The sequence below is a fragment of the Oenanthe melanoleuca genome, chromosome 1 (assembly GCF_029582105.1).
Source record: "Oenanthe melanoleuca isolate GR-GAL-2019-014 chromosome 1, OMel1.0, whole genome shotgun sequence".
NCBI lineage: Eukaryota > Metazoa > Chordata > Aves > Passeriformes > Muscicapidae > Oenanthe > Oenanthe melanoleuca.
The window spans coordinates 24,449,886-24,559,939 of NC_079333.1; the positions used below are offsets into that span (position 1 = coordinate 24,449,886).

Genomic DNA, 110,054 nt, shown 5'->3' on the forward strand with positions numbered 1-110,054 from the left:
CAAGGAAGCCGCAGAACGCCGGAGTGCTCTTCGCAGCTTAGCGCTTGTCAGTGACTATGGGCATGAAGCAGGATCAGCGTCAGCTTGCTTTGCTACTACATGCCTGTTCATGAAGCAGCATTCTGTGGTATAGATCCGTGATGCAGAGAACTCATTTATAAGTGTAGTGCAAAGTGAGAACTACAATGTACTGTGCATGCTTTCTCCTTAGCGTTAAGTACACTGCAGTGCTCTTCGCTATGCAGAGTTGAAACCGCGCCTTGTAAGCTTACAAGATGCACGGTAATATCGTATGTTTCCGGGATTTTAACAGCAAAGTGCACATGACAGGAATGTTTTTGCAGCAGCAATACCCATCAGCAGAGTGTTCTGTGCTAGCAGGAGACAAGACTTCAGCTCGCTTAGAGAGAAATCGCCGAAGGCTACATAGCGCTAACTAGGAAGCTGCAGAGCCCCGGAGTACTCTTTGCAGGGTAGCACTTGTCAGTGACTAGGGGCATGAAGCAGGATCATCGAAAACTTGCTTTGCTACTACATGCCTGTTCATGAAGCAGCATTCTCTGGCACAGATCATTGATGCAGAGAACTCATTTCTAAGTGTAGTGCAAAGTGAGAACTACTTTGTGCTGTGCATGCTTTCTCCTTAGCATTAAGTAAACTGCAGTGCTCTTCGCTATGCAGAGTCAAAACAGTGCATTGTAAGCTTACACAGAGCACAGTATTCTCGTATGGTTCCGGGCTTTTAACAGCAAAGTGCACACACCAGGCGTGTTTTGGCAAAAGTAAAACCTACTAGCAGAGTGTTCTGTTCTATCAGGAGACGACACTTCAGCTCGCTTAGAGAGAAATCGCCGAAGGCTACATAGCACGAAAAAGGAAGCCGCAGAGCCCTGGAGTGCTGTTTGCAGCGTAGCGCTTGTCAGTGAATAGGGGCATGAAGCAGGATCAGCGTCAGCTTGCTTTGCTACTATGTGCCTGTTCATGAAGCAGCATTCTGTGGTACAGATCCGTGATGCAGAGAACCCATTTCTAAGTGTAGTGCAAAGTGAGAACTACTGTGTGCTGCGCATGCTTTCTCCTTAGCGTTAAGTACACTGCAGTGCTCTTCGTTATGCAGAGTTAAAACAGTGCATTGTAGACTTAAAAGGAGCACGGTAATCTCGTATGGTACAGAGGGTTTAACAGCAAAGTGCACAAGACAGGCGGGTTTGGCAGCAGCAAAACCCATCAGCAGAGTGTTCCGTGCTAGCAGGAGACGACACTTCAGCTCGCTTAGAGAGAAATCGCCGAAGGCTACATAGCGCGAACAAGGAAGCCGCAGAGCCTCGGAGAGCTCTTCGCAGCGTAGCGCTTGTCAGTGTCTATGGGCATGATATAGGATCAGCCTCAGCTTGCTTTGCTACTACATGCCTGTTCATGAAGCAGCATTCTGTGGTATAGATCCGTGATGCAGAGAACTCATTTCTAAGTGTAGTGCAAAGTGAGAACTACTGTGTGCTGTGCATGCTTTCTCCTTAGCGTTAAGTACACTGCAGTGCTCTTCGCTATGCAGAGTTGAAACAGTGCATTGTACGCTTAGAAGAAGCACGGTAATCTCGTATGGTACAGAGGATTTAACAACAAATTGAACAAGCCAGGCGTGTTTTGGCAGCAGCAAAACCCATCAGCAGAGTTTTGTGTGCTATCAGGAGACGACACTTCAGCTCGCTTAGAGATAAATCGTCGAAGGCTTCATAGCGCGAAAAAGGAAGCCGCAGTGCCTCGGACTCCTCTTCGCAGCGTCGCGCTTATCAGTGTCTAGGGGCATGAAGCAGGATCAGCGTCAGCTTGCTTTGCTACTACATGCCTGTTCATGAAGCAGCATTCTGTGGTATAGATCCGTGATGCAGAGAACTCATTTCTAGGTGTAGTGCAAAGTGAGAACTACTGTGTGCTGTGCATGCTTTCTCCTTAGCGTTAACTACTTTGCAGTGCTCTTCGCTATTCAGTGTTGAAACAGTGCATTGTAAGCTTACAAGAAATTGGGCAATCTCGTATGGTACAGGGGTTTTAACAGCAAAGTGTACATGATAGGCGTGTTTTGGCAGCAGCAAAACCATCAGCAGAGTGTTCTGTGCTAGGAGGAGACGACACTTCAGTTCGCTTAGAGAGAGATCGCCGAAGGCTACATAGCGCGAACTAGGAAGCCGCAGAGCCTCGGAGTGCTCTTCGCTGAGTAGCGCTTGTCAGTGACAAGGGCCATGAAGCAGGATCAGCGTCAGCTTGCATTGCTACTCCATGCCTGTTCATGAAGCAGCATTCTGTGGTATAGATCCGTGATGCAGAGAACTCATTTCTAAGTGTCGTGCAAAGTGAGAACTACTGTGTGCTGTGCATGCTTTCTCCTTAGCGTTAAGTACACTGCAGTGCACTTCGTTATACAGAGTTGAATCATTGCATTGTTAGCTTACAAGAAGTACGGTAATATAGTATGGTTAAGGGCTTTTAACAGCAAAGTGCACACGACAGGCGTGTTTTGGCAGCAGAAGTAAAACCTACTCGCAGAGTGTTCTGTTCTATCCGGAGACGACACTTCAGCTCGCTTTGCGAGAAATTGTCGAAGGCTACATAGCACGAACAGGGAAGCCTGAGAGCCCCGGAGTGCTCTTTGCAGCGTAGCGCTTGTGAGTGAATAGGGGCATGAAGCAGGATCAGCGTCAGCTTGCTTTGCTACTACATGCCTGTTCATGAAGCAGCATTGTGTGGTATAGATCCGTGATGCAGAGAACTCATTTCTAAGTGTAGTGGAAAGTGAGAACTACTGTGTGCTGTGTATGATTTCTCCTTTGCGTTAAGTACACTGCAGTGCTCTTCGGTATGCAGAGTTGAAACAGTGCATTGTAAGCTTAAACAGAGCAGGGTGTTCTCCTATGGTACAGGGCTTTTAAAAGCAAAGTGCACATGACAGGTGTGTTTTGGCAGCAGCAAAACCCATCAGCAGAGTGTTCTGTGCTACCAGGAGACAACACTTCCGCTCGCTTAGAGAGAAATCGCCGAAGGCTACATAGCGCGAACAAGGAAGCCTCATAGCCCCGGAGTGCTCTTCGCAGCGTAGCGCTTGTCAGTGAGTATGGGCATGAAGCAGGATCAGCGTCAGCTTGCTTTGCTACTACATGCCTGTTCATGAAGCAGCATTCTGTGGTATAGATCCGTGATGCAGAGAACTCATTTCTAAGTGTAGTGCAAAGTGAGAACTACTGTGTGCTGTGCATGCTTTCTCCTTAGCGTTAAGTACACTGCAGTGCTCTTCGTTATGCAGAGTTGAAACAGTGCATTGTAAGCTTACAAGAAGCATGGTATTCTCATATGGTTCAGGGCATTTAACAGCGAAGTGCTCAAGACAGGCGTGTTTTGGCAAAAGTAAAACCTACTAGCAGAGTTTTGTGTGCTAGCAGGAGACGACAATTCAGCTCGCTTAGAGAGAAATCGTCGAAGGCTACATAGCGTGAACAAGAAAGCCGCAGAGCACCGGAGTGCTCTTTGCAGCGTAGCACTTGTCAGTGACTAGGGGCATGAAGCAGGATCAGCGTCAGCTTGCTTTGCTACTACATGCCCATTCGCCAAGCAGTCTTCTGTGGTACAGATCCGTGATGTAGAGAACTCATTTCTAAGTGTAGTGCAAAGTGAGAACTACTGTGTGCTGTGCATGCTTTCTCCTTTGTGTTAAGTACACTGCAGTGCTCTTCGCTATGACGAGTTGAAACAGTGCATTGTACGCTTACAAGAAGCAGGGTAATATCGTATGGTACAGGGGTTTAAAAAGCAAAGTGAATAAACCAGGCGTGTTTTGGCAGCTTCAAAACCCATCAGCAGAGTGTTCTGTGCTAGCAGGAGACAACACTTCAGCTCGCTTAGAGAGAAATCGCCGAAGGCTACATAGTGCGAACAAGAAATTCGCAGAGCCCCGGAGTGCTCTTCGCAGCGTAGCGCTTGTCAGTGACTAGGGGCATGAAGCAGGATCAGCGTCAGCTTGCTTTGCTACTACGTGCCTGTTCATGAAGCAGCATTCTCTGGTACAGATCCGTGATGCAGAGAACTCATTTCTAAGTGTAGTGCAAAGTGAGAACTACTGTGTGCTGTGCATGCTTTCTCCTTAGCGTTAAGTACACTGCAGTGCTCTTCGCTATGCAGAGTTGAAACAGTGCATTATAATCTTATATGAAGCATGGTAATCTCGTATGGTACAGAGGTTTTAACAGCAAAGTGAATAAACCAGGCGTATTTTGGCAGCAGCAAAACCCATCAGCAGAGTGTTTCGTGCTAGCAGGAGACGAAACATCAGCTCGCTTAGAGAGAAATCATCGAAGGCTACATAGCGCGAACAAGAAATTTGCAGAGCACCGGAGTGCTCTTCGCAGCGTAGCGCTTGTCAGTGACTAGGGGCATGAAGCAGGATCAGCGTCAGCTTGCTTTGCTACTACATGCCTGTTCATGAAGCAGCATTCTCTGGTACAGATCCGTGATGCAGAGAACTCATATCTAAGTGTAGTGCAAAGTGAGAACTACTGTGTGCTGTGCATGCTTTCTCCTTAGCGTTAAGTACACTGCAGTGCTCTTCGCTATGCAGAGTTGAAACAGTGCATTGTAAGCTTACAAGGAGCACGGTAATATCGTATGGTTCAGGACTTTTAACAGCAAAGTGCACATGACAGGCGTGTTTTGGCAAGAGCAAAAACCAACAGCAGAGTGTTCTGTGCTATCAGGAGACGACACTTCAGCTCTCTTAGAGAGAGATCGACGAAGGCTACATAGTGCGATCTAGGAAGCCGCAGAGCCCCGGAGTGCTCTTCGCAGCATAGCGCTTGTCAGTGACTAGGGACATGAAGCAGGATCAGCGAAAGCTTGCTTTGCTACTACATGCCTGTTCATGAAGCAGCATTCTGTGGTATAGATCTGTGATGCAGAAAACTCATATCTAAGTGTATTGCAAAGTGAGAACTACTGTGTGCTGTGCATGCTTTCTCCTTAGCGTTAAGTACACTGCAGTGCTCTTCACTATGCAGAGTTGAAACAGTGCATTGCACGCTTACACAGAGCACAGTATTCTCGTATGGTTCCGGGCTTTTAACAGCAAAGTGCACAAGACAGGCGTGTTTAGGCAAAAGTAAAACCTACTAGCAGAGTGTTCTCTTCCAGCAGGAGACGACACTACAGTTCGCTTAGAGAGAAATCGCCGAAGGCTACATAGCGCGAACAAGAAATTCGCAGAGCCCCGGAGTGCTCTTCGCAGCGTAGCGCTTGTCAGTGGCTATGGGCATGAAGCAGGAGCAACGTCAGCTTGCTTTGCTACTACATGCCTGTTCATGAAGCAGCATTCTGTGGTATAGATCCGTGATGCAGAGAACTCATATCTAAGTGTAGTGCAAAGTGAGAACTACTGTGTGCTGTGCATGCTTTCTCCTTTGCGTTAAGTACACTGCAGTGCACTTCGTTATGCAGAGTTGAAACATTGCATTGTAAGCTTACAAGAAGCACGGTAATATGGTATGGTTCCAGGCTTTTAACAGCAAAGTGCACATGACAGGCGTAGTTTGGCAGCAGAAGTAAAACCAACTCGCAGAGTGTTCTGTTCTATCAGGAGACGACACTTCAGCTCGCTTAGAGAGAAATCGTCGAAGGCTACATAGCACGAATAAGGAAGCCGCAGAGCCCCGGTGTGCTCTTTGCAGCGTAGCGCTTGTCAGTGACTAGGGGCATTGTCCTGGGTTGGTGTTTTGACTGACTCCTCACCCTGCTCCCCTTGGCCATGGAAGCTGTCTGCTCCCGGGGGAGGGGCCGCCTGGGCTCGGCTCTGTGGACTGGCCTTGGTTTTTTTCTCTTCTGCTTGCGGTGGCTCGCTTGGCTCTGGCTGCTGCTGCTGCTGCTGGTGGTGGCTTTTCGCTGCTGTGGTAGTAGTTCGTTGCCTGGCTTGTTAGTTTGCTGTTTTTTTTTCTTGATTTTTTTTGGCTATATATTGCTTGAATTATTTGTTTTAGCTCGCTGTTGTTTAAGGCTTGCTGGCTGTTTTTTTCTTTCCTTTTTCTCTCTCTCTCCCTCTCCCTTCCCCCCCCCTCACCTCCCGAGGATCAGCACCAGCTCGCTCCGGAGGAACCCTGCGGCCTGCCTCTGGACACCGGCCAGAGAAGCGTCTCGTCCTTCTGGTGAAGATCGAATTGTCCACGTCTCTTTTTTTCCTCCCTCGGTGAAATTTTTTTTTTTCATCTGGATCTGTGCTGGGAAGTGTTTCCCTTGTATGTGTTAATAAATAGGTTTTTTCCACTTTTCCCCCTGAGTGAAGTATTTTTTTTCTTAAGTCTAGTGGGATAAAGAATTGGGGGTTTATTCCCTGGGGAGCTCTTCTGGGGGTTTTTTCCCCTAAGTTTGTCCAAACTAGGACAGGCATGAAGCAGGATCAGCGTCAGCTTGCTTTGCTACTACATGCCTGTTCATGAAGCAGCATTCTGTGGTACAGATCCGTGATGCAGAGAACTCATTTCTAAGTGTAGTGCAAAGTGAGAACTACTGTGTGCTGTGCATGATTTCTCTTTAGCGTTAAGTACAGTGCAGTGCACTTCGTTATGCAGAGTTGAAACAGTGCGTTGTAAGCTTACAAGAAGCACGGTAATATCGTATGGTTCCAGGCTTTTTACAGCAAAGTGCATACGAGAGGCGTGTTTTGGCAGCAGCAAAACCCATCAGCAAAATGTTCTTTGCTAGCAGGAGACGACACTTCAGCTCTCGTAGGGAGAAATCGCCGAAGGCTACATAGCGCGAACAAGGAAGCCGCAGAGCTCCGGAGTGCTCTTCGCAGCTTAGCGCTTGTCAGTGACTAGGGGCATGAAGCAGGATCAGCGTCAGCTTGCTTTGCTACTCCATGCCTGTTCATGAAGCAGCATTCTGTGGTATAGATCCGTGATGCAGAGAACTCATTTCTAAGTGTAGTGCAAAGTGAGAACTACTGTGTGCTGTGCATGCTTTCTCCATAGCGTTCAGTACACTGCAGTGGTCTTCGCTATGCAGAGTTGAAACGGTGCATTGTAAGCTTACAAGAAGCACGGTAATATCGTATGGTACAGGGGTTTTAACAGCAAAGTGCACACGTCAGGCGTGTTTTGGCAGCAGAAGTAAAACCTACTAGCAGAGTGTTCTGTTCTATCAGGAGACGACACTTCAGTTCCCTTAGAGAGAAATCGCCGAAGGCTACATAGCGCGAAAAAGGAAGCCGCAGAGCCCCGGAGTGCTCTTCGCAGCGTAGCGCTTGTCAGTGACTAGGGGCATGAAGCAGGAGCAACGTCAGCTTGCTTTGCTACTACATGCCTGTTCATGAAGCAGCATTCTGTGGTATAGATCCGTGATGCAGAGAACTCATATCTAAGTGTAGTGCAAAGTGAGAACTACTGTGTGCTGTGCATGCTTTCTCCTTTGCGTTAAGTACACTGCAGTGCACTTCGTTATGCAGAGTTGAAACATTGCATTGTAAGCTTACAAGAAGCACGGTAATATGGTATGGTTCCAGGCTTTTAACAGCAAAGTGCACATGACAGGCGTAGTTTGGCAGCAGAAGTAAAACCAACTCGCAGAGTGTTCTGTTCTATCAGGAGACGACACTTCAGCTCGCTTAGAGAGAAATCGTCGAAGGCTACATAGCACAAATAAGGAAGCCGCAGAGCCCCGGTGTGCTCTTTGCAGCGTAGCGCTTGTCAGTGACTAGGGGCATGAAGCAGGATCAGCGTCAGCTTGCTTTGCTACTACATGCCTGTTCATGAAGCAGCATTCTGTGGTACAGATCCGTGATGCAGAGAACTCATTTCTAAGTGTAGTGCAAAGTGAGAACTACTGTGTGCTGTGCATGCTTTCTCCTTAGCGTTAAGTACACTGCAGTGCTCTTTGCTATGCATAGTTGAAACAGTGCATTGTAATCTTATATGAAGCATGGTAATCTCTTATGGTACAGGGCTTTTAACAGCAAAGTGCACGTGACAGGCGTAGTTTGGCAGCAGCAAAACCCATCAGCAGAGTGTTCTGTGCTAGCAGGAGACGACATTTCAGCTCGCTTATAGAGAAATCGCCGAAGGCTACATAGCGCGAACAAGGAAGCCGCAGAGCCCCGGAGTGCTCTTCGCAGCGTAGCGCTTGTCAGTGACTAGGGGCATGAAGCAGGAGCAACGTCAGCTTGCTTTGCTACTACATGCCTGTTCATGAAGCAGCATTCTGTGGTATAGATCCGTGATGCAGAGAACTCATATCTAAGTGTAGTGCAAAGTGAGAACTACTGTGTGCTGTGCATGCTTTCTCCTTAGCATTAAGTACACTGCAGTGCTCTTCGCTATGCAGAGTTGAAACAGTGCATTGTAAGCTTACACAGAGCACAGTATTCTAGTATGGTTCCGGGCTTTTAACAGCAAAGTGCACACGCCAGGCGTGTTTTGGGAAAAGTAAAACCTACTAGCAGAGTGTTCTGTTCTATCAGGAGACGACACTTCAGCTCGCTTAGAGAGAAATCGCCGAAGGCTACATAGCGCGAAAAAGAAAGCCGCAGAGCCCTGGAGTGCTGTTTGCAGCGTAGAGCTTGTCAGTGAATAGGGGCATGAAGCAGGATCAGCGTCAGCTTGCTTAACTACTTCATCCCTGTTAATGATGCAGCATTCTCTGGTACAGATCCGTGATGCAGAGAACTCATTTCTAAGTGTAGTGCAAAGTGAGAACTACTGTGTGCTGTGCATGCTTTCTCCTTAGCGTTAAGTACACTGCAGTGCTCTTCGCTATGCAGAGTTGAAACAGTGCATTATAATCTTATATGAAGCATGGTAATCTCGTATGGTACAGAGGTTTTAAGAGCAAAGTGAATAAACCAGGCGTATTTTGGCAGCAGCAAAACCCATCAGCAGAGTGTTCCGTGCTAGCAGGAGACGAAACATCAGCTCGCTTAGAGAGAAATCGCCGAAGGCTACATAGCGCGAACAAGAAATTTTCAGAGCACCGGAGTGCTCTTCGCAGCGTAGCGCTTGTCAGTGACTAGGGGCATGAAGCAGGATCAGTGTCAGCTTGCTTTGCTACTACATGCCTGTTCATGAAGCAGCATTCTGTGGTATAGATCCGTGATGCAGAGAACTCATATCTAAGTGTAGTGCAAAGTGAGAACTACTGTGTGCTGTGCATGCTTTCTCCTTAGCGTTAAGTACACTGCAGTGCTCTTCGCTATGCAGAGTTGAAACAGTGCATTGTAAGCTTACAAGGAGCACGGTAATATCGTATGGTTCAGGGCTTTTAACAGCAAAGTGCACATGACAGGCGTGTTTTGGCAAGAACAAAAACCAACAGCAGAGTGTTCTGTGCTATCAGGAGACGACACTTCAGCTCTCTTAGAGAGAGATCGACGAAGGCTACATAGTGCGATCTAGGAAGCCGCAGAGCCCCGGAGTGCTCTTCGCAGCATAGCGCTTGTCAGTGACTAGGGGCATGAAGCAGGATCAGCGAAAGCTTGCTCTGCTACTACATGTCTGTTCATGAAGCAGCATTCTGTGGTATAGATCTGTGATGCAGAAAACTCATATCTAAGTGTAGTGCAAAGTGAGAACTACTGTGTGCTGTGCATGCTTTCTCCTTAGCGTTAAGTACACTGCAGTGCTCTTCACTATGCAGAGTTGAAACAGTGCATTGCACGCTTACACAGAGCACAGTATTCTCGTATGGTTCCGGGCTTTTAACAGCAAAGTGCACAAGACAGGCGTGTTTAGGCAAAAGTAAAACCTACTAGCAGAGTGTTCTCTTCCAGCAGGAGACGACACTACAGTTCGCTTAGAGAGAAATCGCCGAAGGCTACATAGCGCGAACAAGAAATTCGCAGAGCCCCGGAGTGCTCTTCGCAGCGTAGCGCTTGTCAGTGACTAGGGGCATGAAGCAGGATCAGCGTCAGCTTGCTCTGCTACTACATGCCTGTTCATGAAGCAGCATTCTGTGGTATAGATCCGTGATGCAGAGAACTCATTTCTAAGTGTAGTGCAAAGTGAGAACTACTGTGTGCTGTGCATGCTTTCTCCTTTGCGTTAACTACACTGCAGTGCACTTCGTTATGCAGAGTTGAAACATTGCATTGTAAGCTTACAAGAAGCACGGTAATATCGTATGGTTCCAGGCTTTTTACAGCAAAGTGCATACGAGAGGCGTGTTTTGGCAGCAGCAAAACCCATCAGCAAAATGTTCTTTGCTAGCAGGAGAGGACACTTCAGCTCTCGTAGGGAGAAATCGCCGAAGGCTACATAGCGCGAACAAGGAAGCCGCAGAGCTCCGGAGTGCTCTTCGCAGCTTAGCGCTTGTCAGTGACTAGGGGCATGAAGCAGGAGCAACGTCAGCTTGCTTTGCTACTACATGCCTGTTCATGATGCAGCATTCTGTGGTATAGATCCGTGATGCAGAGAACTCATTTCTAAGTGTAGTGCAAAGTGAGAACTACTGTGTGCTGTGCATGCTTTCTCCTTAGCGTTAAGTACACTGCAGTGCTCTTCGCTATGCATAGTTGAAACAGTGCATTGTAATCTTATATGAAGCATGGTAATCTCTTATGGTACAGGGCTTTTAACAGCAAAGTGCACGTGACAGGCGTAGTTTGGCAGCAGAAAAACCCATCAGCAGAGTGTTCTGTTCTATCAGGAGACGACACTTCAGCTCGCTTAGAGAGAAATCGCCGAAGGCTACATAGCGCGAAAAAGGAAGCCGCAGAGCCCCGGAGTGCTCTTCGCAGCGTAGCGCTTGTCAGTGACTAGGGGTATGAAGCAGGAGCAACGTCAGCTTGCTTTGCTACTACATGCCTGTTCATGAAGCAGCATTCTGTGGTATAGATCCGTGATGCAGAGAACTCATTTCTAAGTGTAGCGCAAAGTGAGAACTACTGTGTGCTGTGCATGCTTTCTCCTTAGCATTAAGTACACTGCAGTGCTCTTCGCTATGCAGAGTTGAAACAGTGCATTGCAAGCTTACACAGAGCACAGTATTCTAGTATGGTTCCGGGCTTTTAACAGCAAAGTGCACACGCCAGGCGTGTTTTGGGAAAAGTAAAACCTACTAGCAGAGTGTTCTGTTCTATCAGGAGACGACACTTCAGCTCGCTTAGAGAGAAATCGCCGAAGGCTACATAGCGCGAAAAAGAAAGCCGCAAAGCCCTGGAGTGCTCTTTGCAGCGTAGCACTTGTCAGTGAATAGGGGCATGAAGCAGGATCAGCGTCAGCTTGCTTTGCTACTACGTGCCTGTTCATGAAGCAGCATTCTCTGGTACAGATCCGTGATGCAGAGAACTCATTTCTAAGTGTAGTGCAAAGTGAGAACTACTGTGTGCTGTGCATGATTTCTCCTTAGCGTTAAGTACACTGCAGTGCTCTTCGCTATGCAGAGTTGAAACAGTGCATTATAATCTTATATGAAGCATGGTAATCTCGTATGGTACAGAGGTTTTAAGAGCAAAGTGAATAAACCAGGCGTATTTTGGCAGCAGCAAAACCCATCAGCAGAGTGTTTCGTGCTAGCAGGAGACGAAACATCAGCTCGCTTAGAGAGAAATCGCCGAAGGCTACATAGCGCGAACAAGAAATTAGCAGAGCACCGGAGTGCTCTTCGCAGCGTAGCGCTTGTCAGTGACTAGGGGCATGAAGCAGGATCAGCGTCAGCTTGCTTTGCTACTACATGCCTGTTCATGAAGCAGCATTCTGTGGTATAGATCTGTGATGCAGAAAACTCATATCTAAGTGTAGTGCAAAGTGAGAACTACTGTGTGCTGTGCATGCTTTCTCCTTAGCGTTAAGTACACTGCAGTGCTCTTCACTATGCAGAGTTGAAACAGTGCATTGCACGCTTACACAGAGCACAGTATTCTCGTATGGTTCCGGGCTTTTAACAGCAAAGTGCACAAGACAGGCGTGTTTAGGCAAAAGTAAAACCTACTAGCAGAGTGTTCTCTTCCAGCAGGAGACGACACTACAGTTCGCTTAGAGAGAAATCGCCGAAGGCTACATAGCGCGAACAAGAAATTCGCAGAGCCCCGGAGTGCTCTTCGCAGCGTAGCGCTTGTCAGTGACTAGGGGCATGAAGCAGGATCAGCGTCAGCTTGCTCTGCTACTACATGCCTGTTCATGAAGCAGCATTCTGTGGTATAGATCCGTGATGCCGAGAACTCATATCTAAGTGTAGTGCAAAGTAAGAACTACTGTGTGCTGTGCATGCTTTCTCCTTTGCGTTAAGTACACTGCAGTGCACTTCGTTACGCAGAGTTGAAACATTGCATTGTAAGCTTACAAGAAGCACGGTAATATCGTATGGTTCCAGGCTTTTAACAGCAAAGTGCACATGACAGGCGTAGTTTGGCAGCAGAAGTAAAACCAACTCGCAGAGTGTTCTGTTCTATCAGGAGACGACACTTCAGCTCTCGTAGGGAGAAATCGCCAAAGGCTTCATAGCGCGAACAAGGAAGTCGCAGAGACCCGGAGTGCTCTTCGCAGCGTAGCGCTTGTCAGTGACTAGGGGCATGAAGCAGGATCAGCGTCAGCTTGCTTTGCTACTACATGCCTGTTCATGAAGCAGCATTCTGTGGTACAGATCCGTGATGCAGAGAACTCATTTCTAAGTGTAGTGCAAAGTGAGAACTACTGTGTGCTGTGCATGCTTTCTCCTTAGTGTTAAGTACAGTGCAGTGCACTTCGTTATGCAGAGTTGAAACAGTGCGTTGTAAGCTTACTAGAAGCACGGTAATATCGTATGGTTCTGGGCTTTTAACAGCAAAGTGCACACGTCAGGCGTGTTTTGGCAGCAGAAGTAAAACCAAATCGCAGAGTGTTCTGTTCTATCAGGAGACGACACTTCAGCTCGCTTAGAGAAAAATCGTCGAAGGCTACATAGCACGAATAAGGAAGCCGCAGAGCCCCGGAGTGCTCTTCACAGCGTAGCGCTTGTCAGTGACTAGGGGCATGAAGCAGGATCAGCGTCAGCTTGCTTTGCTACTACATACCTATTGGTCAAGCAGTCTTCTGTGGTACATAGCCGTGATGTAGAGAACTCATTTCTAAGTGTAGTGCAAAGTGAGAACTACTGTGTGCTGTGCATGCTTTCTCCTTAGCGTTAAGTACACTGCAGTGCTCTTCGCTATGCAGAGTTGAAACAGTGCATTGTATGCTTACAAGGAGCAGGTCAATCTCGTATGGTACCTAGGGTTTAAGAGAAAAGTGCACATTCCAGGAGTGTTTTGGCAGTAGCAAAACCTACCAGCAATGTTCTGTGTGGCCAGGAGACGACACTTCACCTCGGTAAGCGAGAAATCGCCGCAGGATACATAGCGCGAAGTAGCATGTCGCAGACCACCAGAGTGCTCTGCTCAGCGTACAAGTTGTTAGTGGGGCCTGATAAGAAGGATGATCAACCTTCATGGTACTCCTAGAAGAAACTGTGCAGACAGGGAGGTGCACTTTTCTTCTAAGCCACCTCTACCTCACCAGCCTGCCTGGCTTCCTGTAAATTTGCCATGCACTCTTTCAAGTCTGCATAGCAAATAGTACTGAAGTGTACGTAAAGGTATTGATGAAAGTGTGCTCACCACGCAGGATTTCTTCTTTTCCACTGCACGTATCGATATTAAAATCACCAGAAATAGTCCTAAAATGGACACTGAAACACCCCAAATTGGACAAGATTCCAGGTATTACTGGGAAAAACATGGGAGAAAATCCAGGATAAAATCAGTCTTAAAATGCCAGGAAAATGCCAAAAAATTCACACCAAGAAACACAGAAATCCCCCAGAAAGTGCACAAAAGTACGCCAGAAAAACTCCCATCATCTGCACTAAAAAACCTAAGAAATGGCCCCAAATACCAGTGAGATTCCAGAAATTTCTGAGGAAAAACCTGGGGAAGAGAGTGGGCAAAATCTCTGGAGAAAATGCGACTTAAAATTGCCCAAAAAGCCTGAAAATCACACGAATAATGGCCCAAAAGCTCCTGAAATCCATAGTAAAACACCTAAACTTTGTCAAAACTCCAAGAACTGCTTGGAAAAGCATCAGGAAAAATCCAGGGAAAATTCAGACTAAAAAATTCTCACAAAGAGATGCAAAAATCCCCTAAAAATCCATATGAAAATGGCCAAAAATAGTCCTAAAATCGACACTGAAACACTCCAAACCGGTCAAAATTCTAGACATAATTGGGAAAAACACGGTGGAAAATCCAGGACAAATTCCGCATTAGCAACCCAGGAAAAGGCCAAAAAAATTCGCACTAAATAACGCAAAAATCCCCCAGAAATTAAACAAATAATGGCCAGAGAAACTCCAAACATGTACACTAAAAAACCAAACATGGCCCTAAAATCCAGGGAGACTCCAGGAATTTCTGAGGAAAAAACTGGAAAAATGGGTGGGCAAAATATCTGGAGGAAATGCGACTTAAAATGACTCAAACCCGCCTAAAATGGCCCAAAAAATGGACCAACAACTCCTAGAATCTGTACTAAAACACCTAAACTCAGCCAAAATCTCAGGGATTGTTGGGAAAAAGTAGCAGCAAAAATCCAGGGAAAAATCAACCTAACCAATTCACACCAAAGAACACAAACATGCTCCAGAAATTGCACAAAAAATAGACAGAAAATCTCCTAACATCTGCACTAAAAAATCAAACATGGCCCCAAAATCCAGTGAGATTCCTGGAATTTATGAGGAAAAAACTGGGGTAGTGAGTGGGCAAAATATCTGGAGGAAATGCAACTTAAAAGTGCCCAAAAAGCCTGAAAATCACACACAAACAATGGCCCAAAAACTCCTGAAATCCATCCTAAAACACCTCAACTCTGCCAAAAGTCCAAGGACTGCTGGGAAAAGCATCAGGAAAAATCCAGGAAAAATTGAGCCAAACAAACCTGAAAAGTCCCTTAAGATTTGCGCTACGGAAGGAAAAATTCCCTAAGAATGAAACTGGAAATGACCCGAAAATTCTCAAAAGTTGCATTGGATCACCCCTAAGCTGTCAAAATTCCAGGCGTTATTGGGAAAAACATCTGGAAAAACCCAGGAAAAACTCTGCCTTAAAGAGAGGAAAGATTTGTGATAATTGATAAAAGATAAGTGTTAATCATAATAGTATGAGGGTTTGTATAAACCAGAATACTAAGTTTGAAATGAAGCATGACTCTAAAAAAAGGAAAATATATGATTAAATAATTTTATTTTAAATTTTATTTTATCTAAATAAGTAGTATCTACTGACAGCTTGCAAAACAAGGCTTTCACACAGCGCAACACATTTTGCAGAATCTGATTTCCTGCCTTTGTGTGGTCAATCACACACTATCTGCTAAAGAACAGGCTTCCTACTTCTTCTGTTTTTTTGATTACCATGGCCAGATGGTAACATGACCAATTGTCTGAAGAGCTGTTCCACGAAGTTTAGAAGTTTCTTTGACCACCAGTGTAGAAGTGAGCTGTTTCTCTGTGAAATGAAATTCACATCTACACTTTTGTAATGTCTAATTAGAGGAGGTGTTAGGCCCTCAATGAACAGCCACTATTCTAAGTGGTGACGTCATCAGTCTGGTAGAAATCCAGATCCATAGGGAAATGAAGCAAGCAGAACCAGAGTCTCAGGCACAGGGTCCTGGACACAAATAATGGCATGTTTCTCTGTGAAATGAAGTTCTCTTCACTACTTTTGTAATGTCTATTTAGAGGAGGTGTTTGGCTCTCAATGAACAGCCAGGGTTCAAATTGGTGACATCTTTAGTCAGGGAGAAATGCTGTTCAATATGGAAATTTAGCAGGCAGAATCCCAGTCTCAGGCACTGGGCCCTAGATACAAAGAGGGCGTTATTCCCGTTTGAAAAGAAACACATCCTCCCAGGTTCCTAATACCTTTTAGAGGAAGTGTTTCTGACTCCAAATGTACACAGGGTTAAAAGTGGTTGCACATTTAGTCCTCGAGAAATCCTGCTCCATTCGGGAAATTTAGCAGGCAGAAGCCCAGTCTCAAGCATAGGGCACTGGCCACAAATATTTGCATGTTTCTCTGTGAAAAGAAGCTCACTTCACTACTTTTGTAATAATGAACAGTTCGGGTTGTAAGTGGTGGCAGCTTTAGTCTGGCAGAAATCCTGATCCATAGGGAAACTTAGCAGGATGAAGCTCAGTCTCAGGCCCAGGGCCCTGGGCACAAACAGGGGCCTATTTCTCTGTGAAATAAAACTCACTTCACCACTTTTCTAATGTCTATTTTAGAGGAGGTTTTGGCACCCAATGAACAACCAGGGATCATAGTGGTGGCATTTTTAGTCTGGGATAAATCCTGATCCATTCAGCAAATTTACCAGGCAGAAGCCCAGTCTCAGGCCCAGGGCCCTGGACACAAACAGGGACCCTTTTCCCTTTTTAAAGAAACACACCCTCCCAGTTTCCTAATACCTTTTGGAGGAAGTGTTTGTGACTCCAGTTGTATCCAGGGTTCTAAGCCAGGGTTCAAAGTGGTGACATTACAAATGTATTGAAGTGAGCTTCTTTTCACAGAGAAAAAGCCATTCTTGGTGGCCAGGGCCCTGTGCCTGAGACTTTGGTTCTGCTTGCTTCATTTCCCTATGGATCTGGATTTCTACCAGACTAATGATGCCACCACTTAGAATAGTGGCTGTTCATTGAGGGCCAAACACCTCCTCTAAATAGACATTACAAAAATGTAGAAGTGAGCTATATTTCACAGAGAAATAGGATCCTGTTTGAGTCCAGGTCCCTGGGCCTGAGACTGGGCTTTGACCTGCTAAATTTCCCGAACAGATCAGGATTTCTCCCAGATCTGAGCTGCCACCACTTGCAATCCTAGTTGTTCATTTAGTGTCAAACACCTCATCTAAATAGAAATTCCAAAAGTGGTGAAGTGAGCTTTTTTTTCACAGATAAATTGCCCCTGGTTTGTGTCCAGGGCCCTGGGCCTGACACTGGGCTTCTACCTGCTTAATTTCAGAACAGATCAGCATTTCTCCCAGACTAAAGATGCAAACACTTTGAACCCTGGCTACATTTGGCGTCAGAAAAAGTTACTTCAAATGATTTTAGGAAACAGCGAGGGTGTGTGTCAGGATCCACACTACCTTAGGGTCCTGATAGGTTCTTTAGGGATCTCAAAGCGCAAAAGACACAGCAGGGGACAAAACCAGTTTACTTTTGCAAAAGATGCTCTTTTATTTAGTGCTAACAAAATGCGATAGAGGGACGGAGAGAGAGAGAGAGACAGAGAGAGATAAAAGGGGTTGGGATTATAGCTACCAAGACGGGCAGACGATCCTCGTGGAACCAGCCAATAGATGTCCATTGCCGTCCAGGAAGATCTTGGGATTCTTTAGTTTGAGGGTATCTTTTATACACTTTTCCAAGGCGTTGGGCGACTGGCCAAACAGGTGAGAACTTTCAGGGACGCTTTGGGTTCCGTGGGGGGAACAAACCCACAACAAGCGCAAGCCAGTCCTTGTCGATGAAACAAACGCAGGGCACTCCATCTCTGACCAGTTCATTGTTCTCGCACCTGTGGGAACCTTGCCGACTAAACACAGTTCAGTGCACCATGACTATCCGTAAACCAGTCTCCTGAGAAACCAGTCCTGGTCCAATGGGCACTACCTGCAAACAGTCACTTGGCGTTCCTCCCATCCCTGGCCAGCGCCTTTAAACTGCAGTTTGAGGGGTCTTCTTAGGCCTCAGGCGAGGGTCGTTGGGCAGAACAAGCGAGAGGCTTTCAGACGGACTCTCACACCACCCCATGACCAACGAGCGTTGCCGAGAAAACTCCATCGGCATGATGTTGTGACGTTGTGGCATCTTAAGGACCCATCATTGGTAGCATATCCCGGAAAGTAGGGACAGAAAAATTAGGGATAAGAAGGAAAAGGGAAAAGGAAAAGGAAAAGGAAAAGGAAAAGGAAAAGGAAAAGGAAAAGGAAAAGGAAAAGGAAAAGGAAAAGGAATAGACACAAAAATAATAAAGCAAAATAATTACAACGAATTGATTGAAAAACAATTTTCACAACAAATTGAAAAATTTTTCAAACAAATCACAACCATATTAGCTAAAATAACTTTTGAACAATCAAAATTAAATCAAATCAATAAAATAACTTTCAAACAATTAAAAATTAAAGCAAATCAATAAAATAAAGTTAATCAATATTGATTATAATACATTTAACAAAATTGATTAAAACAATTGTTTTTCTAAAACCATTTTCAAACAAAAAACTTAACATTATTTAAAATGAATAATACCAATCCTACAAACACAAAAATTTGAATGATTTTTTTAAATCCACTGCTACATTTTGTACAAACACTAAATCACAAGCAGTTCTTAAGCATGCACACCCATTGCTCATACCCCAATAGCATTTCAAGAATCTCCTTTGGATAACTTTCAAAGTTACAGACATTCTGATCTTTGTCTAAGGAAATATCTTGAGCTCTGATTGCATTACCTTTACAGATAAACCCTTGTTGTTTCCAGACAATGTAAGTTTCCAAATTAATAGTTTGTTACTTTTCACCAATTTGACAGACCCATTCTTTATGCTCAAAAGGATAGAGAATAGCTCTGTCATGATTCAACCCTAATGCAATGAGAGGGAATATTGAATGTACTGAAGCATTACATATGGTCAGTGCAAAGGCTGTGGCTGTGCTTATGCTGGGATAGTAGTTTCACCAGGATTGGAATTCCTTTTCAAAATCATGAACATTATTCCAAATTATTCTCTGAATTTCAGTAGGAAAACTGGTTTCCTCCACTTCTCGTATAATTGAGGCAGCAACTGACTGCATCCACAATTGAACCTGGATACAGCAGAGAGCTAAAGAAATGTTAGCCAATTCATTCATTAATACTTCTAAATCAATACTATTCAAAATTCCCAATCTTGTTCCCACAACACTGGTTATGTCTCTTGTTTGTTTCTTGAGAGGGTCCTCCTGGTCTTGCATTGGCAATTTGACTTGTTTAAAAGACCATGCCGATTTAAACAATATTTGTTGTTGGCCAGTTTTCCAAATCACCTAAGGTCCAATTTCAAAAAATTTTCAGGTTGGGTAGTAGGTGTTATAACATTAACATCAAGTTCCCCTCCATATTTTGTATTGTTTTTATCACACATAATTTCATAGGAAAATTGTACAACAGTTCAATTTTGATTTTGAATCTTCACAAAATAAAACACAGCTGTAAGGTCCTGTGCTGTAACTGTATACAGGTTTGATGAGGGATTCAGCAATTAATCTTCATGTTCCATGATATTATTCTGTGAAAAGTAAACACAACAGAATCTGCCACAAAGAGGCAGGAGGTTAAAATGATGGAACTATTCAGCATGTAATGCAGACTGGAATTCTGTTAACTTCCCAATAATTTGCTGCCAAAAAGGGAGCCACTCTGTACCTCCTTTTAACACAGGATAAGAGTCAGTGTAGTTGCAGACAAAGGAGGCACTCCGCGCTTCAAGCTGGAAAACATTCCAAATAACCATCAGCAACCCAACCCAAGAGCCACCCCATCCCCCAGCAATAATTTGTTCAGCAGAAACAACATTAGTGAACAAAAAATTAGTGAACAAAGATTGTTTAGGGGAGAGAGCAGAGGCTATTTTAATTACCAAGACAGGTTTGTCATAGCTGCTACCCAAGCTTTCAGTTTCTGTTATTGCCAGAATTTTTTCAGTTCCTTTTGTTACTGAGAATTTCTGGGCCACCCCGTCAGGGGGAGCAGTCCCAGTAGTGGTTGTCTTCAAAGACTTTACTTCTTGAGAAAGTTTTTGAATTTTCTGTGAGGCAATTTGCAAGTTAGGGCTTTCCAAATGGGAGATTATTTTTTGTTGGGTATCCCCCACTACTTCTATTTCATTTCTTCCCACCAATATATTGATAAACAGCCACATTGTGAGGTTTGGGTTTTTGGATTGACCATACAGGGAAGTTTTGCAAGTCCTGTATAACCGGTTTGAGCCCTTCTTTGGCACCAGAAGGAGGAGGGTATTGTTTTATATTTACAGGTAATTGCATAGGTGATTTATAGCCAGCAGCGAGCTTTATTTCATGTATAATTTGCAAGCAAGCAGCTTTTTGAATGCTTTCTAGGAGTTGGTCGGGAGTACCAACTAAAGCTACAAGGTCTCCCCTTTCCAAAGGGTTAAGCCCTGCTGCCCAATAAACTGCACACTGAGTTGGGGACCATAAGTTACGTTTGACTTCTGTTGTTAAGAAAGTCCCATGTCCCCAGTAGCCACTAGCTGCTTCTTCTGATAATTTAGTAGCAGTGTACAGGATTTTTGTAGTGGTTATTTGTGGGTCAAAATTCTCATCATTGATAAAACTGTATTCTGTTTTAACCAAAGGTCTCAAGCTAGGGCAGCAATATTCCCCACTATTTTTCATCAGAGTTAGTTCTTTTTGAGGATAAATTTGATTAGATTCTTTCTCTACTGTTTCTTTTGGCAAATCAGTGTATTTTAAAGTGTTGGTGTGTTCTTATCTTAGGGCAGCTCTTAAAGAATGATTCTCATCTCTTAAAGAATGATTGTCATTCCTTTCTTCATCTAATTGTTTTTGCAAAATTTCTACGTGATTTGCTTCCTGCTTTAATTGTTCTTGCAAGGCCTCTACCAAGTCTTGCAAAGAGTATATAACTGCCCTCTCTTTACTCGCTCGTTTGAAACGAGCTTGCACAGCTGCTGAGAGACAAGCAACTAGAACTGTGCATAGTATGGTTTTATTATTCTTGCTCAGTTTGAATTTTGTTTCATGCTGCAAAGAATGTATCCTATCAATCACATTTTCTAAATTAAACCAGCTGCTGTATGCCAAATCTCCCCCTTGGGAGGGTCTGGCTTTATACTTAGCTAGCAAAGCATAAAAAGTATTTTTATCTTCTTCAGACATTTTTACGAAGGGACTATAGCCACTCTCAGAGAGGCACACTTAAAATTACACAAAAAGCACAGCTAAAACTGTGTTTCCCTTCTTGTCCCTGGAGTGGGTGAAGAGACCACACTACTTGGGAGGTACTACTTTACTTACAAAACAGCTTGTCTCTTCGCAATCCCAAGTAGTCAACAACAAAACAACAAACACCCAGCCTTTCGCTGAGGACAGCCCCTTTCTTCCCTGCCTGGGTTAGGGGACTAAAACAACAAATACCCAGCCTTTCGCTGAGGACAACCCCTTTCTTCCCTGCCTGGGTTAGGGGTCCAAAACAAGAAAACACCCAGCCTTTCACTGAGGACAATCCCCTTTCTTCCCTGCCTGAGTTAGGAGATCACAAACTGCCTGGGAGGTTCTCTCCTCAACTACAACAAGCAGCTCAACAGCACATACACATCAAAAACACAAGTCCCATCTTTTGCACAGTTGAGATCCTTTACAAAAAATTCTCTGATAACTGAAATGGAGTTGATTCTCCACCTGGGGCTGTGTGCAGATTGCAGGAAGAACCCAATACCACCTCCCTTGCTTTCCAACACTGTTCAGTCCTTACAGTACTGACAGGTTGGGTGCGGCTGAAATGGCACAGGTCTTCCCCTGGTACAAAGTGCACAGAAAACCCCCAACTCCTCCAGTATCAGGGAATCCTGCCGACTACGCCAATTAAATGTCAGGGTCCACACCACATGCAGAGTCCTGATAAGTTCTTTAGGGATCTCAAAGCACAAAAGACACAACAGGGGACAAAACCAGTTTACTTTTGCAAAAGATGCTCTTTTATTTAGTGCCAACAAAATGCGATAGAGGGACGGAGAGAGAGAGAGAGACAGAGAGAGATAAAAGGGGTTGGGATTATAGCTACCAAGACGGGCAGACGATCCTCGTGGAACCAGCCAATAGATGTCCGTTGCCGTCCGGGGAGATCTCGGGATTCTTTAGTTTGAGGGTATCTTTTATACACTTTTCCAAGGCGTTGGGCGACTGGCCAAACAGGTGAGAACTTTCAGGGACGCTTTGGGTTCCGTGGGGGGAACAAACCCACAACAAGCGCAAGCCAGTCCTTGTCGATGAAACAAACGCAGGGCACTCCATCTCTGACCAGTTCATTGTTCTCGCACCTGTGGGAGCCTTGTCAACTAAACACAGTTCAGTGCACCATAACTATCCATAAACCAGTCTCCTGAGAAACCAGTCCTGGTCCAATGGGCACTACCTGCGAACAATCACTTAGCGTTCCTCCCATCCCGGGCCAGCGCCTTTAAACTGCAGTTTGAGGGGGTCTTCTTAGGCCTCAGGCGAGGGTCGTTGGGCAGAACAAACGAGAGGCTTTCAGACGGACTCACACAGTGTGTTTCTTTCCTAAGGGAAAAAGGCCCTGTTTGTGCCTAGGGCCCTGTGCCTGAGCCTGGGCTTCTGCCTGCTAAATTCCTTTATTGAACAGCATTTCTCCCAGAGTAAATATGTCACCACTTTGAACCCTGGCTGTTCATTGAGAGCCAAACACCTCCTCTAATTAGACATTACAAAAGTAGTGAAGTGAACTTCTCAGGCGAAGGGCCCTGGACATAACAGGGACCCTTTTCCCTTTTTAAAGAAACACACCCTCCCAGTTTCCTAATACCTTTTGGAGGAAGTGTTTGTGACTCCAGTTGTATCCAGGGTTCTAAGCCAGGGTTCAAAGTGGTGACATTACAAAGGTATAGAAGTGAGCTTCTTTTCACAGAGAAAAAGCCATTTTTTGTGGCCAGGGCCCTGTGCCTGAGACTCTGGTTCTGCTTGCTTCATTTCCCTATGGATCTGGATTTCTACCAGACTGATGACGTCACCACTTAGAATAGTGGCTGTTCATTGAGGGCCTAACACCTCCTCTAATTAGACATTACAAAAGTGTAGATGTGAATTTCATTTCACAGAGAAACAGCTCACTTCTACACTGGTGGTCAAAGAAACTTCTAAACTTCGTGGAACAGCTCTTCAGACAATTGGTCATGTTACCATCTGGCCATGGTAATCAAAAAAACAGAAGAAGTAGGAAGCCTGTTCTTTAGCAGATAGTGTGTGATTGACCACACAAAGGCAGGAAATCAGATTCTGCAAAATGTGTTGCGCTGTGTGAAAGCCTTGTTTTGCAAGCTGTCAGTAGATACTACTTATTTAGATAAAATAAAATTTAAAATAAAATTATTTAATCATATATTTTCCTTTTTTTAGAGTCATGCTTCATTTCAAACTTAGTATTCTGGTTTATACAAACCCTCATACTATTATGATTAACACTTATCTTTTATCAATTATCACAAATCTTTCCTCTCTTTAAGGCAGAGTTTTTCCTGGGTTTTTCCAGATGTTTTTCCCAATAACGCCTGGAATTTTGACAGCTTAGGGGTGATCCAATGCAACTTTTGAGAATTTTCGGGTCATTTCCAGTTTCATTCTTAGGGAATTTTTCCTTCCGTAGCGCAAATCTTAAGGGACTTTTCAGGTTTGTTTGGCTCAATTTTTCCTGGATTTTTCCTGATGCTTTTCCCAGCAGTCCTTGGACTTTTGGCAGAGTTGAGGTGTTTTAGGATGGATTTCAGGAGTTTTTGGGCCATTGTTTGTGTGTGATTTTCAGGCTTTTTGGACACTTTTAAGTTGCATTTCCTCCAGATATTTTGCCCACCCATTTTTCCAGTTTTTTCCTCAGAAATTCCTGGAGTCTCCCTGGATTTTAGGGCCATGTTTGGTTTTTTAGTGTACATGTTTGGAGTTTTTCTGGTCATTTTAAAACTGAATTTATCCTGGATTTTCCCCCATGTTTTTCCCAGTAATACCTGGAATCTTGTCCGATTTGGGGTGTTTCAGTGTCCATTTTAGGACTATTTCTGGTGATTTTAATATCGATATGCGTTACGTGGAAAGGAAGAAATTCTGCATGGTGTGCACACTTTCGTCATTAGCTTTAAGTACAGTTCCGTACTATTTGCCATGCAGACTTGAAAGAGTGCATGGCACATTTACAGGAAGCCAGGCAGGCTGTGCGGTATAGGTGGCTTAGAAGAAAAGTGCATCTCCATGTCTGCCCTGCTTCTTCTAGGAGTACCATGAAGGTTGATCTTCCTTCTTACCAGGACTCGCTAACAACTTATACGCCGCGCAGAGCACTCTGGTGCTCTGCAACTTCCTGGTTCGCGCTATCTATCCTGCAGCGATTTCTCTCTAACCGAGGTGAAGGGTCGTCTCCTGCTCACACAGAGCACTCTGCTGGTAGGTTTTGCTACTGCCAAAACACGCCTGGCACATGCACTTTTCTGTTAAACCCTCTGTACCATATGAGAAATGAAACTCATTTCACTACTTTTGTAATGTCTATTTAGAGGAGGTTTTGGGCCCTCAATGAACAGCCAGGGTTAAAACTCGTGACATCTTTAGTTCGGGAGAAATGCTGTTCAATAAGGAAATTTAGCAGGCAGAAGCCCAGTCTCAGGCACAGGGCCCTAGACACAAACAGGGGGTTTTTCCCTTTGAAAAGAAACACACCATCCATGTTTCCTAATACATTTTAGAGGAAGTCTTTCTGACTCCAAATATAGGTAGGATTCAAAGTGGTTGCATCTTTAGTCTGGGAGAAATACTGATCCGTTCAGGAAATTTAGCAGGCAGAAGCCCAGTCTCAGGCCCAGGGCCCTGGACACAAACCGGGGGCAATTTATCTGTGAAATAAAGCTCACTTCACCACTTTTGGAATTTCTATTTAAATGAGGTGTTTGGCACTCAATGAACAACTAGGGTTGTAAGCAGTGGCATCACAAGTCTGGGACAAATCCTGATTGGTTTGGGAAATTTAGCAGGTCGAAAAACAGAATTAGGCCCAGAGCACTCACAGGGTTTTAGAACAGATATTCTGGGCCATTTTTTTGCTTCATTTCAGGGGGGTTCGGGCCATTTTACGTCGCATTTCCTCCGGTAATTTGCCCAACCATTTTTCCAGTTTTTCCTTGGAAATCCCTGGACACTCATTTTGGGTTTTGGGGCAGATATTACAAGTTTTCTAGATATTTTTTGTGCAATTTCTTGTGGATTTTTGTGTTTCTCAGTGCAAATTATAAAGGATTTTTCCTGTTTTGAAGGCAGAGTTTTTCCTGGGTTTTTCCAGATGTTTTTCCCAACAATGCCTGGAATTTTGAGAGCTTTTGGCTGTTCCAGTGCAACTTTTGGCAATGTTGGGCACATTTTTCCTTTGATTCTTAGGGGATTTTTCATTCCTTAGTGCAAATTTTCAGGGCCTTTTCTGGTTTGTTTGGCTGAATTTTCCCTGGATTTTTCCTGACGCTTTTCCCTGCAGTCCTTAGGATTTTCATAGATTTTAGGTGGTTTTGTACAGATTCCAAAAGTTTCTGGGTCATTTTTTGCACCATTTATGGAGGTTTGTGACCTTTTAAGCCGCATTTCCTCTGGAAATTTGCCCAGCCATTTTTCCAGCTTTTTCCTTGGAAATCCATGGACACTCACTGGGTTTTGGGTCAGATATTAGGAGTCTTTCAGGCCATTTTTTTTGCAATTTGTTGTAGATTTTTATGTTTCTCAGTGTAAATTGTAAAGGATTTTTCCTGTTTTGAAGGCAGAGTTTTTCCTGGGTTTTTCCAGATATTTTTCTCAATAATGCCTAGAATTTTGTCAGCTTTGGGGTGCAATTTTTGCAATTTTTGGCAATGTTGGGCACATTTCCCTTTGATTCTCAGGGGACTTTTCGTTCCTTAATGCGAATTTTCATTGACTTTTCTGGGTTTTATGTGTCAATTTTTCTTGGATTTTTCCTGATGCTTTTCGTTGCAGTCCTTGGAATATATTGAGGTTAGATATTTGGATTCTTTGATATACATTTGGCTGTCTAAATTTGGATCTCTAAGCAAGGGCAATCTCTCTCTCTGCTTTGAAGCTTTGCTGGATGCAAAAGTAAGTGAGAATGTGGGGGTGGTGTGTTCTCAGGTCAGCACTACTGTGTTTCCTTAGCTCTCTTCTCCCAGGCCAGCTTCATCCTTGTGAGACTGACAGCTTGTGAGGATGACTGGAAATCTCACAAGTCTCACTGCCTACGAAAAGCAGAGTTCTGGCTCGGGGCCTTTAACTTCCAATAACATGAGGTATGCTTCTGGGGATATTAGTGCAACATCACCACAACCTACAATATCACTCTATTGCCATGTGGGTTTGACTCCCTACTTACTTTTATTCCATAATCTGCTGGCTTTCGGCTCTTTGCTGTGTTTCTAGACAATACAAACTTGACTCAAGTTCCCATCAAGCAGTAAGAAGAAAGAGTGCAGTGACTCTCAGAAGCTCCAAAGAGTGCTTAATTCTTTTTTTATTCCATTTCCAATTGTTTAAAGCAGGGCCTTGTTATTTGTTGGTACGTGCTGGCTACTTGGGCCATTGCACCTTAGTCTCAGCTCTTATAGTTACTGTCATGGTACAAATGGTCATTTTGAACTCCTCAGCCTGCTGTCTTTGAAATTAAAATTTCTCTATTTCTTCTGCAGATGGACCAGGGCAGAAGAGCCCCGGGCCCGGCCTGTACAGGGCCCGGCCCAACCCATGTGGCACCTGCGCGGTAGCCCGGGAAGCCCGGGAAGCCCAGGGAGAGGGGGGGCAGAGGGGAATCGCCAAGCACAGCGCGCTGTCACCGAACATGGAGCTGCTGAAGGAGACAAGCTGCCGCCACAGAGGCTTGGGCAGCATTGGGGGCCCCCCGGGCTGCGCCATCTTCCCCAGGCCATGCATGCGCACTGTGGCCCACGGGGAAGAGGAGCCCAGATGGGCTAGGGCAATCCCGGGAGTGTGCAGAGTACAGTGTACTCAGTTGCAATAGTCCAGCAAGAGCTTGTTCACAAGGGGTGTCAGCTGAAGTAGCTCTTGCTTCATAAAAAAGTAATGCCCAGCTATTGACCATGTCAGAACATGGTGCACCTTTACTGTTCCAAAGCTTTTCAGAACACAAGGCCTTCTTCCTGCACATGTTCTCCAAATAGTTTCCAAACAGCACTTAAGCAAGAACCTCTCTGTATTGTCCTTCACAGAGAGGTATGTTGCCTACATTTTGCACTCTTGCAGCTCAGTTGCCAACTTTCGGCAGCTACTCTAATAGCAAAAGGCTCCAGAAGCAAAAGCCAGTGAAGGGCTGCACTTTCTGTTTTCCCTTCAAAAGTCAAGCATCAATCTTTCCTTATTTCTCTATCCTCCCCTTCTCCAATGCATCTACCATTATGCTCTTTGTACCTCAAAGCCTAAAGGCAAGCAGAATTGTTTCTGTAGAGCACTGGAATTCAAAGAGGTAACAGCACAAGTATCTCTCCCAGAAGTGCTTCCTTACAACTTTCCACTGTGCTGGAATGCCAGTGGCAGCCACGCTTTTCTTACACCCAGTACACTGAACACAACCAGCCCGCCGCTTTGCGGCTTCCTTTGCCTTCTCTATCCTGGTGTGCTTTCATTCTTCCAGGGGCAAATCATAGTCTATCCCTCGCTTAAAGTACTCTGGCAGCAGAGGAGAGCTCCTAGCTTTTGCTTATGCGGAAACACATCTGAGTTGTGCACTTTCCTCCAAATCACTAAGAGATCAAAAGTCTGCCACTCTCGGCATCCAAATCTTATTAGAACGCTTCTCGTGCATATGTCACGCAGAGAACTTTGCCAGTAGGGCTGCATACACGAGCCCGGTCCTTTGCTGCTTCATTCTTCACCTGATGTGATCTGGACAGAATGAAGCCCAGCAATGGCATTCAGCTTTGGTGCTTTTCAGCACATCTATTCTACTGAAACTTTTTATTTGGTGCACGGTTTTCCCTCAGCTTTAGGTACACTTTGCTTTGTGTTTTGCTGAATCCAAACTCTTCAAGTAGCTTTAGCTCAGTGAAATGCAGCAGGGGAGCAGCACTTTCTGGATTACTCCTCTTATGCTCAAGGCATTTCACAATACACCACTATCTGGGCGACGAGTGGACAGGCAGTCCATATTGTTTCCCGGCACATTTTTCAGTGCAAGATGCCTCTCCGGAGCTGTAGTCCTCGCAAGGCTGACCCGTTTGGTGTCTCTCAAAGGCTACAAAGCTACTTTGAAGGCTGGAGCTCCTCTACTCTAGGACAGGCTGGGAGAGCTGAGGGTGTCCACTGTGGAGAACAGAAGGCTCCAGGTTGACCTTAGAGCCCCTTGCAGTGCCTACTAGGGCTCCAAGAGAGCTGGAGAGGGACTTTTGCAAAGGGCCTGGACTGGCAGGGCAAGGGGAAATGGCTTCAAAGTGCCACGGGGCTGGGATAGATGGGATATTGGAAAGGATTTCTTTATGTGTGGGGGATGAGGCCCTCGCACAGGTTGCTCAAAGAGGCTGTGTTGGTGCCCCATCCCTGTAATGTTACATTTTGCCAATTAAAGTGAATTATACTATTATGTTAGTCTCTTTTCTGGCGCATTTTTAGTACAAATCAAAGCTTTAGTCTCTGTCTCTTTCAGACAACCTACAACTTTTCTAGAGACATGGGGATATGTAGTTGCAAGTTCAGCTGAGAAAGTCAGAGGCTTGCCTGATGTAGTTGGTAAAACTGGTATCCCTTAATGCCATCTATTTTAATTTGACAAGAGACATGGTACATGCAATGGGTTTAGATGAACAAGGTATAAAATTGTCCTAGTTTGAAAGTAAATCAGCGGGACAAATTAACCCCACATAAATACCTTGTGAGAGATTTCAAATCAGAGTTACAATTTAATAGAAAGATTAGAGCAAATGAATGATATGGAAAAACTGGTTTAAAACCACAAAGTCAGAGTACAAACTTGCACTCTGTTGGTCAGGGCGGTTGCAGTCCTGCCAGAAGCAGTGCTCTTGTGGAAGTTCGGGCCCTCCTCTCAATGTCCAGTGTTGGTGTTGTCCCAAGACCCCAGACTGCCTAAATGATATACAGTGGGGTTCTGGTGGTACATCCTCCAGGGAAGGGAGGTTCACAAAGGAACGATATAATCCCTTGAGTTATAGAATATTTTTGGTGTCCTTAATAGTCATTCCAGCTGCCCATTCTACTAGTGCATATTCAGTTCATCATGGCCCATTAACAGAGATAACACTTTCAGGATGGATGATGCTGCTACTTCCCCAGCTGAGTTATCCCTTTAACACCCAGCTGGTATCCTGGGGAGTCAGATGTGTGCTGAAAATGACCCATCATTAACAGTTTATCACAAAATGAGGTAGAGCCGAGTAGATTACACAGTTTGATTATATCCACATTTGGCACTCCTTCTCCTGCAAGGCAACAAAAACCAAGCTCAGAAATGGCCTGACATATTTTTGATGATTTGTAGGTAATTTCAAAGACGAAGAGTCTTCTAACAGAAAAAGAGACATTTGTGAAATTGTCAGTCAATCATAGGTTGTGCTTAGATGATAAATTCGATTTTCTATGTAATCAGATCTTATTCCTGAAATGTTGCAATTTTTTAACATCATACCTGATGATTATGTAGCTGACAGTCCCACGTCATTATTCTTCTGAAAATCAGAAGTTAATAAAAGAAATTTTAAAGTGCACTCTAGTATTCTGTATTTTTAACCTCCATTTGCTAAGATTGCATTTCCCATGGAAAGATGTTGCACACTGTGAGAGCTACACAAACTACATAGTGTAGATTAGGGATTTAATGTTCATACATCCTATGTTCTGCATCAACAGTCCCAGGCTTCTTTCTCATCACTTCCTAAGGAAGCAGACAGCAGTATATGGAAGTACTTGGCAGAAAGGCAGCAAAAGCATCATGATCAAGCAGTGACCAAAATGTAACAGGAGCTGGACTGCATTGGCAGGGTAAGGCAGGACTTTTTAATCCAGAGTCTGGGAGTGCTTTTCTAAGGTCAGGGCCGAATATTTAAATGATCACACTGACCTACCATTTTAGGACATGGAAGCCTCTGTTTTGAAGCTTCAGGAATTCCTTAAGTTAAATGTGATGAAATCAGATGAAAAGAGTAAACTGCTGTTTGAAAAGATTGTGTCGAACATGGCTTTGGAAGGTTTCTCATTTGAAGTAAGGCAGTTCAGAGTATTGGCTCAACTTCAGTTACTTGTACAGTGCAACATCTTCTTATAGCTTCCTGGGGTCCTAAATTGTTGCTTGTTTCCCTTTACTTTTTTTTTTTTAAATATATATATTCACTTTTCAATGAGATTGAGACTAGATTTTTTTGCAGTGTTTGGAAGAACTGTGGAATATAATCCATGAGGAATCTCAAACAGAAAGAAACAGATTAGGGCAGTGGACAAATCCTTAAATGAGATGCAAAGTAGTTGAGTCGTTAAAGTGAGCTGCAGTCTTATTAACTGTTATTTACGCACAGGATATTTGCTGACATAGTGCTGGATGCAGAGCAAAGAGTAGCTTGTTTCCACAAGAGTCAGAGGTCAGCTGGTAGTTCTGTACTGTGGTGATTGTTTTCTTTTCACCAATAAACTATTTGCTCATTTTATATCCACATAATCAGGAGAAGCTATGCTTTCCCTTGTTTTAAGGTATCTCTTTCTTTCCCAATTACCTATACTAAAGGTTCAAGGAATATGTGAGCTGCTTTGATTTCCCTGGAGGGTTGTGTAGGTCATACTTTCATCTGGTCTGTTATTTTTTGGAGGACATACCTCTTCTGCATCTGAGGAGGAACATAGACATGACCTAGTTGAGTTTGGGTTGGCTGGGTGTGAGTAGCAAACGTGTTGCAGTTTTGTAGTCTTCAGCCTGACCTGTTGAAAGTCATTGGACATCATAGGAAATGTTTGGATAAAAAAAATGGATAGACTATGGAAGAGATTGCTTGTAGGCAAAGAAAAGCAGTTTGTTCTACCAGTGCCACTTTCTTCTCTCTGCAATTCAGGTATGACGAATAGGTCCAAGAATATCACCAGTAACCTTTCTGTTGGATTAGTTACAACAACTGTCAGAGATGAACACATTTGCTTTAATTTTGTGTTCACTTAAAAAAGGCACTGGTGGATTCTCTTCAGATATTTGAAAGGAAGTTGGTTTGATTTTTAAATTCTTATTGCAGCCTGTCTGCTCAGCACTTATCACAGATATTAAAGAGAAATCAGCTGAGTGGGAACAAAGTCGAATGTTTTAGTTACTGTTTTTAGGATTTACCACAAAAATCAGTCTTTAATGTAACTAAGATTAGTATTTTAAAATTTACTTCTCAATCAGTGTATCATCCAATTAATTTAAATTCATTATAATTATAAATATAAATATAATTATAAATATATAATAAATAATTAATTTAATGGAATTCACTTTAATGGAAAAAAAATGTTTTGTTCATGTAGATTTTAACTTGGAAAACCGATATTCGAGTTATACTTTTCGTTGTTGTTGTGTTTCTTTATTCTTTTATTAGACAGATAGAGGATGTACTGACCAAGTAAACTGTGAAACTGGAGGAAATTTCCTTCTTCTTGGCAGCTGATGTTCACAAGCTCATTAACGATAAGGCCATGATAAAGTGTTTTACCTGGGGCAAGATAGCAGTCTGAATATTCCTAGAATGTCTTTTTTTCCCCAACTGAAATTCATTTTTTCTGCCTATCAATCACTGAAATATAGAAGAGATTTCTACTTTGCAGGATATTTGTTACCATTTGTGTGATTTTTTCCCCTCGTTTTCTGTAGAAGAGAGAAATTTTTTGTTTTTTGCATGTTGTATGCTGCTTCCACTCCTGGTTTTATTTTTTAATACACAGAATATAAACAGAGCACTGCTGGATAATGAAAGCAACTTCCAAGCTACTCTTTAATCTAATGAAATCAGAGCTTGAGAAAGAAAAATTGCATCAACTGAAAAGGCAAGGGAGAGTCAAGGACTGGAAGCTGATCCAAAAGAACTATGTAGTTTCGAGTTTCAGGTCAGAAAATTTGCAGCCTTATTTCGGACAATGAGCAACACAAAGTGGCTGGCGTTCACTTTTGGTTTCTAGAAAAGTCATACTTTATAATTTTTCTTTATGCATATCATATATGATATCACATCTAAAATGCTCCATTATATATATTTATTTTCCATCCTGCAGAGAATTTATGGCAAGTGAAGAAACAGAGAATCCCCAACTGTGAAAATGGAAATGGAAAATATGATAAAGGAGCAGGTTGTACTTAGTGAATAGAGATTGAGGGTTTTGCCATGTATTGGGTATGGCAAAAGAGGGTTTAACGTAAAGGAAAACAATTCTTTCTGGAATTAATGAAGGACTTGGCTACAAAATGCACTTTGCTTCCTGTCAATACGTGATTGTTAAATTCAGGAGTAAGGCAGGGTTTAAACCTATTTTTGTACAACTCTTTAATGGAAAAATAATGCAAACAATGTAAAGTCTTTGGGATCCAGTGGGTTTCATACCACGGCAATGAGAAAGTTGGCCAGTGTTATTGTGAGACCCCTCTCCTTTATTTATCAATGGTCTTGCAAATCCGAAGATCTCCCAGTTGACTGGAAGCTAGCCAGTGTTATTCCAGTTCTCAAGTAGGACAAGAAAGAAGACTGTGGTAACTAGAGGCCAATGCTTCTCACTTCAGGACCTGGTAAAATTATGGACAAGATATTCTGGGAATTATTGAAAATTACTTGAAAAGCCTTGCAGTCATTGATCAAACAAAAATGGGTTCAAGAAAGGAAAACAATGCTTCACTAACTTAATAACCTTTCATGACAAGGTTACCCACCTAGTGCACAAAGGGAAAGTAGTGGATGTGATTTTTTATTCTTAATTTTGATAAAGTCTCTCACAGTATTCTTCTGGATGAAAAGTCCTGCACACAGCCCAATGTGCACAATGGGATGAGTGAACAACTCAATGATTGATGGATCAGGCTCAAAAAATTAGAGTGAATGAAGTAATATTTCCTCATGGCCAGTCAGTACTGATGTTAACCACCATTCAATTACAGGCCTATTCTCTTCAATGTTCTTACCAAACCTGGGCATGGGAATCAATTTGCTGACTAAATTAAGAGAAACAATGTTTCCCTCAAGGGTAGAGAGGCCTTACAGAGAGATTGTCGGAAATTAGACTACTGGGCAACTATGAAATTCAACAATTACAAATGGTACATTTAGCACCTGGAGTGATATAATCCTGCATGTATATCTAGACCAGCAGGCTTGGGACACTGATCACCTTTCTAGGAAGTCTGTTACTGTATTTGACCATTCTTGCTGTAAAGAAATGCCTTGTAAAATCAAACTGGGACTGGGCAATCTGAAGATCATCCACTAAAATATGTGAATGTTTTAAGATAAGGTGCAAAGAAAGGGGAGACAGGTTCTTTTCAGTGATACGTGGTGAAAGGACAAGAGGTAACAGGCACGAACAAACACAGTTTATTCTGTCAGACATCAGGAACACAGAGACCTGTTTTTACTGTGAAGGTGAATAAGCACCACCATAATTGCCTCAGAGGCGTTGCAGGGCCTTCATCCTCAGAAATATTCTAAAGCCACCTGGACATTGTGCTTTGCAACTCTAGTTGTCTTGATCCATTTTGATTCTGTATCATTCCCGAATGGGCTAATTTCACCAAATTTCTCTTTCTTTGATACATGCTGGTATTTCCAAACTTCTGCCTAAATAAACTCTGTAAGTTAAAACTATCAATTCCGTGAAATTTCCCAGGGATTTCCTAGTTCCTGTAGTGCATCTGTCACGCTCTTAAACTGAACTGCTATGTCTTGTCTTCAGTTCATCTAAAGATTCGACATTTTTAATTATTGCAATGAAATTTAAGAAAGTTTTGTTATAGCAATTCTTGCACTACCTCCTAAACTCATGAATTTTACTTCTTGGGGTGTGGAAAATAAAGACAGAAAAGTTTTATGAGAAAACTCCTAGCTTGGAGTGTAAATAATTGAATGAGTAGCATAGAAATTGAAGTAGTTTCCATTATGTATGAAAGATTGGTTCGTCAACACCCATTCTAATTGAATGCATGTATGTCTTAAATATGACTATATTTTGAGAATTTAAATTCAAACATTATGCCAAGAGGGTCACTCAGCTGGTATTTCTTAAAGGACAATAGGTGAAGTAAGGAAAAAGCAACATGTTAGATGATACACTGCCTTAGAAATTTCCAGAAATTATCTGCATTTTGAGTGTTCTGTCTCCCAGCTGTTCTTCAAATATGAAGCACCAGGCAAAATTACACTGAATAAATAATCCAATGCTTCTAAAGGGTTTTTAATTCTTTCCAGTTTCTTACAGGTTTCTGTGTTAACACATCAGGCTATTATGCAAATTAAGAAGTATAGCATGGAAGAGAGGAAGTTCCACACCATTTTCCTTTTGTCAGTTTTTTCTCTTTCTGAAGTGTCCTCACTTGTAAATATTTATCTATAGAGGTGTTGTGCAGGATGTGCCACTTCTCCCAGATGTCATCTGGATCCAAATATCCTGTAACTCTCAAAATTTATACTTCCAGTATGAACCACAGCTTTTTTTGGACGTTATTTAAACACTCAGGAAAATAATCTTGTTTTCAAAATTTATCACTGTGAAATCATGTAAGCTAATAATTATTTGCCTACTCTCTACAAAATGAGAGTTTATTCCAGAAACGCTTAATACAGGAAAGTCAAAGTTCAGAAAACGCTTGCTACTTAGAGTAAGGTGTATATTACTTCTTTAAGAGATTTTGTGCACTGTTTTTTCCTAAAGTGCAGTCAAATAGAGTACATTTCTCCATGAGAATTTATTTTCTAGGGTGGAATTTCCTGTTGGAAGTAGAAAGACTGGCATGGCCCTTTGTCAGCAATAGTGCTAAAAACAACAGTCACCTGAGCCATGACAGTCTGGATATCTGACTCCTAAGAGACTAAGCAAAGACTAAGACTAAGACTAAGCAAAAATTTTGTATGCTGGTGGCAAAAAACATTTTATGGTTGGATTCAATGGCATTTTCCAACTTTAAATGTTTCTGAATTATGCTAAGACTTAATGAAGGTGTAGCCAGTGGCTCAGTATGTATGGATGAGTACATACATTCATTTTCCAATTTCTTTGGGGTTTTTTAAAAGATTTTGTTCCTTTTATAATCTTTGAGAATTCTTGGATTTGTTTGGATGCAAAATAAGATTAAGAACAGGCTTGGATTTTTTTTAATATAGATCCAGTCAAGAACAGAATAGAGATTAAAGTTGTTCAGCTCTGTGGATTTAAAATAGTATAGTACAAACAAGAGTGAGTGATGGCAGACAGGAACTCAGAGAAACGTGAAAGACACTTTAGCATATAGAATATGCATTATTTGTACTGAGAGGGCATTCAGAAAATGTCAGAAAACCTGGGCACTGTTGGTACGAAATTAGAGGCATAATTTTCCATTCAGTCAAAGTGATACTACCAGGTGTTAATTCAGAGCACTTAAAAAAGGCATGTAGGGGAGACTTCAACCCCCAGACCAGCCAGCTGTATCAAAAATGATTTTCATCAACATAGAAATAGTCCACGAAAAGCATTCTAAGTAATAGTACAGTATCTGAGAAGAGCAACAGCAACAGAGACATTTAGATTACTGACTTGACATTATAATTTTTCCCACTTGCATATAAATCCCCACATGCATGGGAGGAAGAAAGAACATACCAGTTTTCATTCTGTATTAATAATACCTTATCAAATTCAACCACCATCATAATTTTTTCCCTCCTAGTTTATTTGTTAAGTGAAGAAGTATATTATCAGAAAATCAGCAGAATCAGCTTCCAGGAAAGTGAAGTACTAAGCAGGAATTCTTAGAGTATAACATCAAAGCCTAATTAACTTGGAAACACTTAGGTTACTGAGGCAGAAAATGAGACCCCTTTGATTGCTTTTTATACCTTAACCATAATAAAACAGAATCGAAAACCATACAATCAGCTTCCACTGTTAAGAATAAGAAAATCAGGGAAAATCATGAAAAAAATCCTACACTTGTGGGGAAAAAATTTGTAAAAGTGAAAAAATAATGTGATTAGGTAAAGGACGTTGAAAATTATGTGGAAATGGCAGACATTGCCAAATTGCCATGATTCTGAAAAACATGAACTATTGGTCCAAATACTGGTGGGGAAGGATTAATATCCTCTTTCCCTCATGCCTAGTATTCAGAGATGAATACAGATGTGAACTAACTAACTGAATAATGAAAAGAGAAGGGCAAAACATCAGTCTGTGCAAAACTGTTTTCATATTGATTCTAGCATCAATATGAACATGTAGGCATAACTCATACAAAATACTCTAACACAGGACGCCAAGGTCACAAAGTAACAGCTCTGATAGTAAGTCAGTCTTCACATCTGAAGTTTTTTTTCCTGGGAAAAAAATAACTTACAGATATTTAGTTTTAATTCTCTCAGTGTCAGCAACTATATAGCCTCTCTGGGGGCTGCTGCAATACTTATTTCCTACTGTGCTCAGGAGAGTGTTGCTAGGGAAGAGGGATACAGATAACAATACAATAGCCTAAGACTAAGCTTCAGAAAGATCATGTTTCCGGGGAATAATGTTTCTGCCAAAAAGGAATTTAATGGATGACAGATCCAAAGGACAATCTCCAGCCGTCCTGGCCAAGAATACAGAAAAAATTCTCCAGGTGACCAAAGAATCATTTCAATCAGGAACTAAAACAAGATATAGAATCATAACATCAACAAAACTTTTTGGAAGGGCATGAAATTTTATACAATTTGCATTGCCACTGCCATTTCAAAATGCATGATTTCCCTGCATTTTAATACAGATAACCAGCCATTCGCAGAAATGATGGACACTGCACCATCTCCAAGATAGCTGCATATATAAATAGTGAAGTCTGTAGTACAAGATTACAATTTTTAAAATTTGAAACTGGACTGTGATTGACACTGCTTATGATCACCCAGAAAATTATGAATTTGAATAAAATACCATCACACAACATAGGAATTAGGTCACAGATAAAATTAGACTGAAAATCCAACTGTAACTATAAAAATACCATTACTTTTCACTATTATTGTAATGGAACCTAAACTAAATTACTGTGGGGAATCTTCCCAGAACACTTTCTATAACTTCTTACTCAAAGTTGACTAAGAGCCTTTCTCTTTCACTTAAAAGTGACTTATGGAAACCAAGTCAAATAATTTGAATCTTCCAGGAAAATCTTACAAGCATTTGGCAAGAAATGACAACAATGAGAAGGGCTTATAAACAGCTTTTTTTCCTGTGAACTTAGTCCATACAAGAAAGGGCTTTCCTTTGGCAGTTTTTCTTTTTTCTGTTAACTCACTGTGTCTCTAAGATGCAGCAATGTCTGCATTCACTGATTGCAAAAGATTGATTTCTATGTCCACTTTAAGATCTGCGGGTCCTCATTTCAACTTCATGATCTTTCTTCAAAAGCAAAAAGCTTGTAGCACCTTGTCTCACTTTAATTTGCAAAAATTTGCAAAAAATTTAACTCAACCCATGATCATAGTAAGTACTGCTCCTATGAATCCTCCCCATCTCCCTGTTATCCATTGAGTTTCCATGTCAATCGCTAGCATTCAGAATGGTTTTGCAAAAGCCCACAGTCAAAGACACTATTTTATGACAACTTTATCATAAGGACTATTAAATCTACAACATTCAGGGAAAATTTAGGGGAAGTCTATGGGCAAGCTTCGGCTGATGCAGTATTTAAGTGCGCTTCACAGCTGACAGAGTGTTCTGCGCTAGAAGTAGGAGATTTTTTTTGCCACTGGGATAATGAGAGGAGTGACAGGTTGCAGAAGGCACAAAAAGAAGCCACAGAGCAGCAATGGGGCTGGTGGGAGCAGCATGCTGGCTGCCACGGGAGCGTGGCTTCTGAATTCACACTGGCAGTCATAAGGAGGCTACTTGTGCTGCTACCTACTCTTCTTCCAACCTCCTGTGGAAACAGTTGCACTTGCTTTACTTTACTGCCGCAACACCCAGGCAGAACAATGATAAATTCAGTGGAAAAGGGTAGGAATAGGGTGCATTGGTGACTTTGATGCAGTTTACGTGCGTCAAGCAGATGGTACAGATATGCACTTGCTTTTAATTTTAGAGCTTTTTTTCTATGAAAGGAGCTGCTGAAAGTCGGCAACAGAGATGCCAGGGAAAGTGAAAAATATGATGGCATGTCTAGCAGAGCAGGAAGATACAGACACATTCTAGTCTGTACGCAGTTTCATGGCTGCTTGAAGAAGGAGTACTTCAAGAACACATTCTCTTTTGGCTTGTCTTTCTGGGTGATCATACGCTCTGCAATACACAAAGTTGGACAAAGAGCTAACCTCCAAGTTGTGTGTGATGAAGCCTAAAGGCAGTGCTTTAATTTTTCAAGCAGCAAGAGCAATCGTAGCTGACACTGTGAACGAGCTGTTGCTGCACTTTCACAATTCGGTCCACTTGCGCTCAGCGTAGCCCGGTGTGCTTTGCGGCTTCATTCTTCTCCTTTTGTGTCCTGTCGCACTTACATGCTCACAGAGGTGAACCACCTCCTACTTCTCACACAGAACACTCTGCTCCTAGGTCTGGCTTCTGCCAAAACACGCCAGAGTTGTGCACTTTTCTTTTAAACCCTCTGTACCACAACATTCTGCCTTTTTTGTCTTCGGAATATAAACAGAAAGCTTCTTGGCTACATCTTGCATGAAAGAACTGTGCCTACACATCAAGCTCGCCCCGAGCTTCCGTCTGACACTTGCGTTTGCACCCCATTTGTGTTGGGTTGGTGTGGCCAGAAATGTGTATTCTATCACCATCTGTTGAAGCCAGATGGGGCAGTGATTCCTTATCTCCGTGGCACATACCATCTGCTAATGGGCCATCTTTAAGACAAAGTGAGGCAATCATTTTTCTTCTACACAACCCATCCTCCCTTCAGGAAAATATCATCTGCTGCTGGGCCATTAAGTCCCACTGTATGACTGATAAAATTACATCATTCCATTGGGAGATGCTCCAGCCAGGGGGAGAAGCCAAGTCTTTCCTACTTAGATAAAAAAAACGAGATTTTGAACTGCAAGTTATCCATTTTTCCACTGGACTCCAGAGGAACACCGGACCTTTCCACATCATCTCTGGACCTTCAGAGGAAAACTGCACCTTTCTACAGGACCCTGGCTTCAGCTGAACCACATCTGCCATTGCAGGAGGACTGTAGCCACCATTTAATTGGACTGCTACCAACACCCTGACTGACAGGGTGTCAGGTTGCATTCTGACTCTGTCAGAGTTGGGATTGTTCTTTGCAATACTGTATTTCTATTTTAATTTTCCTAGTAAAGAATTGTTATTCCTAATTCCCCTATCTTTGCCTGAAAGTCCCTTAATTTCAAAATTATAATAATAATTTGGAGGAAGGGGTTTACATTCTCCATTTCAAAGAGAAGCTTCTGCCTTTATTGGCAGACACCTGTCCTTCAAACCAAGACAGCATTCAAGGGGCTGTCCTCTTTCTTTCACCAACTGCAAAGCGCCACCAAATCACATGCTCTTTGCATGCTTCTTTCCAGCTTGAAGTACCATGGTGCAAATTACAACCTCGCAAGGAATGGAGCTCCAGAGAGATGTCTTGCACAGAAAAATGTTCCAGGATAAAATTGTGTCCTTCGTGTTTCCTTCTCCTTTCCCAGATTGTGTTGCTCTGTTGAATGCCTTGGGCAAAGAATGACTAATCCAGCAAGTACTTCTCTCCTGTCACATTTTGCTGAGAGAGAGCTATATGGGCCCTTTGGACTCTGCCAAGCAAAAAGGACAGAAGTGTACCTAAAGGCGAGGAGAAAGTGTGCACAACACACTGTATTTCTGTATAGTATATGTGCTGAGACATGGCAAATCTGAATGCCATGGCTGGGCTTCAGTTCTCGCTGGATCACATAAAGCCAAGAATGAAATGGCAGAGCACCAGGCTTGTTTGAGCAGCGTATTGAACTGCAAAAGTGCAGCAAAAGTTCTCTCAAAACAGGAGTCAGCTGAGAATGCTCTAGTTGCTTGGAAAAGTAAGGCGCAGCTTGAGAACACCTCTGCACGTAGCTATAATCTTCTTACACCTTTACTGTTGCAAAGTTTTGAGGAACAGAGAAGGCATTCTTAAGAATGTGTTCTCCAAACAGCTCTGAAACAGTGCATAGCCCACTCCCTCTCTGTACCATCCTTCTCACAAAGGCATGCCGTCTACATTTTCCACTCTTGTAGCTCAGTTGCCAACTTTTGGCAGCTGCTGTCCTAGCAAAAATCTCTGGAAGTAAAAGCCAGTGTGGGGCAGCACCTTCTGTTTTGCCTGCATAAGACACATCAAACTTACCTAGTCACTGTGTCCTTTCTTTCCCCACTGCATCTATGAATATGTTCTCCGCATCTCGGGGCCCAATGGCAAATGTAATGTTTTCAACAGAAGGCTGGAAAAGGAATAGGTAGCAGTAAAGGTAGCTCTCATTGAACTGCCCCCTTACCCCCCTTACTTGCGCCCTACAGCCAGTACTATGCACACACCAGCCTGCTGCTTTGCGGCATTGTTCTTCGCCATTGGGTCCTTTGATTCTCCCAGAGGCGAATTGTCTTCTACTTCTCATACAGAAAACATTAGGCTGGTAGGGAAGTGCTCCTAGGTTTTGCTTCTGCCACAACACATGTAGATCATGCATCTTCTCTGTAAGAGCTACACAGCCCCATATTCTGCCTCTCTTTTCTCGGCAACATTACGAGCGGAGAAAGAACTGTGCCAGTATAGCTTCACAAAAATACCTGGTGCTCTGGCTTCATTCTTCGCCCTATCAGAACAGAAGCACAGAAATGCAGTTTGGCTCTGCCCCCTTTGGCAGCCTATCTCCCTTTTATTCTTCTGTATTCAAACTGTCTTCTTACAGAGAATGCTCTCTTGGAAGCAAAGAGCTCCTAAGTTGTGCATCAGATGAAGCTCACCCGTAGGATTCTGCAAATCTCTTGGAAACTTCTATATGCGCCACATTCAGCGGGCAGTCCTTGTTGCTTTACAACCTGTAAAATCAGGTCGGAGGCCATGGCTACCAGATCGCCATGCTCTGTGCAGAGTGCTTCTCTGCTCAAAGTACAACAATGCACAATTCAGCCTCACAAGGATCAAAGATCCAGAGAGACATCTCACACAGAAAAGTGTGAGGAAAAAAACTTGCCCTCAATGTCCCCTTCTCATCGCCCAGATTGTGGTGCTGGCTCTCCTGCCACATTTCGCTGAGTGAGAGCTACATGGACAATCTGGACTCTGCAAAGCAAAAAGGATATAATTGTATCTAAACCTGAGGAAGAACTGTGTACGACACACAGTAATTCATGTATAATGTACAGTATACATGCTGAGAGGTGGCAAAGCTGAATGCCAAGGCTGGCCTTCATTTCTGTCCTGATCTAAAAAAAAATGGTGCACAGAGATACTAATAGATATCATCCAGACCATGGCACTCATGAGGGCTGCTTGGCCAGCAGTGTGGCATTTTGTGTATTCCAAAGTGTCTGTGATAGCCCAGTATCTGTCCAGTGCTATGACACAAAGGTGTAGGTTGGAGGCTGTGCAGCACGTGATGTTTGATGACAACCAGACATCACACAGCAACTGGCAAAAGGCCCAAGTGTGGGTGACAGTTTAAGCAATGCTGACAGGCATCAGGAGAACAGATCCTAAAAGATCAATCATTGATAAATAGCCAGTGAGGTAATATACAGGTGAGTGGAGCTTTCTAGTCAGAAAAACTGTAACAACTGTAACAAAAACATTATAAGGATTGTTGCCAAAGTTATAACAGACAGAAGAATTGTCAGCAAAATCTTCAGCCCTAAGAGTGTCTTTTCATCCCAAGTGTGTGTTTCACTCACATTTAATTGCTGTGCTCTGAGTGAACTGTGCTGAATAGTTGTATTGTGTGGATGATACAACGGTCCCTGAAAAAGGCCCTTGGGATTTTGTGCCCTGAGACAATTAAACCTTTCATGAGTGATGTCCCTCCTCCCTATCAAAACCCCTGTTATCATTAGGATTTCTATTGGATTTTAACTTTACTAGATGGTTGGTCTTTTCTCACCTAGAATCTTAAAGTAATTGGATAGTTCTCAACTTGTAATTTTACTGGTTAGAATTTCAATCCCCCTAAAACCTATAAAGACCCCTTGCTGTGCTATGTATCCGGATTTTTCTGGTAGAACCCTTCAAAGAAATAAAGCTACTTTCGGAACTTCTATGGCAATTACCAAAGTCTCTCCTTGCTAGCTGAGTAGCTGACCCTCTGCCTCGGGAGCCCTCAGAGCTATCCAGACTCCCGTAGCAGCCCAAATCTAGAACCACCCTAGCCCAGGCAGCTACAGTACTGAGTCATCCTCTGCTCTTGTTTCACCTCCCAGTGTAATCTTTCTGGGACGATGAAGAAAGATGCTTGCTGTTTTTGATAAAATGGAATTTTTCATACTTTGGTCCAAAACTGAAGAATTATTAACTTGTTGAAAACTTCAGCCAATGCAGTAGATGAGGTACTCTGTAATGCAATATTTTACATCACATCGCATCGTATCACATCACATCAATTACACCACTGATGATGCAAAATATCATCCAGACTTGTGTCTGTCTGGTGTAAAATAATGAAAATAGTACTATAAACGATTGAAATTTAGGTGATTTTAATCTTGATGAAAGCAAAATAATTATTTATTATATTTTGTTCACACTTCCTGTCTGACCAAACTTCTGCAGAGTTACATAAATCAATACTGAAGGGTAAGAGACAGAAAAAAAATATCTGGGGCATGCAGTTGATGCCCGTTTGCTTGACAGAAAGCTACACTCGAGTATTTTCCTTTTCTCTCTAATTGCTGAGTGTCATGGTTTGGTATTTACAAGGGACACTTTATTAGTAGAGTACCTAAAATATAAAACAATAATTCTGGATTCCTTCTGTAAACATAATTTATGCCAGATTTGCAAGTAAAGGCTTCCTGAAGTGTAGATCACCATTTTCATTTATTTCTCCAGACTATTCAGGTTTTCCCATCAATAATTAGACTTAAAATGCTGAAGTCAGGTGTTGTGACCAGACCCCAAAGCACTGACACACATTGCAGCACACCATGAAATCTATACTTCCATACTTTTCTTGTATTCACCAGGACTGGATTTCCTGAAGTTTCCTGCAGGAAACATCCTAAGAGAAATTTCCATCAGGCTTTTCATTCACTTCCACCCATGAGTACCAGAATGTCACTTATATTATGCCTGCCCTACCCTTCTTGAATGTGGGTCATGAATGGCTTTGAAGTGGGCTATGAGGGCTACAAGGAGGGATACCAAACTTCTTCAAGGAGATAATCACCAGGCTAGCCTTCTCCCAAACATCGAGGAGAAGTGCCTCTCTCAGTCATCAATGATAGCAATTCATGCCACCCAATACAGAATGGAGAATCACATGTTTGGGAATCTGTGGAGCAAGAGGAGTATATATTCTACATAAAACATTTGCACTTTGAAGTCAAACAGACTCACTTAAGCTCCTAAATTTTAATATAAGAAGCAACACTTTTCAGTTGGGTCTGTTTGATATTTTTATATACTACCACCTTCTATGAGTCAAACATTTTCAGACATGTTTTTTCTTTTGAGGTGTACTTCTCTAATAAGAAGATATAGAAAAATCTCATATTTCACACTAGACTATTACTTCCTTAATTTTTTTTTTCTTTAGGAAGAGAAAATCCCTTCCTCACGGCCATTTAGTAATATTGACCAAAGGTTCAATTTATAATAATTTTTGAACACAAAAATGTTTAAAAGGGACCAAAGTCCATCAAATCCAGTCACCAGTCTCTTAAAATGGTACAATGGTCTGTGTATATAATGCTGGGGGATTTTTTCTCAGTTTATTTCTTAATGATTTCTGAGAAGCACTTTGCTTTTTGATTCATTGCATAGCACCGATCTGAGACTTCCACAGAAGAGTCCCAATTAATGTAATTCCAAATTCCTTGAGTGGTGATATCAGCTTTTTTCCTCTGTTGTTGTATATGTGAGCATTGTATTCTTTCTCCCACTTTTTAACCAAGGCTCTTTGCAACTCTGCTCAGTTAGCTCTTGTTCTTAATACTCTGAAGAGCTTCGTTTCATCATCAGTTATCATCACTCGTGGATCTTCCAGATCACTCAAAGTCTCCTGAGACTCTAAGTAATTGTATCAGTTGGGCTTCGTTCACTCCATATGCTTATCAGCTTTTCTTAATTAATTAACATACTGGTGAAGCATATCTTGCTTTAATAATGTCAGAACTTTACTGATGCTTACCCAAATCACCATGTTCACTGTATGTGAAACAATGCATTGTTTCTTGTAATTTCTGCCAGCTGGCTCTAGGTACAGATTTCAGGTTACGGCTCAGCAGTTGCCCAGAACTCTTTGGAAAGTATCACCACAGTAGTTGACTTGTAGCTGGCAGGTGCAAAGGGAGTTGAAGTAGAGGCTAACCCCTGGTGCTGCTACGATCTCACTTTGAGTTACATCAAACTCTCTAGCTGAGCACTGTCTAATAGTAAAATTTTGTTGTTGTTGTTGTTCCCTTTGACCTGAAATAAAAGGTTCCACTTGTAAATATTCCCTGATTACTCCTTAGTGAATAGAGATGCTGAAGTTAATCTTGTTTCTCTAAGGAAATTCCTTAGAGAATTTTTTTTTTTGCCATAAAATATTTTTTTTTGCCATATCTTTGCCATACCTTTAACTCTGACAGAAATCTCATTTTTAGGGACTACGAAATCTCTTACCTGAAATAATCGGCTGACTGCACATCCCACACAGGAGAAAATCTAAACTAAAAGCATCAAACAGACTTAGTAGAACTATTAAAGACTATTAAATGGCTGTATTTACCTAAGCCAAAGCCAGCCTTGATGTCAGTTGTCACTGAAAAAAGAGATATCAAGCCTTTCCCATATACTGTATCAGCTTTTTCTCTGTGTCACAGCATTCTAGCAATATGAACTAAAGTGACTGCACCTCACCTACCTGTACACAAACAAGCCTACTAGTAGGCCTATTGCTTCCACCAACTTGCAGGCACTGTGGGGAAAAAGCAAACTGATGTGAAACATGGTGTTTGCAGTCCAATGAAATAGTTTAGCGTTCAAATGAATTCTAAATCTTCAACACACCAGTAAATAAGCAACCCAACATTATGAGAAAGTTGTACTGAAACCATGCATATACTTAGTTACTGAATTGATTTTTATAAATAATGCTTTCCTTTAATGTAAACACCAAAGGAAAAGAACCAGTGCTCTTATTTCAAAAAAAGCAACTACACTAATCAGCAAGCAAATATTAGCAATGTTTAACACCTTTGGTCTCTTCTCCCCACCTTCTGTTTTTGTTAAGCTTGTAAGGAATTACTGGTATTTTTCCTCTCTTACCTTTTTTTACACACCACCAATATGTATTAGCTATCCAACCCATTATTAATTATCAAGTTACAATTGCTGTTACACATTTTACAACTTGCAAACTAAGTATTGTTTATCAAAGAGAAGGTCTGGGATTTAATGGGCAGTGATTCTTGTAAATATTACATTGCAGAATCATATTCTACAATATGTTACCAGTAAGATCTTCAGAGGGAGCAGGGGCTGGAGCACTGAGCTCTCAGCCATAAAGTCTCCGATGACAAATGTCCACCAAGCAAATTCTCACATTTTTTCTGCCATTATTAATCAGTATCATATAAACACGTAAAAGTGGAATTTTAAGGATCAAAGAAATACAGTGGGGTGTGAGATCATAACATCAGCTGTGCGCAAGAGCCAACAAGGTGGGATTAGGAACAAGCAGAATGACACTAACTCTCATCTGGCTGACCTAAGTGATACAGAAACTTTGATCTGACACATGTGAGTGGCTGCTCATCTCGGACTCAACCCATGGAAATTACTTTTCTGTCCTGTTCTAGAAGCTGTTTAGTGGTACCCATTTATTTCCAATTTTTGACAAGGACACCTGGAATTACACCAGCATGTAAAAGCCTAACTTGAGTTTTTCAGCCTTCTTGGATGTCTGGAAGCAATTGCAGATAGCAGGAGAGCTGGAGCAGGGACAGGAGATCAGGTGGGGTCTCCCAAGTACCTGCCCTAAAGTACTAGAAAGAGTGGGGAATTCCTACATAGTACCTCTAAACTATTTTCTGGCCCGGGAACTTTTCCAAATGTTTTTTGATGTTTAAATAACCTTATTCTTAAGTCAACAAAGTGTTACCATACATCCAATGAAGCAACAGAAATAAGGCTCATACTGAGTGCTCTAGAAAAGGCCAGCTCATTCTGAGTCCTCAGCACCCAAACCTTCAAATTTTCTAAATCAGCTGGACTGTATAATAATAAATGCTAGAGAGATCTGCAAAGAAAAGAAAGTTTTTTCAAGTCTCGTCCACATCATTCTTGCTTGGTTCAGCACTTCACTGTGCTCTGTGGCTCTTCTATTGATTCCTTACTGAATTTTCAATATGCACAGCCACTCCCATGGGACTTTATCCATGAGTAGAGTAGTCCATTCAGATTTTTAAGGGCTATCTATATGCACCAATTTTCACTTTTATCCTTTGGGAATTATTCTTTGCCTGACCTTTTTGTCCAGTCCAGAAGTCAAGAATTACATTCTTTCCAGAAAGAATCTCAAAGGGTTGCCTGCAAAGGGATTTGAAAAGCATTGGCTGGTGTGCTAATACTTGCACTAACATAAACAGGTATGCCTTAAAAATACAAGCTGTGATATAGATCATAATTGGTCTGCCAAATTATAGAAACTGAATTAGAGCGTAGTCCTGATTGCCAACATCAAAGATGAGAGCGCTTCATAGGGCTCCTCCTGCAGCACTTCTTCATCTAATAAATGAATGAACTTTTGCAGAAACATGATTTACACTTTTTGGAAGTAGCATCCTGGATCATTTTACCAGCTGTCTTGAAGACAATTCAGGAAAAAAACTGGGAACAGTTTTTGCCTGAATGACCCCCAGCTGCAGGAGGTGTGTGAAGGAACACACACTGATTTTTACCCAGACACAAGCAGGATTAAACCTATTCTACCAGCAATTGTACTGTAATAAGAATGAGGAGGCCCAGCAGTAGTTATTCTCAGTAATGGTTTGGGTGATGAAGTAGATGATGTGTTTCAGCCAGTGCAATGACACTGAGGGAGTTCCAGCCCACAACAATGGGGAAGAGGACTAAGGTTGAAGTTGAGTTTAAGGACTATTGCAAGGTGGTTAGTTGAGGCAGAAATGAGCAGATCCCTTGTTGTGTGATGGAGAATAAACAGCCCAGCAAAAGCTCTGCACAGTGTTTGATCAATATGCACTGTTAGCAGAGCCAGTGACATTGTACCAGAGCAAAACAGCAAACACCTTGGCAAGTGTGTAAGTAGGAATAAAGCTTTGAGTAGATCTTGTTCTGTTCATTTTGGACAAGACCAAATGACAGCCTGGCATTGAGCTTTGGACACTGTTCCCAAGAAGATACAGACCACACAGCAAGAAATCAGAAGATATCAGCAGGAATCATCAGAAAAGAAAACATAAAGAAATAAACTGCATGGGAACAGGGACATCAGGGTTGAAAGAGGATAGCTGAGGAAGATGTTCAACAGTCTTTCTTTGCATGAAAGCCTGCAGAAAAGGAAGAAATAGTCTGTTCCCTGTGGCTGTGACTAATATCACTGAAAGGAAAGGAACTTAACTATAGCAAGGAAGACTGAGCCATTAGGAAAACATTGCATGTAGTAAGAGTAGTGAAACAAAGTATTGCTGAGAGACACTGCAACATCTCAGTCACCTAAAGTCACAAGGACAGGTCATATAATCCTTTTGAAGTGTGATTTCCTAAAACCAATGAAGCACCAACTGAATTAGTCTACCCCGTGTAAAATGGTGAAAACCAGATTTTTTTATTTTTTTTTTTTTACTGCATTACAGTGTAAAATTAGTAAATTCAAAAGGAACAAAAAAACAAGAAAGTGGAAGTTTTGCAGAACTTCACAGTTCAGGTCCGGACCTAGCTCAACGTGCTCATCTGTGTGGTGCTGTGGCGTTTTCCACATGGGCAGAGGAACACAGAAAATTTTTATAGCTTCAAAGAAAGTATTGGTGAGGAATGACACAGTTGCTTATCGCAACTGTCAGTGGATGACATTGGGGCACCGAAGCCTCCAGGCTCCACCATTTCAGAGCATGAGCACAAGGAACAAGCTCCTTATGACTGTGGCAGGTAAGAGGACAGAATCTTCTCCTAACAGACTAATCCATCAGCCCCATGAGCATTTCCCACATGCCTCTGGCTTTCTAAGCATTGCTTCCTAATAGCTGTTTACTCTCCTCTCTTGCTGCACTCTGACCTTTGGTATATTCCTCTACTTTCAGCTTTACTTTCTCAGATGCAGACTCAGGGTTCCCTGACCTACAATGGTTATTCCTTTGGTCCATGAACATTTGAAAGGCACTGTGAAGAATCACTCTCCTACATTTACTGTTCGTAAGGCAACAGGTTCTTCTAGGGCAACAGGGGAATGGTAAACTCTATTCTTATGAACATACTAATATGGCATAGACTACAAAAGGCCACATGCAAAATTACTTTCCCCCTTCACGTTCTTCTGTTTTAGGGCTCCATTTCACTTGTTACCTTCTTTGGGCTCTTCATTCTCATCATGAACAGCATGTGAAAATGCAGCTGCAAGAAAACAGAAATCCTATTCCAGAAACGTGTATGGAGGTAGCTCAATAGTCTGCAAAATATAGAACTCAGCCTTAAACCGATAACTTCATTATAACTCTTTTAACAGATATTCCTGGGTAGCACTATATTATGCCACTTTAAGAACTCACAATTTATTTCAATTTCAATTTTCCTCCAGCAACCACTTAGGGTCTTAGACCATGAACACCATTTTTTATATTTATGCCAACAACTTTACAAATGTCTTGCTGGTGGAGATTTATGGGCAAAGTTGCACAGATCTGCCATACAAGACAGAGATAGCTGAGAGGAGAATCCGCATCTATTTTTTTTTTTTTTTTACTTGATCTTTGTGTTGAACTAACACCTGAACTTTAAACCTTCCTCTATGCAGACCTTAAAGAATCTTTAATAGAAACATTCTAAAGCAAACTTAAGTGCAGTACCAAAATGAGAGGGTTTGGGAGATTTATTGGGCTTTTATTCCTAGCCATCCTTCTCCTTTTTTCACTTTCAGATTCATCCATAGTCTCGACTTCAGCGGTCTCTGAACCATGGGCTAGAACCACAGCTTTAACAAATTTAAGATACCAGGCTGAGCTCTCCACATGAGGGCACTGTGAGCTCAACACCAGAACACTCCAAGAGGGCACTGAGTCTGCCATCTGATGCTTTGGCCATTCCCCACTGAAATACTCTTTGGTCTGGTAACAGAACATTTTTCAAGAATCTTTACCTGTTCTCCCCACTCTGCTTGACTGCCTTGTAGTTTAATTTTGTTTGGTTCCTAAAAACAGAGCACAGTCCTGGCAACAAAGCTCATATATGTTAAAGCTAGAACATGGCAGGCAAATTCACCCTTATGAAAGGGGCACAGACTAAAGGAGCTGTCCCCTTCCTTAACTACTCACTATATAGATGGATTTCCACACTCCAGCATGCAAAAAGCCAGAAAAGAGTGCAATCTTGCTGCAAATTAAGGAAGTAAAAAAAAAACCCCAAAACACTAAGGAAAAAAACAAAACCACAAGACAAAAAATCCCACAACCAACCAACAAAAAAAAAAAAAAAAAAAAAAAAAACAAACAAAAAAACAAACCAAAATCCAAAAAAAAACTTCAGTGCAGATTAGACTGGACAGCAGAAATCCAGGCAGAGATCTGGACAGGAAGAGAGGAATAACAGATTGCCCTACAGTATACTACACTTTTCCAGCCCTCATCCTGAGGCCAGCCCCAGTTCTCCTCTATTAGAAAGGTAATTCACCTCCAAAGACAGCTGTTGACCCGGAAAATCTCAGGCCATTCACTGCCATTAACTTTGCCAGCCCCACTAACACATTCTTCAAGTGCAGGTCCCTATAATCATCCAATATTGGACCTCAACAGAGATTCTGAGTCTGTATGTGCACACTTTGAAAACTAATTCAAAAGTTCAGTCCCTGCAAAAAAACGGAAAGAGCAAATCAGATTTCCCTGCTCCAACCAAGAGCAGGTGTTTAGAAACATTAATACCCTAATATAGGTTTCTTACCTCCCTTTGAGTTAGGCTGCTGTTGGCTGTTCTCAGAAAAAAGTTGCTCATGTTCTCCTATAAAGAAATTTGTTTTATGAAGTATGTATTAATGACCTAGAAAAAAATAAGTACACTTAAAGAAAATATACTACTTTATATCTCCAATGAAAGACTACACTGACACAGAAAAAAAAAAAAAAAAAAAAAAAAAAGACAAGCCCAGAGCAAGCAAAAGTCTGATTTCTACACATTTGTGACACCATCTTACCTGAGCCATTCACTGGATTGTTAACGTGAGCAGTTCTTCTTCCTGTTCCAAGTTTATTTGTACCTGAACACAAATAGAATATTTTGAGAAATTACTCAGAAATAAAGTTTTGTTCCTTTGGAAACTTGTTGACAGCTTTCGTCCATTCCATTCCCCTCTTCAACCCCCAAACCGAAAAAAAAAAAAAATATAAACTTCACTGACAACATGCAAGTGAATACTTTACTTGGAGGAAGCACAAAGAATGAAATATCATTTTGAGGGAAAGAATCAGTGAGAGAATAGGTTCCCATGACAGCAAGTCAGAGCACATCTAATCAAATCTAAGGTGGAGCTTAACAATTTTTGATTATGTGTCTTGTACATAAAACAGCAAACTTCTGCTGTTCGCATAAGTTATATACAAACTCTTATCCTACCAAGGTATAACAGGTTTGTTTTCTTGCATGTTCAAACCCTCACTGTTTCAAGGGAAGTAACTGATTTGCTTTGATTCTAACTGATGGTCAGTTTTGAGTGACATTCTTTGTGTTTTAACACCAGGAGCAACATGAGCAAGGACAAGAAGGCAATTTCAGAAAGTTTGCAGATGACATACAACTGGGGAGAGTAGAGGACATGCGGGAAAGCAGGGTTGCCACTCAAACTGACTGACACAACCCAGAGAAACATGCTGGCAGAAACGATATGATATTCAAAGGCAAACAAAGTCCTGAATCTCTTCAAGTCACCCCAAGGATCACTACAGGCTGGGCTCTGCCTGGCTAGGAAACCTCTCTGCAGGAAAGGACCTGAAAGCACAATCAAGCTCAACATTACTCAGAAAAATGTGCTCTTGTAATAGAAGTCTTCCAAATATTGGGCCATGCTAGCAAAAGTGCAGCCAGCCCAGCAACACAAATAATTCCTCCTCTCAATATTCCAATTCAGTATTTAGGACCCCACATGTGGAGTACTCTCTCTAGTCTTAGTCTTCCAGTTAATGTAGAAACACCATCTGTCTGAAGTTAGTCCAGCAAATGTCCATCACGATGTCTAGGGGTAGGAGCTGTGCAAGGAGGCTTTGAGAAAATTTAGTTTGTTCAGCCTCAAGAGGATGACGGCTAACTGCAGTCTCCAACTACAGAAAACAAAGATAACTCCTTTGAAAAGTACAGAGCAAAAACCCAAGAGCAAACAACTACCAGTTGCCAAAGGGCAATTCCTAACAGAAATAAGGAGAATATGCTTCCCTACAAGAGTGATTCAGTACTTAAACATATGCTGAAACAGGCTGGGAAATTCCCACCCTTGGAACTATTCAAAGTTTGAGTGGACAAGGCCTTAAGCAACCTGATCTAGCTTTGAAGCTGGTCATTGTCACATCCCAAGGTGTCTCCTTAGACCTGAGATCACCTCTGGAGGACATGCAGGTTGTCTGGAACCCAGCTCTTTCCAATGCCCATCAATGAGAGACTGCAGGAGGCTGTTCTTAGAGGTTTTCATGGTTGTTTATTCTTCCTTATCTCAAGAATGCTTTGTCCAGCGAACAGCGGTCTGCTCGCCAGACGTCCAGGGCAGAATCTGCCTGGCAGAGGCAGGACTTATCTTTTATAGTCTAAATTACATATGAGGTATTAACAAATGACCCCCAATACAATACAATTTTGTTACATGGTCTAGCTCTGTTCTCATCCAATCTAAAAGTGCCAGCGTGTCACCCAGCATGGATGACATGGAGAAGAAGGAGGAAGAGGTATCCACACCCCCAATTTTCCATCTTGGCCACGTGTCCCTTATCACAAACATTCTAGAAATTTGCTAATTCTACATTCTAACAGTCTAATTTACACTCTATTTATTTTTGCGGCTTGCATTTCTTCTCTCAATGTTGGTAAATTGTTCCAAGGAGCTAAATCCAGCCCCTGAGACACCTGGGTCTCATTCGAGGGTCTTTGGGGACCCCACCAGGGGAGTCTTAAACCTTCTAGGGAAGCCAGAGGAATACTCTGGACTCCCACAGTCATGTTTTGGGCAGCAAGCTGGATTAAACTTCCAGAGATGTCTTTCCACCTAGTTTATTTCATGATTCCATGCCAACAGAAATTAAATGGACAATGAACAGGAAAGTAAAAGGTCCACATGCAATATATATCTATTTACATACTGATCAGAATATCATCAGTTAGTCCTTCCCAGATGGGAAATACATCCAGCACTCTTCACCCTGCAGCCACCTCCAAGCAGTGGCCCAATCTGGAAATCAAAATGAATCTTCCATGCAGACCATGCACAAGATGAAGAAACGTATTCTTGTTTCGGACTCTCTCCAACACAAACAGAAAAGATGGAGTGCCCCTCTTTCTCAAATCAGAGTACAATTTAATGCAGAAATACAAAAATATGGCAGAAAAAGATACATAGTGATAGCCTATAATTAATATTTCTGGTTAAACTGTCAGATTTACAAAACTCAGATAGATCAAAAAAACAAATACAGAACTCCAAAATGATGGCAATACAGGATGCCAGGAGGCACAGAAGGTCCCATTTATCAGTTGACCACATTGAGTTGTCAGATTAGACTCAACATATATTCAGATCTAGTATAAGCCTGTCCCAACAGTAAATGTGATCTTGAGGGCAGCTTTGTTATGCTCTCAAAAAAAGGCTGTGAAAACACACTCAGGAATGGGAAAAGCTACAAATACTTGGTAAGTAGAAACACACTGTAAATCAAACACTCATTCTGAAGGAGAAGTATGCAAATGCAAACTGCAGTGTTTCCTAGGACGCAAAGCCCAATGTCAGAATGCAAGAAAGTTCAGTACATTATTTCCTTCAAATCCATTTTTCTCTAAATTGGTCTTGCTTCTTCTACTGTTTTTGCAAAACACTTGACAGTCAGAAATTTTCATACAGAAAACTCATAAAACTTCATTCATGAGGTTCTACAGAACCTTAGACAAGTATAATCTGGAAGCACATAAAGCTCAATTCAGAAGTGTTATACATACCTTTCCTGCACAGGAATATTAAAAGTCCTACTAGGATAATTGCAGTAAGGACAAAAGCTCCAATAAGAGAACCTCTGCTTCTGTCTCCTTTCAAAAAAAAATTCAAAACAGGAAGACTGGTTAGTTAAAAAGCAGCTGTATGATACACTAGTTCTGTAGAAATACAGCCCCAAATATATTTTATAGCTGCTTTTTAATAAGTAACCTCAATAAATTAATGCACCAGAGTCAGTTACTAGCAGAACCCTAAGCCATCTCCAGGACAGTTACATGTTAAGTACCTCATTTCAGTGAAGGCACATCAGCACTTGAAAGGCAATGGCTATTCCAGTTTTTTGCTGATGAAAAGCTGAGACAGATTTCAAATAAACAAAATTTCCGCAAATATTTTGTATCAGGTTTGCACTACAAGGTTTTGATGGTTTCTGTGAGAAGATGCCATAAGCTGCCTTCATGTCAGATAGAGCTAATACCAGATGGCCAGCAACAGATCCAGCTTGGAGCCAAGGCAGAGCCCATCAGCAGCTGTGGTAGTATCTCTGGGATAACACTTCTAAGAAAGGGGGAAAACTGCCTGACAACAACAAGAGTGAGAGGGGAATGACAATATGTGAGAGAATCTGCTCAACAGACACCAAGGTCATTGCAAAAGGAGGTACAGGTGCTGGAGCAGTGATTCCCCTGCAGCCCATGGAAGACCCCACACTAGAACAGGTGGATTCCTGAAGGAGTTGTGACCTCATGGGCAGCACACACTGGAGCAGGTCTCCTGGCAGGATCTGTGACCCTGTGGCGAGAGGAGCCCACACGGGAGCAGGCTTGCTGGCAGGACTTGAGACCCTGTGGGGAACCCACACTGGGGCAGTTCATGAAGAGCTGTGGCCTGTGGGAATGACTCATGTCGGAGAAGTTCCTGGAGGTTCCCCTCTGTGGGAGGGACCCCACACGGGTTCAGGAGAGAGTGTGAGGAGTCCTGCCCCTGAGGAGGAAGGACAACGTGTAATGAACTGACTGCAAGCCTCATTCCCTGTCCCCCTGTGCTGCTCAGGGAGACCAGGAAATAATATCAGGAACCAAGCTGAGTCTGGGAATAAAAGAGGGACTTCAGGGAGGTGTTTTAGATTTGTTCATTTCTCATAATCTCTAACTTTAATTGGCAATAAATTAAACTCACTTTCCCAAAGTCAAGTCTGTTTTGCCTATGACAGTAATGGCTGAATGACCTCTCTCTGTCCTTATCTCAACCCATAAGGCTTTTGTTATATTTTCTCTTCCCTGCTCTACAGAGGAGGTGGAGCAACAGATCAGCCTGAAGAACACCTCACAGCCAGCCAAGGTCAATGCATCACATGCCTCATTCCTAACAAGTTTCTCCAGTAAAGGAAGAATCCTATACGAGTAAACCACGACAATTACTTTCCACAGAAACGAGAAACTTTGTCAGTTAGGGACTGCCTTATGCACCCTACAAACCAGATAGTTCCAAACATACTCTCACTGTGTTTAAAAATCCCTAAAAATGCAAGCCTCAAGCTGAAGGTTGTCCCAAAGCAATAAACAGCACGAGGAAATCTCTTCTATTTTATTGCTCTCTATGAAGGAGGAAGGAACTATGCTCATTGACTCATTCACATGCTAGATGAGAAATTATTTAATCTTATGGCTGTTAGATGAAATGGCTGAATAGTTTCACTCCAATCCATGAAGAGCAGTACAAAGAGGACAAGCTGTTAGCATTAATTACATAAGGACAGAAGGTTCAGAAGAGATCTTCTAAGACCTTCTAATCTTTATTATTACTCAATCAAATCACATCTAAAGGTTTTATTCTGTGGAGATCACTGCAAAAAGTACTTTTCCAGGGAGATCAAACTGTCATCTTCATATTTACGACAAACTTCATACACATTTTTAGCAGGCAAATCACTTCTGATGCTTTTTACTCTCTTTAAATTCAACTTCCCGGGAAGTCAGGAGAAATCTAACAAAGGCCATGCTACTTCCCAAACAAGTCTCTCAGACCTGTGTTTGTAATATGACACATTTATTACCTTTTTCTTCTGGAAGGCATTGAATCAAAGAGATTTCAGAACTCCTTCCTGTTTGCGAAAATTTTATGATACATGTAGCTTTGGTGGTAGTACCAACATGCTTCAAAGGGATGGAAAGCTCCTGGTTCTGGTAACTGTGTGGCTTGTTACTGAGCTTCCAAGTGTAACTCAGAGACCCCTGGAAACATGCTGTGCAGTTTAATACAAGTTCATCATCACTGGTACTGCAACTTATATTAGGTTCTGGAAGGGAATCTAGAAGGAGAAAACATTCTTTATTATTTTAATTATAAACTATATAGAATTTCAGGAGCAAAAAACGCAGAAGGAGCGTGCAGAGACAAAAGTGTGGGAGTGTGTGCACACAGGCATGAGATAGAAATGTGTTTCTGAAAATGACCTGTAAATCACCTCTTTGTGGTTCTCCTATGCCTAGTCCAAGAGGTTCACCATCCATAGGACAAATAGACACTGGTCACGCATATTTGCCAAAGACTACTAGTAAGGCTGAGTAGATCTGCACAGGATGATGCCACAGATATTCCTGCATGCCTGCAGGAATATCTTTAATAGATACAGAGTGCCTGGGATTACCCAGTCAGCTTGCTCAAAAAGTTTGGCTGTCTACCTGAAAGTGCAGTGTGCCATCTACACACAATTTAGAAGTCATCCCAAGGTGAGTAATGATGGGCACACAAATGAGATTCCACCTTTGAAAATTTGTTCAAAGTGCCTAAGCAACTTAGAGACAAAGAACAGCCCCCTCTGTTTCTGTCTGCTTCCCTGAGAAATGCTCTGTATAGACATTTTAAAGTGAATAGTGGTTCACTTTCTTTATGCGGTTCTTCCAGTACTTACCTAACACATCAAGTTCGAAGTCTAAGTAGTGATCTTTCACAGAATCCCAATACTGTAGCATGTATGTGCCAGCATCATCCTTCTCCAAGTTAAATATAGTCAAGGATCCATTCTCCATAAGTACACTCCTGTTACGGAGAGGATCAAAATATGTCGGTTTGTTTCGCTCTTCCCATTCAGCCACTATATCCTTGTTTTTCTTCCAGACAGGTTCCACTACTTTTTGGTCTATTTGTACTGGAAAAGTAAAATTTTCTCCCACGATACCAACTACATGCATACAGTCGATGTGTGCTATAAGGGGAGGGAAAAAATGAAAAAGTTACTTCAACAATTGTTTGATAAAACACCACTTGACTAATGCTATATGCAACATCAGATACATTCAAATTTAGCTTAGAAGCACATCACAAAGTTGCAAACTAACGTACATATCAGTTAAGAATTACCGAAACCCAGGCTGTCAGCAAAATTGTATGATAGGCATAGCAAAGGAATCCAGTTTCTACATTCCAGTCCCAGGCAGAATAACTGCCCTGATGATCTTCCCTATCCTAAGCCCCTCTATCTTCTGTTCACTTGAATTAGACCTCTTGCCCATGATCTGGTGAAAAATACTAAATGAAGAATTGTCACCACAAAAATCATCTTGTTGTGGAATACCCAGACTGAAGTTTCTGCTGATCAAATAAACTGCAATTTTTTTTTTTTGGTGTTAGTAAAACACACACTTTTGACACAAAACTGATTTCAAAGGACCTGCTCTGAAGTCATGGGGGTATAAGAGATTTCCCTTGAAATGTCACTTAAGTTTATTTCACAGGCAACATATGTGAAACAGCATCCTATCCTCTGAGATCTAGCAGAGCTGTCAGCAAGAATGAAATTGCTTAGAAACCTTCGCTGCTCTCAGTTTTGAGTCAATTACATGCTGCTACAAATGCCCAATCATTCAATATAAATAAATAAAATACAACAGAAGAGAGATTTTCCCTAATTTTCATTGAAAACAGCTACATTTGTGAGAAAAAACAAACAAAAAAAACCCCAAAAATCCTGCTGTGGGGAAGGAATCACAACCTTTAAACTATCAGTATCTCTGTGTCTCTGCTTCAGTCTTTAGCAATCACCTCCCACTCCCAAATATCTCCAAATCTCTAAAACAATTGCAAGATCACTGTCCTAGCAGACAGGAACATAGACAAAAAACACTTTTTTATCGAGCTCAAGTTACATTTGCATTTAGGAATCGATTTTGGTCCACAGTAGCTGGTAACTTTTTACTTCCACGTTGAAGATAGGGCATGCTTAACATACAAGTGAGGTCCCATATTAAGGCAGGATTCCCAATGTGCACCATGTAAAACCTCCCTTTAAACAGTAGCTATGCATGGTAAATATTTCAGACAACTACTCCTCAGGCCAACTAGCTCCAGGTCACAGCTAGTATTCTGGGTTTTATTTTTGTTTTATTTATTCCTAAATGCCATCAGTTTAAAGATCCACCAATTCCTGTATCCTGACAGACAGGATGTCAAACAGGCCTTCCTTTCCCACTGGCAAAGGACAGTGCTCATCAGCTCTTCTACCACACCATAGAAACACAGACTTCCTCTGACAGCAGAGTGAACACAAATAATAGAAACACACTTCCATGTGCTTGGCTAGAGAACTGCACACACATCTTCTCCATGCCCTACTTTTTATGGAATATCCAATTTGTTTGCAATTTATCCATGAAAACACTCTTCTTGCACCACTGGAGTTGCAACTTCTCATTGTCTGCACTTGCATTGTCGCCTATTCCAGGCACAAGAATTGTAGAAGTAATCAGGGTAAGCTATCAACTCCCAAATCTTGTCAACACAACCTACCTGCTTTCTTTGTATTCTGTCCCATTCAAGCAGATTTAAACATTCTGGTTGAGCATCTCATCTCAATGATTTCCAGAAGAAAAAAGAATGCAGAAACTCCAGACTTTGTGTCTGGAGACCACGAGATTTTAAGATGCTGGGTAGGGTGGGATGCTATTTGGATCTAATGAAGCTTGGAGTCTTGTTAGAGATGTTTGTTTCATAAAGACGATTTCCAGGAGCATATATTCCTCAAGAAGTCATCCCTCTTTGCCTAAGGGCCTACAGTACTCCTAGTATGGAGAAAAATACTGCTCTTCCCACTGTGAAATTCTACCTCTCAGTAGCTTTGGCTCACAGAAACAACCACACTGTGGTGGCTTGACATCAGCAGAAGCTAAACCACACTGGCTGTTGACAAGAGCCTTCAGCAAGGACAGCAGCTCTTTGCTGGGCACTAAGAACATGAGCAAGGACAGCCACCACTGCTCAGCCAACCACTTATAACTTTCTACATTTAGGTGTTGATCCAGGTAAACGCTCTATGTCTTCACTCTTTCAGTTAGTCATAAGTGCCAGGCTGGAGTTATGAGAAAAAAATTGATGCTTTTTCAAGCCCAGGAGTGAGACTGAAGGAAAGTAGAGCTGAAAAAAAACCCATTTTATCTCCATGGTTTCTACATGGCATAGCGGGGCATCGCTGTCTTCAGCTCACTCTTCTTGCTGGCTGGTGGAAAAAAGGCTTGGCAGCAAGGAGCTGATGAGCTCCTGCCCAAGGGCATTCAGGCTCCCAGTAGCAGGACAAGGAAAGGTTATTCAAGTATAACAGTCATTTATTCCCACCTTAAAACATCCAATCTCTGGTTTTATTTCCCTGCTTCACTGGTCTAGTGAAAACGCGAAGAAGACTCTTTCAGTGTCGTCAGCTTCCTTCTTTCAAAACAATCATACAGAAATGTTGCATAAGGTCATAACCACACATCTTTGAACTTCTGGAAAAAGCATGTGTCATCACATTTTCTAAATTCTTAAGAAACCCTTCCCCATCTTTTCTACTTCAGTTTGTATGGAAACATATTTCCTATTCCACAGTGGTGAGCAAAGAAGGAGAAGTGACAACCAAACACTCTCAACTCTTTGGAAGGCTAGAGCTGCCTTTTCTTTCATTTCTGTTTTCTTCTCTCTTAATATAACCTATTATTCCAAGATAAAGTTCACACAATAAAATGACGCTGTGCTAAGGCCTCCAGTAGCCTCTACAGAAGCCATCAGACTACCTGCTCCTGTATCTCCTCAAAGCCACTCCAAATTCCTTCTTATGCCAAGTCTTTGTGTTCTTTCCTTCCAGTTAAATCACATGCTCAAAGTGGCACAGATAAAGAGGACCTAACATTGTGTGGGTAAAGCCTATTCTGCAAAACCACCTCACCTTGTCTACATCATCGTCTGCTCCCACTTCTCCAGCAGCCAGACCCACACAACTCAGTGCTGTACTCAAGTTTTAAAGCTCCCCAGACTGATTCTGACTCCTATAGCATTTTAGCAGACTAAAGGTACCCATATTTAGTTCAGACTAAGTAGAACTTAATACTCAGTTTACTAGCAATAAATGCGTCATTACTGTAGTTGTCTACCTGATTTGACTTTCTTCACAATTTTTCATGGCGCTGACATAAAGCCTAGTTATTTTAGAGAACATCTGTCTTGGTAACATCCTAACATAGTAAGCTTAGCCCTTTTTAATGCTATCATTAACATTTTTGGTCTCAAATACCTATTTGAAATGCATATGGGTATATATATATTTTATATATATATATATATATATATAAAATATATATGTATATATATTTTATACAGGCAGCAGCTAGGCTGTCCTATTACTGTTAAGACACTAACATTCCACCTGCTGAAACTGAGTAGAAAAGTCCTTACTAATTAATTTATAGCAAGGAACTATTTACTTCAGGAGTAGGGCCTTCTAAATAGTTGATTTTTCTTTTAATTGTTGTAACTTCCCAACCACCCCTCTCTTCAGCTTTTTTAAAATTTTGAATTTCCCCAGCAACTGTAACCAGCAGACAATTATTTTCCCTCCTAACTCTCAAAACCATCAGGTGCAGAAAACCCTGAAATAAACATTCAGTCCCAGAAGACTGGGACAATATTCGCCAACCATAGTCTTCTTAGGTCCCCCACAGGCCACAAACACTACCCTGTTCCCAAACTCTAGCAAGAAAGCATTTAAACTCATGGCATAAAAGCACAGGCAAAAGCTACAGCCAAGAGAGAGAACACAGATGACAATAAGCTGTAGCAGCAGCCCAGGCTGTTTCAAGGTAAAATCAGATTTGTGCAGGAATGAATGCAAATCCTACATGGACCATCCAAAGCAGAGGTGTTCTCCTGCATACTGCAGCATGTTAACAGATGTGTGTGTTGCTCCCCTGGACAATATAGGGCTACATCTACAGAGCTCTACACATCAGCAAAGGCAGGACCCAAGGGTGGCATGTACCAACAGGTCTGGGTCCCTCCCCAACCACAAAATCCATACCTTCAGTCATACCCCTCAGCAAGTGCCCAACAATAGGCAGCATTCCCATGAAGAGGCTATTCAGTTATTTTTTAATTATGCTGGTGACCAAAAGCATGGGGATGACTTGTTCCTCTTTCTCCCTTTTTTCTCTGCCTGTTCCTGCAGTGAAATAGGGCTGCAGACAGTAAAATCTGCTGACAGACTGTACTTGACACACACCCCCACTCCAACTAGAGAAACAACAATAAAATGCACAGAAAGACTAATTTCTAGATGTGACTCACTGTGGGGACACCAGTGCTCATGCATGGAATGGAGCAGAAGTGAGCAAAACACGGAAGAACGAGAGTAAGAGCATAGAGGAGGGGCAGGCACTGGTCTCTTTTCTGTAGTGGCCAGTGACAGGACCCAAGAGAATGACCTGAAGTTGTGTCAGGGGAGGTTTAGGCTAGATATTAGAAAACAGTTCTTCGCCCAGAGAGTGGTTTGAGCACTGGAACAGGCCAGGGAGGGAGAGGACTGGGAATCACCACTTTTAGCAGTGGTAAACTACAACAGAGGACCATCATGTCCTGCAGATACTGAGTTTTTACAGTCTCTGGGCTTCGCTTTGGGACAGAACTGACTTGCATTTAAGTCTGTCTCAGCCTATGAAAAAAAGCAGCAATTTGAAAGCCCAGAGACATTGGAACTGGTTACCCTGATAATGCATGCCCATCCATGGCGGTGTTCAAGGCCAGTCAGGATAGGGCTCTGAGCTATCTGGTCTAGTGGACAGTGTCCCTGCCCATGACAGAGGGCTGGAACTGGATGATCATTAAGGTCTCCTCCAACTCAAACCATTCTATGGTTCTAAATCCTCTGGTCACTTATTCCCAGCATCCAGACAGCAGCACCTCCTTATGCTGTACAAGCAGTCCTCATGTATGCTCTGTGATCAACAGCACTGAGAAGATAATCTGTCTTGGTAACTCTTTCCTTTAATTAGGTTCATTTTCAGCTAGATCATCTTTGCAGTTCTGTTTATAAAAGATGGCACAAACTGATGCCATAGACATGAACTGTTCCCGACCTGTGGCAACACCAGCTTAAACAGAATCCAAATTACAACCTCTGTCTCTTACAAATCCTGTATCACCCAGCCAGCCCACAGTTGCACTACCCGGAGCATGGCCAATACCTCAGTTCTTATCAAGAATTTTTATGCTGAGGGCAGAGGTTTGGTTTGATTTCTTTTTCTCTGTAAGGAATTTATAACTTCCTCTGTTAATTCAGGAAGATTCAAGAGTAAGGGGACAGGAAAATACAAGCAGGTGTCAGCTTTGCAGTGCTGATAACTGATTTTTTCCAATTTATACTCTTTTAAATTGTGTTTGACATTTCTATTAGCAACACACAAAATAACCACATTCCACAAACAATCTGAATTTGTTAGGAGTCCAGATTTTCCCATACTCATCACAATGTCTTATAGTGTAGTTCCTATGACACCTCTCATGGAGTGAAGAGACACAGAAGAAACATTGAGCAATCCCACTGTTTTTGTGATCAATACAAATGTATAAAGGAGCATATATTTGTGTGCACAGAAAAAAACAAAAAGACAGGAAATTTTAAAATAATAATAATAATAAATAATAATAACAATAATAGCCAGCCCAAACTTGTTGAACTGCCAAATAACACAGACACAAAAAGCCACATTGCGGGAAGTTTGGTTTCTATGCTGGTCACTCTCAGAAGAAGTCTGAATGAAAAATCCTTTTTATCAGTTCTCAGGCTCTCAGTCTATGCTCAGTACTGGTGATGGCAACTTCTGCTTTTAGGTGAATTGAGTTTTCTCAGTTTAACTCAATTTTTATGAAGAAGCTGAATTGAGAAATAAAGCAACCGTAAATGCCAACATACAATGAAAATGGCATTAAGGAGTCTGTCTAAATATGCAAGAACTAGAAGGCAGTAATACTGCATAAAAAAGAGTTGATGCTCAGAACACTGAAAGAGTTGTGTGGCTTTCAGATGAGCCTTACTTCAGATGCAGAATGCTTCTAGATTCTCTAGGTCACATACCCAGCTTACGTCCCATATCCCCTCTGCTTTTGGAGCAGGATCCTGACATAGCTAAAGCAAGTAGAAGTTTGGCTGCCATCTGCCCTGCAACAGAGCATCCACATAGGTGTGGCTTGCACTGTGATCCTCCTGTTGGTGTGGTATTTATTTACTTCCTCCACAGGGAGGATGCAAAGATCTTTCTGTGGGCTCCATCACTAAACTAAGCCACAGATACCACACCGATTTTCTTTCCACCCACATACAACATCCAGGATCCCAAATCTGAACAGAGTTTTGTCTTGAACTTCCAACAACTGAAGAAGCATGCTCTTGGTAGGTCTAAAATCAAAGTCCTCTCATAGCCTTGTGGCGAGGTTTTGTGCTGCAATTGACAAGTCTGAGGTATCATCAGATAAAAATCTCACTTGGCCTGGCATTGTGAAAAGCAGGAATCACTATGTGGCGAGTAGGAACTCTGAAGACATCAAAACTACACCGCAAATTCTGGCTTCCACAGGGGAATGAAGGACATCTCTTCTCTACTCCAGACATTCAGCAATATGACTGGGATTATTACAATGCTTTGAATTTGGATGGAGAAAGGATTCTGGAGCGGAAGGCTGACAAAGGATGAGAATCTACCAACAGCATCCTAGTGTTTAGAATAGGTGTTTGCAAGGCTAGAAACTTGCATGCCAAGTTGAACGGTTACTGATTTACTTCATGCACTTGGGCAGATCAGTCTGACTTTCAGGGACCTGATTTTCACATAGAGAGACGATGGATTATTTTTCCTTATTAAAATTAACATGAAATGTTCATGTATAGTCAACATACACATAGCAACAATAATGCAACTATACAAACAAAACCATGGTGTGAAACCATTCCTATTTAAGTTTAGTGAAAAACAGTAAAGTGTTTGCATTCCTGATCTCCTGCCCTAATCAACCACTTTAGAATCCAAGTTTTACAGAGAAGACAACAGAACTAGCTACGTTTTTCATTAAAGTAGGACATTATGATGCTTGCAGCCACAATTACCCTCTCCAGTTGTCCAAGAACCATCACCTCTTCCTTTCAATTCTGTGCTCTTCAGAACCTGTAATCTTTTATTTCCAGGTAAGTCTATAGCACATGGGCTGAGATGTGCAGAGTAGTAGCAGCATGCCAATTTACATAATGCAAGGTAACAAAGTGCCTTGACTCACAGAAAAAGTTACAAGAAGATGCTCTGGTAATCGTGCCTTAGTCACAGTCATTTAGATCTCTCTGCAAAAGCACTGCAGGTGACCTAAGAAATGGCAGCAAAGACTTAACATGGGCTGACTCATGCAGGTGTGCTTTGTCCTGGATTCTCCACTGATCCTCCCTGCACACCTGCACCCTCAATGCTCTCATAGAGAACAGGATTTCTCCATATCGATTAAACAAAGCAAGTTGAAGACCTTTGGAGTAGTATGAGGAGGAAATAACAGGGAGTTGTTCTGAACTCCTAGCAGCAGAGAATTTCCTTTGGATACAGCCCCTATTTTAGGCACATTGAGGAAACTCCCAATGCAAAAACAAACCCCAAAGCCCAAACTCAGAATCCCTTAGACTAGAGGAATTAAAGATCTTCATAGATTAAATCATGCTTTTTGACCCATCTAGCAGATTACTCTGATGACAAGAAAATTTGTACATTCGTCTTCAATTTCAAAAATGAACAAATTTTGTTTATACTTCTCATGCACGGGCTATGCATGTAAGGACTATGTTCCTAAGGCACAGTGGTGACATTTGAATTAAGAAGGCCATTGATTAGAATTTCAACAGCAGTTAATATTAATAATTTACTTCTAAAAAACCAACCAACCAAATTAACAAAACAAACAAAAACCAAACACAAAACAAAAACAAAAATTAAAAACCAAACAAAAAAACCAAGCAAACAAACAAACCCAGTTGCTAAAAAAAAAAAACCCAAACTAGCACAAAAAGATTGAGAACTTCGATGCTTTGTCCATGAGCAAGAACGACCACAAGAATGCAAAATAAATAGCATTTTCACGTTTAGGGACGACAAGAATACTTCTACAATAAAAGCTGGTTTCCTGACTTCTTTAACACCTCAGGATCCGGAGCCAAACGTGCACACCGGAGGAGGTTGCCCTTGCGCTGTGGTGCTGCTTCCTTAGCAGCGCGCGGTAACCTTGGGGCAGGAATCAACATCCCGTGCGCGGGTGCCACAAAAATCGCACACATCCCCACCCCAAGTTTCCCGTTAATAGCACTTTGAAACAAATGGGGCACAGGAGCCTGCCGGTAATTGGGTAGGTAGGTCTTGAACGTATGATGGCTGATATGTAATTCTAGTTTTAGGTCTAAACCGGGAGGGAGGAAGCCGCCCGGTTGTTGTGCCCGCCGCCCCTGGGCAGGGCAGGACAGCGAGCAAGCAGCCGGGGGCGGCGGCCCCGCGCACGGAGCCGCTGTCGCAGGGTTCGCGAGGGAATGGTGACGACTGGGGCAGCTCCCCGGCCACCTCGGAACCCCTTGGCTCTCTCTGATCCCTGCCCCGCCCGCCTCCACCTCTCCCTTCCGGGGCAGAACAAGCCCGTCCGAACACACGGGGAACGGAAGCCGAAGGTGCCCCGCTCTCGCTGCCCCGGGCGGCATGGAGAGAGGGAGGAAGAAAAGAGAAGGAATCGGGAAGGGTCCCCACCGCCCTGTCACAGCTTACCTTGGAGGAGCGTAAAGCACAGGATTGAAGCCAGCAGCCACATCGCTGCCTGCACGATCACTGCCCGTGCAGAAACCAAAACCCGGCAATAGGCGCGCCCCGCCTCGTCCCGCCCCAGCCTGGCGCCCTGCGCTGCCGGCGGCGCTTTCTGCTGGGAGGCCCTCGTGGGCGCTTCCGCTGGGATCACCGGGGCTGTGGAGAAAAGGGGTTTCAGCCGCGGGGGCCGTTTCCGCTGTGCCCTGCAGATGACATACAGAGCCTTGGAGTACCAAGTAATGCCGCGAAGCGGGTCTGTTATTCGTAGGGCGCAGCTCCAGCTCGCAGCTGAGACAGAAGTTGTCATGTTGCTCTTACATCAGGGAGGTTCAGCTCTGATAATTGAAAACCTGAAAGTAGGTCAATTTAGTGTGGAGTGGGAGCCACGCAGGTTAGCTGAAGAAAGAATTTCAGCAGGCGGCACGCAGCTTCCCCCCTCAGAAAATGATCACAGAATAGTTTGGGTCAGTTCCAAACCCTCTGGCATGGACAGGGACACCTCTGGCTCCCAGTACTCCCTGGAGCCTAGTGTTTGATATTCGTGCTCCCAGAAATGTCCTCTGTTCTCTTCAAGGGACACCTGGTAATATCTCCTTTTGAGGGGTGGGCTCAAGCCTGGCCATGCTCTCCTGTTCCACCCAATGTGAGGTTGGTCTCTGGGGGTGATGAGTGAAGGAAAAGAAATAGAACAGGAACCAACTCTGACTTCTAGGGGTTTTTTTTTGACAACAGCTGCTCAGCAGTACATTCAAAAAACTCAAACACACTTAGATTCTGTTTCATTGATGACTGGCCTCTTGACACTGCTGAGTGTTTTTGAGGAAGAAAGGGAAAACACAACAGTTTGGAAAACATAAGTGTGGTCAACAAATTGGCTAAGATGGACCGGGTCTTAGCCCAGGTTCCCTACACAGGGGCATAAATCTGAAACTCTGTGAGGCAGGATGTTAAGAAGCAAAGGCCATAGATACAAGGTCAGGCCCCTGCCCTGAAGATGCAAAGGCATTGGCCTAAACCCGTGGGACTTGTGGGAACACATTATTATAAATTACAATATAGTATTGGTTTTCGTGTTTATGTATTAGCCTTTGCAAGTTATTATTAGCCACAAAGATTTTGATATAGTACAATATGTACTTCCTTCTAACTGCTTTTTGGTATAGTATAATCTGTCAGTTTATGTATGTATCATATAGCTTATATAAATAGTAGTGTGATACATATATATAATACATACTAGGCATTAGCATAATATTAAAATAGAAATTATGTAATGTTAAAATGCTTTTATTTGTGTAACTAACTCAAATAATAGTGTGAAATAGCTGTTTCTCACATTTGTGGATTATTTTACCTGAATAATAACACTAACAAAAACCAGGACACCAAGAGAAAAAATTACTCTTTATTATCAAGAAGTGTAAAAACAACAGAAGGGAGCTTTGAGAAGACATAAAATATATTGACTTAATCTACAGAATGGCATGAAGACAAGTCAAAAGTTAAAACCAAGGAAAAACACTTCTAGAACATCTAAACTCACAAAAAAGTTTAAATATGTATCAACGCCCATAAATATTAATTAACCCATGTAATGAAAAAATATATAAGAACATTATTTTAAGTTTTGGCAGGTTGGCAAACACCCCAGTGCTGGATATTATCCCATTTATCCCCTATTAAGCTTCAAAAAAATCGAAAGAGTGAACTTTGTTTTTCACAAAGGAGGTCCCAGTGAGACGAACCTCAAGTCTCCGTGGTTCTGGGGCTCCGGGGGAGCCTGGGTCGAGGGGAGTCCCGCTGAATCAAGTGGCTTGCCTAGGGCTTATCCTGCTGTTACTGGCGACCACAGGCTTAACCCTCAGTAGGATAAAAGTGACAAAAAGAAAAAGGGAAGTAAAAACTCCCTAAGAAACCACAGTAACCTCTAAATTCTGCGCGAAAACCTGGGAGGGTAAGTATAGTGCAAGGGGGGCGCAAATGCCGGGAGAATGAATGGGGTGGGTGTGTGTGTATGAGACACAGACTGGACCATCCAGATCTGCAGAGCAATTGTGGAGTCCTTCTAGCTGCGGTTCCGCATTCTCCGCGAGGAGATTGGCTGGTGAAGGGACAAAGAGGATGGTAAAGACTGAGTGAAATTCTGGAATAATTGTGGGGAGTGACCATAGCTCGATTCCACGTGTAGGAACAACTGCTTCAGTTGAGTACTGCACGGGGCCTGGACCTGATGTACCTTGGAGTTTAAGCCTGATACTGTAAGTCTGTTAAAGTACACAGTCGGATGAGTCATCGGAGTGATGAAGGAGGTTTGTGTGTGAAAAAGTAGTTGGAACAGCGGACAGCAAGGAGCAGGACGCTAAGAGGTTCTGATACTTATCTGGGGTGACTCAAATCAAGAATTTAGTGGAGGGTATTCCACTTAGAGGGACATTATAAAAAGAGGGGGTTCTGAGGAAATTTAAAGCATTTTATTTGATAAATAGTATCTATAAAAATATTAGTATTGCTTGAATGTGTGAATAGAAAATGAAGATAGTATATGTGTATGTCCTACGTCTGATGTGATTAATGAGTGTAAAGATTTTGTGTTGTAATTTTGTGTTTAAGTTGTAGACTTGTGAACCTTGTGTGTAGTGTAAGATCTGACATTATTGCAATGAACAGGGTGAAACTGCCCACAGAAGGACCTGCGATTTTTTAATGAGGCTCAAAAAACACATTATAGAAAAACTCATCAAATACAGATGTCAGGAGTTATCTTCAGTCTTCTCCTTTTTTTTCCAAATTCAAAGCCTCAACTAGCATCAAAAGGTTTTGCCCTTAAAGTATTTTAGTAATCCTTCAATATATAAACAAAAACTCAAGATAAACAACTTATTAAAGGCAATACTAATCACAAATACAGTTTCAGTTATTGTTACTAAGACTATCAAAAGTAACCTTTATTTGGTTACAAAATTGTGTAAAACTTAATTCTTTGAATGTTCTGGCAACCTGCTGAAAATTCTACACATTAACTGCATATTGTATTTGCAAAAGGATACTTTAAGAAAAGCACTATAGTTCCATTGAAAATAGTTCCTTTAAACCATGTTTATTGCTTCTTTACTTTTGTTTATGATACTAAGAGTCCCCTTTGGAACAATAGTTGAAACCTAGTTATGAGACTAACCTATACTTTTAAGTGAAGTATACAAAGATTCAACATAAGCAAATTTTAAATAGCAGTACTGTATAAAAACTGCTGTAAAAACAAAAAAGCATGTTCTCTGTTTTATTTGTCTTGCTCTTTTAAAAAGAATTGTCTTCCTGCTGCTAATTTTTTCAGCATTACAAAGAACAATCACAGCAATTGTCAAGCTTACTGTAAAACCCAGAGGCCACATCTTTTAGATTTAGTCTAATTTCTTGTCAGTTTAGAACTTGTTATTAAAGTCTTTGACAAGCTGTCTGTATCATCCAAAGAAGCCTTAATGCCTTCTCTTCTAAATTCTCTTGTTAAACAAGTTGGAAAGAAATTTTATATAAATCACTAAAGCAAGCAAATTCTTTTCTTGATATAGTCTATTTTTACTCTGTCCCTTACCTCTCTTTTTCTCAGAACTGTTGGGGGTTGAGTGTTTTTCTATTACTGTGTCAATTTAAAGAATTTTTCCCATTATCATGCTAATGGAGCTTGCTGGGTTATACCCAGGACCTTTGACGACTCTAGAGAAAGGGGTAGGTGGGAGCGGCTTCCAGAGGGGCTCTCATGCTTCCAGAGGGGACTCGTGTTTCCAGTGAGCGAAGCGGAGAGGAGGACCTCTGTCTCCAGCCACGCAGCCGAAGGCAGGAGAGCCAGACCCTCTGCAATCACCTGCCCTGCATCTGCCCCGTTCCAGCCTCCTGCCTGTGCGGACACAGCTGAGCATCAGAACCCAAACGGTGAGTGAGGAGCTGCCCGCTCCAGCCGCTGCCGCCCCTTCCCGCCTCTGCTCCCGCCCGCTTCTCTGCAGCTGTTGGGCTTTGCCCGTCTGGAGCATCGGGACCGAGTGCAGAGAGAGTGTGCCTATAGCTAAAGAAAAGACTGGAACCAAGTTATCTGTTCTGTTTTGTTGGTAATTTTAACAACTGCTGTTGTTTCTGCTTGTTCAGTTAGATATATTAGTAAAAGAGCTGTTATTCCTACCCCCTTATCTCTGCCTCAGAGTTATTGATTCAAACTATTAGAACACTTTGAGAGAGTGTAATTAAAGTCTCTATTTCAAAGAAAAACTTCTGCCTTTATCGGCAGACACCTGTCCTTGAAACCAGGACAAGAACTAATATTTTTAAAGACATCAAATTTATGCTCCATTTAAACATTCATTTCTTTTGAAGCAAAGAAATAAACCATGTAAAATCCATAAAGTTGTGAAAAGTATAAAAGTGATACTATTTTGTTTATCTTAAGCATTAACAGTTGTTTAGCATTTTGCACTAAGTCTGTTATAATATGACCTAACATTAGTTTATTTTTAACCTTTTTGCTTTGTTCAGGCACATAGAAAGATAACCTAAAATCTTTTGTGGAATTACCTAAGATAGTCATCAGTGTAACAAAATACTGCTGAAAAACTGCTTATTTCCTTTCATAAATGCCTATTATAAGGCATTAGAAGAGCAAGTTATTGCCATAAACATAGATTCATATTTTTAAACTTACTTTTTCTACATTACTTAAGTGATACTTTCACTGTAACCAATGAGAATAATATTTAAGATATGCTTTAAGTTGTTTTCAGGTAAAAAAAAATTCTACATCACTCTTTGCCTTTGGATTAGAAAAATTATTTGTTGTACTTTTGAAAATGTTTTTTCCTCCCAACTAGCTATTATTTTCTTTCCTCTTGAAATATATTATTGTGCATTAGTTCCAAATTAAACCAAACAAATCAGAACTATTAGAATCAGTTTTCACACTTTGTGATTTGTAAGTTTGTGATTTGTAAGTTTGTTAAACACTTAGTGCTCTCGAGGCATAAGGAGTAGGACCTTAGAAAATATTTTATAAGGGGTGTCCCTCAAGAGAGACTACTCCAGTGTTTGTAACTTTAATTTTGTTTAGTTTAATGTAAGAGGCCCCTTCCCGGAGAGAGGAGTGAAACTTTTAAAAATTAACTTATCATGGAGTCTCCCCTGGGAACGATCACTCTGACCTTTGAAATAATATAAAATATAATGCACAAGCTTTGTTTTCTTTGTTGAATTAATTTAGTTCCCAGTCATCTTCTACAGAGAGGGTCTAAGCACGAAAATTGTTAATATAACATTAAAGTAATTATTACTTCTCTACCCTGCTTGCAAAGAAAGTGTTAAAAGAAGGCTGTAAGCAAAGTCATTCCACGCTGCCAAACTTGATTGTCATGTCCAAAGAGAGCTTTGCAGTGCAAATTTTACTGGGAAAAACTGCGAAGTTTTCAACCTAAAACATTCTCTAAAATCTAGTCCTATAACTCTCTTTTTTTTTTTTTTTTTTTTTTTTTTTGCGTACAGCAGAAAAATTGAAGAAATGTAACAAAACTGTTCTAAGAAAGAGCAAAATGTTTTCACTGAGATCTGATAACAAAGAAATATGTTGACTGAATTAAAAATTGGCAAAAGTCAACAAACTACTACCAAATAGTGCTATGTTTAGCCACTGAAAAATCAAAACCTGGGCATCAACCCAGCAAAATTAGAATCTAGCCGATAAAATACAGTGAAATTGTATATAGATTAGATAAAGAGAAAAATTAAGATCAATTAGAAGAAAAGGAGCAACTGTTTTCTGTTAAGTTCATAAAGCTAATTACTCCAGGCAAAAAAAAAACCTGCTGCCCTGAAAGAAAGGCAGCTCAAATACATGAATCACTCTTCCCACTGAACATGAAATTAATTAGAAGAAATCCTACTGAAAAACTGGGGCAAAACATGAAAACTAAAATTCTATCTAAATAATAATAATGTGATGGAGTGAGTAAGTCAGGGGTCTCTCTGAATTCCTGAGAGAGAAATCAGAGTGCAGGGATTGAATTAAAGCCTTTAGATGGTTTGAAGTGTATTGAAGCCACTCACACATAAAGTAGATATTTAAGTAGAAGTTAGCAAGTTTTGGGTTAGCTCTAATGCTTTTAGTAAGTAAAAAGTTTAGATTCCACAGTAGCAGTGTGAGTTCTAGTGAAGGTTGAGAAACATACTGTTGTTTTTATTAAGAGGCTCCAGGACCATGGTTGTAGACAGGACTTAGTCCTGATAGAATATTGCTTGCATTTTTCAGATAGAACAAGATAGGTTGTATGAGTAGTTGTATATGTAACCTAACATGCTAAGAAACTAGAATTCTAATAGGTTAAAGAGTGGTGGTTTGAGTTTGCATGTTAGTTTGTTGGAAAAATCCTATATAAGAGTATGTACTGGGGAGAGCTGGTGCTTTTAGCCTTTGGCTTTTGCCAGGGCTTTTAGCCATCTGCTCTTTGACAGGCTTTTGCTTTGCTACTGCTTCTGCCATTGCTTTTTTGCTATTGCCTTTTGAGACTGATGTGCTTTGTAATAAGATGTACTTTGTAATAAATAGCCTTTTAAAATATTAGCTGCTTTGCTTATTTAGAAGATAACCAGACGAAGTAGGAGCCAAGAGCTTGGAGTAGGAGCCTAAGAGCTCCAGAGTTGGTGGCCAAGAGCACCAGAGGTCAAGAACCTCACAGTGATGTAATTAGCAACTTGTTGCACTTAGGCATACTCTTTGCCCAAGTAGTTTCTTTATTTAAGCATTCCAAACATCCCCGCACTGAAAATAAGGAGAATGAATATAGAAGCAAGAAAATTGCAAGCAGGAGATTCATGCCTAGATGTGATAACTATTTCTTCACTTTAGGCTCTGTCACATTGTAAAAAACTACAAGATGTTTTTGTTTTCTCTTAATAATGGTCTACGGATGCTGAGTGGATGCTTCAACCTCCTTCGCCTGCATCCCACTCCCAATGCGTTACCCTTGCTGAGAAGGGTCCAGGTGCAGAATTTACAGCCTCAAAGCATGCTCAGCTCCCAGCAGCTTATCTGTCTGTCGTGAGAAACACCAGCACAGCACAATGCTGTCAGGGAGGCTGTCACCACAGATTTATCTCTCAGTCAGATCTCTCCCAGTACACTTGTCCCCCACATTGACTGGAGTAGCTGTGGTGGGCTATTCATCTCCCATTTAAGAAACCTCAGCTTTGCACTTCACACAACAGAATAAAAAAATTTAAAAAAAAAAAATTGAAAGGCATGGATATCTCTAAGCAGAGGTCCTTTCAGAGTAAACAGTGAACAGAGTATAAACAGTTATTCCAACTCTGAGGGATTTTTTCCATCTCCTTCTAGGAGTTACTCTAAGTTCCTTTAATTCATCTTCTAAGGCTGCAGCATGAGCTGGAATGACACTGCATCTTGAGCTGAGCAATGCTTTCTCATTCAGTTATTATAAAAACAGAATAATACTGATCCTTTCTTCATGGCTGTGTTGGAATGTCATGACATGTAACTTACAAGTAGAGACAGGCCCATCTCATAAATTCTTTTTGCTCAGTGACAGAAACCCACATGGAGCCTTTCTGTACCTCAGTTACCTTTTCCCCTCTATTCTTAATCTCTGCTAAGTGTCAAAGGGAGCTTCCTACTCTGTAGAGGCTCCAAGTCACAGTGTTTACACCAGGAGTATAGCATGGCCATCTTCCTGCAGCACTCTCATGGCAGGAGCACATGTTCTCTGCTGCTAACTCGTTCTCTTGTTAGGTAAAATGTCCTCCCAAGTTGTTAGAGGCTTTGGATTGAATCATGTTGCTGGGAGGATGCTTGCACACTACAACTTTCCTGTAGGTCATTAAATCTTGGAGGTTAGGAGAGAGAAATCTGAAGCAGACAGTTTCACTTTGAAACAGATTATTTTAGGGTGGAAGAAACCTCAAGAGGTCACCCAGATGTACTTAAGACAGGCCTATGCTTTTTCTAGTGAGCTGCTGCATGTTGCAGGAGATGATTAGGGCTTCACAGGGCAGAGAAACTGAGAGAGAAACTTCAGTCTGGAGGCTGATGAACTCACCTAAGCTCTTCTACTTTGCAATACATGGTAAGGATGCATTTTCCTTTAGGCATACTTATACAGGCATACCAGGTGGAAGATACATAAACTACTCAAAAAATGGCTGGTTTTCCTCCTTTCCTGACAGGGTAGCCAAGCAGACTTGCCCACGTTTTTCCTTCCTCAGTTGCCAAGACAATTTTTAATGTTTACTTCCTGCTCTGTCATTGCTGGGACACACTTCTGAAATCGGGGAGTTCAAATTGCTTTTTGTTGAGATGAGAACTAGTCCTGGTTCTTCTGTCAACCGTGGGAACAATATACAGGAGTCTTGCTTAACACAAAGCCATGGTTTCTACTTCACAGGCAAATGATAGAAAATACAGAGCTCTGAGACCAATTATTTCAGCAGTAAGGGGGATCCAGAACTTAGTGAACAGAGAGCTAAGCTCTGAGTGTATTTCATGCCCTTCTTTGAGTGCAAAGGCCACAGGGAGAGGTTTTAAATAGTTATAATTTGCTTAGCTCATGTAGAGACCTAAAAGGCATTCCCTAGTTAGGGAGATACAAGAGGCTTCTCTCACAGCAAACCCTGTTCTGTCATGCCAATGTACCCTTGTTTTGTTCTCTCCGTCTGCCCCATGCCCGGTCCCTGTCCCTCAGTCTTTTGGTCACTCCCACCCTGTTTCCCCTTTGGCTCCCATGGCCTAACCCTTCCTTACTGCCACCCCCATGTCCCCTGGTAATTGGTCTCTGATGATCCCCCTACCATCCAAACATCCCATGTTTGAACCTGGAGCCTTACCACAAAGCCTGCCTTTGCCTTTGCCTCTGACCCTGGACTGTCCATGTGCATGCATGGCTGAAATAAACATCTCTGTGGAAACCACACAAAAGCCCTTCCTGCTTCTTTACCTGTAACCATCTTAACAGCTATCCAGGACACTGCAACAAAATCACGCTTGGCTTCCCCCAAGGTCTGGTGCTGCTACCCCATTTTTTCCAGTATCAAAAATTAGTTTTCCAGGCTAAGTGAATTTTCCTGTGATCAGATTTCCACTTATATGCCTCTGCCAGCTGTTGCTTTGTGGGCGGGGACTCGATACTTTCAGCTGAGTTGAGGACTTCCAGCATTTGCTTGAATGCATAGACAGCACATTTTTAAAATTTTCTTTTTAATTAAGAGAATTTGTGCATAAAATCAAGTTTGTTTGCTTTCACTATCCCTGACATTCTCAAGCAAATCACACTGTGCTTCATGACTATAAGGGACTGTTAAAACAAATCTAAAGTGGTTTGAAAGTCTTTGCAACAGTGCTCCCATTGCCATTATAATCACTCCCATTGGGAAGCAAAGTAAGAGGCATTAAGTTTCTGAATTAATGTAACTGTAATTACTCTGTAATTAAGTTCACATGCAATAAAAAGAAAACCCTTCATACCAAAATAGTTTTACTAGTAAGAGCATAGCATTTTAAGCATAGTGTAACTTGAGTGGCTTTTGCTGTTCGAATAAGGAATCACTACAGTGTGCTTCTATAATTAAAAAAAAATCCTGGAATTACTAAATCTGAGAATTCAGAAAAAAAATACTGCTCAGGAAACAAAATTTTCAATTTCATTAGGACATTTCTTTTTTAAAAACACCAGTTTTGTGCATTTCCAGAGTTGTTAAACACCAGGATGTTTTTTAACAGCTCTGCAAATACACAAAATAAAATCAGATCTGCACATCTGGGCCAAAGTTTTGTTTAACTCTAGGGCTGTAATACTGGTGCCTGATTTATATTACATGACATTTCCAAATTTCCAAAGGACTTGGCAAAGAAGGAATGGGTCCATTGGAGTACGCGGGCTTTATCTTACAATCCGAGAATTGTAAGATAAAATAAGATTAATCTAGTTCTGGGGATGGAAAGATGAAGAGTGGGCTGGAAGCCAGGACCTGGCTATTGGATTAATGTTTTCAGTCTTGGAAAATTGATTTGGTTTACAAACCTAGTCACATATTTGTAAGACACTGAGGACCTGCTTCTCTGACAATAAGCCAGCTTGATCCTGAAGGAAAATAATTCAAGGTCAGAAGGTATCTCTGTATGTATCTCTGGGAGGATGTAGTTGGGGGTGGGGCTTCAATAGTCCTCTAGGCCAGGCAGCCGAGGCTGCCTGACTTTCAGTGAAAACTGGAGAAATTTATCTCAGAAGACTTGGATATAAAATGATCTGCCTAAAACAGCCCCAAAGCCTTCAGATAGAACAAACTGGGCTAAGGAAATACTGCCATCACCAATAGTTCTAAAGAAAAGTAATGTCTGGTGCTTTTTTATTCAAAAAGTCTTTTTAAAGTATTTGCATGCTTATAATGCTGGTGCATTACTGAAGGGTGCTCCCACCCTAAAAAAAGTAGTCTGGGCATGTTATGGTGATATGGCCACCAGTTACATTTTAACCTGTCTTTCCCCTCACTTTTCATATGTAATCCACTGTTCTGCCTTATTTGGACCACTACAGGTATCTGACCAAAAGTAGAAATACAGCAAAGGCAGCAATGCAGTAGGTAAATATGTTGTAAGGCTGATATGAATCATCCTGGCATGGACGTACTGCAAAGCCTTGTGATAAACCAGCATCCCTAGTCAGAATTTGGCAGTAAGGTCTAGATATCAAGGATAAATCACTGTAACTCTATCGCTTGCTGGCACTGGTTGCACTGGCTAATTTCTGAAGTGAGAAGTTTCCCTTGAGGAAAGGGTAGTAGGGAGGAAAGGAAGGCCAACATCTCTTTTAACCAAAAAGTAAGTGAAGCCTCATCTTCAAATTTTGACTAATAGTTAACAGCAGAGGTAATTTTTCAAAATCCAAATTTGGTAATTTTCCCAAAAGTACATAGGCTGGTTGATCATTACAGAGTCATTAGCTGATCATTAACCACAGCTGGTTTTCCCCTTTACAATCCTTATACTTCCATTGGACAAACAGGAAGATGGTTGAAGATCCGAAGAGAAAACTGCTCATTGTTCTTGCTGTCCTCTTGCTGCCCAGATCAGTACAAACAGGTAAGAACAATATAAGTGCCTGGCAAGGGATTGAAGGTTTTACAGAGAAGGATCTGAATTCAATTCTCCCTAAACAAGTATGTCAAGAAGTCCTTGCAATAATCTTGTTAGGTGCTGAGAAGAAAAAGTAGTGCAAGAATGGTCCTTTTTTTCTCTTATGCTTTGATTCAATCATTCTCAGTGATTTCATTCCATTAACCTGATTTACAAGAATGATCCATGTTTACCCTAAAGTGTAAGGATGCAGAAAAGGGACAACTTGGTCTAGCAGTGGCGTCTCCTGGTTCAAAAGCTCAACAAGTGTGATCTGCAGTAGCCAAGAGAAAATAAACAAATGCCACACTTCCGTTTCTTTCTTTAACTGTACTGTCAACAAGACTGCCGTAGTAATAACATTACAGTTCCCCATCACCTGGAGCTTCACTTCAGTGCACCTCCTGCCTTGCCTTTACTGATGATCCCCTTAATCTTATGCCACTTATGATACACACTGTGCTGGCACTAGACCCACTTTTGCAGCTTAGACTAGCTCATGACCCACATTTTTTTCAAGTTGATCTCTAAAAATATTTCTTTCTTCCTTGTCAGTACACAGGAAGACCGAAATAAACAACGGTAAGGGATAGTCACACATTTCTAGGGGAATCTGAATATTGATTAACCCATTTGTGCTGACCTGTAGGCCATCTAGCTGGTGTAAAGTATCTTCTGAGGGAAATTGGGAAGCTGGTTGTTTGATTTAAGAATACAACAATGAATAATTATTTTATCATATGTCAGGTTCAAGGCTGTTTCACTTCTTCCAGCCCAGAAAGGGAAGGTGCATGTATTGCCATTGCAGTAGGATGCCACAATGCCAGTTCTTAAAGTAACACTGCTAGTGACATATGCTGCTGAACTTTTGTGCTTGCTTTCTAGCCTAAATTTGCTCAAGTGTTTTATTAGCTACAGGTGGGATGGGTTTTTTTGCTATCTAGGTCAAAATGCCTTCCAGCGGCAACCTTTTCCTTCTCAGAAAGTATTTTTATCCAGTAAATGTATCAATTGTGAAATTATCATTGGCATATTTTTTCATCAGCGTTCTCATATTTTATCATCAGCATTGTCATACTTATTTCTGGATTTTTGATGCAATTGTCAGTTAGACTTAAACCTTTCACTAAGCCTACTAGAATTTGAATAGAAATTTCCCCATTCAGTGGTGACTCTCTGTCAGCAACCATTTAAAAAAAAATCTAACAGTCTCCTCATAAATGTACTTAGCTGGTGTAGGTGGCCATCTGCTAAACAAAAACAGCAAAATACCACTCACCTCATAGTAAAACAACTCTCAGAAATCATGGCATGATATCCATGGGTATTTTCCCAGACAGAGCTGGAATTCCATCAAAGGACAGAAACAACTTTATCAGTCAGGTAAAGTTTCCAGAATTGTCTCAATTTCTGCTCCATACTTTTAATCTTTATCAATAGAAGTAAAGTTGCTATCTTAATTTTCCTAATGAACTAGAATGAGTGTTTTGGGTTTTTTCCCCGTTGCACAGACACAGAATAAATGTGCCATTCCCTCTCCCCTGTGCAGGGAATACAGACAGACTCTCAGGGCATCATCACTGCACTGACTTCCAGACAGCCAATTTCCTATGGGGCAGCAAACTTAAGGTCCGGTTTCTTCTGTTCACTTCCTTGAGCCCCAGCTGTGGAGAGCTGATTTCAGCTGATGATGGCATAAAGAACTGTAGTTTCAACAGCAGCCTGAAAACCAAAATCATCATCCATGGCTTCAGGTGAGAGAAAGAAGAGCACTGGTAAATCAAATACTGCGGGAGCATTCCCAAACAATGGGAGGGCTGGCATGTTACTGTCCTGTTCATGTGACCTTTTTATCATCCCAGCAGAGTGGCTGCATGCAAAACAAGCGCTAAGAACAGAGACTGGGATTCTCAGCCTCAAATTGGAACCAAGAATTTTCTGGGAGGCTGTTGGTAGAAAATGCTGCAGACACCCTACATTACAGCACAACTTGAAGTCCTTTAGTTTGTGACCAATTGCCTTTTCTTGTGTGTGCTTCACATTTTGGAGCCTACAAAAGTTAGAAATAAATATAAAAATATCTTCCTTCCTTCCTTCCTTCCTTCCTTCCTTCCTTCCTTCCTTCCTTCCTTCCTTCCTTCCTTCCTTCCTTCCTTTCTCTCTTTCTTTCTCCCTTTCTTTATCTCTCTCTCTCTCTCTTCCTTCACATCTTTCTATTTCTTTCCTTTTATCAACATTTTTAGTTAAGAAGTCTTTTCTTTAAGATTCTTGTCCCTTTAAATTTTCTGCTTGGGTTTCATGCCCAATAGCCTGGATTAATGAGCTGTTTAGAATCCCAAGTATACAGATTATTCTTCTGTTCTTCAAAGTGTTGGGATTGGAGCTGAGTTTTTTTAAAAAACTGACATCATTCTGCAAGTTTCTGTGCCATTTTTCAGTCAAGTGTCACGATATAATATTATTTGTTTGAAGTGCAAAAGCGTGAATAGAAAGAGCATAGAAAACCAGGATGAAACCACAGCAGATGTTGCAGGGTCTTCTCAGAAAACCAGCTGTTGCCTTCAAGCAAGATAGCACACTCTTCACCTGATGGCATTAGGGAAACCGGGTAGAACAGAGCCTCCTCAGTTTTTCTGGAATTTTTTGGTATAGATTTTTTTTTTCTGATTGTCTAGAGATGAGAAAATGTAGCAGTGAAAACCAGGTGATGTGACCAAGGACTTTCAGCCAGTGGCAGCAGAGAAGGATCCAGGTGTCTCAGTCACCTCACTACTCCAGGTGGATTCTGTGGTGGCTTAATGAAACACTACAGAGAGAAATCTCAGTCTGAGCATGCAAATGTTATCTGATGTATTAAAATATCTGGTTCCCTCATGAATAAGAGCATTCTGGAAAATGTTATTACACCACTGCAAAAAAAATTTCCAGGTGTGGTGTCTGGTACCAAAAATAACTTTCAGTCATTGTCTGGCAGCCTATTCTGAGATAGGTGAAGCTCCAGCACCAGTGAACAATACAGTGGTTCCCCATGCTTGGGGAACACCTAACATCCTTGTCTCTGGTGAGTCCACAGGGCTTTGGGTACCAAACCGTCCTGGATTGAAGGGCTTGTCCAAGCCATACTACACACCAGCCAGGTGAATGTGATTGCAGTAGACTGGGTTTATGGGTCTACAGGAGCCTATCCCTCTGCAGTGGAAAATGTCACACAGCTGGCCCTCACCATCTCACAGTTCATCAGCAAGCTCCTGGTAAGCCATTATGCATTTCCAGAGCATGTCCATGGAGCTGCTCCCAACCTGCTGTATCCAGCAGTTGTACGAGTGGGTATTTTATTCCAGATTCCTTTTCCCCTCTTTCAATCCAGGCTTGAGCATGCAATCATTTTTCTTCTTCCGTTTGAGTTCTGACATTTTCTGGAAAAAATCCCAGTTGTCAGCTGCCTCTCCAGTTCAGAACAAACCTAAAGCCTGCCCTGGGTTTTCTCAGATCCATATTCACTGGACAGTCTTCTTCTGCTGAGAAATTCTGTCAAGGAAGCTGGAGGGAGGGAGATTTGAGGATATATTGTATTTGCTGTAGGCTTCAGATATAATTCCCAGCATGTGGAAATACCCAGATGTGTCCCATTCTGTTCCTGCAAAGCAGAGCTGAACAAGACTTACACAATCAGAGTGATGAACCCTTGTATTAACCAGCCACATGTAAACCCTCCATGAAATGTTTGCAGTGCTGACCAACCTGTTTAGGGCTGGGTTTGCACCTGTGGACTCGAAGAAAGGTTCTGAAAAACAAAAAGGGCAATACCCATCATTTCCTTAAGTATTTGGTTTTCCACTGTACACCTCAAAAGCAGTCCTACATTAGGAGAGTTATGGGGCTGCTGTGTGGGCTGGGACAGGGTATTTCACCCTGCTGCTACAGAAATAATAATTTGTATTATTGTCAACCTGCAGGCCCTGGGAGTCTCAGGAACATCTATCCACATCATTGGGGTAAGCCTTGGAGCACATGTTGGGGGCCTGGTGGGGCACTTCCATGGCGGTCGCCTGGGACGGATAACAGGTATCATCAAACTGAGTCTGGGGTCCTCACCTGTCCTTCAAGAGAGAAAATGGAAGAGCAGGAAAGGGGAGTCATTCAGAGTGGTCTTACAATTTTGTAAGGGCTCATTGGATGCAAACTTATGGGCTTCTTCCTAGATTCTGAGAGCATCTTTCCAACACCAGTCCCTTCCATGCTGCCAAAAGAGCACAAGTATTTGCAAAAAGGTGCTTCCATCTCTGCTACACTCCTCAAATTGGTGCCACCTTAGCAAAGTATGAGCCCTCACAACTAGTGAAAACCCACAACACCCAGAAGCTTTGCTTCCAAATTATAGCATGTACATGTGGTTCTTAGAATTAAAGCTCACAATGCAATTGCGGAGGGAGCAGCAGGAGTGAGCTGCTCTGCAGGAAAATGTGAGCTAATAGCCAAGGGGACAGTAAAGTGGGCAGTGGCCTCATAGACAAGGGATACAGTCCTACTATGTCTGGGCAAGAAGAGCAGAGCAGGTCCAGCGACAGGTACCAGGGTCATCCACACTCCAGTGATTACCAGGCAAGTTTGTTGTGATAAGGCAAGCCCAAGATCAAGCTGGGAAGTCAAGTCAGGACCAAGCAGGACCAGCAAGGCAAAGGCCAGGGCATGGCATCCCTACCACACAGCTCAGGCAAGGAACAAAGGCAAGAGCCTGAGCCAGTGCTGGGAGGACTCAGATGAGCCTCCTTGCTGTTCTCTCCCACAAGCTGTTTTCACAGTAGGCTGGTCTAATGCCACTCAACTGTACCAAATCAGAGCTGACCTTAAACACAGCCAGATTCTGGGGTGTGAGGAAGAGTCTCCACTGAGAAAATTGCAGAGCGAAATGATAATAGGCCAATCCTGTCATTTCGAGTTTTTGGTGCACTCAGGACTTGTTCAGCCTTTAGATGTGGAGCATGAATAAAGCCACAGAATCATTTAGGTAAGAAGAAACTTTGGAAGGTTTCTAGTACACACACCACCACCAGTTTGCTCTGGTAGAAACTATTCTGGAGCTTAATCACTGAGACCTGGGAATAATTTTTTTATTTCTGCTTTGCACTATTTTTAAAGTTTTAGATAAAATAACTGGTCCAGAAATAAGAAAGAGAGGGGCTGAAGAGTACTTGTTGTTGAGGTGCTTGATTTTGTTACAGCCCTGGATCCTGCAGGCCCTAAGTACACCAGAGCCAGCCCCGAGGAACGCCTGGATCCTGGGGATGCCCTCTTTGTGGAAGCCATTCATACTGATGCTGACAGTAAGCTGGCTTCCCTCTTCCTCAGCTTGGGTTTCTGTTCCTCCTGCCATCATTATTGCTAAGCAGTCTGTAGGTTGTTGTCCCTTTTTTGCCAGACTACCATGAGTTCAAGTTCACTCTGAGGAAGTTTCTTGTTAAGAAAGGCTTTGATGATAAATTCATACCCCAAAGCACTTCAAAAAACAGACAAGTGGAGATTGCTATAGCAAAGTGAGTTTATGCAGAACCATCTTGGCATGACTTTTACTGCCTGAAGGAAGTTTATAGGTCTAGACTCGCTTTGTTTTTTCCCACCTGATATAAGAAAGGTGCCACCCAGAGTGCTGTAGGAAAGTAAGAGAGTCAAACCAACAGCTGGTGCAAAAACAGAGTAACTTCTCTAAAGCACTGAGGATCTACATAGGCTAAAGAATAATGTGGTGCCTTTTGCCTGGAGACCACGAAAACCGCTACCAGCACAACTTTCAATCATCCTTCATAATCCCACATTAAGGCTGTGGTCAGTTTAGTTCTCCTTTACAAAGAATCAAGAACCAGAGTCACTGAGATGATGGTGAAGACACTGTTTGCAGTCATTTTGATGGCAGCGTGTGGAGCATTTTCTGCTCCATGCATCAAAATTGCAGATGTAGAAGCAGGAAATGTGACCTTGATGTCTCCAGAATTAGGGCTGCCTCCAGTTCTACTGATACTCAACCAATTATTGGGACCTGTCATCAACATATAGGATAAAGCCTACAGAAGAGCCAAGCCTGAGAATGAAGTGGCATTTCACCTCCTTTCAGATTTTGGGATCCGCATTCCAGTAGGCCACATTGATTATTTTGTCAATGGAGGCAAAGATCAGCCAGGATGCCCCCGATTCATCTCTGCAGGTAAGAACACTCTCTGGCCAAGCAAAGAGTTTCCATGGCCATTTAGCAGATTCTGAAAATGCTGTTTGCCAAGCAGCTCTTGCTGCAGCCAGGGCAACTAGAAAGTGAGACAAGCATATTCACAGCCTACATCTATTCTCAGCAGTACAAGAAGTAGGTGAAATTAAAATCATATACTGATTGAGAGTCTTGGCAGCACCACTGTCAAGAAATGCAATTTTGGCAATGTTTCTCTGTGACACAAAAACCTAGGTTCAGTAGAGATGGCACTTTGCTAGAAAGGCTCTTAGTGCTAACAAAAGCTGCTTTTTGTTTTCATGCTGGGAGTTGTGTCTAATTAGAGAGACAGTTCATGCAATTACTGTCCTTTTCTTCTAGAGAAGAGGACTTTCCACAATAAACAGTCTGGGCTCATTAACATTCAAATATGTTCTGCATGAGTCAGCAGCATTGAGTTAGCTTACCTGGAATATCTACGGTACCTCATTTCCCATAGCTGAGGTTTCAGTGCAGGTGGGAGTCAAAGCTGCTGCACCCCCTTACAGAGAGCTTGATTGATGGCCTGATTGATGAGATATTGACAGAAACATGATAGTCCTGGGGTCCCTCTCTTCTAAGGGAGTCAGTGTGAGAGACAGACACACTTCTAACTTCCTACAGAACTTTTCTTGCAGTGGGATCTGGCTTGTAGCGACAGAAATGCCCTACAAAATGTTATTAATGGGAAGGTAATCACTGCAGTAGGCGTGTTCCTTCACTCCTAGCTCCTTGGGAATGAGCAAAAAGCCTGAAGCCAACAGGAATACTAATTTTCTCTGGTTGATTTTTTTCTTGCAGTTTATAGCTTTCTGATCTGCGATCACATGCGAGCAGTACATCTCTACATCAGTGCCTTGAACCACGCCTGTCCCATCTTGGGGTTCCCCTGTGCAAACCATCAAGATTTTCTAAATGGTCATTGCCTGGACTGTGAAGAACCCTTCCTGTCTTCCTGTCCCAGAATAGGTACAGTACCAGTATGAGTCCTTCCCGGAGCAGATGACAATACATTCCTGATGGTGTCAGTGCAAAGCAGAGGATGCTGTCCAGATTTCTCTGAGCAGTATTTGCTTTGGATCTGTTTGGGAAGAATGAGAAGCTGTTTCGTTTTCAGGCTTCTACAGATACATTATAAAAGCTCATATTTTGCCCATGGTAGAACAGCAAAATCTTCAACATTTCTGATCTTTAAACATTTCCTAGGGCCCAGATGTGTGTTGAAAGAGAGTTTCCAGAATCACTTGCTAGAATCAGTAGGCAATCAGCTCCAAAAAATATCTTATTTAAAGAAGCAGTTGGAAATTTTAGTTCAAGCCTGAAATCTCATTCTTCTACATCACTCAGTGTTGCTGGGTCACCTCCTTTTCATGAATTTCTGTCATGGTTACTCCAAAGATGAGCTCCTCGGACAGGGGAGTTGTAATAGATGCCTCTTTTTGGCTTCTGAAACTGGGCTGTGGCATGTGGTCTCAGATCAGCCATCTCTTCCCCATCTCACCAAACTATATTGCCAGCTATTCAACAATGCAGGCCATAAGTTATGGTGGTTTCCTCACTTGACCAAGGAGTTAATTTTCCCTTGTGTTTGCACTGTCATTTATATCTGCACTAAGTTTCCTGACTTGGTAGTCTTTAGTCTTGCTCATTTTGCACAGATATAACTGATAGCACAGTCTGTTAGCAGAGAAATGAAAGAAAGCCACCAAGAGGTTCTCTGGTGATGATTTCCTGGGGTAGCCAGAGGAGGTTTTCGGAGGGAATGTTAACCTGTCAAACAGACCCCCACAAACTTTTCCTTGCTCTGATTTGCACTGGTATAAGAAAGAGACCTGTTCTCCAAGACAGTGGAGTCATGCAGAATGAAAGGAGGTGACTGATTATATTTCTGTTCTGTCATTCATGGCTTTCCCTGCACTGACTTTATTTCTTCCTGCAGGCCTGCTGGAGCAGGCAGGTGTCAACATGAGCAGGCTGCCACAGGAAGTGAAAGTTTTTTTAATGACTAGTCCTTCAGCCCCATTCTGCGGTAAGTAGCACGAGAGAAAAAAGAGCCAGAAGGGTATTGGCCAATGAGACAGATCCTCTGAGGAGCCCAGGTAGTTACAGTACACTACCCCATCAGAGTCAGCTGCTGTGTGCCACAGGGTCTGAGACATACCACTGAAGAGCAGTAACCTTGCACATCTCCTCTGTAAAGCCCTTTCCAACAGATTTGTTAGTGTGGGCACAGCCCTGAACTAACACAGTCACATAGTTTCAGGGCTGAAGTAAAAGGGATTGAAAATGCCTGTCTGTTCACACTGGGCTATACAGACATGCCACCTGTGCCTCACACAGCACAGAGATTTGATTCTTTCTTGTGTCTGTTTAATCTTTTCTGCTGGTGGGGCCAGGGAATGAGTGCTAGAGCCCCTCTTTTGTCATGGGTAGGTCCTACAGATAGCACATGTCCTCACTCCCACATTGTTTGCTTCTTGCTCAGTCTACCACAGCCTGGTTGAGTTCCACTTGCAGAAGAAAAGAAACAGAGTCACCAGCATTGAGATCAGTTTCAGCAGTAACAGCACCAAGGACACAGCCAAGATCACCATGTGAGTGACAGTGCAGGTTTCTGGCCTGTTTTTTCCCAGCTCCACCAGTAAGGATGTTTATCCTAGTCCAGGAAAAGCACAACAATAGTGTATTTCCCTGAGTGATGAGCCACAACCTTGTTTCTTGAGTCCTTCCCCATTTTCCCTAAATGCCCTCAAGAATCAGTAATGTGCTACCATTACTCAGTAACCCTGACTTGGTCCATGACTTTCCCAAGCACACAGGGCAGAAGGAACACCCTGGGAACCCCAGATTTGCATAGTTTTGTGTGGCTATGCTGGTTTCTTTTTCACACTTGACCCTGACCTGGTGCCACTTCAAATTGCAATCACTGTCAGATAGTTATTAGCTCTGCTCTGGCAGATACAGGTGGCTTTCAGCAAGACCCCAATCCACCAGAGCTCTAGACAGATAGACTTGGTGGCTTAGACATTTCTCTTAATGCTCAAGAAGACAGCAGTTGCAAAGAGGAGACAAGTGCACCTCAGCATAGTCAGAAATGTGTTAGTAGCTTGTTGCCTCTGCAGTAATGCAGCAATGCTCTCACTCCTATTGCAGGCAAAAGCAAGGGGCAGGGGACCAAGATCCACTGTGTAGACAGAAAGAAGCCTCTTGAAAGCACCACCCTTCACCAGACTGTGTCTGAACTAAAAGATCAGACTCCACAGCTTCCACAGCTCTTGCCACCAGGGGATCTCCCCACCACAAAAAGTTCCCCAATACCTTCCTCACTTCTTCCTACGTCTTGCCCATTTCTCTGAACCACCATGCAGCTAGCACATGCTGCTGGCTGCGTCAGGAAGCTGGAAAGCAATCTGTTAAAGAGTCCCAGGCAGCTCTTCTGGGATCACAGGGTTTCCAGTGCTGGCTCCCACACAGTCCTTACTGATAAGCCAAAATATTGTGACCTGGAGCTAATTGTGTTGCTGATTTAGTCATGGGCACCAGGAGGTAGAGGGGAGAAATGGGGAAGGGAAAGCCATGCTCTTGGGTACTCTCCAGAGTCACACAGATGCTTGGTCACAGATTTCCAGCAAAGCACCACAATCTGGGTTTGTGTTCCAACCCGGGGGAGCTCAGTTTGTTCAACTTCTCCTGGTTTGGAAGCCAAATCTGCATTTCCACAGATGCAGGAGGGAAGAAAGAGTAATACTTAGGTCAGACCAGGACCCGTGCATTGCTTCCATTGGCAGTTGCCGAACATAGATTTGGTGGGAGTGCACTAGGAGGTATATGAGCCCTGGAGGGAAAGGCTGCCCGGGAAAGTAAGCCAGGCGGGCAATCCTGAGGCTTTGCTGTACCCTCTGGTTTTAATGAGACAGTGGAGTTAGAGGAAATTAACCTATCCCCCCTGCCGAGGGAGGAAAAACAACAGCTGTGCTTCTTTTAAATGCCTTTCTTAGAAGCACAGGGCTAAACTGAAAAATTTGCTTATACCAATAAACCTACAGATTTGAGAGTATAAAATTTAACAGTGCTTTTATTTTCCACTAGTAGCAAAGGGCAAATTTCCCTGCTCTAGGCAAAGCTCAGCCTTCCAGTGCAGTCAAGCTCAGAGTATCAGATGGGCATCTAAACACAGATCCTCACATCACAGTTCAGACACCAATCGATCAGTGACTTATCTCAGATGATCTGTCATGTATATCATCCTGCAGTTTCCCAGAAGTGCAGAGACTTGGGAGTGATCAGCTAGTCTCAGACCTTCAGCAAAGGATTCACATGGTTGTGTCTTGCCTTACACTGCTCTTCTCATCTCCTCTTCCAAATATCCATTCTAATCTCACTCCTCCCCACAAGTTGTTCAGAATGCCGCAAGAGACATATCTCCAAGCTTCAGCAGCTGACATGGGCCTGATGAGCGAGGAGTTTGTTACACAGGACACTTCCCAGCTGCCCTGCTGTGTGCTTACACATCACATGGCATCATCCCCTATATCCAAGAAAACCAGCCAAGTCTCCTAAATCCATCCAAAGGTTGTGCAGGATGGGACCAAGTGTGAGTCCCAGGAGTGGCTCTTTCAACATGGTCTTCTGTTCATGGACAATATGCCATAGAGAGATGGCCTCCATTTTGTATCCATTATTCCCTTTTCTGAAGGCACAGTTTTGCCATGCTTCTTATTTTTAGCAGCTTCAAGCCAGATACAGACTCACAAAACCCAGCAACTACTCTTACCATCTAGGGGAGGAATTGGGTGTGCTGGTGTGAATTGGCTGCTGTGAATGCTGCTGACAGCCTGTGCCTGAGAGTTACTTCAGTTAGCAGAATTGAAGGCCCTTCCTGACCCTTTTGTCACCTCACCCCTTTGCCTGCCATCATGTTTCTGATGAGACTGTCACCCAGGTAGTTCTGGTGATGCCTGGAAAGGCTGACCTTGAAGAGAGACTAGGCAGAGCAAAAGAAATAACATAGGTATTTATTGGAAGGATACACCTTGGGCAATGCAAGAGCCCAGCTGGGGCTATACCCAAGTTGAATCCAAGATGGATCCTGGTCATGAGTTTTTACACTTTTATAAGTTTTGTTACATCCGTATGTTGTTCCCTCTGCTCTTGTTTATGCTTTTTAGGTGCTGGTTGTCCTTGATTCTCTAGATGAGAAGGGACTGTTTTATCTAACTACACTGTGAAGAGAACTCACTAACACCTAATGTGAAGTTCCAGAGTTACATACTAAGCAGCAGAGAATTTGAAAAATATAAAAGCTAAAACCCAAGTCATTGCTGGGACCGTGCCAAGCCAGCTGCACAGATATCATTCTTCATGAGCACAAGGACATCAATGCTCTAGGAGGTGCCAAGTAGATCAAGTAAGTGTAAGGCCCACTGGATAGACTCCATAGAAGGGACTTAAAATACCTGGGCAGCACAGATCTGTGGCACACAACTCACTGGGCTCTGGTCATTGGCTCATTACCAAACATCTGTCATTTCTCAATTCACATTGTCTGGGTAAGAGCATAGGTACAGAAAAAGGTCCCTCTATCCAAGCATCCCGCCTTCAACATGATCAAAAGCAAGTAGCTAGAGAAGAGTATCAAAAATCTCTGTGTAAGCACGTAGCAATATTTCCCCAAAGAGTTTCCCTTTGTCTACTTATGTCTCAGGGACTTTCAGAGCCAAAGATGAGATCTTTATCCTTACTAGCTTTTGTATTCCACAAACCTGTCCACTCCCCCTCCCTTGACTTGTACAGTCATGTAAACTTCCTGGCATTTACAACATCCTAGAGCAAGGATTTTAACAGCTTGAAAGGACTGGTAATCTGTGCAGTGTGCATTCTTTTTGAGCCTGCCACCTCTTAGCTTTCTTTGAGGACCCCAGTTTGTGTACTGGAAGAAATGATGAACAACTGATCCCCATCCATGCTATTCACCATTTCATAGCTGTTGACTTATCTACACTTACCTCTCTGTGTTAAGCTGAGCAGTGTTTCAATCAATATGCAACAGTAAGAAGAGTTGGTGATGGAATTAAGGATATTTATACAGAAATATTCCTGAATACAGAGATAAAACATGGAGAGACAACCTGTAAGATGCTCATGCAATGACTTGTTTTGACAGATGAGTCTTGTCACTCCATTTTATGTGAAGCCCTCACATAATAATGCTGCAGATTCCTCCAGTGTTTCTGTGGACTGTATCTGCAAGTTGACTGAACATGTCCCTCAAATTTCTCATCCTGCCTTGCAGACCTAAGGACCAGGAGACAGGCAAACAGCTGCTAGCCCACCAAGTTCCCCTCTGCCAGATCACTAGAGTGACCCTGAAGTATATCCCCAAGAATCGTTTTTGGAGCAAGGATGAGCCATTTGTTGTTGGCAAGTTCTGTGTAGCGCCATTGCCTCTCAATAGCAGGTAAGCCTCAGGAATGTTGTACAGGGGTGAACTGAGCCAATGGATGCAGCCTGGGGTTTGAAGCAATGCATATTTCCTCCTATTTAGGGAAACACGTGAAGAAGTGTTTACCATCACTTCTGTGTCCCTATGTAACCCATTTTGTATTTGTGAAACAGAAAAGCTACAAAGGTAGATTTCTAGGAGTTTTCTGAAATTCTTCTCCCAGGATAAAATTGTTGTGCCATGGAAGGAACAGGGATGCAGCTTACATCACCTTGAAGATACTTAAGTCACAAATCACGGCAAAAACTTGTACTAACTAGAATTTTTTCCTTTGTCCTTGTTTTCCCTCTCCTTCTTCTCCTGTCTATAATGGGCTCCCATGTAAAACATGGCAGGTGAACATTTTTCAGGGTGAGACAACAGAAGACCAATAATATATTTCTGTGTCTTAAACTGCAAGCTTTATAAAGGACTAAGGCTATAGACAACCATTTTGGCATTTTCTAGGTCAGACATGGTTGAGTATATACCTTCAGCCAAAGTTACCTTTTCTGGAGTAAAAGCAGCCAAGTCGTTCTCATCCTGAGAGAGATAATTGTCTTCTCCATATAACACAATATTCTTGACAGGAGTTTTGCAGATCCAAAGTTTTTGCAGGCAGGACAAAATAGCTGTGTCTATACTGACACATTAAAATGTCCATCCACATTGCTTCTGAAATGCTCGTTCAAGCCTGAAGCAAGCGACTAGATACTTCAAAGCAGGTTCAAATTCTGTTTTGAAGGACAGTAAGAAGGCTGAATTTCTAGGCAGTAAAAATATATCCAGTAGGCCCAGATAGGGGAAGAAAAAAGGCTATATAAATACCAGGTACTCCCTTGAGTATAAGGACTACTCCTTACTAGTATGTTTTACACTCCAGAGTTGGGACGGATGTGTTTTTATCACTTATGAATGGGATAGCAAGGCACATTGCCTGAAAGAGATGCTAACCTGCACTGCTGGAAGCACTGGACTTGGCTTTGATACAAATAGAAAGCTGTAGAGTTGCATAGGCTCACAACTGTGCTTCTGTCACGGTGCTGGGAGCACTCAGAGAACACTGGTGCTTCTTAGATCAAGGGAAAAGTGAAGGACACAAATGCATGCACGCCCTCCTAGCCAGTTCATCCCAGCCAGGGGACAGCATCCCATTCACTATCTCTTGCGAAGCAGTGCAAGGTCTAGAACTTTGCTTGCTTCTGTGTTAGGATACCTCTACCTGCCAATGCCCAGCCTGACTTCTCTGTGCTCTTCCCACAGCAGGACAATGTCATGTCTGCCCTGGAGCCTCACCCTCCCCAGCAAAACAGACATCTCATATGACCTGCCTACTGCTTGTGCCTAGCTCTGCCTTCAGGATACAGAGAATCAGAAAGGAGTCCTAAACATTTTGCTGCTCTCTGCTTCCAGATGATACTGTCACCATAAAACTGGATGAGTTTTTTACTCCCTGCAATAGTGGCAAGATGTCAAGGAAAAGAAGTGTGTGGCAGATTGACAAATACAATGTTAACTGGTTACAGTAAAATCTTGCAGTTAAAAGACTGGCTTGGCACTTTCATCTGACAGGTTCTGTACCCAGCTCTCTAAGTGAGACAAGAAAGTCATTTAATCTCAAGGTTTGAATCAGTATAAAAGAATGAGTGGATAATATCACTCTTTTTGTAGTGGAAGTATTAGTATAATTCATTAGTGTTTTATATGAAACTGTCCTGAAATCTTCATACTAAAGGTGAGAGGTATTATTTTTCCTCAGCCAGGGGAAACTGTGTGGTCCAAGTTTGGCACAGGAAGGAGTCATCCTTAGGCAGAGTTCCAATGGGAAATTGGGGAAGCTTATGAGACATATCCCATTGCAGCTGGACTTGGAAGAGGCCCTCCATATCTACACCATTTTCATTAAGGCATTGTCCTTCCTACCAATGGCTGCTGTCTCTACAGATGTTTTGTATCCATTCCTTTTTTCATTTAGAAGTTGTGCTTGTCATAAATGAGAAATCCTAACTCCTGGAAAATTAATTTCTGGTCTTACTAGAGTGGATGCCCAGTGATATGCATATCATCAAACTCTCCATTGCAAGTCCTTTACCAAAGCTGTCAACTGGCCTATTTCCCCTTGCCCTATCCACTCTATGCCTTGAGATCACTTTAAGTGATCTCCCTCTTCAAATCCTCCCTCCCTCCCTCCCTCCCTCTCTCTCTCCCTCCCTCCCTCCCTCCCTCCCTCCCTCCAGCTGTTTTCTCCCTCTTCAAATTCTCAAACACCAGAATTTTCATCTCTGACTTTAATGGGAATCATTGAATCAAAGGGAACACAGAGTCTGCAGGCAGGCTGGTATTGCTTGCAGGATATTGGTGCACTTTGGTGACAGAGTTTCTGACAACCTCAGAGAGGCAGGACTAGAAAACAAACTGTGGAAGCACACTGGGGAAGGCAGCTCTGGTGAACAGCTATGGCATAGGAGGTGATGGAGTGTCACACTGCAGTCTTAAGCATGTGCTTCATGTGTTCCTGAGTGTAGATATCTGCTGGCAGACGTCTCTGCATGTGTCTCTGGTCAAAAACCTGTGTAAGCATCTGCTCCCTGGGAAGGGCTTCGGGATCAAAACAGCCTGTTGTTCCCTAGAGTTCGGGGGTCTGAGTGGGAGCCAGAGGGGCTCGTCCTTTGCAGAGAGGGTGAGAACTCTGGAGATGGTTTTCAGAGGCTGCAGAAGGAATGCAGTAGAGGAGGAAGGAAAAGGGGGCCAGGCAAGAAAGGGGTGGGGGGGAGGGGTGAGGAGAGAGAGAGAAAGAGATCGCACCATTACTATCATACTTTCAGGCTTTTCCAAGACACAAACCTCATGGAGCCCACCATTACCTGTTCTTCTCCCCTCCCCTCCTAAATTGGCATGCAAAACTATGTAATTCTTCAACAACTGTTAAATCAGGAAACAGGATTATGCACCCACTCCAAGACGGCAAAAACAAAGCCTTCCAAAGTGCCTTCTGTGTTATTGGTTAAACAAAGCCCATAGCTCCTTCTCCTTTGCTGTCAAAGCAGGTACAAAACATTAACTACTAATTTAGATACCAAGTTGCAGACCATCAAGCATCCATCTACCCATCTCATGCGCCAAAGAGAAAGGCAGCCCCAAGATATAACTGTAAAAAACCAAGATGCAACAGCTACATATCCTGCAAACACTTGAAATCAACATACTAGAACAAATGCAATACAAACAGGAGAAAAAGCAGGTTGGTCTTAGTTGTTTACATTTCCATGCAAGGAATGTTTATTTCCTCTGGAGCTATACAGCAGTACACAGTTAAAGCAAGTACTGAACAGAACCTTTGAACCTGCCTCCTTCAAACAGGCAGCATCCTCCTTATAGAAAGAATGTGCTCATCAGTGGGATATCACAGTCCATCTTACTCATAAGCAGACTAGAAATGCTTTCAAGGAACTAGACAAGATGAATAGTAGGCCAATATATCTTCCATTAATATTTTCTGGGGTATGACTTTTGTAGCATTTTAGGCATTCAAGAATAGCCCTCCTGAACTGTAGTGTTACAAGGTGGCTGTTGTAGTGACAGAAAAGGAAAAGGAACATGACCCACAGAAGCACTTCAGCATGGGGAATTTAGAGAACTGTAAGGTGATTACCCACATTGAAAATTACTGGGGAAGGAGATGAGAGCACAGAAGAGGGGAAAGCCCCAGAGAAGCTCCGACCTCAGGGACTTACCTTGAACAATGACAATGCAGGGGGTTTCCCTGTTTATTACAGATGTAGGAAAAAGTTATGAAAGTTTACCTGAGCCACGGCAGACCTGCTCAGATTATTTGCTGAGCTGTGACAAGTGCTTGTATGGAGCCTGCAACCCCTCTGTATCACTAGTTTTTGTGGTGAGGTACTCAAATCACGGTGGAATACTGTCCAGATGTTACAACTGCTGTTGTGCCACTGGGATGTGATATGGGATGTGCTGGGATGTGATGTGGTTAGGACACACAAGTGCCAGATAGGGTAACAGAGAACCATTTGAGCACACTAAACAGAGTTTTTGATTCCTAGTCTAATTACCTTAAAAATTAAAATATCACACTGTCTATTGTCTCCAGACTGATAGACAAGGAAGATCATCTTCCTTTCCCACCTCAAATGCAAGCCTCTAAACATCTGGGTTTTTATTGTAGGTTTCTGCTGCGAATAAAAGCAGTCCTTGACACTGTCTCAGTCACAACATCTAGAAAGACAAAAGCTTCCAGCTCACAACAGGACTGTGTGAAAGAAGGAATAACTTTTTGCTGTGTAGCAAAGTTTTGCCCAACACACACAGACACACACACACCTCCTGTGCGTATGTTCACAGTATTGCCTTACTGCCAAAAATGGGTGTAATTAAAAAAAAAATTTTAACTTGATCAAGTAGGATAATTCTACCAGTGATAGTAGAATATTTATCCTCCTTCTGAGAAGGCAAAATAGAATCAAAGCACAGGCAAAGTGACTTTGCCATGTTCCCAACTCTACTTGCATTCATTGTGGTTGCATGTTTTCACAGACACTCCGACAGCTAGGAGGATGGATGCCTCATAAGTGATTCAGTGTTCCTGCCTCTCCAAGTAAGGACTGAAAATGCTGCAAATTCATCTCTCCAGCAGGCTGACCAGCAAAACCAGGGGCTTCACATTCCTAGGACAAATGTGTATTTATTTTTTTTTTCTCTCTGTGCCTCCTTAAAAAAGAAAACAACAACAACCAACTACACAAAACCAAACAACCTCAGCAACAAAACCCTAATCAAAACTCTTGCTAACTCTTCATCTGATTTAGCCAAAACCTGGCTTTCCCTGGCCACTTTTTTACATCCCAGATAATATGAAGAATATTGCAGACTTGTCAAGGCTCATGCCAGGAGCCAATGCTCCCTGCCACTGAGTCCACAGCACAGGCAGAAGTAGATCCAAGCAGGCACAGAGAAGATCAGGGTGCAATGCTGCTCAGTGTTCAAGGCTGCCTGATGGAAGGCAGCCGCCCCAGCTGCAGCCCAGCCTTGCAACTTCCTCCCTGCTGTGCAGACCCAGCTGAGATACATGCAGGGGTCACTTCTAGGACAGAAATCCAAATCCCAAGCTTGGTGCTTGGCAGCTGTATTATTGTGGGTGGCAGTGGGAATGCACATTTTGGGGTCTTCAGCTGGTGTGCAGCAGCTGGCATGCAGTGGCTAGCTAAAAGTAGCTCAGGGTGGAATTTCTCTCTTGGCCACTAGGATTTGAATCTCAAGTACAAGCCACTCTCCCATCTATTTCTGTTTGCCTGCACTATTCCTCTGCCTCAACAATCACCAGGCACAAGAATGTTTTTCCCTTGTGGAGTAAGGAGCTGGCATTTTGGAAGATAGCATCTCATTCCCACTCACTGGAAAGCAGAGTTTGGTGTATCTTAAAACAAAGTTTACCCTGCCAGTCCACCCCGGGTGACTGAAGGCAAGACTCATAGCACCCACGGCAGACTTTTCAACACCTTACTGATCTGGCAGAGATGAATCTCGGCAGAAACAAGGAGGGCAGATCAAATGCTCTGATGTGGTGGACAGAGAGAGGAAGGACTCTCACGTCGCCCTGCCCAGACTGAGCACTTGCAGGATGTATAGCAACTCCTTGCTACCAAACTGCTATAAACTCTGGAGATGTTTCTAGTCCTGTTGGCATCTCCAGGGATGTGTGCTCTCTCACCTGCAGAGCTCTTGCTCAGCTCACTACTGGAGTATCTCCTGGCATAGCTCTACCTCATGGTCTCTGTGACCACTTGTGTATCACCTGCCCGCCCGGACATCATTTCAGTGTTTCTGCCTCTCTTCAGGGATGGGGAGAGAACTGGGCAGGGAAGAGCTTTCTATGGCCAGGTTACTGGCTTTTATACCCCACAGTACAGCTAGTGACTGGAGTCAAGCCTCTGCCCTGCTGCATTTCCTTAAGAAAACCACAAAGCTTGAGTCCACCTTCTGGTACTCCTTGGGGCAGCAGGCCAGGAACCACTGCAGAGGTGCAAACCCATGGCAAATGGAGGCCATTGCTCTGTCCAGGCAGATGCATCACGGCAGATGCTCTGCAAGTGGGTACTTACACAAGGGTCCCACACAGGGTGAGGTATGCCCATGCCAGGAGTGCCTTCACTTCATATACTCCCCTTCGCTCACATAGTCCATAAAAGACCCCGGCAACTCAGCAAAATCTTCCAAGACAAGACTGGTGGAGTCCTCACCCAGCAGGTCACTGTCAGGTTGGGAAGCCTGGGGGCGCAGAGCCAGTGGTGGTGGTGGTGGTGGCGGCTGCTGCAGTGGTGGCTCAGACATGCTGGCCTGACCAGAGCCAGGCAGCAGCTCCTCACAGTCCCCTGACTTCCCCTCAGAGGAGGCTGGCCCAAGGACATGGTAGAGGCTGGGCAAGCGGATGTCGAAGCGAAGGCCAAACTTGGCAAAGAGCTTCTCATTGAGGGAGTAGAGCTTCTCTGAGATGTCATAGCCCAGATGGGAGGAAAAGAGCCAGGCAATGTAGTGGTCCTTCCTCAGGAGGAGATACAGCTTCTTCCTCGGCCAGGTGATGTAACTGCAATCAGTCTCAGCTGTCAGCGTGACCTGTGGGGCAGGGAACAAGTGGAGTAAGTCCCACTGCCTGGGTGGAGGTCACCCATCTTGGAGGCATGTGCTTCATGTGCTCCAGGGAGTACCCTCAGACCCTTTGAATCCTATTCTCCTTGGAGATGGTAGGGCTGGAGAGCCAGATTGTCCTGGCTGAATGACGATAAATCCTTACCTGCTGCTGTTTTCTCTCCCTAAGGAGTCAAACCCATTTTCCTACACAATTAGTAGCATGTTCTCATTTAACCCAGCCACATGCTATCTTGCTTTCAGATAATGGTCCCTATTGATATCTGAGGGATATAGCTGAAAGGAATAGGGCAGCAAAGACACCGCTATCCCTCCACAAAAATTCTACAGCGGGAGATTTTTTTTTTTCCCAGTCAATCTGAGTTGCTAGCAAGTAGCCTTGGGGGAAGCTGCTGACCCATTCTGCTGCTGCATTTCACAGCCCCAAAAGCCCTGCTCAAAGAAGGTCCTGAGTGTTGGAAGGGACACCTGAAAAGCTTGCCTAGGGATTCTGTGTCTGAGGGACATCCTGTCTCAGCAGTTCTGATGGACTCTGTAGGCCTGAATGGCCTTAAAGGAGATTGTGCAGCACAGCTCAGGAAGAGAGGAAATAAAAAGGTTTTATTGTGTTCATGTATATGTAGAAAACTCATGAGGATTTATTGGACTGCTTTTAGAGAATATTTCATTTTCTTTCTGTTTTTGCCAGTGTAAAGAGAGACCTTTACCTCTATGTGTACGACAAGAACAATTTCAATCAAAAACATTACATAGGATGTAAGTGTATACTATAATAAATAATAATAATAATAAAGACAAGAAATGCAGGAAGGGTCAAACTGCCCTGGGCCAAAGAACATCTGAGTGTAACGGAGACACTGGCATGTGAACAAGTGCCGGAGCCAAAAATATCCTGGGGGCTCCCTTTCACTCTGTGCCCAGGGGTCTCCTTGGTCAGCCACCATGGCAGAGGGCCACTGGGAAGCTGAACATAGCTTGGCTGCATGTGTGTGTCCTTGGGTTTGATATTTAATGCCATTGCCCTGCAAACAGCTGTCTGATGAAAGAAATATAGGAGACAAAACCTGAGAACTTTCCCAGGCCAAGCAAGCAAAAAAAAAGGGTCACAGAGAAATTGGAATGACTGGAATCTCATTTTCCTAACCAATTTCTGGCAGTGATCAAAAGTGATCCCTTCATGTGAGGGACTGAGATGCAATAAGCAAACCTTCCACCAATCCAAGACAGCAAGACAGATTTCCCACTTGAATCCCCCCTGACATCAAGTGCTCTGGCATCAGGAAGAGCCTGTAATTCAGCCTTCTGGGAGAAAGTACCAGCCCTGAAACCAAACTCCTTCAGGCGCTAGGACCCAAGAGTCCTGTGGGAAGCAGACAGCCAAAGCAGAAAGCTCAAGGAAACCAGCTATTCTTATAGACTAAGTCATGCTTCTACCATTTTTCAGTGGGCTCAGAATTGAAATTGTTCAATCCAGAGAGCCATGGGGCAAGAAAAACCTTCCACGCCCTCCTTCAGCAAAGACTCAGAGTCCAACATGCACTTTTTAAACCAAATTATTGGGTTGCTAGGAATAAGGTTGAGATAAGTAGTTTTATTAACTACTCAAGTGAGAGGGACTAGTGGGTTAAACAGCTGCCAAAAGCAGCACATCACTAAGCACATCACACAGTTAAGCATGGCCACCAAGAGTATGGTCCTTCAAGGTACATGGACTGGTCAAGTCACACCTGATGATGGCTGGTCTCACACAGCTGCTACTTCTTCATGCTCCTCCCTAAGCACACGTGGGGTTTAGGCATTCCCAGCATATGGCCTTCCCTACCTAGGGCTCTACCCTCCCCATCCTGATGCCAGGCACAGCTGACCTTACTGACTAGCCCTGTCTTGCAGAGCAGGAGAGGTGCCAGAGCATGGTGCTGCAGGGCTGGTGCAGCCTGGCACCAGCCTATTCCCAATCCATCTCACGCACCACAGATAAAGACCCTCAGGAGGTCTGGGAGCATTCAGTTTATGGAAATCAGCTCAGAAAATGCTGTGGATGTCTTTGCAGGTTACATTCCTGCAGTCAGCCATTGCAGTCAGCCATTTCCCTGCCTGTAGCACTGGGCAACCATCACCATCTCTGCTCAATTCTTGGGCAAATACAGCCCAGGAGCTAACAGCAGTCTGCTGCCAGATTGAAGACCTATGCAAAACACGAGATACCACCAGCCCTAGCACAGCCATGCTGTTGCCTTTTCTACTTCATTACCTTGTTCCAATATCCCTGTTTCTGCTCACAATCTGTAGCCCTATGCCACAGTCACACAGGCATCTGTCTCTTGTAGCCATAATCACTGGTGATGGCACTGTCATCAGGAGCAATCACCATGACCCTTTCCACATAAGCCAATTTCAGATCCTATGAAAGCAGATTTGGAGAGCTGCCCTGGTTTAACCAAGTCTGCTTGTGGCTATCCTCATGAGAAAGCATCATTCCCTCACAACGGTCACACAGTCCCAAGGGATTAGCAAAATCCCTCCTCATATGCCCTGACATAATCAGGATTGACATCCTGACAGGTATCAGGCCATACTAGCGTGTGTATTAAATACAGAGGGATGTAGGGTTAAGAAATCTTCTCCAGAAGGAAAGCCAAAGAAACACTGGGATGTTGACAGTAAGGCCAAAATCCTTTCAGTTACTGCAAATGAGAATTGGTCTGGCTTCTCAGCAGGGGATCCTTCTGCTCAGAAAGAACCATATTTGGGTATGAATCATCCTTTCTGCTTCTCCACCCAAAACACATGACCATCAGAAACTTCTGTGAGGAGCAGGATGTTTATGGATTAGCATCACTGCTGCATATTGACACGGCTGCCATCCTGATGCTGGGACAATGCACCGTGCTAGCAGCATGCAGGGCAAATGAATCAGTACAGCTACTAGAGAACAGCATAAGGGAAGAGAGCCAGCAATCTGACACCTTGATTCCCTGACAAACTGGAAGGAGCACCATGTTCCACCCTCCTTGCTATCAGCAGATAGCAGGAGCATGCCCTGAGGTCTTCAGAACAAGGTAGAAAAAAAGGTTAAATCAGCTGATCACACAATCCTATGCTGGCTAAACCACCAGGAAGGGAAGTATTCCTGGTGAGCTTTGAATGGCATAATGAGGCCTCTCTACCGCCTTCTCAGCCACGCAGTAAAGCACCAAGGAGCAAAGTTGAGTTGGGGTTACCTGGAAAATTCCTTCCTCAGAGGGTCGCAGTGACTCCCATTCTGGAGAGTCCAGGAACTGGTATGGAAAGATGTAATGAAGGAATTGTCCATCCTGGCACACTCGGATCCTGTAGAGGACAGGTGAAGCAGACAGGTTTAGGTCACAAAACAGATGTCACACAAACCTGATAGCTCAAACAGTGTGTCCCACCAGGGAGGAAAGAAATACTTGTCTCACATATCTCGTACCTTCTTGGGACAGCTGCAGGTGCTTTAGTGATGAGGCTATCCCTCCTTTCTCTGTGGGAAACTATTTACTGCCACTTCCCCATACTCCACCTGTTTTCTGTTTCTTGCTACAAGGACAGCCTGCACAGGTGCAATGCTTGCAACACAGGACTTCTCAGCCCACAGGACTGCTGCTGTTTTCTAGGTACTTCTAAGCCAAGCTGTGGCTCTTTGTACTTGTATCCTCCTCCTGTCTCCAGGATTGCACAAGGGCATACCTAGTCTTGGTACTGGAAGTTATTACACTCAGGATCCCCCAAAATCCTCCTGCCCATGATTACTCACAGATCACCCTGAGAGCTCATAGTTGGCTGCACATTACCGTTCACTTTCTCTTGGCCTTCTAAGTATCTTTTTCGCCTATTTTTGCTACAATTGCCTGCCAGGGTCAAGGTCAAGTGTGCAGTCAGCTCTGCTGTGGGCATGGAGAAGAAGGCCTGAAGTGAGGACAATGCCAGGGCCCTCTGGTGTTCTATTCACAGCAGTGCATCACCAGACTTGGGGCCTCTTGCTTTCCTGTCACCACATAACCCTGTTGTATGATGCACAAAGGCAATTCTTGCCTTCAGGAGTTACCTTTGACTTCTAATGAGCTGGCAGTGCTGCCTGGAAGGGTCAGGGATTGTAACGCACATTTCCTGATGCAGGCATATTCTGCATTTCCAAGGCCCCACTTGCTCAGTTTAAGAGCAAGCACCATCACAGCAATGATCTGCTGGGTCAGCAAGGACCTCACAAGACCATAGAGTGGTTACTAGGAAATATAAATCCATTCCCATCTCTATGGAGCATCTTCTATCAGCCAAGATGCATACTTCCCATTGCAAAAGAGAGCCCAACAACTAGTCACTGTCTGTTACAGCACTTTCATGCTCACAGAGTAGCATCACATTATCCAAACCAAAAGGCTGGGAGAGGGCACGGGGTTGACCAGTATGGAGACCAAAGGCATTTCCAGCTAAAGAATGCAGCCCCTGTTCTGTTTCCTAGTCAACCCCGTGCCCTCTCCCAGCCTTTTGGTCACTCCCACCCTAATTCCCTGTTGGTCCTCTGTTTTGAACCTTCCCTTGTAGTACCCCCATGTTACCTAATAATTGGTCCCTGGTGCTTTTCCTCGCCTCGCCTATCCCATGTACTTTAGCCTGGACCCTCTGAGCCTCTGGGCCTTTGTTCCCCGAATGCTGGACAATGCTGAGCGGTGGCTCAGCATAAAAATGGCTCAGATAAAAATCTTTGTATAACCCTGCAAAGGCCTTTCCTGCTGATTTCACCCCAAGCAACACCTTAGATGCAACAGACCAGGAAACAGAACAGGGGCTACATTCTTTAGCTGGGAATTCCTTTGATCTCCATAGGGAAGCGCTACTGGAAACATACATACCAAATATCCCTCCAGTGCTTTGCCATTCAACATCCTGGTGGACCCCAAGTGCTCTTAACACATCTTAGAAAAGGGGCCAACACCAAAACAAAGGAAGATCAGCCATTCTTCTTCACACACGCCATCACCAGAGAGGATTGGCCACTGCAGTAAAACAGGAGCCCTAGGTGATGCTTTGTATCCCCAAAGGAAAAACCTTGTGAGATACACCTCCTGCAGCTCAGCACTGCTCCGATTTAGAGATCTTCCTTTCCCATTCTTATGTAACATTAGTGCCAACTTCCTGGCAGCAGACTGAAAGCAAACACTATATTGCTATTTGTATGCATCTGGATTTTGCAAATCATTAAGTGGATATGCTGCTAAAGGCATGCCACAGGATCTCAGGTGAACAAATGTCACTACTTGGTCAGCAGAGTTAATTCAGTTAGATCTTCAGTGCGACTGTCTAGAGGTCCCTGAGGTTCTCCTTGGTGGTACAGAAGAAGGAATATTACAAATGATTGACAGCACAGGGAAAGAAGGGCACCTGATTAGGCAGGATCCACCACATGAGAATACTCACTCTTTTGACGAAATGATGCTCAAAGTGAAAAATGTCTAAGCCCTGAGGGTTGGCGTGTTGGGAATAGGAACTTCCCCCTGAACACTGCTGGCCAGGGAGAGCAGGGGAACTGAGGCCTCAGCACACAGCTTTTCACATCACAATGGTGTGCCTGGTACTCCCAGAGACCATAGGTGTAGACACACTCCTCTCTTGCCTTGAAAAGCACATGGTCACAGCCAATCTACTCTCATCAGAAATAAGATCAATTCAAAATGATGGACAAAGGGGTAAGTATTCATCAAAAGTATCACAGGTAAGGCTGAGCTGGCCACTTTGTTGCCTGCAGCTTGAGTCTACAAACCATTCCCTGAAATACTCTTAAGAAAGAAAAACAAAACAAAACTAATGCCTCAAAAACCAAATTTCCCCCTTCCCCAGCAAACCCTGGCATATCTCAGATCTTTTTCAGAGGAAGGAAATAATCCTCACCCGAGTTTCTACAGAGGGTGATAACACAACAGTAAGCCACAGCAATTTGCTGTCAGATTTTGTTCAGAAATGGGGGAGCCCTTACCTGCCAGACAGCAGCAATGAGAGGCGGTCAATGGGCGTCTTGCCCTCCACTGCATAATTCTGTTCTCTGACTAGTGACTGGACTGGCTCTTCACAGCACTTCACAATCTCTTTGTACACTTCCAGGGGCACCTGCAAGGGCAGGTACATGGTCTTGTAGAGGAGGTCAAACTCTTCTGGGATGGTGTTTCTACGGAGGCGGTAAGCCAGGTGAGCCAGCTGAAGCAAGCAGGCGAAGACCAGCAGCATGTTCCAAATGAAGATATCCAGCCCACAAGCTTTTAGCCAGCCCCACAGAGCATAGCAGAAGTAACCTGGGGCCAGGAGGCCAAAGATATAGAGGGACCCAAAGATCCCATTTCCCCCCATGTAACCCAGGAGGACAATGCAGCTGGCCAGCTGGTAGGCTGCTTCCTCCATAGTCTCCTTCCAGGCATCACACACCGGAGGCTGGAGAACAGCCTGGTCCCAAGAGGATCTGTTTGTGCTCATCCTTCCCCACTCCCCACCCTCCTTAGCTGTCCTGCACTCAAAATGAATTGTCATACACAAAGGGTGCTGCAGAGGCCGGAAACCAGAGCTGCTGGGTAGCTGTTCCTCCTCCTCCTCCTCTTGAGCACTGTCTGGTCCCACAGCAGTGCTTCAGAGCAACATGCTAAAAGAGTGCTGCCAAATGTTTTTGCACCCAAAAAATTCCAAAAGCGTTCACCTCTCCTCTGTAGCTCACAATGCGTCGGCTGGCCCCCTTCTTAGCCACAACAGTGAGAAAAGAAGGTGGCAAACCTGGGACTAAAAGAGCTCAGTCAAAAAAAGAGTCGAGGTCATTAGCTGGAAAACTCACAGACAGGATAGAGATCTCCTTGCACTGCCTGTCTCGCCTGCGCTGCAGCAAATGGAATAGCAACAGTGAAAGAGCAGCAGAGGGAGCTGGTGTTGAGTGTGGAATGTGTATCTCTTGGCAGTGGAACAGAGAGAGACCCCAAATGGATAACCATGTTTGGAATTGAAATCCAAGGAGCAAAAGCAGTGAGGAGAACGGAGAGCAAGCATGCACCCGCTACTTAACTCAGGCAGCCAGATAAGCCCAGCGCAGCAAGAGGAGGGGAAAGGAAAAGGGAAAACAACCAGCTTATCGTGGCGAGCTCCAGTCACACATCGGGCTCTCCACCGCTCTGCACTCCTGCAAGAGAGTGACTTTCACCCAGCACAAAAAAGAAAAAAGGTCACCCCCTTTTCCCACTGCGACTGGTAACTGAAGCAGGGACTTAGCAAAATAGGAAAGGCTGGCTCTCAATTAATACTCTCCAGGTCCATTACACCAGGGAGCTCACTTTTGTGGGGTGTTTTAGATCAAGGGGCACAAAGAAAAGCTTTGCAAAGCCAGAGAACTGTGAATGCAAGGGCAAGCCTCTGGCACCCAGTTTCATCTGTCATGAAGATGAGACTATTCCTGCCAAAAGCTTTGTGAGCGTAGAACACTTGAAAGCACATTTTGTGGAGAAATCCTAGTTGAGGGATTACAGGCTCTGCTGGGAAGCACCCTTGAGAAATATCATCTCACATTCTCATTTTTTTTAGTAGCTGTTTAGAACCTGCCCCAGACCTTCATTTAGCCCAAAGAGGACAGCCAACACTTCCCACTTGGGTAACCCGGGACATAGGCACAAGAGGGAGCCTTTGAAGTCAGTCCGCCATGGTCAGCTACACAAAACATGCATAAATGCAATTCCTCCCCTGCTTCAAGTGACACATGATCAGCTGCACAGGCAGGATCTGCCCCACTGCCAGGATGCAGTTACATTTCAGGCATTGATGCAACCCATGTGGTCTCCCAACTCAGGATGAAGTCAGCCTGCATGGGTTAGTCAGGTAGAGATAGGGTTTCAAGGGCGGTCATGTTTCAGGCCAAGCTTGCAGCTGCCCTGCCTAACACATTTCCATTGGCAGCATTCAGTTAAAGACACACTAATCGCCTATCCCAGCTAATAGTGCTCTGGAATAACACTGTCTCCTGGGCAGGGCTGCAGCAATGTTTTACGGCAACCTTAAAGAATTCATCGTGGTCTTGGCCAGTACAATCTTATTTCTGCAATGATGAGGCCACATGCAATACAGAGCTACGGCGCTTCTAAGAGCCATCCTGGCACGTTAACATGTGGGAAGGAAAGAAGACAAATTAAGTTTTGCACAAGGTGAGTACAGTCCATTCACAATGGCGCCTTCTGTTAAGAGGAAAGTGAAACAGGGAACCTGGTCTTCAGAGGCCCCTTAACGAAGTAAAGAAATAAGTCTTAGCTACTGAAGTAGAAAAACACTCATTTGCAACAGTTATGGGGAAATAAAGAACTTTCTTTCGACTTTTGCTGCAAAGCAGGAGAGATGGTCTTATAGCTAAAGCACCACAATAAAAATCTTGGGATCCAGATTCTGTTCTTCATACCATTGCCATGTATTTGCTATATGATCCCGACAACAACTTGTCTATCTTTAGGCCTCTGCAAAAAATCCGTAAAGAGCCTTCTTCTGAAGACGGGCTGACATCCAATAAAATGGGGAGTTGGGATATCAAGATTGTGAACACTTAGGAGAAAGATAGTTTACATTAGATCTGTGAGACAAAACTGAACTGTTATGAGTAGAAATGTAAAACTATGTTAGAGGAAGCATCCCAAGAAGCACCACTTCAATTTCTCCTACTTCGTCATACTACCAAAACCCTTTTGTAGGAGCAGCAAAGAAAGTGGGGAAAAAAGGAAGTTAATAATATAATTCTTCATTTAGATAAATTCCTGAGTAAAAAATAAACTGGAACACAGTGTTAATGACTGAGTAGGATAAAAAAGGCCTTCATGTGACATATTCCAGAAGATAAACAGTGGTGTTGCAGTGATGCTGAAGCCAGTACCATGGGTGAGGATGACCTGTTTTGATTTCTCTCTGAAAGGCAGACAGGAAGCTTTCAACCCACAGCAATAACACTACAAAGCTCTCATTAGAAACTATACAACTTTTCTGCTGGGTCCCAATGTGACACTGGAGAGAGAATGATATAGAAGTGTAAAAGATAGATTTCGGAGCATACACTAGAGATTAACTTCATGTTTTCAGACTCAAATTTCTAAAAGGAAGATTTATAAAGTGGTTGAACCACCAAGACAAAATCTTCCTTTCTCCCTTTACAGTACCATGGCCATACAGATCATCTTCACAGCACTTTCAGTTTTCTACCCAGCAAAAATAAAAAAAAAAACTCTTATTACCAAAGAGACATTTTATTTTCATGCCTTACTTTGGATTAGAGTAAGTACCCTTCATCCAGGGATGCTAGCTCATCCAAGACAAGTGTTAAAAGCTGATACTGATTCAATGGGAAAGGGACATACTAAAGTTGAAAATTATTTGGAATGAAGATGGCAAGTTCATAGAAAACACCTGAGCAGCATTAAGATCCTTCTCTGGACGTAAACACAAGCATTACTAAAAAATGTGCTTGTGAAGAAGAAAAATAGACATGTCAAGCTTTTCAGCACTGAAACAGATAGTGTGGAAACAGGAACTTCACCGATTTCCCCAACCAATAGCACTTAATATTTAGCTGCATGTGCTGATGCAATGCAGTTAGAGCCTGCACTATGTTTGGCAAATAAATCCTCTGTCCTTGACAGTCACACGACACACAGATTATCAGTCCCAAATCTCACAGTGATAACATCTTCAGGAAAGTCAGCTCACCACAGGAGGAGTAAAATTAGGATTGCACAAATACATAGTAGGAAGCCAGAAAAGCCCCACCTGTAACAAACCAGAAACTGCATCTAATGTTTCTCTAGATTGTAAGAAGGATCAAAGGCAACAACTACCCTCCCACTACCATCTCATACAAGTGAAAAAAGGAGCCAGAAAACAAAACCCCATGTGTGCATAGCACAAGACCAACACAACAAAAACTCAGTACAAAAAAAAGCTTTACTTTCAGGCAAGCAACCTGCACACAAAACTCACTTGCAGTGACAGGAACAATCCTCTTCTCCCTTTCCCTTGAACTACTGTCTCAAGTGAATTTGAGATGGGAAGTACCTGATTTTTCATTATAAAGAATGAAGCTTAGGTAACAGTATTCAAAAACCATCAAAAGAATTTGAAGACAGGAAAATCAAATACAGTTTTGACTCTAAGGAAGTTAATTTAGTAAGATTGCATTCGCCTTTGTACAAACATAGTTACAGCTACTGTCAAGAATAGCACTACAAGCTTCACCACGAGTGCTGAAAGCTGGAAGAGTGCAATTCTACTAACAATTCACAATTTGCATGAGTGGGAAAACCCACTGAAGTCCTCTCTGTCCAACCACACCACCACAGTAATTAGTTTTCCTATATTAATAATTATGCATGTTTTTCTCATTCTCTCATTCCTGCAGCACACTGTTTTCAGTAAGGAGAGCACTGTCATTTCTTTACTTAAAAAGAAACAGAGGTCAGGAACATTGGTCATTTTCAGGCTTTTATTAAGAGGAAAAATATATTTTCTATAGCAGTGGTCAAGAGCAAACAGTGGAAAAGCTACAGATGTGATGCATACTCTATCATTAAAGACTCTTTATAAATAGAACTTTTGTTTATATTTGTTCTTTGAAGTAACTTGCAGAAATAATTTATTTTGCAGCTTTCCAGAACACAGTCACACCAAAGACATCACCTAGAAGAGAAAGGAAACACAGCTTCACAAAACATGGATTTCCACTGGATATTGAGCAACAGTTCAACAATAAACAAAAAAAACCCATCCGACACCCACAAAAACCAACTCTCATGTGCCCTAGCACCAGAAATCTAAACTGAGCTTTGGATCTCTTAGAAGGCAATAGAGGTGGCGCCATTCTCTACTGCTGAAGGGTGACTCACAGAGGCTGTGTACTGTCAAGGACTTCACCACCCTCACAGGACAGCAACGTTGGCTGTACTGTCAATGAGGACTGCTGTGCCTTCTCTCGTAGGGGCAACACCATCATGAACAGTACTATGGGCCTTCCAATGATACCAGCTGATGTGCCAGGGCACTTCAGAGGCAGAGGTCATGAAGGCTGTACTCACCCCACTTAGTCCTGCTCATCTCACTCATATCTTGAAGCCCAGAGCTCTCATACACTCTTTGTGAGCTTCAATTAGGTGCCCACAATTTTCTTCTCCCTTCTCAATAATGCTGCAAAGCAAAACAAAAAGATTTCCAGGGTTCAGCAATAAAATGTTCACTTAGTTTTAGTCAAAGAAACAGAACTGACAACTTGGGGAAAATTAAAAATCCTTATTAGGATCCAGAGGCTTTTTTTTTTTGTTTGGGGCTTGTTCTTTTTTTTTTTTTTTTTTTTTTTTTTTGGGGGGGGGGGGCGGGGCAGGTTTTAGTTTAGGGTTTTTTTTTTTGTTTGTTTTTTGGGGTTTTTTGTTTGTTTGTTCTGTTTTGGGGTTTTTTTGGTTGGTTGGTTGGTTTTGGTTTTTTGCCTATCCTGTCCAGGTTAGTGCTGTTTTGGACAGTATGAAACTATCCCAAAAAGTTACCCAAGTCTAGAGCTGCACACCCAGAACTCTGACAACAGGCATAACACAAGTGCCTATCAACAGGACAGGGTCTATTCTGGGCAAGTCTGGATGGGGATTTGTTATACAACACAAGACTGTCACATTATCAAGTAAGCTAAGCTTGCCAGTTTCAAATTATTCAATAGGGAAGCAACAAAATTTCTAGTAAATTTCAGTAAATGATATTTTAGTCCAACTTCAGTCACAATTTAAGGACCCTAACACAAAAAGCAAAACAAAACACCTGTCCAGCTACTCTTGACAAAGTTATTCACCATATACAGTAACTTTTGATGTTACTCATCCATCCAAGAGCCTCTCATTGTTGGCATATCATGTATACCACAAAAGCAGTTCAGACCTGCTTTTTGAATGAATGATGGAGCTGTTCAGTTTTCTTCCCAGGTTTTATTACAATGAGCATAGACATGTCCGCTGGCTGCCCAGGGCAACTCCATCTGACCAGTACCATCCATCCCACCACCCTTTTCTTAGGGGGCCCTGGATTCACCTTCACTCTACTATGTAATTAGACATGCTCCCCTAAATTTAGCAAAAACAGTATTCAGTATTATGTCACCTACCAAATACCATCTATATCACCAGCAAAGTAAAAAAAAAGACAACTTGGTAATCAGATTAAAGTTTTTTAAACTTAAAATACTCAAAACTTTAAATTTTTTTTTAAATTTTAAGAACTCAAAGAGAAAGAAAATTCATTTTGAGGGTGCACTTCATACTATTTTATAGGTCTTATGATCATGACTAAGCCTCTAATTACCAATGCAGCTACAGAGGTCACTGTCGAATTCTGAAATTCTCTGGGAAATGTCATCCTCTGAGACTCAAAGAAACAGAGCATTTTGCTTTATTTAAAACAGAATGTAATTTACACTCAGGAGAACAATAAGGAAGTTATCACGTGCCGGTACGCGTTGCTTCAATCAACAATAGTGAAGATTTACACGCAGCGTTAAAAGCTGATCTTTGAAACCTGACTTAAACACAGGCTATGAGGTTTTAATCTCTTCATTTCTAAATTATTCTTTTAAGTCAGTTTCCTTCTCCACACTCTCCCTCCTCCTTCGGATATTCCTGCATCCCCCGTCAGGGGTGGGGAGAGCTCCCAAAATGCCCGGCGCACGCAGGCAGGAGCACAAACTCCTGGAAGGGAGGAGAAGACAGGCCGGGAGGGCAGGGCGCACACACTGGCGTCAGGGAGAACGCCCGGGCGCGGAGGGGCCGCCGAGGGGAGCTCGGGGCCGGGTCCCTACCAGGCGTCCCGCGCCTTCTTGGTCTCGGGGCAGGCGCAGCAGGGCTTCAGCGGTTTCTTCTCCTCCCGCGCCTCCCCCGAGCCCTTGCCGTCGCAGCTGGCGGCGGCCACCGAGGACATGGCGGGCAGTTCCCGACACCCTTAGCCCGCAGAGAGAACAGGCCGGCAGTGGCCGTGGGAGGGCGGTTGGTTCCGGGAGAGCTCGCCGGCTCCTTCCCGGCCCGCGGCCTGCTGGGAGGGGTACGTGCGGGCCTCCTCCCGCCGGTTCCCCCGCCTCTTCCGGGCCGTCACCCCAAGGTGAGGGTGGGCGCTTCTACACAGTGGCGGGGAGGAAGTGACATTTTCTAGGGACACTTCGTACTGAAGGGGCCAGAAGGGGGAGGAGGGAGCGGGCAGTGGGGAGGAGACATGGCGTCGTCAGGCGAGAGCAGCTGTCACTCGCTGCAGTCAGCAAGAGCAGCAAGTGACGCCCTCGGCTCTGCTAGCGTCGGGCTCCACGCTGAAAGTTGTGGCCAGCCACCTAAACGTCTTTCTTCCTACTCAGCCAGTGGGGAAAACAGAGGATCAGTTCTTTGTGGGGGTGGATACAGCACAGTTTCCATCACTGGGAACTTCAGTGTTGCAGTTTCATTGCAGCGGCCCAGCCAGGCTGGCCCTTGGCATTGCTGCAAAAGGATGTGCTCTGATGCTTGATCTTCTATGCTTTCAATCCTAAACAGCAAGAAGGGATATTTAGTTTGTGAAACAGCGAGCAACTAGCAAGCTCCAACTGCTGTCCATACTTGACATGCTTCAGTGATCTCAGACCTGGGGGGAGAGTAGCAAGTCTTGGAAAGAAGGATGTGTACTGATACTGGACACAAAGAATGCAAAATTTACAGGCTACAAGGACATCTGGCAGAACTCCCAAGATAAGGAAGAAAGTAATAAAACTAACTCAGCAATTGTGTTAAAACAGGTCCAACTGGGTATAAGTTAATTCAGGTAAGGGGAGATGGTGACCACCAACTCATGTACCACTGAT

At 42.9% G+C, this 110,054-nt stretch overlaps 4 protein-coding genes across 15 annotated transcripts; 1 reads left to right on the forward strand and 3 right to left on the reverse strand.

Annotated features, from left to right (window-relative positions):
- Nucleotides 1-28,716: 28,716 nt before the first annotated feature.
- On the reverse strand, nucleotides 28,717-65,966 carry CD58 (CD58 molecule). 5 transcript variants are annotated; one of them, XM_056494192.1, is made up of 9 exons: nucleotides 65,624-65,966; nucleotides 56,458-56,751; nucleotides 55,600-55,854; nucleotides 53,549-53,635; nucleotides 50,553-50,615; nucleotides 50,303-50,359; nucleotides 48,716-48,763; nucleotides 29,477-29,516; nucleotides 28,717-29,270 (listed from the first exon to the last, which is right to left on the reverse strand). In XM_056494192.1, exons 1-8 carry the CDS (start codon nucleotides 65,964-65,966, stop codon nucleotides 29,509-29,511), a joined length of 1,155 nt encoding a protein of 384 aa, XP_056350167.1. In that variant the 3' UTR covers nucleotides 28,717-29,270; nucleotides 29,477-29,508. The 5 variants fall into 5 exon arrangements, with proteins under 5 accessions (XP_056350167.1, XP_056350137.1, XP_056350156.1 ...); XM_056494181.1 differs by lacking the exons at nucleotides 28,717-29,270; nucleotides 29,477-29,516 and adding exons at nucleotides 33,361-40,439; nucleotides 45,057-45,110; XM_056494171.1 differs by lacking the exons at nucleotides 28,717-29,270; nucleotides 29,477-29,516 and adding exons at nucleotides 33,361-41,281; nucleotides 45,057-45,110.
- PLA1A (phospholipase A1 member A) lies at nucleotides 65,774-91,091 on the forward strand. Of its 6 annotated transcripts, none has more exons than XM_056494128.1 (12): nucleotides 65,774-69,586; nucleotides 76,702-76,778; nucleotides 78,361-78,565; nucleotides 79,885-80,062; nucleotides 80,768-80,876; nucleotides 82,034-82,135; nucleotides 82,921-83,010; nucleotides 83,848-84,015; nucleotides 84,986-85,075; nucleotides 85,532-85,640; nucleotides 89,339-89,503; nucleotides 90,791-91,091. In XM_056494128.1, the coding sequence occupies exons 2-12, from the start codon at nucleotides 76,706-76,708 to the stop codon at nucleotides 90,873-90,875; spliced, it is 1,374 nt and encodes a 457-aa protein (XP_056350103.1). In that variant the 5' UTR covers nucleotides 65,774-69,586; nucleotides 76,702-76,705; the 3' UTR covers nucleotides 90,876-91,091. The 6 variants fall into 6 exon arrangements, 5 of the variants coding, with proteins under 5 accessions (XP_056350103.1, XP_056350112.1, XP_056350079.1 ...); XR_008840749.1 differs by lacking the exon at nucleotides 90,791-91,091 and adding an exon at nucleotides 88,215-88,453 and having other exon boundaries at nucleotides 65,821-65,895; nucleotides 89,339-89,429; XM_056494137.1 differs by having other exon boundaries at nucleotides 65,827-65,895; nucleotides 79,885-79,948.
- Nucleotides 91,092-91,499: 408 nt separating this feature from the next.
- POPDC2 (popeye domain containing 2) lies at nucleotides 91,500-103,076 on the reverse strand. 3 transcript variants are annotated; one of them, XM_056494219.1, is made up of 4 exons: nucleotides 102,183-103,076; nucleotides 99,412-99,520; nucleotides 95,785-96,157; nucleotides 91,500-92,236 (listed from the first exon to the last, which is right to left on the reverse strand). In XM_056494219.1, exons 1-4 carry the CDS (start codon nucleotides 102,725-102,727, stop codon nucleotides 92,154-92,156), a joined length of 1,110 nt encoding a protein of 369 aa, XP_056350194.1. In that variant the 5' UTR covers nucleotides 102,728-103,076; the 3' UTR covers nucleotides 91,500-92,153. The 3 variants fall into 3 exon arrangements, with proteins under 3 accessions (XP_056350194.1, XP_056350180.1, XP_056350189.1); XM_056494214.1 differs by having other exon boundaries at nucleotides 92,148-92,236; nucleotides 95,647-96,157; nucleotides 102,183-103,016; XM_056494205.1 differs by having other exon boundaries at nucleotides 92,144-96,157; nucleotides 102,183-103,016.
- A 3,595-nt stretch (nucleotides 103,077-106,671) lies between these two features.
- On the reverse strand, nucleotides 106,672-109,387 carry LOC130254620 (cytochrome c oxidase copper chaperone). Its single transcript, XM_056494336.1, has 3 exons — nucleotides 109,032-109,387; nucleotides 107,275-107,383; nucleotides 106,672-106,879 (listed from the first exon to the last, which is right to left on the reverse strand). Exons 1-2 carry the CDS (start codon nucleotides 109,148-109,150, stop codon nucleotides 107,299-107,301), a joined length of 204 nt encoding a protein of 67 aa, XP_056350311.1. The 5' UTR covers nucleotides 109,151-109,387; the 3' UTR covers nucleotides 106,672-106,879; nucleotides 107,275-107,298.
- Nucleotides 109,388-110,054: the final 667 nt, after the last annotated feature.

Coding starts and splice junctions, on each gene's coding strand:
- CD58 (XM_056494154.1), bottom strand. CDS start 65,966: ATGACAACTTCTGTCTCAGCTGCGAGCTGGAGCTGCGCCCTACGAATA. Junction 56,752..65,623: donor GTGCTTTACGCTCCTCCAAG/GTAAGCTGTGAC, acceptor CTCCCCTTATAG/CACACATCGACTGTATGCAT. Junction 48,764..50,302: donor GCAGCCTAACTCAAAGGGAG/GTAAGAAACCTA, acceptor GTTTTCTTGCAG/CTGCATTTTCACATGCTGTT.
- PLA1A (XM_056494128.1), top strand. CDS start 76,706: ATGGTTGAAGATCCGAAGAGAAAACTGCTCATTGTTCTTGCTGTCCTC. Junction 80,877..82,033: donor TCGCCTGGGACGGATAACAG/GTATCATCAAAC, acceptor ATTTTGTTACAG/CCCTGGATCCTGCAGGCCCT. Junction 89,504..90,790: donor CCATTGCCTCTCAATAGCAG/GTAAGCCTCAGG, acceptor CTCTTCCCACAG/CAGGACAATGTCATGTCTGC.
- POPDC2 (XM_056494205.1), bottom strand. CDS start 102,727: ATGACAATTCATTTTGAGTGCAGGACAGCTAAGGAGGGTGGGGAGTGG. Junction 99,521..102,182: donor TCATTGCTGCTGTCTGGCAG/GTAAGGGCTCCC, acceptor TGTCCTCTACAG/GATCCGAGTGTGCCAGGATG. Junction 96,158..99,411: donor CTGAGGAAGGAATTTTCCAG/GTAACCCCAACT, acceptor CCTGCCCCACAG/GTCACGCTGACAGCTGAGAC.
- LOC130254620 (XM_056494336.1), bottom strand. CDS start 109,150: ATGTCCTCGGTGGCCGCCGCCAGCTGCGACGGCAAGGGCTCGGGGGAG. Junction 107,384..109,031: donor AAGAAGGCGCGGGACGCCTG/GTAGGGACCCGG, acceptor TTTGCTTTGCAG/CATTATTGAGAAGGGAGAAG.